The sequence below is a fragment of the Hyla sarda genome, chromosome 7 (assembly GCF_029499605.1).
Source record: "Hyla sarda isolate aHylSar1 chromosome 7, aHylSar1.hap1, whole genome shotgun sequence".
Classification (NCBI taxonomy): domain Eukaryota; kingdom Metazoa; phylum Chordata; class Amphibia; order Anura; family Hylidae; genus Hyla; species Hyla sarda.
In genome coordinates, this window is record NC_079195.1 from 176502036 (window position 1) to 176631803 (window position 129768).

At 44.4% G+C, this 129768-nt stretch overlaps 2 protein-coding genes across 4 annotated transcripts; one reads left to right on the forward strand and one right to left on the reverse strand.

Annotated features, from left to right (window-relative positions):
• Positions 1–12036: 12036 nt before the first annotated feature.
• Positions 12037–53965, reverse strand: TMEM254 (transmembrane protein 254). Of its 2 annotated transcripts, XM_056531395.1 has the most exons (4): positions 53799–53955; positions 44678–44781; positions 34925–34984; positions 12037–12464 (listed from the first exon to the last, which is right to left on the reverse strand). In XM_056531395.1, exons 1-4 carry the CDS (start codon positions 53883–53885, stop codon positions 12347–12349), a joined length of 369 nt encoding a protein of 122 aa, XP_056387370.1. In that variant the 5' UTR covers positions 53886–53955; the 3' UTR covers positions 12037–12346. The 2 variants fall into 2 exon arrangements, with proteins under 2 accessions (XP_056387370.1, XP_056387371.1); XM_056531396.1 differs by lacking the exon at positions 44678–44781 and having other exon boundaries at positions 53799–53965.
• Positions 53966–54032: 67 nt separating this feature from the next.
• Positions 54033–109076, forward strand: LOC130282761 (homeobox protein prophet of Pit-1-like). 2 transcript variants are annotated; one of them, XM_056531393.1, is made up of 4 exons: positions 85929–85999; positions 105595–105875; positions 107441–107619; positions 108196–109076. In XM_056531393.1, exons 2-4 carry the CDS (start codon positions 105848–105850, stop codon positions 108754–108756), a joined length of 768 nt encoding a protein of 255 aa, XP_056387368.1. In that variant the 5' UTR covers positions 85929–85999; positions 105595–105847; the 3' UTR covers positions 108757–109076. The 2 variants fall into 2 exon arrangements, with proteins under 2 accessions (XP_056387369.1, XP_056387368.1); XM_056531394.1 differs by lacking the exons at positions 85929–85999; positions 105595–105875 and adding an exon at positions 54033–54089.
• The last annotated feature ends 20692 nt before the right edge of the window (positions 109077–129768 follow it).

A 129768-nucleotide genomic window follows, 5' to 3' on the forward strand; every position in this document is an offset into this window, starting at 1 on the left:
GGAAAAATAAAAAAGTTAGAGGTCATCAAAATAAAGGGATTATAAACGTACTAATTTGGTTAAAAAGTTTGTGATTTTTTTTTAAGCGCAACAATAATAGAAAAGTATGTAATAATGGGTATCATTTTAATCGTATTGACCCTCAGAATAAAGAACACATGTCATTTTTACCGTAAATTGTACGGCATGAAAACAAAACCTTCCAAAATTAGCAAAACTGCGTTTTTCTTTTTAATTTCCCCACAAAAATAGTGTTTTTTGGTTGCGCCATACATTTTATGAAATAATGAGTTATGTCATTAAAAAGGACAACTGGTCGCGCAAAAAACAAGCCCTCATACTAGTCTGTGGATGAAAATATAAAAGAGTTATGATTTTTAGAAGGCGAGGAGGAAAAAATGAAAACGTAAAAATTTAATTGTCTGAGTCCTTAAGGCGTTAAGGGGTTAAATGTGAACTCCCCAGCCCAATTGCAATACCAAAAACCAAATAATTATGCAAAACCCAATACCAAAATGAATAATAATAATATATACCAAAATAATACATACCAAATAACACCACAGACGAGAGGCCCTGCCAGCACCCAGCCTCTCGTACTCCAGAAGAACGCACCTTCACCAGGTCACCGCTGTGTCGACACTAAACACTGTGCGTTCCACTTGTAGTACCTTACCACTAAGCTGACTAGGAATAAAGTACTCCAGTCCCAGCCTCCAAGGTTTCTGAATGCCCCATAGGCCCATTCCGCATAGAAGAGATTGGCCAGTCTAGGCCAACCAATGGAAGCGCTCACCCTGTTGTAAACCTCTGTGTTAAAGGGACAATGAAGCAGAAAATGCTCCATGCTTTCCAGCATGCCTCCACACTCTTCGCGGGGACATCCCCGGTCCTCAGAGCTCCTGCACTTCAGATTGTCCCTCACACACAGTTTCCCATGGAAGCAGCGCCAAGTCAAGTTCCAAAACTTCAAGGGGATCCTGATAGAATTCAAAAGCCCTAAACCAACCTCCAGATCCCAACTTCAGCAATCCTTGAGCGCCAATGGCCTCTGGAAATGAGAAGACAGGACCCTCTTGTTAAGGAATTTCCTCGACAGAGTCCTAATCTCCCACATCCCCAGACCCCAACGATGAATAACCTTCAAAACCGGGGTAGCATAAGCCGGAAGATGCCCGTGTGATTTGCGAAGATGTCCTTCCCTTGCCCTCCTGTCTCCCATTCCTGGAAGAAAGGCTGAAACCATCCCCTGTAGGAGGATATCCATGGAGGAGCAATAGGGTTTGCAATATTGGTCTTAAGAAAGGTATTCACTAAGAATCCCAAGGGGTTGACCATACACAACCCCCCTAGTCTCTTCGTACAGTAAGTAACCTCCCTCTTCACTAGGTTCAGTCTATTCTCCCATAACATTTGGAAGAACACACTGTAGACCAGGATCCAGAGAGGTTCTAGCAAAATGCGTACACTGCCCAGATGTATAAGCAAAAGGAGCAGGAATGTTTTGATCAGGGTAACCCTTTCCCGGAGGGTCAAAGACCAACCCTTCCACTGATCCACCTTCTGAGCGGCGATCTTAAGCCTGCTGTCCCAGTTTTGTTTGTGGTAATCCCCTTGGTCAAATTCGATGCTGAGGACTTTTGCAGATTCCTGAGGCTCCGGAAGGGTGTCGGGGAGATCAAAACGAGAATCTCCCCCTCCCAGCCAGAGACTCTCACACTTATCCCGGTTTATCTTGGACCCAGATGCCTCCAAGTAGTGGTCCACCTCTGACATCACCCATCTGCCCTCCTCTTGTTAGGAGACAAACACGGTGACATCATCAGCATAGGCTACCGCCCTCAGAGCCGAGTCCAGCACTGCAAGGTCCATTCTCACCCCTGCCAATGTACAGCAACAGGCTCAAAGGACAACCCTGACGGACACCAGACTCAACCTCAAAAGAGCGGCCAATCCAACCATTCACAAGTGGGAAACTCTCTGCCCCTGCATACAAGGTCATAAGGCAATTAACTGGTCACGCAAAAAACAAGCCCTCATACTAGTCTTAAAAGAGTTATGATTTTTTGAAGGCGATGAGGAAACAACAAAAACGTAAAATTAAATTGTCTGAGTCCTTAAGGCCAAAATGGGCTGAGTCCTTAAGGGGTTAAAGTCCCCTCCAAAGACCACCTGCCGACTTCTAAAAAGATAGGGCTTGATCCTCATAAAGAGACACTTCCGGTCCCACTTAGACTGTGGGCCGTAGATGTTAATAAGGCGAAGTTCTTGTCCCTTCATGAGGACATCTAAAATCAGGCACCTCCCCATTTCTAACTCAATAACCCGTCGGCATTCTACCGCTGCAGTAAAAAGGACCGCCACTCTGCTATGCGGCTCGGCCACAAGAGACCAGTAGGAGGGCCCATTCCTCCACTCCCTTTTAGCCTTATATATAGATGACATATCTGTTAGGGCTGGTTCACATCACGTTTTCTCCCATACGGGAGCACATACGGCAGGGGGGAGCTAAAACCTTGCGCTCCCGTATGCTTTCGTATAAGCTCCCGTATGCAATTCATTTCAATGAGCCGGCCGGAGTGAAACGTTCGGCCCGGTCGGCTCATTTTTGCACTGTATGCACTTTTACCCCAGACCTAAAACAGTGGTCAACCACGGTTTTAGGTCCGGTTGTAAAAGTGCATATGGCGCAAAAAATGAGCCGACCAGACTGAACGTTTCACTCCAGCTGGCTCATTGAAATTAATTACATACGGGAGAGCATAGAAAGGCATAACGTCATGATGTCAATACAAGACAGTGATTCATTACGGGTTAGAACGGTCACTTTCTTGACATTGTTTTGGCTAGACACCATCTGAATGGCAAAGTCTCGCCAGCTGGGCTTGTTCTTTACCAGCTCATAATTCGACCAGAAGAGCTCAAGCCCCTTCAGCCGAAGAAAGCTGATATCTAACTCAGTGGTATCATAAGGATGTATCAAGGCGTAGATGTCAGCTTCCTTAAAGCCCAACAACTTTAGATCTTGGAGGACATGTATCACTGCCTCTCCACCTCAGCCAGACTGCATTCCTTCGGAAAACACCTGGCCCGGCTGTCGGGAGGGACCACACAATATCCCCCCCTCTTTTCTCTCGGAAGGCTGAAAGACTGTGCCTCTCTATCCAGAAGGATACAGTAGATCAACCTCCCTACCCTCTACATTAATTGATCTCTCCCCTCTCCTTAAGGCCCCCAGGAGACGCTGCTGCATCCCCACTACTAATCTGTACCCCTTCACCACCCTCCTCCACATAATCCATAATTAAACCATTGTCACCTATTTTAGCTGATGTTCCCCCCCCCCCATACCTCCACCTGTGCTACAGCCCATACCACCATTTAAAGCTCCAGACAGATTTTTATTAATAGATGAATTTTTCACCACATTCACTCCTTCATTCACTCCAACATTAACCTTCTCATTCATACTAGCTGGACCGGTGTGTTCTGGTACAGATATTTTACCATCAGCATTGGGTACCAGAGCTGGAGCCACCATCACAGGACAGGCCACCGGTCCCTTATACAAGGACAGGGAAGCCTACACCTAGCATGTTTATTAGCGGCAGGTACTTGAGTTTCCTACTCCTGGGCGCCGCTGATCCGGATAAGCGGCGCCAATACAAAATAAAGGTTTAAGTCCAGTCTTTTTTCTGGGAGGCGAAGGCATCTTAGCCCCAGCAGCTCCTTCTTGACGACACCGCTGCTCCAAAGGAACAGCAGTGCCAATTATCAGAGCCACTAGAGCTCTCACAGCCGACTCTGGCACAAAGCTGACCCCCTCCAGTTAGGGAGCAACCTAATGTGCCAGAGCCTTTACTGCCCATTGCTGGGCCAATATCTCTGTCCTACCTCACAGCCGATACCTCACCTGCTCCCCAACTGTTACTGCAAACAGCGACGGAGCTCACCGTCACACTAGACTCCATACTCTCCCAACTCTCCTGCACTGAGTCCACAGCAGAACGCAGGCAGGGCTGAGAAATGGGATTCACACAGCAAGCTGACCCTGCGGCCAGTCCAGGGGTCTCAGGGTGGGGGTATACACAAATCTTACCTGCTCCTGGAGCTTGATCTTCTGTGGTTTCTTCTTTCTCCTTCCCCCAAGTGCCTCCTCTGGTAAGTCATTCCCAAATGTGAAGTCCTGGAGGTGACCTGGGGACTCCTGGAGCTGTATCTGGGCCAACAGCGCCCCTCCCTGGAGACTGGTGCTACTCTCATCTCCTGAACTGCCAGAGCCGCGGCCACTTGCCCTGCAGGGAGCCCACTGAATGGGGTCAGATGTTCCAGACTCCTGGGTGGATTCGGCTCAACATTATCGGCCTCCGCAGCGTCTCCTTCCTCCTCTACCCATGGCTGAAGCCCCCTCAGCTGTTTCTGTTTCTCTCTCTCCATTGTTTCAAAGCAGTCGTCACTTAAAAGTTTTTCTTTAAATGGTCCACTATTCTCTAAAATAAATGTTTTCCTTTTCTTCAGTTTTCTGACTTCAGTTTTCAGCTGTTTAATCCTGGCTAACAGCTCAGCCTTCTGGCATCTGGATGCAATGTCCATCAAGGATTTTGCCTCCCGTTCCTCCTCCTGGAGCCTATACATTGCTTTCTCATACCCACGGAGGTATTCCGCCACCCGGGAACTATAGGTGACTCCATGCTCCCGGGCCCTAGGCATTCCCCAATCCTCCTCCACACCTCTATGGGCATTTAGCTTAGCTCCAGGAGGATTATCACAGTCCATTGTCAGGCCTTGTTGTCACAGTACCTGTGCTTCTGGAACTTCTTGTACTTGTAGTCCCACAACTTGCAGGGCCCGCCTTGCGGCTGCTCATTGTCTCTACAGGTTATGGGGGGGGGGGGGGGGGTGCTGGAGATGCATCGCTGCACCTCCTGGCAGAACGCCTCAACCCTGAGACCTCTGATATACATCCTGAAGCTGGTCCCTCCACAACTGGCCGCTGACTCCCCCTGCCCCCCACGGACCTGATTCGGGGGGCATGTGTTGGGGTTCTCCACTCTCCACTCATACAGGAAACATACTTCTCTTCTGGGGAAAGAAAAGACACTCCTGGGAGAAGATATTAATTCCTTCCAAACAACGCACGCACCAAATGACCTTTCGCACACAGCAGGAAGATGCTCCCTCTAGTGGTCAGACTCCAGAGCTGTACTCACTCGTCTGCTGGTGGGATCACTCCTGTAGCCTCCTTGCATGCTTAAAGGGGTACTCTGGTGGAAAACATTTTTTTTATTAGCTGGCTCCAGAAAGTTAAACAGATTTGTAAATGACTTCTATTAAAAAATCCTAATCCTTCCAGTACTTATCAGCTGCATACTACAGAGGAAGTTGAGTTGTTCTTTTCAGTCTGACCACAGTGCTCTCTGCTGACACCTCTGTCTGTGTCAGGAACTGTCCAGAGTATAAGCAAATCCCTAGAGCAAACCTTTCCTGCTCTGGACAGTTCCTGACATGGACAGAGGTGTCAGCAGAGAGCATTGTGGTCAGACTGAAAAGAACAACTCAACTAGCATACAGCATCTGATAAGTACTGGAAGGATTAAGATTTTTTTAATAGAAGTAATTTACAAACCTGTTTAACTTTCTGGCACCAGTTGATCGAAAAAAAAAAATGGTTTTCCACCGGAGTACCCCTTTAAGGTATCATAAGAACTACTGTCCAGGACCTGTCCATCCCTGCAGGTCACAGAAGAAGATGCTTATTTCCTCTACAGGTTCCCAGGCAGGTCATTACAAACCCATGGATGTCTAGATTGGTAGAGAACAGTTAAATCAATTTTGGGAGTTGGTGGGCAATTCTACTCTGGTCAAAAATTGGAACTTTATGATGCTGTGATTTCTTCTATTTTTGTTAATTTGTCACATTTAAATGCTTCATGTTATCCAGCTTATTTTAATAAAAGATAAAGCTAACACAACAATTCAAGGCTTATTTAAAACTTATATCAATAATGGGAAAAAAGTAATTGCACCCTAAACCTAATAACTGGTTTGCCATCCTGTAACAGTTGTAATAAAATATTAGCAACATCCTGCGATGAGTCTATCACTTTGCTGTGGAGGAGTTTTTGCCTGCTCTTCGTAGGGTTTTAAAGCATAAACTGCCTGTACAATGTGTGTACTGTAAAGGACCCTGCAGAAGCTCCTGTCCTCTATATACAATGGACAGTGATTTACAGCTTCCAGCAGCCCTTTTTTTTTTTTAGTTCTATAGGACTTGCTTTATTTGTATTAGTTATGTTTGTTTTTTCTTAAATTCTTCCTTTTTACAGTTTTTGGATGACATTTTGGGGCTTCAGTAGCAACTGTATGGAACCATTTAATATGGAAACTTGAGGGAGCACTGTATTGCTTTTTATTTAGTAAATAGGGTTTAATGTTATTACTGGGTTGAAAGCGTCATGGCACCCATGATCCAGGGGCATTCAAATACAGTGCTGGATACCCTCAGCCAATCATCACTGTTGAACTGGAAAGTAACCAATTCTGTGGTGAGAGGTCATTATGGGAGGTTACTTTTAAGATGATTTAGCATGTATAGGTAGGATTGACCCCTGGACCAGTCCCACCTCAAACGTGATTTCATAGCCATGCCTCCTAACTGGGTTATAAAATATACCCCAAGAAGCCTGGCAAAGCAGTCTGCCAGTGGTTACCCAGGGTCCCAGAAGAGGTCAGGAGGGCATGTACCTTAGAACTTTCATACATGCCTGTGCTTTACAGAATATTTCCTGGGGAATACACTGTTGATGCTATGCAGGAGACCTGGCACTAAATGAACTGTTCAAAGAAGGCCAAGTGGTTTAGTGAGATATCTGTCCAGGAATGATGCAGGTTGGTCCGCAGCCTGCTCATAGACTTGCCAATTATGGATAGCCTGAAAGTAGAAGAAGAAGAGGACTGATACCCCTACCCCTCATGTGTTTTAACTCCCAATAATGCTTAATTCCTGTGATCTTCTTTCACTATCCCTTTCTTTCCCAATGCCCATTCTCTATAACTGCCTGAAATGCTTTATTGTTTGACTTTGTCTTTTACTATATGAAGGAATGTTAGTATAGCTTGGGTATCATGTATAGCAGTGGTCCGCAAACTGTGGACCTCCAGCTATGGCAAGGCTATCCAGACATGCTGGGAGTTGTATTTTTGCAGACCCATTGAAATCAATAGGTAGCAACATAATGCGCTTGTTATGTTCCACTGTGGAAAACTGAAATAAATCTGCATTGAAATTTCTGCAGCAGATTACGTATGAGTAAACATACCCCTAGAACTTGTCCACACTGCTTAATCTCATAGAAACACAGAATGTGTCGGCAGATAAGAACCATTTGGCCCATCTAGTCTGTCCAATAATCTGAATCCTATCAATAGTCCCTGGCCCTATCTTATATGAAGGATAGCCTTATGCCTATCCCATGCATGTTTAAACTCCTTCACTGTATTTGCAGCGACCACTTCTGAAGGAAGGCTATTCCATGCATCCACTACTCTCTCAGGAAAGTAATACTTCCTGATATTACTGCAGAAACCTTTGCCCCTCTAATTTAAACCTATGTCCTCTTGTGGTAGTTTTTCTTCTTTTGAATATGCTCTCCTCCTTTACCATGTGGATTCCCTTTATGTATTTAAAAGTCTCTCTCATATCCCCTCTGTCTCTTCTTTTTTCCAAAGCTATACATGTTTAGGTCCTTTAAGCTTTTCTGGAAAGTTTTATCCTGCAATCCATGTTCTAGTTTAGTAGCTCTTCTCTGAACTCTCTCTCAAGTATCTATATCCTTTTTGAGATACAGCCTCCAGTACTGCGCACAATACACCAAGTGAGGTCTCACCAGTATTCTGTACAGCAGAATGAACACTTCTCTCTTTCTACTGCTTATACCTCTCCCTATACATCCAAGCATTCTGCTAGCATTTCCTGCTGCTCTATTACATTGTCTTCCTACCTTTAAGTCTTCTGAAATAATTACTCCTAAATCCCTCTCCTCAGATACGGAGGTCAGAACTGTGTCAAATATTCTATATTCTGCCCAAGGGTTTTTATGCCCCAGGTGCATTATCTTGCACTTATCCACATTAAATTTCAGTTGCCAGAGTTCTGACCATTCTAGTTTTCCTAAATTGTTTTCCATTTGGCGGATCCCTCCAGGAACATCAACCCTGGTACATATCTTTGTGTCATCAGCAAAAAGACATACCATCGAGACCTTTTGCGATATCACTAATGAAGATATTAAACAATATTGGTCCCAGTACAGATCCCTGAGGTACCCCACTGGTAACAAGACCTTGCTCTGAATATTCTCCATTGACTACAACCATCTGTTGTCTGTCACTCAGCAACTGCCTAATCCACTCAACAATATGGGAGTCCAAGCTCAAAGACTGTATTTTATTGATAAGTCTTCTATGTGGGAGAGTGTCAGAAGCCTTGCTAAAATCTAGATATGCGATGTCTACTGCCCCTCCGCCATCTATTATTTTAGTCACCCAGTCAAAAAAAATCTATAAAATTTGTTTGACATGATCTCCCTGAAGTAAACCAATGTTGTTTTTCATCTTGCAATCCAGTGATTGGTTAAATAAATCTGTTAACGGTTTTGCTACCTCACCACTAAGCTCTTTTAATAATTTTGGGTGTATCCCATCAGGCCCCTGTGACTTATTTGTCTTCACTTTAGATAGCAAACGTAGAACCTCTTCCTCTGTAAAGACACAAGCATCAAACAATTCATTAGTCTTCCTCCCTAATTGAGATCCTTTTCCTTCTGTAAAAACTGAACAGGAGTATTCATTAAGGCAGTCGGCTAGTCCTTTATTCTCTTCTACATACCTTCCTTCCTTTGTTTTTAATTTAGCTATGCCTTTGTTTTTAATTTAGTTATACCCGGATGGAGATTTTGTCTGCTGCGGGCGCTGGCAATAAGGGCGTGTAGACGTGCCATCTCCATAGACGGCAGCGCAGTACAACGGAACATGTTCAGTCTTTTGTTGGGTCATAAATCTTAAAATGTCTGCAGTGGAATTTCAACACAGAATTTCTGCAGTTTGAACAGTGCAACAGAATCCCATTGTAAACAATGGTACTCAGCTGCAAGCGCAATTCCATGGCAGAATTTCGCTGGCAGAAATTCAGCAGTGTGGACAGAACCTTACATTATGTATGTGGCTTTCCCGTAAACTGTATAAAACTGTGGAATATATATTATATACACATATACATACAGTGAACAAAAAGGTGGGACAAATACAGCATATAGTCATATGGATACCAAAAACTGTTTCATACAGTGTACAGAGGACTCAAATACCACTATATACAATGGGGGTCAAAGACTACTAAGTACATTGTACGGGAGGGTGACATGTCACAATATACAGTATCCTCCTTCAGGATTTTCTGCAGACCACATGACAACTAACTTTCCACTAAAAACTACATTTCTGCTCAAGTAGAGGATTTCTATAGATAGAGTAAGCCTTATGTGTGGTTAATACTGTGGATGCTCATCCTATGCAGCGAGGCCAGCAACACCATACACGCACGCACTTAGTACAGCAGTGTTTCCCAACCAGGATCCCTCTAGCTGTTGCAGAACTACTACTCCCAGCATGCCCCAGCATGTTTGCTTAAAAGTAAAGAACTCTTCAAGAACATTAGGACATATCCAGGAGGAATAAGGTGCAAAACAGCCACATATGATTGGGTATTACATTTTGGCCAATTGATTTCTGTGCATTTACATACACTACTCAAAAAAAATAGAGGGAACACCAAGATAAGACGTCCTAGATCTTAATGAATGAACTAATCGTATTAAATACTTTTGTCTTTAGATAGATGAATGTGCTGACAACAAAATCACACAAAAATTATCGATGGAAATCAAATTTATCAACCCTCAAAATCAAAGTGGAAAACCACACTACAGGCTGATCCAACTTTGATGTAATGTCCTTAAAGGGGTTGTGCACTGCCCTGCAGTTCGGAGCTCCGCTCACAGCATCCGGAAGTTCATTACTCCGAACGCTGTGTGCGGGCTTCCGTGTTCGCAGTCCCTTTACGTAACGCCAGGTGATGTCACGCCCGGCCCCTTCGTGACGTCTCGCCCTCCCCCTCGTGACGTCACGCCCGCCCCCTCAACGGAAGTCTATGGGAAGGGGGCGCGACCGCTGTCACGCCCCCTTCCCATAGACTTTGGTAGAGGGGGCGGGCGAAACGTCACGAAGGGGCCGGGCGTGACGTCACGCCCGGCGGCTGCGAACACGGAAGCCCGCACACAGCGTTCGGAGTAATGAACTTTCGGATGCTGTGAGCGGAGCTCCGAACTGCAGGGCAGCGCACAACCCCTTTAAAACAAGTCAAAATGAGGCTCAGTAGTGTGTGTGGCCTCCACATGCCCGTATGACCTCCCTACAACGCCTGGGCATGCTCCTGATGAGGTGGCGGATGGTCTCCTGAGGGATGTCCTCCCAGACCTGGACTAAAGCATCCGCCAACTCCTGGACAGTCTGTGGTGCAGCTTGGCTTTGGTGGATGGAGCGAGACATGATGTCCCAGATGTGCTCAATCGGATTCAGGTCTGAGGAACGGGTGGGCCAGTCCATAGCATCAATGCCTTCCGCTTGCAGGAACTGCTGACACACTCCAGCTACATGAGGTCTACCATGTCTTGCATTAGGAAGAACCCAGGGCCAACGGCACCAGCATATGGTCTCACAAGGGGTCTGAGGATCTCATCTCGGTACCTAATGGCAGTCAGGCTACCTCTGGCAAGCACATGGAGAGCTGTACAGCCCCCCCCCAAACAAATGCCACCGCACACAATTACTGACCCACTGCCAAACGGTCATCCTGGAGGATGTTGCAGGCAGCAGAACGTTCTCCACGGCGTCTCCAGACTGTCACATATGCTCAGTGTGACTGTTTTCAACTGTGAAGAGCACAGTGGTGAATTTGCCAATCTTGGTGTTCTCTGGCAAATGTCCTGCATGGTGTTGGGCTGTAAGCACAACCCTCACCTGTGGATGATGGGCACTCATACCACCCTCATGGAGTCTGTTTCTGACCGTTTGAGTGGACACATGCACATTTGTGGCCTGCTGGAGGTCATTTTGCAGGGCTCTGGCAGTGCTCCACCTTGCACAAAAGCGGAGGTAGCGGTCCAGCTGCTGGGTTGTTGCCCTCCTCCACATCTCCTGATGTACTGGCCTGTCTCCTTGTAGCGCCGTCATACTCTGACAGATACAGAAAACCTTCGTGTCACAGCTCGCATTGAGGTGCCATCCTGGATGAGCTACACTAACTGAGTCACTTGTATGGATTGTAGACTCCTTCTCATGCTACCACTAGAGTAAAAGCACCACCAGCATTCAAAAGTGATCAAAACATCAGCCAGGAAGCATAGGAACTGAGAAGTGGTCTATGGTCACCACCTGCAGAACAACTCCTTTATTGGGGTGTCTTGCTAATTGCCTATAATGTCCACCTGTTGTCTGTTCCATTTGCACAACAGCATGTGGAATTGATTGTCAGTGTAGCTGCCTGAGTGGACAGTGTGATTTCACAGACGTGTGATTGACTTGGAGTTACATTGTGTTGTTTAAGTGTTTCCGTTATATTTTTTGACCAGTGTATTACTTTACATGTGGGGTCAGTGATTAATACTTTTGATACTTCTTTAAGCACCAATGACAGTGGTTCAGGCCAGTAAACTGGCTCTTTTATACCACTTCCCTTAGGACTCCTGGAGGGAATTTTTTTTAATATAAATATATATATATATATATATTATATTTATATTACACACACAGAAGTGGTCAAGTATGATCCTTGATTTATACTGCACTGCCTACAGACTTCTCATCTGACAATCTGCAGGCTCTTTACTGTATTGTTGGATTCAGAAGGAAATGTACACTGGCTGAATGTCTTCTTTTCTTCATAACCACAATATTAAAAGAAAACAGACAACACTCACATTTGTGAAACCTCAAAAACGTTAGTTTATTGTCTAGAATCCAGAATCAGCTCATACATGATGTGCTATAAATTGATTCCTTCCCATTCCTTTGTAAGGAAAATGACCACTGTGGTTTATTCCACAAACTTAGATTATAATGCTGGAACTTGGAACAACCGACTTGGAAAATGTAAAAAAAACTATAACAAAAACAAAAAAACTGTAGCAGGATTTTACATAGCAGGTCCCTGAAACTGGTAAAGGGTTAACTATGTAATGTTCCAGGAAGCACATTGGCCTTGGATCCTTGTTCAGACTTTCCTCCTGGGTTATCTTTTTTTCTTCCCTGGCTTGTATGCAAGTAGGAGAGAGAGAGAGGCTATTCCGAATAGGAAGGTTTGCATTAGCCACTGCATTCTAGCTCCAGGGTCAGTGATGCCTTTGGTGCTGGAAAACAATAAATAAATAAAATACATGCATAAATAATGATATTTAAAGTGAAGTTCCACATTTGATTTGAATTGACAATAGTCACTGAACTTAAATATACCCATAAAAGGGGATATTATGATTTAATCATAAAACTTTACATGGTCACTGTAGTTTTAAACAATGAGGGGCATTTACTAATCTTTTACTATGTAGTCTGGTTTTTACCCTGTTTTTCTCTACTTCATTTTTGACTATGTGCGACAAATTTACTAAATTGTTGCACGGCGTTAATAAATTTGGCACACATAGGCAAAAGTGGGAAATTTACTTCATGTAGTGGAAAAAATAGTCTGTTCCTTTTTCCTGCTGTCTGAATAGGTTTGGCTGCTAGGTTTCCTTCTGGATCTTTTGTTTTTGAGTTTTTTTTTTTTTAGCTTTTTCACTACATCTAAATAATTCAATAACTAAATTGTAGTCATGGCTCAGAATAGTGTAAATGGCGTTTAGTGTGTGTGTGTTTATTACATTTTTTTTAACACTGTTTTTTTTCTCCCTAAATGTACATTTTTATTACTTCTTCTACAGATCTGTGTATCCTGTGGACTCCTTCGGATTCGGTGGACTACTTCGACGACCAGCGTTTTTCTTTGCTTGATGTTAATAGAATGGTTAATGAGGGCTTGTGGGGGAGTATTTTTGTAATAAAAAAATTTTTAAACCTGTTTTTATTTTTTTTACTTTACTGGACAGGCTTAGTAGTGGAAGCTGTCTTACAGACGGAGTCCATTACTAAGCCAGGCTTAGCGTTAGCCACAAAAACAGCTAGCGCTAACCCCCAATTATTACCCCGGTACCCAACGCCACAGGGGTGTCGGGAAGAGCGGGTACCAACAGGCCCGGAGCATAGAAAATGGCGCTCCTGGGCCTAGGCGGTAACAGGCTGGCGTTATTTAGGCTGGGGAGGGCCAGTAACAATGGTCCTCGCCCACCCTGGTAACGTCAGGCTGTTACTGTTTGGTTGGTATTTGGCTGAGAATAAAAATAGGGGGGACCCTATGTGTTTTTTTTTTTTATATTTAATTATTAAAAAAAAAAAAAAAAAAAAAAAAAAAAATGCATAGGGTCCCCCCTATTTTTATTCTCAGCCAAATACCAACCAAACAGTAACAGCCTGACGTTACCAGGGTGGGCGAGGACCATTGTTACTGGCCCTCCCCAGCCTAAATAACGCCAGCCTGTTACCGCCTAGGCCCAGGAGCGCCATTTTTGACGCTCCGGGCCTGTTGGTACCGGCTCTTCCCGGCACCCTTGTGGCGTTGGGTACCAGGGTAATAATTGGTGGTTAGCCCTAGCTGTTTTTGTGGCTAACGCTAAGCCCAGCTTAGTAATGGACTCCGTCTATAAGGCAGCTTCCACTACTAAGCCTGTCAAGTAAAGTAAGGAAAAATACAACCGGTTTAAAAAAAATTTTGTTACAAAAAACACTCCCCCACAAGCCCTTGTTAACCATTTTATTAAAATCAAACAAAGAAAAACGCTGGTCATTGAAGTAGTCCACCGAATCCGAAGGAGTCCACAGGATACACGGATCTGACATAAGAAGAAAAAAAAAATGGGTTAGTACATTTATTATCACCTGCTCACACATCTCCCGCCCCACACGACTACAACTGCCAGCATGCCCTTACAGTAAGGACATGCTGGGAGTTGTAGTTGTGTGGTGCAGGAGGTGTGTGGGCAAGCGAAAAGCTTGTCCCCTGCCCCCAGCTGCAGGACTACAACTCCCAGCATGCCCTTACAGTAAGGTGGGGCGGAGGCCGGGCACAGTGTTTCCCAACCTGGGAGTTGTAGTTTTGCAACATCTGGAGGCACCCTGGTTGGGAAACACTGTTTTAGGGCTTGGGCAACTTACCAGCTTCCGTAGGATCCAGCGCCGCACGACATTGCCGCAAGACAGTGCCGCGCAACAGTGCCGCCCGACGATCTCCGTCACCGATTGTTGCTGGAGCCTCGGAAGGGTAAGTGAACGTCTTCGACTGTCCCCTGCAGCTGTTTAGTTTTGCAACAGCTGGAGGACTACAGTTTACAGACCACAAACCAGTGGTCTGCAAACTGTGGCCCTCCAGCTGTTGCAAAACTACAACACCCAGCATGCCCTGACAGCCAAAGCCTTTGGCTGTCAGGACAGGAGCCCGGGCTCCTCATTCTGCCTCCCCGCTACCCTCACTTATGGGGACACTGATATACATCCCCCCTTGTCTCCCGCCCGCGCCGCTCAGCTCCCGCTGCTACCAGACTACAACTCCCAGCGTGTCCTCACTGTAAGGGCATGCTGGGACTTGTAGTCTTGCAACAGTTAGCAGACAGATGGGAGTTGTGTGGCGCTGGCAGGTGAGAGGGGGGGGGATGTAAATCACTGCAGTGTCCCTGTAGTGAAGTGAGGGTAGCTGGGAGAAAGTATGTCGGAGGCCGGGCCGCAGTAGCTTTTCCTGCTTCACGTTGGAGCTGGAGTAAATTTAGTCAATTTTTACAGCCGTTGCGACTGTTTATTGCGCTGCTGCGACTGTCGCAGTTAATAAATACCTGACCACTGCAAGTCAGAAATGCAAACTAGCGTAAATCAAGCGGGAAAAAAAATCAGACTTTCTAGCTCTTGCTAGAGAAAGTCGCACGAAAAATAGCGTAGGCGCAATTGCGACAATTTAGCACCAAAAATAGTCAGAAAAAAATGACTAAACCGCTTAGTAAATGCCCCTCAATGTGATTTCCTATATCAAATTGTAATTCACTTCATTTACCGAAAAGTACTCCTTACCCCAGAAAAAAGCTAAAAAATCTTGGCCACTAGGTGTCTCACTTCCCTGCAATCTGCTGTCCACTGCCTATATTTAGGGAAATTCCATCTCTAGCACCAAAGAAACCAAAAACAGAACACAGGAAATGGGAGTAAAACTTAGCTAATGCTATGCAACGGAAAGAGCCTGGACTGTGTGCATGCATCCTGAGCCTGCCTGCCTCCATTAGAGAATCCATGCTGTCTGAAAAGTAAAATAAAGGCTTTCCTCTCATCTATACCCACCCATATACTTCTTTGCAACTATCCTTACTATGTACATAAGGCAGCCTGAATGTAACCCCTTCATCCTCTTTAGCTTATTATAATCATCATTGAGTGCTCAGACCAGGGCTGCTTTTGTGATGTTACCTCCTCCTTGTGATCCAGTTTCTGTTTTTTCCTTTCTGCTTACACAGCACCTTGTAAAGTCAGGGCACCAATAACCCCCATTTCCTTCTTACATGCCATCTATAACAGCATACTGTAAAGCTACCCCAGCAAAGTACAAGTCTGTTCAGTGCAGTGCTCATTCTCCAGCATAGCATAGCAGAGAGGAATAGGTGTTGTCTTGAGATTTGCCAGAAAAGTAAGGGAAAGAAGCCCAGGCGTTGGTACTGCTGGTAAATAGAAATCTGGTCCCACCCCATGAAATGTAAAGAATGAGAAATCGTTGTGCATGATTGAGGGAAATGTCAGACACTCCATAACAGCAGTAAGAACATATATGAGCACCTGTATATAAGAAGGACATGGCTGTAGTGGAGAGGGCACTGAGGAGGGCGACAAAGATAATAAATAGTTAGGGAGGATTACAGGACCAAGACAGATTATCAAGCTTGGGGTTGTGAGAGGAGATATCTTAGGGGCAATTTGATCACAACGTACAAATATATGAATGGACAGTACAGAGATCTTTCTAGTGATCTTCTTATACCTAAGCCGGTAACCATGACAAGGGGGCATCCTCTACATCTAGAGGAAAGAAGGTTTCACCATCATGACAGAAGATTCTTTACTGTAAGAGCAGTGAGACTATGGAACTCTCTGCCGCATGATGTTGTAATATCTGACTCAATAAACAAGTTCAAGGGGGCCTGGATGTTTTTCTGAAAAAAAAAAATATAATATTACAAGTCACAGATACTAGATTTATGTGGACGGAATGTTGATCCAGTTATTTATTCTGATGCCATTTTGGAGTCGGGAAGACATTTTTTCTCATTGTCATGGGGCAATTGGCATCAGGCGCATGTTTTTTTTTTCCTTTCTCTGGATCAACACAGTAGGGTTATAGGGTGGAGTTTATGGACTGTCTTTTTTTTCAACCTTATAAATTATTGAACTGTGTAACAAAAACCCACTTGTCACCACTCTTAGGCTAAGTTTCCACTTGTTTTTTTGGGTGCATTTTCCCCCCCAAAAACGCCTGCGGCCAGATGTTAGCTGTAAATCAATGAGAATTTGCTAAATTCTTTTTCCACTTTGCGTTTTTCAGTTTGGCATTTCTTTTTAATCCTTTTGGAGTTTTTTCACTCTTTTTTTTTTTTTTTTTAGCTCCTTGGCAGTTTTGCAAAGTCACAGCATGTTGAGCCTATGGCGTTTTTTTCCCTGAAATCCTGGAGTTTTTCTCCTGTAGAAGTCTATGGGAGTAAAAAAAATGCCAAGAAAAACGACACGTGGGTTTTAACTTTGGCGTTTTTGCAGGAGTTTTTTTTTGGGGGGACTATCGATCCCAAAAAGTGAATGAGATACCTTTTGATAAAATTTCGTAGGGTACTATTACAAAAAATATTTAAAAAGATACAGTAGTGATGGAAAAAAAATTGGATTTTACGAAATGTATCTTTTTTTATAACAAAATTTGTATAAATTTTTAAAACAGGGATCAATTTATGTGCGCGGACAATAATAAAAATGTAGTGTGTATGTGGGTGTGTGTGTTTCACATTTTTTTTTCTTTATTTTTACATTTTTTTAAGTAGTACTACTACTTCCAGCATGGAACACACTGTTCAATGATGGGAGTAGTAGTTCTGTACTAATAGACAGATCGCCCTGGGTGTCACTTCTGACACCCGTTGCGATCCTCCTGTATAATTTATAGATGCGGCTGGCCGCTCTTCTATGGTCCCCTGCACTGCCGTATATTTACACTTATTCAAATTTCCCGCAGAGAGCTGTGATTGGCCAGATGGTTCCAGCCAATCACAGCCCTCTGTGGAAAATATGAATAGGTGTATATATACGTCAGTGCAGGGGACCATAGAAGAGCGGCCGGCCGCATCTATACATTATACAAAAGAATCACAGCGGGTGTCAGGAGTGACACCGGGGGCGATCTGTCTATTAGTACAGGGACTGCTACTCCCATCATGGAAGTGTGTTCCATGCTGGGAGTAGTAGTACTACCTAAAAGAAAAAAAAGAAAAGAAAAAAGTGAAAAACACACACACGATTTTTTATTATTGTTGGCTAAATTTTTAGTGCCCTTCCTGCCCACATAAATTGATCCCTGTTTAAAAATTTATTAAAATTTCGTTATAAAGAATATAAATTTAGTTAAATTTTTTTGCCCAAGGGGCCAAAAATGCAATTTCCACTCAAAAGGCAAAAAACGCCAGCAAAAAGACGCCAAACACAGGAAAATGCTGTGGCGTTTTTTTCGGCCACAAAAAAAACAAGTGGAAATTTAGCCTTACTATCTGTTACAGCTACATGTTACCTGGGCAGTCTTTACAAGGAACCCCAGGTCTGCCCCAGTTATTGCCTGTCAGGACCTGCCAAAAGGCATGTCCTGATATGCTGCCTGCCAGTGTAAAACTAGCAGGCAGCATATATATATATATATAAAGCATTAAAAAAAAAAAAAAAAAAAAAAAGTGTAAAAAAATAAAATAAAAATGCATAATGTGTAGGATGACACGGCTCATGACTGCCGCCGCTATAAGTGGATGCAGAAAGCTACCCAGCTGCAGCAGGAAGCTCATTATTGTGACTGTTGGCAGGCATCTACAGCATGTAATATGCTGCGGATGCCTGCCGGCAGTCACAATAACGAGCTCCCTGCTGCGGCTGGGTAGCTTTGCGAGTCCACTCATAGTGGCGGCAGTCAAACTGAGCTACCCAGTCGCAGCAGTGATCTTGCCCTTGTGACTGCCAGGGGCATCTGTGGTGTGAAATATGCTACAGATGCGCTCTGTTTCGAAAAGTTTCGAAAAGGGGGTCACTTCTGGGGTTGCGGTATTGTTCTGACAGTTAGAATGCTTTGCAAGATGAAGTGCGGCCTATAATATGTAATGATATCCTGAAAGCCAAATGGGGCTCCTCTCATTTTGGGTCCCATCATGTGGCCATGCAACCAAATATGACCTAAGCGGGGGTATTACCGAACACGGGACGAACAGCGTAATAAAATATGGGGCGCATTTTCTACTTTTCAGATGCAATGGGGGAGATTTATCAAAACCTGTGCAGAGGAAAACTTGCCCAGTTGCCCATAGCAACCAATCAGATCGCTTCTTTCATTTTTCACAGGCCTTCATAAAAATGAAAGAAGCAAGCTGATTGGTTGCTATGGGCAACTGGGCAAGTTTTCCTCTGCACAGGTTTTGATAAATCTCCCCCAATGTACAGAAAATATATCCCAAAAATGATGCATTTGTGGAAAAAGAAATAATTTAAAATTTTCCCCTGATTTTGTACCCATCCCAGCTATACAAAAAGGACTCAAAGTACTCACTTTTGGTTTAGGTGAATACTTTAGGGGGTGTAGTTTCCAAAATGGGGTCACTTGAGGGGGTTCTGTATGGTTCTGGCAGCTAAAACCCTTTGAAGGCATGAAGTGCGGCCTATAATCCATCTGGCCTAAAATGATGCCCTGAAAGCCAAATGGCGCTCCTTTCCTTCTGGGTCCTTCCACGCGGCCAAGGAACCATATATGGCCTAAGTGGGGGTATTTCCAAACACGTGCCGAGCAGCTCAATAAAAATATAGGGGGCATTTTTTCCAATATAAGAGGTAATGTACAAAAAATATGTCCCACAAATGATGCATTTGTGAAAAAAAGCTAATTTCAAATTTTAAACACTGACTTTGTAATAATTCCTGCCAAAAAAGCAATGGTGTTAAAATACTCACTGTACCCCCTAGCGAATACCTTGAGGGGTCTAGTTTTTAAAATGAGGTCCTATGTTCTACCACTTTCAAATCTCTGCAAACCTTGCACAGTACAAAAAAAGATGTACTTTTCAAATTTCGAAAATTTCGAAAGGCTTCCAATTCATTTAAAATGTGAATTAAAAACAAATGAAATGCTTTCAAAATAAAGTAAACATCTGAAAGTATATGTTTCATAAACTGGGCAGAAAGTATAAAAATATGCAACCGATTATTGTTAAAATAGAAATGAAATTTCATGATTTTTTGCATTGTAAACGTGGTGTGAAGTCACGTTTCCAGTCCCGGAGGTTTCTGGAACTAGAGACGCAGTCCCCGCATAGAATGCGGGTGCTACAGGGAGATGGTGGGGGGTCTCTTTGGATAGGGAATAAAATGTTGTTGCCCGGAATACCCCTTTAAAATTAAAGGCATGCAGGGGATTTTCCTGATGTTTTCCGTTAGACGTCATATTACAGTGGTTTAGTTTGCAAACAATTACTATGCCATAAATTGCCATGACTTTTGGTCTTGAGGTTTTCACAGGTGAAACATGTTTAAAAACCATGTTTTGTGGGGAGGCTCACTAGCTGCATGTAAACCCAACCTTATGCTTTCATATATAATCTCTTACTGGAACATACTGCCATCTAATGTACACTTCGGGTTACTACAATACAGTCATGAAGGTTTTTAGGGATTGGGCATAAAATCGAAAAAGAACAGTGGATTTCTTATGAAAATGCATAGGGGTACCAAAGTAGTATATTGTCTATACAGCATGGGGCACATAAATATTTCTCAGACATCTTACGGTTATTAATGTTTAAAGGGGTACTCCACTGGAAAACATTTTTTTTTTTTTTTTTTAAATCAACTGGTTCCAGAAAGTTAAACAGATTTGTAAATTACTGCTATTAAAAAATCTTAATCCTTCCAGCACTTAGCTGCTGTATGATCCAAAGGAAGTTTTTTTCTTTTTGAATTTCCTTTCTGCCTGACCACAGTTCTCTCTGCTGACACCTCTGTCCGTGTCAGGAACTATTCAGAGCAGGAGAGGTTTGCTATGGGGATTTACTCCTGCTCAGGACAGTTCCTGACATGGACATTGGTGTCAGCAGAGAGCACTGTGGTCAGGCAGAAAGGAAATTCAAAAAGAAAACAATTTCCTGTAAATCATACAGCAGCTGATAAGTACTGGAAGGATTAAGATTTTTTTTTTTAATAGAAGTAATTTACAAATCTAGGAAAGATAGTGTAGCTCACTCAGTAATCAAGAAGATACTTGAACCTGAGGTTAACTGGTGTTGCCCTCACCCAAGGGCCTATGGAAAATAATAAATAGGTATAGTTGAAAAACAACTAAGGACCAGTCCTCAAGGTGTATCAGAAATATGATCCAGATAATAAATATGGTATTTTTAATTATATAAGTCACAGGTATATATATGTCACTAATACCTGTCCCTGCAGGGCCCTTGCAAGGGACATAGAAATCAGTGCATGAAATTCAGTGCATAAGTATAATACAAATACTCATAAAAAAATAAAATAAATTAAAAACTTGCATCCATATGAAAAAATATTGTGCTAGCAGCAGTTCAATGTTCTCATGATAGAGTTCCAGTAGCTAAGTACACAGTTCAATTGTTTGCGATCCTTGTGTGGAATAGACAGTAGCAATCGTTGGTGGTACAGTATGTATCACATTTATAAGAATAACGATACGAGGTCTGGTGCACGGCACCACTCACCACTCCTGAAGCCGTCTATGGGGCTGGTTGTACGGGCTGACACGGAGAGGTCAGGTCTCCGGAGGTGCCCGGTGTCTTAGTAGCAGCGCAGGTCTCCTTCTCCTGTGGTCCTCGGCTGGCACGGGTGGCACCGGCCTCTCTGGTATGCCGTGGATTGCTGGTTGGTCCAAGGAGACGGCGACAATGGCAATAGTTTAGCAGCAATGGTAGTGTAGTAGCAGCGGTGGAAGTAGGTGCGGCGTGCCTCGTGTGAACTGAGCGCTGTGCGCGCGTAGTAGAGCAGTGGTCCCGATAATGAGGACTTCCAGCAGTTGCAAATGGTAAGTTGGAATATCGCTATATTGAAGATGAATTCATATGTATGATAGTAGATGCAAGTCTATGGTAAGTTTCTAGACGCGTTTCAAGGCCTCGGGCCTTTTCCTCAGTAGAAATATATGTCTATGTATATGCCGACCTGTGACTTGTATCATTAAAAATACCATATTTATTATCTGGATCATATTTCTGATACACCTTGAGGACTGGTCCTTAGTTGTTTTTCAACTATACCTATTTATTAATTTACAAATCTGTTGAACTTTCTGGCACCAGTTGATTAAAAAAACAAAACAATTTTATAATATATATAGTTTTCCAGTAGAGTACTACTTTAAGTACAAAAATAAATAACATTTATATATATTAACCCAGTATGTAAACATAATGTTTACTAAAACCACAAAACCAACTGCATGACTGCCTTGTGTGTTTTCTAAATAAATATTGGGTATTTCCTAAGGAATGTAAAACAAAGAGAAAGCTAAAAGTTATATCTAAGGTTCATATAGCAGTTTTTCCAGTGTACTGGGAGGTACTGTATTTTTCGCCGTATAAGACACACTTTTTCTTCCCCAAAACTGGGGGGAAAAAGTCGGTGCGTCTTATACAGCGAATACACCCCTATTGCGGCGGTCCCTGCGGCCATCAACGGGCGGGACCCACGGCTAATACAGGACATCACCGATCGCGGTGATGCCCTGTATTAACCCTTCAGACGCGGCGATCAAAGTTGACCGCCGTGTCTGAAGGGAAAGTGACACTAACCCAGCTGTTCAGTCGGGTTGTTCGGGACCGCCGCGATTTCTCCGCTTACAGGACACCGGGGGGGGGACCTTACCTGCCTCCTCGGTGTCTTCTCCGTTCAGGGATCCCCTGTATGCCGGCGCTCTCCTTCCTAGTCATCACGGAGAGCGAGGATACCCGGCCGGCAGCAGAGCCGTTCCGGAGCGACAGGGACACGGCGACAGTGATGGAGCGACATCCAGGACAGCGGTGACGGGTCCAGAGCGGCAGGGACATGTGAGTATTACCTCCTATGCAGTGGTCTTCAATCTGCGGACCTCCAGATGTTGCAAAACTACAACTCCCAGCATGCCTGGACAGGCAACGGCTGTCCGGGCATGCTGGGAGTTGTAGTTTTGCAACATCTGGAGGTCCGCAGGTTGAAGACCACTATTGGGTTAAAAATCTTTATTTTTTTTTTAGATTTTGCCCCTAAAAATCGGGTGCGTCTTATACGCCGGTGCCTCCTATAGGACGAAAAATACGGTATATGCCTGCCATAAAGGTGTGCCAAGCCGTACCGAAAGCATTGTATGAGTAATGGAAGTTGTCAGGAGTCATATACAGATAAAGCCAGTGCCAAAGACGTTGCACCAGTGTGACATCTTACGCAGAGTACATCTGCTCTATGCATTTGTATACATCACTAGTCACTTACACAGTAGTTTTTATGCCACTGCTACGATACCAGCATTGAGCAAATATACTAGTGGTCTCTGTTCCACTTACTGAACAGTAAGCCAGGTATGTGTCCAACCAAAAGGAATCTGTGCACCAGCTTAAAGGGGTACTCCACTGCCCCAGCGTTCAGAACATTTTGTTCCAAACACTGGGTGCGGTCGGCGGGGGGTTGTGACGTCACGGGCACACCCCCACAAGACATCATGTCCCCTCCCATAGACTTGCATTAAGTGGGCATTAAGTGTCATCACGACTCCCACACCCAGCATTCTAAAACGAATGCCGGATGCTGTGCATAGATCGCTTTTGGATAGGGGATAAGGAGTCTAGGGGCGGAGTACCCCTTTGAGTGCAAGTTTACAAGTAGTAATATAAGTTATGAATTTTATACTGTGTAAGGGTATATTCACATGTACTGTAACATAACATACAGTGTATATAAATGTAAATTAAAAAAATTCAACACTGCAATCTGCAGTAAAAATTCTACAGCATGTACACCATGGGGGTGATTTATTAAAATCTGTGCAGAGTAGGGATCGACCGATATCGTTTTTTTTTAGGGCCGATAATCGGTGGAGATTAGGGCCGATAGCCGATAACTTATACTGATATTCCGGTATAAGTTATCGGCTATTTATCCCCCCGTGACACCGCTGCAGATCATTGATTTAAAGCGGGCGCTTTAAATCAATGCACTGCAGTGGCTTTTGCGGTGCCATAGGCCGCCGCCGCCACCCGCTTCTCTCCCCCTGCCTGTCCGGGGGTCCTGAGACCTATCAACGCCGCACCGCGACCGCCCCCCACCCCCGACCCGCACCGCAACCGCCCCCCCCCGACCCGCCGCACCGCGACCACCCCCCCGACCCGCCACACCGCCCCGGCCCCATTGCCTCCTCCATCCCCGGTTTTATAATTACCTGTTCCCGGGGTCCACTCTACATCTGGCTCCGGGGGCGTCCTCCTGAACTGTCACTGTGCGCACTGACGGTGACGTCACGTCACTCGTCATTGCGCACGGCGTAACGCAGGACGAGGCAGGAGCAAGAAGTAGCGTGGGCCCCCGGGAACAGGTAATTATAAAACCGGGGATGGGGGAGGCAATGGGGCGTTCGCGGTGCGGTGGGTCGGGGGGTCACGGTGCGGTGGGGGCGGTGCATTATCGGCAAGGTAATTGTCGATACCGATAATGCCCAAAATCGTGATTATCGGCCGATAATACCGGCCATACCGATAATCGGTCGATCCCTAGTGCAGAAGAAAAGTTGCTGAGTTGCCCCTAGCAACCAATCAGATTTCTTCTTTCATTTTTCAGAGGCCTTTTCAAAAATACAAGAAGTGATCTGATTGGTTGCTATGGGCTACTCAACAACTTTTCCTCTGGACAGGTTTTGATACATTTCCCTCCATGTGTGGAATTTACCCAAATAGTAGAAGAGAATATGAGAACATATTCATGTCCGATACAGACACAAAGCCTTATAGGTAGTATGGGCAGCCAAGAAACAGGCATTAAGTGCTGGTAAGTGAATGAGATTGACCTGGTCAAATTGTTGGCAAGTTACAACATTTTGGAAGGAATTTATCAAAACCTGTGCAGAGGTAAAAAGTGAAGCAGTTGCCCATAGCAACCAGATCACTTCTTTACTTCTTATAAAGGCATATAAAAAAAGCAATCTAATTGGTTGCTATTGACAACTTCACCACTCTTCCTGTACACAGTTTTAAAATAAATGTTACCCTTTGTGTGTGAATGTTTAGGTACAGTTTAGCATTGGTAATATACAGCATGTATAACATCTCCTGTTTGGGTTACATTTCTATTTCTTTTTTCTTCCTTATTTTTTCCCCTGCAAAATACCAGCTGATGCAGAAGCTCTTTAACCCCTTAAGGACAAAGCCAATTTTGGCCTTAAGGGGCTAAGGACCAGGCACGTATGAGTACGTCCCTGCGCCCTGGGTCTTGAGGACCAGGCACGTACTCCCGCCACGTGGGTTGCGAAACCGGACGCCTGCTGAAATTGTTCAGCAGGCGTCCGAGGCAAATGCCGAGTGGTGACCCGATGACCCGGAACTAGATGGTGATCGGCGGTCTACGATACACCGCCACTCACCTGCCATTGCTGGGGAGAGGTGACAATACTGTCACCTCCCCAGCAACGATACTATTGGCCGGCGATCGTCTGACCAATAGTAGCGCAGCAGAGGAGGGGTTAACGGTCCCTTCCCAATGCTGAACCAGCTCTCTGTGTTCAGTCAGCGGGTGCAGCAGTGAGGAGAAGACCGTGCATCCCCCCTCGGAGCTCCGGAGCCCCCTCACCAGCCTTAGAATAGGGACAGCGGATTGCAGGGACAGGTAGGAGTTAATAAAGTAAAAAAAAAAAAAGCCCCCCCCCCCCCCTAATAGGTCCCCAAGGGTCTGATCCCTGACACCGGGTCCTATTAGGGGTTCAGGGAGTTGTGCACCATCCGTTTTTTTTTTTTTGGCCGCAGCTTTTTTTTTTTTTTCTTTTAATAAAACCCCCAGAATGTCCCCCCACTCTGGGTGTTAGCGGGAAAATCGTTTGGGACCTTATGTACCCATTGCTGGATAAGGGTTTCCACGTATACGTGGATAACTTTTATACCAGCATCCCTCTGTTAAAATCCCTTTCCGCCAGATCCACGTCCGCTTGTGGGACCATGCGGAAGAACCAGAGAGGCCTCCCTCTAAAGGTCCAGACGCCTATACCCAAGGGTGAGTCCCGTGCCCTCACCCATGATAACCTGTTGTTGGTGAAGGATAAGAGGGATGTCCTTATGCTCACCACTATTCATGGGAACGGCAGCACCCCTGTCCCTGTGCGAGGTACCGTGGGACCGGTCCTCAAGCCCGATTGTATTCTGGACTACAATATGGGGGGAGTTGATCTCTCAGATCAAGTCCTCAAGCCATATAACGCCATGCGGAAAACACGGGCATGGTAAAAAAAAAGTTGCGGTCTACTTGGTACAGGTTGCCATGTACAACGCTTTTGTACTATCCCAGTACGCTGGCAACACAGGGACATTCCTCCAGTACCAAGAAGAAGTCCTAAGGTTCCTGATCTTTGGTGACCGGGAAAGATCAGGCCGGACTTCCCAAGGGTCTGGAGTTATAGGCGCCAGGATCGTCCCAGGCCAACACTTTCCAGGTGAGGTCCCCCACAGTGGAAAGAAGGGATGAACCCAGAAAAGATGCAGAGTGTGTAGCAGGAGGGGGATATGGAAGGACACCATGCATCAGTGCGACACTTGCCCAGATAATCCAGGCCTCTGCATAGGCTGCTTCAGGGAGTATCACACTTCCATGGAGCCCTAAATGTTCCCTTTTCAGTTTAATTTTACATAATTTGACCAATGTACCAAGTCCAGAGTACATTCCAAATTGTTAACCTCCTAAAACCACTAAATTGCCCCCCCCAAAAAAACTGAAAAAAATAAAATAAAATACCTGATAAGACCTCTGGGGGTGTTTTTTAAAAAATGGGCCATAGGTCACTGAGTCACTATCATCGGGGACTTTTTTATGTTGCCTCAAATGTGCAGTGCTCTCTCTCCACCTGAGCGGGTGCGCATTTGAGGCAACAGGTTAGGGACGGCCACACACATCACATTGCCAGAATGATGATTCAGAGCATAGGGTTTGGGGTGGGGATATTTTTTTTTTAGTTTTGGCTATGCTCTGGGTCATCATTCTGGGAACATATCCTGTTTTGTTATTTTATTAGTTATAGTTTTCTGGACCACTGTACCCCATATTACGGGCCTCTGTACCCCACCTGTATACCCCAGTTACGGCCCGTTGTCCCCCATAGTGTTCCCCTATTTTAGGGCTCAGTGCTCCCCCCATTAACGCTCCTTGAGGGGGGGTCCCACATCCTCTGCTATGAAAAGCTCAAGGCCCCTGACTGACCTCATGCCTATACCAAGACCTGGTGTGCACCAGCAGAGCCAAAATCATCCAAAAATCAGGCATTTCCTTACTCTAAAGAAATGTATTTACAAATTGTGGGGTGTCTTTTCTGCAATTAACCCTTGTAAAAATGTTACATTTTGGGGAAAACCCACATTTTAGTGAATTTTTTTTTTTGTTTTTTTTACATATGCAAAAGTCGTGAAACCCCTGTGGGGTATTAAGGCTTACTTTACCCCTTGTTACGTTCCTCAAGGGGTCTAGTTTCTAAAATGCCATGTGGGGTTTTTTTTTGCTGTCCTGGCACCATAGGGGCTTCCTAAATGCGACATGTCCCCCCCATTTCAGCAAAATTTGCAAATGTGACTCCTTCTCTTCTGAGCATTGTAGTGCTCCCGTAGTGCATTTGACATCCACTTATGGGGTACTTCCATAATCCGAAGAGATGGGGTTACAAATTTTGGGGGGGTATTTTCTGCTATTAACCCTTGCAAAAATGTGAAATTTGGGGGGGAAAACATACATTTTAGTGAAATTTTTATTTTTTTATTTTACATATGCAAAAGTCGTGAAACCCCCGTGGGGTATTAAGGCTCACTTTATTCCTTGTTACATTCCTCAAGGGGTCTAGTTTCCAAAATAGTATGCCAAGTGTTTTTTTTTTTGCTGTCCTGGCACCATAGGGGCTTCCTAAATGCGACATGCCCCCCAAGCAAAATTTGCTCTCAAAAAGCCAAATATGACTCCTTCTCTTCTGAGCATTGTAGTTCGCCAGCAGTGCACTTTAGGTCCACTTATGGGGTACCTCCATACTCAGAAGAGACGGGGTTACAAATTTTGGGGGGGTATTTTCTGCTATTAACCCTTGCAAAAATGTGAAATTTGGGGGGGGGAACACACATTTTTGTGGAATTTTTTATTCTTCCTTTTTTACATATGCAAAAGTCGTGAAACACCTGTGGGGTATTAAGGCTCACTTAATTCCTTGTTACGTTCCTCAAGGGGTCTAGTTTCCAAAATGGCATGCCATGTGTTTTTTTTTTTTTTTTGCTGTTCTGGCACCATAGGGGCTTCCTAAATGCAACATGCCCCCCAAAAACCATTTCAGAAAAACGTACTCTCGAAATCCCCTTGTCGCTCCTTCGCTTCTGAGCCCTCTACTGCGCCCGCAGAACACTTTACATAGACATATGAGGTATGTGCTTACTCGATAGAAATTGGGCTACAAATACAAGTATACATTTTCTCCTTTTACCCCTTGTAAAAATTCAAAAATTAGGTCTACAAGAACATGCAAGTGTAAAAAATGAAGATTGTGAATTTTCTCCTTCACTTTGCTGCTATTCCTGTGAAACACCTAAAGGGTTAAAACGCTGACTGAATGTCATTTTGAATACTTTGGGGGTGCAGTTTTTATAATGGGGTATTTCAAATATGGAGATACTTCAAATCCACTTCAAACCTGAACTGGTCCCTGAAAAATAGGGAGTTTGAAAATTTTGTGAAAAATTGGAAAATTGCTGCTGAACTTTGAAGCCCTCTGGTGTCTTCCAAAGTAAAAACTTGTCAATTTTATGATGCAAACATAAAGTAGACATATTGTATATATGAATAAAAAAAATGTACTTGGAATATCCATTTTCCTTACAAGCAGAGAGCTTCAAAGTTAGAAAAATGCAAAATTTTATTTTTTTTTCATAAAATTTTGGGATTTTTCACCAAGAAAGGATGCAAGTTACCACAAAAATTTACCAGCATGTTAAAGAAGAATATGTCACGAAAAAACAATCTCGGAATCAGAATGATAACTAATAGCATTCCAGAGTTATTAATGTTTAAAGTGACAGTGGTGAGATGTTCAAAAAAACGCTCTGGTCCTAAGGTGTAAAATAGCCTGGTCCTTAAGAGGTTAAGGACCAGAGCGTTTCTTGCACATCTGACCACTGTCACTTTAAGCATTAATAACTCTGGGATGCTTTTACCTTTCATTCTGATTCTGAGATTGTTTTTTCGTGACATATTCTACTTTATGTTAGTGGTAAAATTGAATCAATACTTGCATTGTTTCTTGGTGAAAAATTCAAAAATTTGATGAAAAAATAGAAAATTTTGCTTTTTTTTTTTTACTTTGAAGCTCTCTGCTTATAGGGAAAATGGATATTCCAAATAAATTATATATTGATTCACATTTACAAAATGCCTACTTTATGTTTGCATCATAAAGTTGACATGTTTTTACTTTTGGAAGACATCAGAGGGTTTCAAAGTTCAGCAGCAATTTCCCACAAAATTTTCAAAATCTGAATTTTTTCATGCTGGTTTTCCCCCAAATTTTACATTTTTACAAGGGGTAATAGGAGAAAATGCCCCCCCAAATTTGTAACCCCATCTCTTCTGAGTATGGAAATACCCCATGTGTGTGCACTACAATGATCAGAAGAGTCACATTTGCAAATTTTGGTGAAATGGGGGGGGGGGGGGGGGGGGGTCATGTCGCATTTAGGAGGCCCCTATTGTGCCAGAACAATCACGAAAAAAAAAACACATGGCATACTATTTTGGAAAGTACACCCCTCAAGGAACATAACAAGGTGTACAGTGAGCCTTAACACGCCACAGGTGTTTGATAAATGTTCATTAAAGTGGGATGTGAAAAAGGAAAATTTTGATTTCGTCCACTGAAATGCTGTGGTTACCCCTAATTTTTCATTTTCACAAGTGGTATTAGGAGAAAATGTCACCGTGAATTTGTAGATACACTTCTTTGGAGTAAGGCCATACCTCATATCTGGGCGAAAACAGCTCTGCGGATGCACACCAGGTCTCGCAGGAGCACAGTCAGGGGCCTTGAGCTTCTACATAGCTGCCTATGGAGCCAGAACAACAGGACCCCCCTCAAGGAGCATTACATGGGGTAATTACTAAACGTTACATGGGATAATTACTAAAATGGGGTACACCAAGTTACTAAAGTGGGGTACAGTGGGAGGTAAAATCATAAAAAAGGTTATGTTCCCAGAATGATGACCCAGAGCATAGCCAAACTAAAAAATATGCCCACCCCAAACCCTATGCTCTGAATCATCATTCTGGGAATGTGATGTGTGTGGCCGTCCCTAACCTCCCCGATGATAGTGACTCAGTGACCAATTTTTGGAAAAAAATACAACCAGAGGTCTTATCAGGTTTTTTTTTATTTATTTTTTTATTTTCGGCAATTTAGTGGTTTTATGGGGTTAAAATTTGGAATGTACTTTGGACTTTGTACATTGGGGTCAAATTAAGAAATGAAAAGATAATTTTTTTTTATATTTTTTTAAACACTTTTTTACATTTTAACTCCTACCTGTCCCTTTGCTGTATTCTTTCCCTGCTCCAAAGAGGTGTCTTCTGCCCTGAGGGGCTCCGATTTTCACAGAGGGGGGGGGGGGGTCCCTGGCTCCTTCTTGCAGCTCTGCCCGCTGACTGAACTCAGTAAGCTGGCAAAGCCGCGAGAAGGGGATGTTAACCCCTTCCCTGCTATTGGTCATCTGGCCAATAGCAGCGATCCTGGGGAGGGGGGGCGAAATCGCCACCTCCCCATAGATACAGGGAGCGAACCAGGGAGAGAAGGCATACCTGTACGCCCGTGGTCCCTAAGTGGTTAAAGAGGAAGTGAAGGCTTTGTATTAAATCAGTCTATAAGACTTTCCATTGGCTGTCATGAAGACAAGGTTCTGCCACCATCACAGTTTTGTTGCAGCAAGGTGCCATGAGTTTCTTAAATGTTATGCCAAAAATGCTGTGGATTAACAGTGGGGCAAAACGTATTTAGTCAGCCACCAACTATGCAAGTTCTCCCGCTTAAAAAGATGATGGAGGCCTGTAATTTTCATCATAGGTGTCAACTATGAGAGACATGAGAAGAAAAAAAAAATCCATAAAGTCACATCTGTTTTTTAAAGAATTTATTTGCAAATTATGGTGGAAAATAAGTATTTGGTCAATAACAAAAGTTCATCTCAATACTTTGTTATTTACCCTTTGTTGGCAATTACAGAGTTCAAAAGTTTTCTGTAAGTCTTCACAAGGTTTTCACACACTGTTGCTGGTATTTTGGCCCATTCTTCCATGCAGATCTCCTCTAGAGCAGTGATGTTTTGGGGCTGTCGCTGGGCAACACAGACTTTCAACAACTCCCTCCAAAGGTTTTCTATGGGGTTGAGATCTGGAGACTGGCTAGGCCACTCCAGGACCTTGAAATGCTTCTTATGAAGCCATTCCTTCATTGCCCGGGCGGTGTCTTTGGGATCATTATCATGCTAAAAGACCCAGCCTCATTTCATCTTCAATGCCCTTCCTGATGGAGGAGGTTTTCACTCAAAATCTCACGATACATGGCCCCATTCATTCTTTCCTTTACACTGATCAGTCATCCTGGTCTCTTAGCAGAAAAACAGCCCCAAAGCATGATGTTTCCACCCCCATGCTTCACATTAGGTATGGTGTTCTTTGGATGCAACTCAGCATTCTTTCTCCTCCAAACACGACGAGTTGAGTTTTTACAAAAAAGTTCTACTTCGAGAGCATTTGGATGATCCGGAATAGTATTGGGAGAATGTCATATGGTCAGGTGAAACCAAACAAACTTCAGATGGACCCGGACATGTACTGACATAAGCAGGAGACACGTCTGGCACTGCATGATTAGAGTCCCTGGTGGCGTAGTGTGTTACTGATGGTAGCCTTTGTTACTTTGTTCCCAGCTCTCTGCAGGTCATTCTCTAGGTCCCCTCCGTGTAGTTCTGGGATTTTTGCTCACCGTACTTGTGATCATTTTGACACCACAGGGTGAGATCTTGCGTGGAGCCCCATATCGAGGGAGATCATTAGTGGTCTTGTATGGCTTCCATTTTCAAATAATTGCTTCCACAGTTGTGTTTTTTCACACCAAGCTGCTTGCCTATTACAGATTCAGTCTTCCCAGCCTGGTGCAGGTCTACAATTTTGTTTCTTGTGTCCTTCCACAGCTCTTTGGTCTTGGCATTAGTGCAGTGGAGTGTGACTGTTTGAGGTTGTGGAGAGATGTTTTTTTACACTGATAAGTTCAAATAGGTGCCATTAATACAGGTAATGAGTGGAGGACAGAGGAGACTCTCAAAGGGGTTGTGCGCTGCCCTGCAGTTCGGAGCTCCGCTCACAGCGTCCGGAAGTTCATTTCTCCGAACGCTGTGTGCGGTTTTCCGTGTTCGCGGCCGGCCGGCGGGCGTGACGTCACGTTCGGCCCCTTCGTGACGCCTCGCCCGGCCCCTCAACGAAAGTCTATGGGAAGGGGGCGCGACCGCTGTCACGCCCCCTTCCCATAGACTTTGGTAGAGGGGGTGGGCGTGACGTCACGAGGGGGCGGGCAAGACGTCACGAAGGGGCCGGGCGTGAAGTCACGCCCGCCGGCCGCGAACACGGAAGCCCGCACACAGCGTTCGGAGTAATGAACTTCCGGACGCTGTGAGCGGAGCTCCGAACTGCAGGGCAGCGCACAACCCCTTTAAAGAAGTTACCGGTCTGTGAGAGCCAGAAATCTTGTTTGTAGGTGACCAAATACTTATTTTCCACCATAATATGCAAATAAATTCTTTGAAAATCAGACGATGAGATCTTGTGGATTTTTTTCCTCATTAGGTCTCTCATAGTTGAAGTGTACCTATGATGAAAATTACAGGCCTCTCATCTTTTTAAGTGGGAGAACTTGCACAATTGGTGGCTCACTAAATACTTTTTTGTCCCACTGTATAAAGGATACAATAAAGTCACAAAATCCTATGGATGCATTATATAGCCCAGGAGCAGAACAGTCTTTGTTGAGAATGAAGCACAGGTTGGACCAGGGTGAAGGAGTGGGGGCAGATCTTGTCTTCGGTCCCCAGAATTAGTTAAAAGGTTTTGTCTAGGGACAGAATTTTTTTTTGGCCGAGGACGCGTTAAGCATACAAAAAGTAGTCATACCCGCCTACCTTTGATCCCCCACAGCTTCTGGTTTGATGGCTTCCTGTAACACGTCATCTGTGCAAGAATTCCAATTGCTGACTGAGGTGGAACACCCCTGCAGCCAGCGATTGGCTAAGCGGGGCAGTTCCTGCCGGGACAACACATCACAGAAACCAGGAGTGTGACCAGAAGCCATCAGAACAGCAGCTGTGGGGGGAGGTTGGGTAGGAGAGTATGACTTATTTTATATGTTTAACCTGCCCCAATAAGTGAAAGCTTCTCTCTCTCCAGATAAGCCCTTAAAAATTTCAACAAATAGTGTCGTTTTCCTAACAGTGTTCCTCCAGCTGTTGCAAAACTACAACCCCCAGCATGCAACAGCTGGAAGCACACTGTTTGGATAACACTGGTGTAAAGGTTTGTTCACATGTTCATAATCAGCTGTGAAATGCTACTTATTGACATTAATAGGTTCAGAGCAAATCTGCCACTACTTTTGCAGATTTGTGCGAACCCTTTAACCTAGTAGTGTCAAACTGATGGCCCTCCAAATGTTGCAAAACTTCAACTCCCAGCATGCCTGGACATGCCCGGCTGCAGCCAACTGGGAGTTGAAGTTTTGCAACATCTGGAGGGCCACCCGTTTGAGACCCCTGCTTTAACCCCTTCCCACCCCAGGACGTGTGTATACATCCCAGTTATTTACATGTTAAACGCAACTGGACATATGCAGACAACCTGGCGAAAGCCTGCTCAGTCCGATGCGCTGCAGGAGATAGTCGGCGGGACCCGGCTGTCAATCACAGCCAGGATCCCGCCACAGCTGCCGAGACCAGGATTGCACCGCTCTTGGCAGCATTAACCCCATAGATGCCGTGATCAGTCCTGATAATGACATATATGGGATTGACAGGGGGAGAGGGCTCCCCCTGTTCACCAACGGCGATCCCACAATACAATCGCGTGGTTTTGTTGGTTGCCATGGCAGCAGGGGGCAAGCTGATGGCCTCTTGTCTGTCTAGTACGGCAGCCTGTGTCGTCCAGCCATAGGCTAGATCGCACAGGCTGCATATCGGTGTAGTACTGACAGTACTGTACTGCAGCATAGTATAACCTGTAAAAAGTAAAAAATCTAAAAATAGTTTTTTCAATAAATTAATAAAGTGTAAATAAAAAAATTAAAAAAAATAAAAAGGCAAATTTGGGTATTTTGGTCCAATAACAATTTTTTACTGTACAGTGAATGCCATTAAAAATGTGTTCCAATTTTTTACAATATTTGAGTTTTTCACAAAAAATGCAGCATGAATCAATAAAGATTTACCCCTAATACAAAGTACAATATGTTTTTTTTTTTTTTTTTTTTTTTGTGACAATCTCAGAATCACGTCGCTAAGTAAAAACATGTCAGAGGTTGAAATATTGGATCCGGTCACTAAAGTAAAAACAGGTGGCGTCCTTAAAAAGGAGTACTCCACTGGAAAACATTATTATTATTTTTTATTTTAATCAACTGTGCCAGAAAGTTAAACAGTTAATTTGTAAACTACTTCTATTAAAAAAAATCTTAATCCTTCCAGTACTTACCAGCTGCTGTATGATCCACAGGAAGTTCTTTTCTTTTTGAATTTCCTTTCTGCCTGACCACAGTGCTCTCTACTGACACCTCTGTCCATTATAGGAACTGTCCAGAGCTGGAGCAAGTCCCCATAGAAAACCTATCCTGCTCTGGACAGTTCCTAAAATGGACAGAGGTGTAGGAAGAGAGCACTGTGGTCAGGCAGAAATGAAATTAAAAAAGAAAAGATCTTCCTGTGGATCATAACAGCAGCTGATAAGTACTGGAAGGATTAAGATTTTATAATAGAAGCAATTTACAAATCCATTTAGATTTCTGGCACCAGTTGATTAAAAAACAAAATGTTTTCCAGTCGTGTACCCCTTTAAGTGGTTAAAGTCAATGGGTCGCAAAACCTGCCGATAATGTACGTGCATATGTAGATTTTCTTATTATAGTGAGGACATTTTTCTATGGTTAGGTACTGACCTGCAAAGTCGTACAGTGTATAAAGCCTCAGCAGCATGCACGGCCCACGCTAACCAAAACCTGCAATGAGATAGAGATGTCAGTATGTAGATATTATATAATTTATTTATTTATTTTTTTCATATTTGTTTTAATATAGATTAACAAAACCAAAAATGTAGTGGCCAAGAATGCATATCTAATTTTAGCATATTTGTACCATGCTTTTTCTTCCAAAATCAAACTTTTCTTTTAGGTCCTCCCATCTAATAAGCTTACCCTCTTTTATCAAGTCAGGAATTTTCCTAATTCCCTTCTCTTCAATATTTTTTAGTGATCCTAATTTATAGAATTCCTCCATCTTTTTATTATGCCATATCGTAGATATTTCCAAACTATGTTGGACTCCCTCAATCTTTTTAAGCCTTACCCAGGTTTTGATCAAACAATCCACCCCTGGGATTTTCCTGTACTCCCCCACCAGATTCCAAAATTTCGAATATTTTTTAAACTTCCTGTGGAAACCTTTGAATACATCTCAGCAATCCATCATTCCACCAATCAATAAACCAAGCAAGTTGGGTGGCTAAAAAGTAACTTTTTAATATCTGGGAATGATAATCCCCCTTTATCTTTTGGTACATAAAAGGTATTCCACCTTTATTCTTGTATGCTTCCTCCCCCAAATTAAGGAGTTAAAAATAGCAATAATTTGCTTAAATATTTGATCTCCAAACCATATGGGAGTCCCACAGAAAAAAATATAGCTTTAGAGATTGGTAGCTTATTCCAGGCTATACCTTCCTTTCCACTTCCCTTATCACAGGGAAGGTATTTAATTGAGGGAACTCCTCCTGTACACTCCTCCATATCTGTATCCCCAGGTATTTACCGTATTTTTCGCCCTATAGGACGCACCGGCGTATAAGACGCACCCAATTTATAGGTGCAAAATCTAAAAAAAATTCAGATTTTGAACCCAATAGTGGTCTTCAACCTGCGGACCTCCAGATGTTGCAAAACTTCAACTCCCAGCATGCCCGGACAGCCGTTGGCTGTCCGGGCATGCTGGGAGTTGTAGTTTTCCAACATCGGGAGGTCCGCAGATTAAAGACCACTGCACAGGAGGTAATATTCACGTGTCCCTGCCGCTCCGGACCTGTCACCGCTGCCCTGGATGTCGCTCCATCGCTGTCCCCGACGCTCCGGAACATCTCTGCTGCCGGCCGGGTATCCTCGCTCTCCATCGCCGCCATCACGTCGTTACGCGCGCAGACGCACGTACACGACGACGTGATGACGAGGAAGGAGAGCGCCGGCCATACAGGGGATCCCTGAACGGAGAAGACACCGAGGAGGCAGGTAAGGTCCCTCCCGGTGTCCTGTAAGCACTAAACCGGCTATTCAGTCGGGCTGTTCGGCACCGCCGTGGTGAAATCGCGGCGGTCCCGAACAGCCCGACTGAACAGCCGGGTTAGTGTCACTTTCCCTTCAGACGCGGCAGTCAGCTTTGATCGCCGCGTCTGAAGGGTTAATACAGGGCAGCACCGCGATCAGTTATGTCCTGTATTAGCCGCGGGTCCCGGCCGTTGATGGCCGCAGGGACCGCCGTGATAGGGGTGTATTCGCCGTATAAGACTTTTCCCCCCCCAGTTTTGGGGAAGAAAAAGTGCGTCTTATACGGCAAAAAATACGGTACATTTTTCATTCTCTTAAAAATTTTACGACGGGGTTGCCCAAATCTATACGTGGTCCTAACGGCATCAAAATAGATTTTTCCCAATTTATAGTTAATCCTGAGTATTTTCCAAATATTTAGATTTTTTCCACAACCAAGGGAAGCGAGGTATGAGGGTCTTTAAGATAGAGCAGAAGGTCATCCGCATATAGGGATATTTTTTCCCTTTCGCCCTCTGCTCCAAAACCTTCTTCTATCTTTGGGTCGTCTCTTATCTGGGTTGCTAGGGGTTCAATAAAGAGGGCGAACAGAAGAGGGGACAATGGGCAACCCTGTCGGGTCCCCCGAGAGAGAGAACCATCCTGAGGAGTCTCCATTCACCTCCACATTTGCTTCTGCGTTCTTATACAGTATTTTCATCATTTTAATAAATTCCTCCCCTATGCCAAATGATCTCATTGTCCCCCACAAGTATTCCCACTCTTTCTCTCCATTCATTTGCATATTTGTGTATAATCTCCTAAGATTAAATTTGCCCATACATTCTGGGATAAACCCATTCTGATCTTTATGAATTATTTTACTAATTATTTTTTGAAGCCTATTTGCTAATAGTCTAGCATATATTTTATTATCGGTGTTTAGAAGTGAAATCAGTCTATAAGACTCAATGGAGGTATATTAATAATACAGCAAATAAACAACTTCTTCCGACCACCCGATACATGGAAACTGCATGAATAGCAAAATACAATAAAGCACCCAGGGAACTGTAAATCCCATCCTACAGTGATATACAGACTGTATTTTATGTCACTGTATAACGGGAAACCGTAAAGAATTGGGACCAGGATATATTGTTATAATATATTATTATGTCCCATTAGGGGGGTCCTTATGTAGGAAAAGGTTAAAAAGGGGTTATCCACAAAAAAAAAAAAACTTACAGATAGAGAGAGATATATATCTCTCTATCTCTATCTATCTATCTATCTCAACTGGCTCCAGAAAGTTAAACAGATTTGTAAATTACTTTAATTAAAAAAATCTTAATCCTTTCAGTACTTATGAGCTGCTGAAGTGGAGTTGTTCTTTTCTGTCTAAGTGTCTGTCTGTCTGATGACACCTGTCTCGGGAACTGTCCAGAGTAGAAGCAAATCCCCATAGCAAACCTCTTCTACTCTGTGCAGTTCCCGAGACGTCAGCAGAGAGCACTGTTGTCAGACAGAAAAGAACAACTCAACTTCAGCAGCTGATAATTATTGGAAGGATAAAGATTTTTTTTAATATAGGTAATTTACAAATCTGTTTAACTTTCTGGAGCCAGTTGATATTAAGAAAAAAAAAAAGTTTTTTCCTGGAATACCCCTTTAAATACCATGAATAAGATTGTGCTATAAGCGCTCCAGGTCAAGTGTGGAATGTGGACTGTGCACCGTGTTATCATTCAGCTATCACTTAGATTTGCTTCCATATCAGCGCTTGAAGAGGCCAAAGAACAAGTCTATTTATTAAAAGGGGTAATCAAAGGAATAGAAAAAAATAGAGCAGATTTCTTAAAAAAAAAAAAACTAAATAAATCAGGTTGTGTGTGTCCTCAGGTTGTGTGTGGTACTGCAGCTCAGTTTCATGGAATCGAATGGAGCAAAGTTGTAATACCACATAAAACCTAAGGACAGGGGTGGTGCTGTTTAAAAAAAAACAAAAAAAACCTCAGTTTAGACATTATAGTTGTTAGCCAAGATTTCCTTGACTCCTAAGAGATTAGATGTAATATTTCTACAAGGGATCGACCGATTATCGGATATTCACGATTTTGGACATTATCGGCAATTACCTTGCTGATATGCCGATAATGCCCCACCCCCCCGCCCCGGCCAGAGACAACCACCGCCCCATTGCCTCTCCGGCTTTATAATTACCTGTTCCTGGGGTCCGCGCTACTTCTGGCTCCTGCGGCATCCTGCGCTGTTGCTGTGCACTGTGCAATAACGAGTGACATCCTCAACGCGACATCACCGCCAGTGCGCACAGTGACAGCGAAGGACGCCACCGGAGCCAGAAGTATCGCGGACCCCGGGAACAGGTAATTATAAAACCGGGGATGGGGGAGGCAATGTGGCAACGGCGGTGGTGGTTGGACTCAGGAGGACCCCAGGACAGGCAGGGGAGAGAGGTGGGTGGCGGTCTCTGGCCCAGCAAAAGCCGCTGCAGTTCATCGGTTTAAAGCGCCCGCTTTAAATCATTGATCTGCAATGGCTTCTACGGGGCAGGGGGTGTGTGGGAGAAATAGCCGATAACTTTTATACCGATATTCCGGTATAAATTATCAGCAATCAGGTCACAGATTATCGGTTCGGTATCGGCCCTAAAAAAATCTATATTGGTCGATCCCTAATTTCTACAGAGGGAAGGGGATAACATCTATTTCAGTGGTTTCCAAACTGTGGACCTCCAGCTGTTGCAAAACTACTCAAGCCGTTGGCTGTCCAGGCATGCTGGGAGTTGTAGTTTTGCAACAGCTGGAGGTGGACAGTTAGGACACCACTGAAATAGATCTTTGCTCTCCCCAGTGTGACACATCACATAGCTACAGATATTAGATTGGGTTGGCAAATCTCCAACAAATGCTCAGGTTTTGGCTGGGGACTGACTTTATTATGTGACTGCATAAATCTGATAAATCCGAACTCATTGTATGATCCTGCTGCATTTCTACTGTACTGGTCACACTGGATAAACTTGCTTAGAAAACACGTTGCACATTAGGAACGTACTGTGAACAGGCACGGCTCCAGTGACCTTAACCCCTTAAGGACTCAGCCCAATTGGACGTTAAGGACAATTTTATTTTTACGTGTTCGTTTTTTCCTCCTCCCCTTCAAAAAATCTTAACTCTTATATTTTCATTCACAGACTAGTATGAGGGCTTGTTTTTTGCGCGACCAGTTGTCCGTTGTAATGCATTCACTCACTTTATCATAAAATGTATGGCGCAACCAAAAAAATACTATTTGTGTGGGGAAATTAAAAAGAAAACCGCAATTTTGCAAATTTTGGAAGGTTTTGTTTTCACACCGTACAATTTACGGTAAAAATGACATGTGTTATTTATTCTTTGGGTCAATGCGATTAAAATGATACCCATGATAACATACTTTTCTATTACTGTTGCGCTTAAAAAAAATTTTTAAAAATCGCAAACTTTTTAACCAAATTAGTACGTTTAAAATCCCCCTATTTTGAAGACCTATAACTTTTTCATTTTTACGTATAAGCGGCGGTATGTGGGGTCACTTTTTGCGCCGTGATCTGTACTTTTTATTAATACCATATTCGCTTATACAAAACTTTTATTACATATTTTATAAATTTTTTTTGGAATAAAATGTTATAAAAAAGCAGCTATTTTGGACTTTCTTTTTTTTTTATTACGTTCACGCCGTTCACCGTACGGGATCATTTACATTTTATTTTAATAGTTCGGATATTTACGCACGCGGCGATACCAAATATGTATAGAATTTTTTTTACACTTTTTGGGGGTAAAATAGGGAAAATGGGACAATTTACGTTTTTATTGGGGGAGGGGATTTCACATTTTTTTTACTTTTATTTTTACACTCTTATAGTCCCCATAGGGGACTATTTATAGCAATCACTCGATTGCTAATCCTGTTCAGTGCTATGTATAGGACACAGCGCTGATCAGCGTTATCGGTCATCTTCTGCTCTGGTCTGCGGGAAGGCAGATCAGAGAAGAAGACTCCCGGAAGACAGCGGACCCAGGTGAGGGGACCTCCGTCTGCCATGCAGGATGATCGAATCGCCGCGGCAGCGCTGCGGGCGATCCGATCAGCCTGTTAAGTGACCGCGATGTTGCAGATGTCATGATCGGTATTGATCACGGCATCTGAGGGGTTAATGGCGGACATCCGCGGGATCGCGGGTGTCCGCCATTACCGGCGGGTCCCTGGCTGCGATTGACAGCTGGGACCTGCCGCGCATGATGCCGGCATCGCTCCGATGCCCGCGGTTATGCTCAGGACGTAAATGTATGTCCTGGTGCGTTAAGTACCACCTCACCAGGACGTACATTTACGTCCTGCATCGTTAAGGGGTTAAAGGGGTATTCCGGGCAAAAAATAAATAAATCTTATCCCCTATCAAAAGGATAGGGGATAAGATGTCTGATCACGAGGGGCCCGCCGCTGGGACCCCCCGCAATCTCCCTGCAGCAGCCCGCATTCTATGCGTTGCTGCATCTGGAGTTTCAGAAACCGCCGGGCTTCCGAGACGGGGACGTGATGTCACGCCACGCCCCCTCCATTCATGTTTATGGGAGTCGCCGTTGCGGCCCCTTTAAAAAGGGTATTCCAGGAAAAAAAAAAAAAATTTTATGTATTAACTGGATCCAGAAAGTTAAAACAGATTTGAAAGTTACTTCTATTAAAAAAATCTTAATCCTTCCAATAATTATCAGCTGCTGAAGTGGAGTTGTTCTTTTCTTTCTGACAACAGTGCTCTCTGCTGACATCTCTGCTTGTCTTGGGAACTGCACAGAGTAGAAGAGATTTTCTATGGGGATTTGCTTCTACTCTGGACAGTTCCAGAGACAGGTGTCATCAGAGAGCACTTAGACAGAAAAGAACAACTCCACTTTAGTAGCTCATAAGTACTGAAAGGATTAAAAGGGGTACTCCTGTGGAAAATGTTTTTTTTTTTTTTTTTTTGTTTGTTTTTTAAATCAACTGGTGCCAGAAAGTTAAACATATTTGTAAATTATTTCTATTAAAAAATCTTAATCCTTCCAGTACTTATTAGCTGCGGAATACTACATAGGAAATTCTTTTCTTTTTGGAACACAGTGCTCTCTGCTGACATCTCTGTCCATTTTAGGAACTGTATAGAGCAGCATATGTTTGCTATGGGGATTTTCTCCTACTCTGGACAGTTCTTAAAATGGACAGAGATGTCAGCCGAGAGCACTGTGCTTGTGATGGAAGGAGATGAAAAGACCTACAAACACAGTGGTCCCTCGTCAGTAGACCATCTTTATGACCAAGAAGACACTTATGGATATATATGGATTAAATATCACTAAGCTCCAATAGAGTATAACAACAATTATACCCAGATAGAAGAAAACAAGAATGTCCGTTAGGTGTCTATTTTAATAATACCAACATTACACACTAGACTCTGTTGTATACACAAGTACCAACGCGTTTCTCACCAGAAGGTACCAGGATCATCAGGTGGACAACTGAGTACCTACTACTGCATCTGATACCTATGGGGAACAGTGGGTGGCTCCATTGTTGGCCGTTTTGTCTATTATAACATATTTTGTTGTATTGCTTATTAGTATATGACCTACTGCACTGTGTATTTCCATTTGCATATTATTGCTTGTGTTGCTAGTATGCGGCTAGGCTGTGGTTTGGATGGTATTACCTAACCACATTCTAGAGCCAGTACCCAGTTGTCACGTGATGAATTCCAGTACTTTCCGGTGAGAAACTTGTTGGGACTTGTGTATACAATAGAGTCTAATAGAGACCTCCTTTGCATTTAGGGTTGTTCACTTAATATATATTATTAAAAGTTATGTTTTAATACTAGTGCTACAGTGATTTTCTATTAATTTGGCACGGTATTTAGTAATATATATATATATATGATTTTCCGTGACTTTTTTCAGATTGATATATATAGTTTTATGTGAAACGTTCCAAGGTAACTTGTTATGTATTCATGTAAATCTCTGCTCATTCTGCGCTAAGTAGTCTAAGTTGGTGACACCATATTTAGACATGCATTGTTTGGTGACACACCCCTCGCTGTACCGCAAATTGCACTGCATGTATCACGCTGCTCGTCCTACGACACACAACATGATAACAGTATCAGCGATAAAAATGTGGCTGCTAGTGTGTCATTGGCAGTCCCTGGGTGTTCAGAGGGTTCGTCCAGCAGCAGTCGTGCTGGTCACTGTTTTCAAAGGAATAGGCCAGTTTAAAAACCATGCGCCTTGGCTCTTCCCATGAATGAAGTGTATTTACCATGGCACAAACCGGTAACCGAGACACCCCCTCTATGAATATCTATAGGAGAGCAGGAGTGGCTGCTGCAAAACGGTCCCACAAAACACACTAATGTGCCGCAGAACCCAGTTTGCAAAGCCCTGGTATACACACAGATGGCTGCCAACCACAGAGTAGAACTGCCCACTGTACTACATAGCCCAGAATGAGCTGAGATATACATGTATAAGTGACAAGTGATCCTAAAATGTTCCCACAGATATGAATAAACCTTCACAGCTCCTCCTGCTGTATAACATGCTGCCTGCAGATTGGACTGCCTTATTAAATGGGTTCTCCGGCCATAGACATCTTATCCCCTATCCAAAGGATCGGGGATAAGATGTCTGATAGGTGGTCACGCGCCCTTCCATAGACATGAATGGAGGGGGCGTGGCATGGCATTGCTAGGGGGCGTGGCATAATGTCACATCTCCAGTCCTGGAAACAGAGGTTTTTTCAAGACTGGAGCTGCAGCCGGCATATAATGCGGGTGCTGCACAGAGATCGCAGGGGCCCCCCCATGATCAGACATCTGATCCACTATCTTTGGATAGAGGATAAGATGTTATGGCTGGAATACCCCTTTAAGGTAACTGATCACCTATACATGGGCACTGATGTTTGAACATATCTATACATAAATATTTATATATATATATATATATATATATATATATATATATATATATATAGTCCCAAATAAGTTGAAACGTTGTAATGCTGACATGAGATATTAAATCACACTGTTTTTTGGAGTGCTGCGCCTGTTTTTGGTTTATATATATATATATATATATATATATATAAATAAAAAACTCAATGAGGGACATTTATCAATGTTTGCTTATGTCTTCCTTTTTTTAGTACTTTTTTCTTTACTTTTTTTTTTTTTGCTTATGTGACTTATTTATCAACTGGTTTCAGCCTGTTGATAATTTTCTTTCACGTAAGCAATTTCTTCTTTTTTTTACTTTGGTAGTAGCTTTTTCTGCTCCATGTTTGAGCTGGAGTAAATTTAGTCAATTTTTAACCTTGTTGCAACTTTTTTTTTGCGCAGTCCATTTTAAAAATATTACTTCGTAGTTAAGTTTTGGAAAACTTGCTTTTCTCGCTTTCCAGTCAAAATGTTGCACGAAAAAAATCGCGTAGTCACAGGTGCGAAGTTTTTGCGACATTTTTAGTAAAGAAAAATGAACTAAATCGCTTGATAAATGCCTGTCAAAATGTGTGTGTGTGTATGTATGTATGTATGTGTGTATGTTCCACAATAACGTCCAAACGGCTAAAGATATTAACATGAAACTTGGCCACATGTTACTTATATGTCAACAACAAACATAGGATATGTAATTTAACCCTTACTCACCCCCGATTTGCCAGGGGCGGGGGTTTTGTTTAAAGTCCCATACAAGTCAATGGGAAAGATATGTTACTACATAACTTCTAAACGGCTGGAGATATTTCGATAATACTTGGTCACATGTCACTAATATGTCCACTTAAAATGTAGGATAGTTAATTTAACCCTTAACTACCCCCATATGTGAAGGTCGGGGGTTTTGTTTAAAGTCCAATGCAAATCAATGGGAAATGTATGTTCCCACATAACTTCCGTACGGCTGGAGATATTTCAATAACTGGTACACATATTACGGGTCGGGATGGGAGGACGGGATAGGAGGACGGGATATGAAGTCAAAAGCTTCCTCTGTGGATTTTCCTCCACAACAAGGATTAGGAAGGAAAAAACGGGCAACGCCGGGTACTCAGCTAGTCTATTATATGTAACAGATTCTTCCTGGTGCAGCATGGTGTAGTCTAAAATTTAGTGTCCATCGGTATTTCTGGACCATCACTAATCTTTATGAGCTGCACTAGAACACACACAAGGCAGCTTATCCTGTAAACTCAACTAAAAGTGCAGGTACACAGAGTAATATATACCCATTATACAAGACAGAGTAATATACAGTATACCCATTATACAAGGTACAGAGTAATACATACCCATTATACAAGGTACCATAGTGGTTCTTAACCATGTACTGCGCAAATGATCCAATAGGTCCCAGCTGCTCATACGGGACTTGTGTAGGCCAGAAGACTGTCCACTGCAAATACAAGCAACAACACATCATATCACAAATAGGAGCACCACAAAAGCCATAACATTAAGTCCTAAAACTTTAATTGCACATAAAATGAAAAAGAGGGGAAGGAGAGACAGACAAGAGGCGCAGCCTGTGCCGTTATTCCAATAGGTGTCGGAGCTGTGAGGTAAGTGAAACAGTGCTCACCTGGTGGTGTCGTACGCAGAGTACAACACCTAGTAGCGTGCATCACCCAGTTTCAGGGTAAGATGCCGGGAGCTGCCAGAGGTAATCCTGTGTCGGAGGTTGTCTCAGACGGGTGCAAGATGAGCGAGGTTGTCCCGTGGGAACAAGAGAGAAGATCCTCGTAGCGGCGCTCGCTCAGTGGTAGCTGGCGGTAGCCGGTAGAGGTATGTATAGCCTCAGTCGGCATGAAGCGGAGCGGACAAATGAGAAAAATAATAAACCAAGAATTTTATTAAAGGGAATACGCGTTGCGAGGGGCAAGACCCCCTCTTCATCAGGACCTGATGAAGAGGGGGTCTTGCCCCTCGCAACGCATAGTCCCTTTAATAAAATTCTTGGTTTATTATTTTTCTCATTTGTCCGCTCCGCTTCATGCCGACTGAGGCTATACATACCTCTGCCGGCTACCGCCAGCTACCACTGAGCGAGCGCCGCAACGAGATCTTCTCTCTCGTTCCCACAGGACAACCTCACTAAAAGTTTAATTGATAGACGTGGAATGAACAGGATTTTTGTCTTCATTCTATTTTAAACTACACACACATATATAGATCGTTCATTCCAATATAAGTCACTTAGTTCTGTGGAACAGATGTCTATTCCATCATAAAATACAATAATTCAAATATATACTGTTCATTTTCAACTCTATCAACCACAGGAATATGCATAGGAGCCTGTTTCTATAGAATAAATGTCCATTCCACTGCACATATATCCCTTACATTCCACTGCACATATATCCCCTTACATTCCACTGCACATATATCCCTTACATTCCACTGCATATATATCCCCTTACATTCCACTGCACATATATCCCCTTACATTCCACTGCACATATATCCCCTTACATTCCACTGCATATATATCCCCTTACATTCCACTGCACATATATCCCCTTACATTCCACTGCACATCTATCCCCTTACATTCCACTGCACATCTATCCCCTTACATTCCGCTGCACATATATCCCCTTACATTCCACTGCACATATATCCCCTTACATTCCACTGCACATATATCCCTTACATTCCACTGCACATATATCCCTTACATTCCACTGCACATATATCCCTTACATTCCACTGCACATATATCCCTTACATTCCACTGCACATATATCCCCTTACATTCCACTGCACATCTATCCCCTTACATTCCACTGCACATCTATCCCCTTACATTCCGCTGCACATATATTCCCTTACATTCCGCTGCACATCTATCCCCTTACATTCCACTGCACATATATCCCTTACATTCCACTGCACATATATCCCCTTACATTCCACTGCACATATATCCTCTTACATTCCACTGCACATATATCCCCTTACATTCCACTGCACATATATCCCCTTACATTCCACTGCACATATATCCCCTTACATTGCACTGCACATATATCCCCTTACATTGCACTGCACATATATCCCCTTACATTAAACTGCATATATATCCCCTTACATTCCACTGCACATCTATCCCCTTACATTCCACTGCACATATATCCCTTACATTCCACTGCACATATATCCCCTTACATTGCACTGCACATATATCCCCTTACATTGCACTGCACATATATCCCCTTACATTGCACTGCACATATATCCCCTTACATTAAACTGCATATATATCCCCTTACATTCCACTGCACATATATCCCTTACATTCCATTGCATATATATCCCCTTACATTCCACTGCACATATATCCCTTACATTCCACTGCACATATATCCCTTACATTCCACTGCACATCTATCCCTTACATTCCACTGCACATCTATCCCTTACATTCCACTGCACATCTATCCCCTTACATTCCATTGCACATCTATCCCCTTACATTCCACTGCACATATATCCCCTTACATTCCACTGCACATATATCCCCTTACATTCCACTGCACATATATCCCCTTACATTCCACTGCACATATATCCCCTTACATTCCACTGCACATATATCCCCTTACATTCCACTGCACATATATCCCTTACATTCCACTGCACATATATCCCTTACATTCCACTGCACATATATCCCTTACATTCCACTGCACATATATCCCTTACATTCCACTGCACATATATCCCTTACATTCCACTGCATATATATCCCCTTACATTCCACTGCACATATATCCCTTACATTCCACTGCATATATATCCCCTTACATTCCACTGCACATATATCCCCTTACATTCCACTGCATATATATCCCCTTACATTCCACTGCACATATATCCCCTTACATTCCACTGCACATCTATCCCCTTACATTCCACTGAACATATATCCCTTACATTCCACTGCATATATATCCCCTTGCATTCCACTGCACATATATCCCCTTACATTCCACTGCATATATATCCCTTACATGCCACTGCACATATATCCCTTACATTCCACTGCATATATATCCCCTTGCATTCCACTGCACATATATCCCCTTACTTTCCACTGCACATCTATCCCCTTACATTCCACTGAACATATATCCCTTACATTCCACTGCACATATATCCCTTACATTCCACTGCACATATATCCCCTTACATTCCACTGAACATATATCCCTTACATTCCACTGCACATATATCCCTTACATTCCACTGCACATCTATCCCCTTACATTCCACTGCACATATATCCCCTTACATTCCACTGCACATCTATCCCCTTACATTCCACTGCACATATATCCCTTACATTCCACTGCACATATATCCCTTACATTCCACTGCACATATATCCCTTACATTCCACTGCACATATATCCCCTTACATTCCACTGCACATATATCCCCTTACATTCCACTGCATATATATCCCCTTACATTCCACTGCATATATATCCCCTTACATTCCACTGCATATATATCCCCTTACATTCCACTGCACATATATCCCCTTACATTCCACTGCACATATATCCCCTTACATTCCACTGCACATATATCCCTTACATTCCACTGCACATATATCCCCTTACATTCCACTGCATATATATCCCTTACATTCCACTGCACATATATCCCTTACATTCCACTGCACATATATCCCCTTACATTCCACTGCACATATATCCCCTTACATTCCACTGCACATATATCTCTTACATTCCACTGAACATATATCCCCTTACATTCCACTGCACATATATCCCTTACATTCCACTGCACATATATCCCCTTACATTCCACTGCACATCTATCCCCTTACATTCCACTGCACATCTATCCCCTTACATTCCACTGAACATATATCCCCTTACATTCCACTGCACATATATCCCCTTACATTCCACTGAACATATATCCCCTTATATTCCACTGAACATATATTCCCTTACATTCCACTGAACATATATCCCCTTACATTCCACTGCACATATATCCCCTTACATTCCACTGCACATATATCCCCTTACATTCCACTGAACATATATCCCCTTACATTCCACTGAACATATATCCCCTTATATTCCACTGAACATATATCCCCTTACATTCCACTGCACATATATCCCTTACATTCCACTGCACATCTATCCCCTTACATACCACTGCACATCTATCATTTTCAGTCGTCATCTCTCAAGCTGTGGAAAAGGGGTAAAAACAAACATTGTGGTTGCAGTTGCGTTGTGGTTGGCCGTATGCAGAAAGCACTTATGAAATGCTGCTGTTGGGGCCCATGCACACCAAGGAACTTTTACAGGCCTGACGAAGCACCGGAGGGTGTGATACGGTCCTTGGCCGACGTCTGAGAACTCCCCCACGCGTTGAGGCTCTCTCCTGCTATGCTCCTCACGGATTGATGGTGACCCAAGCTGGGATCCCGTGGTGACGGCGTTCGACTCCGGGTGAGTGCGTTCTGATCTCTTCGAATGTACCCGTATAGATTTATAAATTACTTCTATTAAAAAATCTTAATCCTTTCAGTATTTATGAGCTTCTGAAGTTAAGGTTGTTCTTTTCTGTCTAAGTGCTCTCTGATGACACGTGTCTCGGGAACCGCCCAGTTTAGAAGAGGTTTGCTATGGGGATTTGCTTCTAAACTGGGCGGTTCCCGAGACAGGAGTCATCAGAGAGCACATAGACAGAAAAGAACAACCTTAACTTCAGAAGCTCATAAGTAAGTTATAAGATTTTTTTTATAGAAGTAATTTACAAATCTGTTTAACTTTCTGGTGCCAGTTGATATATAAAAAAAAAAGTTTTTCCTGGATAACCCCTTTCAGGACACCACTGGGCCAGTCATTGGTTCAGCGACACTGTGATACACTGTCCTCCCCAGCACCAGGAAGAAGAGCTTGACGAGACCGGGACTAGGGGACAATGAGTCACAGTGTCGCTCAGCCAATGGTGTCCTGCCTCAGTCAGTGATTGGTTGAGCGGCACTGCGACATAACACCAGCACCAGGAAGAGGAGCACGCTGGGACCAGGAACAGCAATACCAAGGAAGTGGGGGAGTGTAGGAAGGTATGTCCATGTTTAACTGCAACCTGGGAAAGTTTGCGGTAAAAAAAAAAAAAATTAAATCCTACTGCTGGAGTACCCCTTTAACCTGATGGTTTTCTTTTCTCAATATCTGCTAGTTTCAGAAATTACTTAACAGCAAAAGAACTTCAAGTATGAAAAAAAAAGCAGCATTTTACGAGTATTTTCTGTACATGGCCAAACACAATGCAACAGCATCATGTGCTTTTACCCTGAAGGTGTTTTCACCATTGCAAATTTTACAAGGAAATTAAATATAATTTAGACTTGCCTCGAAAAATCCATAGTTACAGATCTGCAATTGAGGATTTTACTACTTCCCATCTGCAGCGGATGCTGTGTGTGTGAATACATCATTAGGTTATGTTCACACGTGTGAACGTACCCTTAGGCATCTGTTTTATGGAATGTGTGTTTATTCCCCTATAAACTGCACAATATAATCTGTTCATTTCATCTATTAAACACAGGAAGATGATCCATCTGTGATACACGTGCTCCTTTCCCTGTATCTATCTGTACGTAAATCCTGCTCATTTTCTGCTGGCAGGTATTACGGAGGTGCGGTAGGCCCTCCACACTCGCCGTGCAGATAAAAAAAAGTTTCGACAGCTGTTCACTCTTTAATCCGCTCACTAGCCACAGGACACTTGTCCCAGATGCCCTGGCCAACAATCGGTCCTGATGTAGGCTGCGGCCTGCGCCAGGAGCAGTACCTGACCTCTGCCCTGACCCCTGCCCTGGTGCAGGCCAAAGAATGCATGAGGTGAGGCCCGAGCGGTCCTCCGACTCTTACCGATCAGCATGTTATCCTCTATTCTATGGATAGGCAGGTAATCTCCCTGTGCCACATACCAAAATAACACAAACCTGTCACCCAACTTTTCTCCTGTAGAGACTATATGTCAGGAGACTGGGAAAAGCTAGGTGACAGGCAGTAGGCAGTGCCCTGTAGGGAGTCATCAAGGTTAAAAAAAAAAAATACATTAATTTATTTTAATATAAAAAGCCCTTCCCCTAATAAAAACACCCCCTTGTCCTATTGAAAAATAAAAACTGCACATCTGTCCCCTTCATTCCCCCAGACTGCACCCGCATCCCCTTCATTCCCCCCCCACAGACAGCACCCGTGTCCCCTTCATTCCCCCACAGTCTGCACCCGCGTCCCCTTCATTCCCCCACAGACTGCACATCTGTCCCCTTCATTCCCCCATAGACTGCACCCGCGTCCCCTTCATTCCCCCACAGACTGCACCCGCGTTCCCTTCATTCCCCCCACAGACTGCACCCGCGTCCCCTTCATTCCCCCCACAGACTGCACATCTGTCCCCTTCATTCCCCCAGACTGCACCTGCGTCCCCTTCATTCCCCCCCAGACTGCACCTGCGTCCCCTTCATTCCCCCACAGTCTGCACATCTGTCCCCTTCATTCCCCCACAGTCTGCACATCTGTCCCCTTCATTCCCCCACAGTCTGCACATCTGTCCCCTTCATTCCCCCACAGACTGCACATCTGTCCCCTTCTTTCCCCCACAGACTGCACATCTGTCCCCTTCATCCCCCCACAGACTGCACATCTGTCCCCTTCATCCCCCCACAGACTGCACATCTGTCCCCTTCATCCCCCCACAGACTGCACATCTGTCCCCTTCATTCCCCCACAGACTGCACCCGCGTCCCCTTCATTTCCCCACAGACTGCACCCGCGTCCCCTTCATTCCCCCACAGACTGCACCCGCGTCCCCTTCATTCCCCCACAGACTGCACCCGCGTCCCCTTCATTCCCCCACAGACTGCACCCGCGTCCCCTTCATTCCCCCACAGACTGCACCCGCGTCCCCTTCATTCCCCCACAGACTGCACCCGCGTCCCCTTCATTCCCCCACAGACTGCACCCGCGTCCCCTTCATTCCCCCACAGACAGCACCCGCGTCCCCTTCATTCCCCCACAGACTGCACCCGCGTCCCCTTCATTCCCCCACAGACAGCACCCGCGTCCCCTTCATTCCCCCACAGACTGCACCCGCGTCCCCTTCATTCCCCCACAGACTGCACCCGCGTCCCCTTCATTCCCCCACAGACTGCACCCGCGTCCCCTTCATTCCCCCACAGTCTGCACATCTGTCCCCTTCATTCCCCCACAGTCTGCACATCTGTCCCCTTCATTCCCCCACAGTCTGCACATCTGTCCCCTTCATTCCCCCACAGTCTGCACATCTGTCCCCTTCATTCCCCCACAGTCTGCACATCTGTCCCCTTCATTCCCCCACAGTCTGCACATCTGTCCCCTTCATTCCCCCACAGTCTGCACATCTGTCCCCTTCATTCCCCCACAGTCTGCACATCTGTCCCCTTCATTCCCCCACAGTCTGCACATCTGTCCCCTTCATTCCCCCACAGTCTGCACATCTGTCCCCTTCATTCCCCCAGTCTGCACATCTGTCCCCTTCATTCCCCCACAGTCTGCACATCTGTCCCCTTCATTCCCCCACAGTCTGCACATCTGTCCCCTTCATTCCCCCACAGACTGCACATCTGTCCCCTTCATTCCCCCACAGACTGCACATTTGTCCCCTTCATTCCCCCACAGACTGCACCCGCGTCCCCTTCATTCCCACACAGACTGCACCCGTGTCCCCTTCATTCCCCCACAGACTGCACATCTGTCCCCTTCATTCCCCCACAGACTGCACATCTGTCCCCTTCATGCCCCCACAGACTGTACCCGCGTCCCCTTCATTCCCCCACAGACTGCACCCGCGTCCCCTTCATTCCCCCACAGACTGCACCCGTGTCCCCTTCATTCCCCCACAGACTGCACATCTGTCCCCTTTATCCCCCCCTAGACTGCACCCGTGTCCCCTTCATTCCCCCAGACTGCACCCGCGTCCCCTTCATTCCCCCACAGACTGCACATCTGTCCCCTTTATCCCCCCTAGACTGCACCCGTGTCCCCTTCATTCCCCCACAGACTGCACATCTGTCCCCTTCATTCCCCCACAGACTGCACCCGCGTCCCCTTCATTCCCCCACAGACTGCACCCGCGTCCCCTTCATTCCCCCACAGACTGCACCCGTGTCCCCTTCATTCCCCCACAGACTGCACATCTGTCCCCTTTATCCCCCCTAGACTGCACCCATGTCCCCTTCATTCCCCCACAGACTGCACCCACGTCCCCTTCATTCCCCCACAGACTGCACATCTGTCCCCTTTATCCCCCCCTAGACTGCACCCGTGTCCCCTTCATTCCCCCACAGACTGCACATCTGTCCCCTTCATTCCCCCACAGACTGCACCCGCGTCCCCTTCATACCCCCACAGACTGCACATCTGTCCCCTTCATTCCCCCACAGACTGCACCCGTGTCCCCTTCATTCCCCCACAGACTGCACATCTGTCCCCTTTATCCCCCCCTAGACTGCACCCGTGTGCCCTTCATTCCCCCACAGACTGCACATCTGTCCCCTTCATTCCCCCACAGACTGCACCCGCGTCCCCTTCATTCCCCCACAGACTGCACCTGCGTCCCCTTCATTCCCCCACAGACTGCACCCGTGTCCCCTTCATTCCCCCACAGACTGCACCCGCGTCCCCTTCATTCCCCCACAGACTGCACCCGCGTCCCCTTCATACCCCCACAGACTGCACCCGCGTCCCCTTCATTCCCATACAGACTGCACCCGTGTCCCCTTCATTCCCCCACAGACTGCGCAGATATCCCGCTCATTTCTGGTCTCACAATTACAAAAAAAATTCCATAGGAATCTGTGACATATTTTATTCTTCCACCATCACCACATAGGAATGATTTTTTTCCCCTTAAACCTCACCTATTAATAATGTACATTCCATCCTACAATAACATCACATGTGACCCTATAATGCAGTGTTTTCCAAACAGTGTGTCTCCAGCTGTTGCTAAACTACAACTCCCAGCATGCCTGGACAGACAACTCAGTGCATGCTGGGATTCGTAGTTCTGCAACAGCTGGATACAAATTGTTAGGGAAAACACTGCTATAAAGTGTACCCATAAGAAATAATACAACTTTATAACCCCTTCTCCATAGAAGAATAAGCCTAACACATGATATGAGACTGTATATTGCACTTTATTCCTATACACACACCACGTGACCCATCTCCCTTATCAGTCACCCATTTGCAGTGAATGGTCCCTTTGCGGTCACATAGGACTATACCCAGTCCTATACAGGCAGGATACTATACATATACTGAGCGATGCCCCCTTCACCCCATGCCCGCTTACTGTGAAGAAGCCCATGGCCAGGCTGATGAGCGCCATCCACAGGATGCCAGCTCTCCTGAAGTAAGAGGCGCTGCCCGCTGATGCCATGATGACAGCCTGGTACACACTGAAGGCAGCGAGCTCCAGTCACGTGACTCACCTATTCCCCTCATGCTAACCCAGTAGCCAATAGAACGGAAAGTCCACAGCGCTGAGCCAATCAGATTCCACCACCGTTCGTTGCTGATTCTCGCGTAGGGATATGAGGAGGTAGTGCGGCTGTTCCGTGTGCTGGGAGGTGAGGAGTGGCAGGTGTGTGACTGCGCGTACAGCTGGGACTTGTAGTGCTGTGTTTTCCGAAACTGTACAACCAGTCTTCCTATCTCAAGACTACTATTACGCGGCTTGAGGACTATTTTATATATTTACATTTGTTTAGATTCGAATAGTCATAGCGGAGGGATATGTACTATATCAGTTTGTTCTCTAGCTGTTGCAAAACTGTTACAGTTGTCCTGACATGAAGGAAATTGTAGTTTTGCAACAACTGGAGAGCAACAAACATGTTGGTGAGAATATATGTATATATATATATATATATATATATATATATATATACACACACACACACACATATACCATGGTCAATCAAGTTACAATATTTATTGTTTCATCATTGTACATATTAAATAAAAAACCTTTATTAACTCCTGAGAGACTCAGCTATTTTGGTGTCTGTTTTAACGTTTTCTGTCAACGTCTTGTTTTAATTTAAGATACATATAATTTTTTGCAGAGCTGCAGCTAACAATTATTTTCATAATCGATTAGTTGTCGATTATTTCATCAATTAACCCCTTAACCCCTTAAGGACTCAGCCCATTTTGGCCTTAAGGACTCAGACAATTTAATTTTTACGTTTTCATTTTTTCCTCCTCGCCTTCTAAAAATCATAACTCTTTTATATTTTCATCCACAGACTAGTATGAGGGCTTGTTTTTTGCGCGACCAGTTGTCCTTTGTAATGACATCACTCATTATATCATAAAATGTATGGCGCAACCAAAAAACACTATTTTTGTGGGGAAATTAAAACGAAAAACGCAATTTTGCTAATTTTGGAAGTTTTTGTTTTCACGCCGTACAATTTATGGTAAAAATGACATGTGTTCTTTATTCTGAGGGTCAATACGATTAAAATGATACCCATTATTATATACTTTTATATTATTGTTGCGCTTAAAAAAAATCACAAACTTTTTAACCAAATTAGTACGTTTAAAATCCCTTTATTTTGATGACCTCTAACTTTTTTATTTTTCCGTATAAGTGGCGGTATGGGGGCTAATTTTTTGTGCCATGATCTGTACTTTTTTTTGATACCACATTTGCATATAAAAAACTTTTAATACATTTTTTATAATTTTTTTTTTAATAAAATGTATTAAAAAAGTAGGAATTTTGGACTTTTTTTTTTTTTTTCGTTCACGCCGTTCACCGTACGGGATCATTAACATTTTATTTTAATAGTCCGGACACTTACGCACGCGGCGATACCAAATATGTCTATAAAAAAAATTTTTACGCTTTTTGGGGGTAAAATAGGAAAAAACGGACGTTTTACTTTTTTATTGGGGGAGGGGATTTTTCACTTTTTTTTTTACTTTTACTTTTACATTTTTTGACATTTTTTTTTACACTTGAATAGTCCCCATAGGGGACTATTCATAGCAATACCATGATTGCTAATACTGATCTGTTCTATGTATAGGACATAGAACAGATCAGTATTATCGGTCATCTCCTGCTCTGGTCTGCTCGATCACAGACCAGAGCAGGAGACGCCGGGAGCCGCACGGAGGAAGGAGAGGGGACCTCCGTGCGGCGTTATGAATGATCGGATCCCCGTTCATTTAAATCGCGAACTGCCGCAGATGCCGGGATCTGTATTGATCCCGGCACCTGAGGGGTTAATGGCGGACGCCCGCGAGATCGCGGGCGTCGGCCATTGCCGGCGGGTCCCTGGCTGCGATTAGCAGCCGGGATCAGCCGCGCATGACACGGGCATCGCTCCGATGCCCGCGGTTATGCTTAGGACGTAAATGTACGTCCTGGTGCGTTAAGTACCACCTCACCAGGACGTACATTTACGTCCTGCGTCCTTAAGGGGTTAAGGACCACAGGTTTTTCCGTTTTTGCACTTTCGTTTTTTCCTCCTCACCTTTTAAAAATCATAATCCTTTCAATTTTGCACCTAAAAATCCATATGAGGGCTTATTTTTTGCGCCACCACTTCTAATTTGCAGTGACGTCAGTCATTTTACCCAAAAATCTATGGCGAAACGGAAAAAAAAATTGTGCGACAAAATTGAAGAAAAAACGCCATTTTGTAACTTTAGGGGGCTTCCGTTTCTACACAGTAAATTTTTGGGTAAAAATGACAACTTATCTTTATTCTGTAGGTCCATCAAGATGTCTATACTACCTAAAGTATTATATTTGCTTGAAACGTTGCCTGTCCAGGTCCCCAAAACCATGCTAAAAAAGCTTCATTCTGAAATGTTTAAATTTATCTGGGGTGGGGGCCACCATAGAATCCCTGCATCCGTCCTCACTACTAAAAAATCTTATGGAGGTCTTGCTGTGCCAGATCTACATAAATATTACTTAGCTGCCCACTTACGCAGAATCCCATCCTGGTCAACTTTTCTGGCCTTTAACAAATGGACGGAGGTAGAGAAGATGTGGGTCTCCCCTATATACCCGAGTTTTTTTATATGGTCTAAAGACCCCATATGTCCTTCCCCTAAATTATTGGGTCCCATGAAATTGACGATTGACATTTGGAAACAATCCATGTCCATGTTCCATCTTAAATCTAATATCACACTTCTTACTCCCCTCCTGTACAACCCCCTGATCCCAAATAGTTGGGACCCTATAACTGTCACTCCATGGATCCAATCTCATCTTTTTCACTTAGCTGACATAATTGATCCACGCTCGAAGACCCTCCTCCCCTTCTCGGTCCTGCGGGACAAATTTGACCTCCCAGATGGTGCCTCCGAGCTGTACCGGGAGATTATACACTACCTGGAACTGTCCCCCCTTTCCACCTCCCACTTCATTTGAATTATTATGTAGGGGTTCTACGTCCACAAAAGGCCTCATTTCTGCTATCTATAATATTTTGTCCTCTGAAGAAGGCATAGACAATCATAGACATACCTATATGGACAAATGGGACTCCTATTTGGGCACCCCTTTGTCCACCTCCCAATGGCAGACTATTTGGAAGGCTGCGGCAAAGTCATCTTCCTGCATTTCATACCAGGAAAATCAATATACCGTATATACTCGAGTATAAGCCGACCCGAGTATAAGCCGAGGCCCCTAATTTCACCCCAAAATCCCAGGAAAAGTTATTGACTCGAGTATAAGCCTAGGGTGGGAAATACATCATCCCCCCCTGTCATCATCCAGACCCCCGTCATTAACATCCTCATCATTATCACCCTGTCATCATCCAGACCCTCATCATCATCACCTGTCATCATCCCCTTGTCATCATCCCACACCCCCCCTTCATCATCCCCTTGTCATCATCCCCTCCCCCCCTTCATCATCCCCATGTCATCATCCCACACCACCCCTTCATCATGCCCTTGTCAGAATCCCCTAGTCATCATCCCCACCCCCCTTCATCATCCCCTTGTCATCATCCCACACCCCCCCCCCCTTCATCATCCTCTTGTAAACTATCCGCCCTCAGTCGTCTTCAACCTGTGGACCTTCAGAGGTTTCAAAACTACAACTCCCAGCAAGCCCGGGCAGCCATCGGCTGTCCGGGCTTGCTGGGAGTTGTAATTTTGAAACCTCTGGAGGTCCGCAGGTTGAAGACCACTGCGGCCTTCGACATCATCCAGCCCCCTCTCACCCCCTTTAGTTCTGTACAGTACTCGCCTCCGCTCGGCGCTGGTCCGGTGCTGCAGGACTGTCCGGTGGGGAGGTCGTCCGGTGGGATAGTGGTTCCGGGCTGCTATCTTCACCGGGGAGGCCTCTTCTAAGCACTTCGGGCCCGGCCCCAGAATAGTCACGTTGCCTTGACGACGACGCAGAGGTACGTACATTACCAACTTACCTCTGCGTCATCGTCAAGGCAACGCCTCTATTCTGGGCCCGAAGCACTTAGAAGAGGCCTCCCCGGTGAAGATAGCAGCCCGGAACCACTATCCCACCGGACGACCTCCCCACCGGACAGTCCTGCAGCACCGGACCAGCGCCGAGCGGAGGCGAGTACTGTACAGAACTAAAGGGGGTGAGAGGGAGCTGGATGATGTCGAAGGCCGCAGTGGTCTTCAACCTGCGGACCTCCAGAGGTTTCAAAACTACAACTCCCAGCAAGCCCGGACAGCCGATGGCTGCCCGGGCTTGCTGGGAGTTGTAGTTTTGAAACCTCTGGAGGTCTGCAGGTTGAAGACCACTGCGGGTGGAGAGTTCACTCGAGTATAAGCCGAGGGGGGTGTTTTCAGCACGAAAAATCGTGCTGAAAAACTCGGCTTATACTCGAGTATATACGGTAAAATATTAATGATGTGGTATCAGACCCCAGAGGAATTGCACCGCCTCTTCCCTCAGGTATCCCCTCTATGCTGGAGGTGTCAGGTTGGACCTGGTTCTATACAACTTATTTTTGGGGACTGTCCTGCATTGAGACACTTTTGGTTGGAGGTCCAATCCCTAATTCTTCAGGTTTTGGGAGTACATGTCCCCCTCCATTCAACCACATGTCTCCTGAATATCCCTGTCTCCGGAATGCCCTCCACCTCTTCTAAACTGCTCTTACATATTCTGACTGCATCTAAATGTCTCAGCCCGTTGGTGGAAATCTCCCGAATCCCCGCCGACTCGAGCCCTGTTGGAAAAAATTAAAGAGGTGTATAGGATGGAACGTCTTTCAGCAGTACTAGATAATAAACTCCATGTCTTTCAGAAGATATGGAGGCTTTGGGAGGAGTATGATGATTCTCTGAATAACCACTGATGTGCCATGGCCATGCGAGATTCTCTATTTTATATTCTTTCTTTCTTTTATTTATTTTAATTTATTTCATCACTATTTCTTTTTTAATTTTACTTTCTGCCCCTTTCTCTCCTCCTACTTCATCTCTACAGTGTTTCTCCTTTATATATATAAAGTTGCAAATTTTGCTTTATATATTGCAAAGTACTCATGCTCACTGTACACGTGTCGTATTTTTCTTCTGTATTAATATACAAAATCCTTTAAATAAACAGTTATACAAAAAAAAAAATGATACCCTACTTATATAGGTTTGATTTTGTCGTACTTCTGTAAAAAATCATAACTACATGCAGGAAAATTTATACGTTTAAAATTGTCATCTTCTGACCCCTATAACTTTTTTATTTTTCCACATATGGGGCGGTAGGGCTCATTTTTTGCACCGTGATCTGAAGTTTTTAGTGGTACCATTTTTGTATTGATCGGACTTTTTGATCGCTTTTTATTCATTTTTTCATGATATAAAAAGCGACCAAAAATATGTTATTTTGGACTTTGGAATTTTTTTGCGCGTACGCCATTGACCGTGCAGTTTAATTAATGATATATTTTTATAATTCGGACATTTACACATGCGCCGATACCACATATGTTTATATTTATTTTTATTTACATGGTGTTTGTTTGTTTTTATGGGAAAAGGGGGGTGATTTGAACTTTTATTAAGGAAAGGGTTAAATCACATTTATGAACTTTTTTTTCCACTTTTTTTTTTGCAGTGTTATAGCTCCCATAGGGACCTATAACACTGCACACACTGATCTTATACCCTGTTCACTGAAAAGCCATAGCTTTGCAGTGATCAGGGTTATCGGCGGTCGATTGCTCAAGCCTGAATCTCAGGCTTGGAGCAATCAATCGCCGAGGGGACACGCCGGAGGCAGGTAAGAGGACCTCCGCTCGTGTCCCAGCTGATCAGGACACCGCATTTTCACTGTGGTGATCCCGATCAGCCCCGCTGAGTAGCCGGGCAGCTTTCACTTTCAGTTTAGACGCGGCGTTCAACTTTGAACGCCGCGTCTAAAGGGTTAAAAGCGATAGTGCGGGAGACGCTGATTAAAACGAGCCCTACCTTGGTCTGATCTGCGCCGCCGTTCGCCCGCAATTGTAGTTTTAATCTCTGTGTATATCCTGCTGTAACTGGCAAAGGCGGTGCTTCTGCGGGTTAACGGACACTGACGTCAGCGCCACTCATGAATATTCATCCCTCCCTCTGGTTAGGAGCGGCGAAGAGAGGGAGAACAGGAGGGATGAATATTCATGAGCAGCGCTGACGTCAGTGTCCGTTAATCCGCAGAAGCACCGCCTTTGCCAGTTACAGCAGGATATATACAGAGATTAAAACTACAATTACGGGCGAACGGCGGCGCGGATCAGACCAAGGTAGGGCTCGTTTTAATCAGCGTGTCCTGCACTATCCACCAATACCTGTGGATAGTGCGGGAGAAAATATGTGACAGTTTTCCTTTAAGGACGCAGCCCATTTGGGCCTTAAGGACGCAGAAAATTTTATTTTTATGTTTTCATTTTTTCCTCCTCGCCTTCAAAAAATCATAACTCTTTTATATTTTCATCCACAGACTAGTATGAGGGCTTGTTTTTTGCACGACCAGTTGTCTGTTGTAATGCCATCACTCACTTTACCATAAAATGTATGGCGCAACCAAAAAAATACTATTTGTGTGGGGAAATTAAAAAGAAAACCGCAATTTTGCTAATTTTGGAAGGTTTCGTTTTCACGCCGTACAATTTATGGTAAAAGTGACATGTGTTCTTTATTCTTTGGGTCAATGCGATTAAAATGATACCCATGATAACATACTTTTCTATTACTGTTGCGCTTAAAAAAAAATCACAAATTTTTGAACCAAATTAGTACGTTTAAGAACCCCCTACTTTGAAGACCTATAACTTTTTCATTTTTCCGTATAAGCGGCAGTATGAGGGCTCATTTTTTGCGCGTGATCTGTACTTTTTGATACCATATTTGCTTATATAAAACTTTTAATACATTTTTAATAAAAAATTTTTTGGGGAATAAAATGTTATAAAAAAGCAGCTATTTTGGACTTTTTTTTTTCCGTTCAGGCCATTCACCGTACGGTATCATTAACATTTTATTTTAATAGTTCAGATATTTACGCACGCGGCGATACCAAATATGTATATCAAATATTTTTTGAACACTTTTTGGGGGTGAAATAGGGAAAATGGGGCAATTTACGTTTTTATTGGGGGAGGGGGTTTTTCAAATTTTTTTTACTTTATTTTTTTACTTTTTTTTATTTTATTTTTACACTTTAATAGTCCCCATGGGGGACTATTTATAGCAATCACTCGATTGCTAATTCTGTTCAGTGCTATGTATAGGACATTGCACTGATCAGGGTTATCGGTCATCTTCTGCTCTGGTCTGCAGAAGATGTCCGCCATTACCGGCGGGTCCCTGGCTGCGATCAACAGCCGGGACCTGCCGCGCATGATCCGGGCATCGCTCCGATGCCCGTGGTTATGCTTAGGACGTAAATGTACGTCCTGGTGCGTAAAGTACCGCATCACCAGGACGCACATTTACGTCCTTTGTCGTTAAGGGGTTAAAATCCCCCTATTTTGAAGACCTATAACTTTTTTATTTTTCCGTATAAGCGGTGGTATGATCGCTCTTTTTTTGTGCCGTAATTTGTACTTTTTATTGATGCCATATTTGCTTATATAGAACTGTTAATACATTTTTAATTAATTATTTTTGGAATAAAATGTTATAAAAAAAGCAGCTATTTTGGACCTTTATTTTTTTACGTTCACGCCGTTCACCGTACGGTATCATTAACATTTTATTTTAATAGTTTGCATATTTAAGCACGTGGCAATACCAAATATGTACCGTATTTATCGGGGTATACCACGCACCGGCCTATAACACGCACCCCCATTCTACCAAGGATATTTGGGTAAAAAAGTTTTTTACACAAATATCATTGGTAAAATGAGGGTGCATGTGTGTGCATGTGTATACCCCGATGCACCGTTTCTTACCCCGCAGAAGCCCCCAGGAGAGGCAGGGGGAGAGAGGCCATCGCTGCCCACTTCTCTCCCCCGGCCTTTCCTGGGGTCTAGAGCCCTGCTGCCGCAGCTTCTCTCCCCTGTCTATCGGTGCCGCCGCTTCTCTCCCCCTTGCTATCGGCGCCGCTGCCCCTTCTCTCCCCCTGTCTATCGGTGTCGCTGCCCCATTGCCAGCGCCGACAGACAGGGGGAGAGAAGGGGCAGCTGCACCCATTGCTGGTGCCGCTGCCTCGTTGCCTCCCCCATCCCCGGTTGTATAATTACTTGTTGCCGGGGTCGGGTCCGCGCTGCTTCAGGCCTCCGGTGTGGCATCCCCTGCGTCGTTGCTATGCGCTGCGAGACGCAATGACGAGTGACGTCACTAGTCATTGCGCCGCGCCGTGCAGCGCATAGCAACAATGCAGGGGACGCACACCGGAGGCCTGAAGCAGCGCGGACCCGACCCCGGCAACAGGTAATTATACAACCAGGGATGGGGGAGGCAACGGGGCAGCGGCGCCGGCAATGGGTGCCTCTGCTCCTTCTCTCCCCCTGTCTGTCGGCGCCGGTGCCCCATTGCCGGCGCCGCTTCTCTCACTTATAGCAGGGGGAGAGAAGCGGCGGCAGCAGGGACCTCAGAACAGGCAGGGGCAGAGAAGCCGGCAGCGGTGGCGGTCTCTGCACCTGAAAAAGCCGCTGCAGTTCATTGATTTAAAGCGCCCGCTTTAAATCATTGAACTGCAGCGGCTTATCGGCGTATAACACGCAGGTAGACTTTATACGCCGGCTTATCAGCGTGTAACACGCAGGTAGTCCCGGCTGTTGATCGCAGCCAGGGACCCGCCGCGCATGATCCGGGCATCGCTCCGATGCCCGTGGTTATGCTTAAGACGTAAATGTACGTCCTGGTGCGTAAAGTACCGCATCACCAGGACGCACATTTACGTCCTTTGTCGTTAAGGGGTTAAAATCCCCCTATTTTGAAGACCTATAACTTTTTTATTTTTCCGTATAAGCGGTGGTATGATCGCTCTTTTTTTGTGCCGTAATCTGTACTTTTTATTGATGCCATATTTGCTTATATAGAACTGTTAATACATTTTTAATTAATTATTTTTGGAATAAAATGTTATAAAAAAAAGCAGCTATTTTGGACTTTTTTTTTTTTTTACGTTCACGCCGTTCACCGTACGGTATCATTAACATTTTATTTTAATAGTTTGCATATTTAAGCACGTGTCAATACCAAATATGTACCGTATTTATCGGGGTATACCACGCACCGGCCTATAACACGCACCCTCATTCTACCAAGGATATTTGGGTAAAAAAGTTTTTTACACAAATATCATTGGTAAAATGAGGGTGCGTGTGTGTGCATGTGTATACCCCGATGCACCGTTTCTTACCCCGCAGAAGCCCCCAGGAGAGGCAGGGGGAGAGAGGCCATCGCTGCCCGCTTCTCTCCCCCGGCCTTTCCTGGGGTCTAGAGCCCTGCTGCCGCAGCTTCTCTCCCCTGTCTATCGGTGCCACCGCTTCTCTCCCCCTGGCTATCGGCGCCGCTGCCCCTTCTCTCCCCCTGTCTATCGGTGTCGCTGCCCCATTGCCGGCGCCGACAGACAGGGGGAGAGAAGGGGCAGCTGCACCCATTGCTGGTGCCGCTGCCTCGTTGCCTCCCCCATCCCCGGTTGTATAATTACTTGTTGCCGGGGTCGGGTCCGCGCTGCTTCAGGCCTCCGGTGTGGCATCCCCTGCGTCGTTGCTATGCGCTGCGAGACGCAATGACGAGTGACGTCACTAGTCATTGCGCCGCGCCGTGCAGCGCATAGCAACGATGCAGGGGACGCACACCGGAGGCCTGAAGCAGCGCGGACCCGACCCCGGCAACAGGTAATTATACAACCAGGGATGGGGGAGGCAACGGGGCAGCGGCGCCGGCAATGGGTGCCTCTGCTCCTTCTCTCCCCCTGTCTGTCGGCGCCGGTGCCCCATTGCCGGCGCCGCTTCTCTCACTTATAGCAGGGGGAGAGAAGCGGCAGCAGCAGGGACCTCAGAACAGGCAGGGGCAGAGAAGCCGGCAGCGGTGGCGGTCTCGGCACCTGAAAAAGCCGCTGCAGTTCATTGATTTAAAGCGCCCGCTTTAAATCATTGAACTGCAGCGGCTTATCGGCGTATAACACGCAGGTAGACTTTAGGCTAAAAATTTTAGCCTAAAAAATGGGTGTTATACGCCGATAAATACGGTATAAAAACATTTTTTTGTACACTTTTTTGGGGTGAGATAGGGAAAATGGGATAATTAACGTTTTTATTGGGGGAGGGGGTTTTTAATTTTTTTTTACTTTTTTATTTTTTGCTTTCATTTTTACACTTTTATAGTCCCCGTAGGGGACTATTTATAGCAATCATTCGATTGCTAATACTGTTCAGTGCTATGCAGAGGACATAGCACTGATCAGTATTATCAGTTATCTTCTGCTCTGGTCTGCTTGATCGCAGACCAGAGCAGAAGACACGTAGAAGCCAGCGGAGGCAGGTGAGGAGACCTCCATCTGCCATTCTGGATGATCGGATCATGCATTTTAGTGACTGCAATGCTGCAGATGCTGTGATCTGTATTGATCATGGCATTTGAGGGGTTAATGACGGACATCCGCGCGATCGCTGATGTCCGCCATTACCGGCAGGTCCCTGGCTGCTTTTAGCAGCCGGGACCTGCCGCGCATGACCCGAGCATCGCTCCGATGCTCGCGGTTATGTATAGGACGTAAATGCACGTCCTGGTGCATTGTGTACCAGCTCACCAGGACGTACATTTACGTCTGGCGTAGTTAAGGGGTTAATCGTTAAAAATGGCTAAAATGCCAAAAAAAAGGGGTTTAGCTGATTTAAATGGCCACTCTTATTAAAACTAATTTGAATGTCCCAGTACGGGATATCATCCTACAGTCCCATCTGCTTGAGTCCCTGTACATCCTCAGGGCTCACCTGCAGGGTCCCCACATAAAGTGTATAAGTTATATACTAAGGGTAAAGGACCTTTGATATGGTCACATGATTATTAGGCACATGATAAGGGTTGTCACATGTCCAAGTCACATGGTTTGTTACCCAGAGAGCACCAGATGACCCCCAGCTAGCCTATGGGCTCCTTGCTCAGCCCCCCTTTAGGTACTACAATCTTACTCTTACACAGCACTTTCTGCTGAGGTCAAGTCGCAGTCCAGGCGCCTCAGAGCCAGTGTCCAGCATATCTGGAGGCCTCAACCTAAATTGCAGCCACAAGTCAGTAAGTCAAGTCCTCTCTGTCTGCTGTCCCTATCTTCAGTCAAGTCAATTGTAGTCAGCGTGGCTGTGTTAAGTCAAGTCACTGTAAGTCCCAGCAAGCTGCGAGGTCCCCCCATTTTACTGGTCACCTCCCTGGGAACCTGGCCTAGCTGTATCGACTGTACCATCTGTCTACCTTAGTAAAAGCTACCGTTAACCCTGATCTGGCCTTGGACTATTATTTACCCTGCCTAACCTAGGACTAACGGTGCTACCTTCTGGTGCTTACATACGCCCTGGCGTCACGAACACTAAGGGGTTAACACCATCTGCCCCTACACCTCACATCGCACCCCGACACCACATCATTTTTGCTATTGCATTCCTTAAGGTAAATAAAAAATCTTTCTAATATACTTTGTTTAAAAAAAAAATGAAGTTTTCTATGTTTTATTTGTATTTAACCCCTTAACGACCAAGGACGTATATTTACGTCCTTGGCCAGCTCCCGCGATATAACACGGGGTCATATCGGGTCGGTCCCGGCATGTATCTGATGCCGGGACCCGGGGCTAATAGCGCGCGTCTAAACCGAAAGTGAAAGCTGCCCGGCTGCTCAGCGGGGCTGATCGGGACTACCGCAGTGAAAATGCGGTGTCCCGATCAGCTGGGACACGAGCGGAGGTCCTCTTACCTGCCTCCGGCGTGTCCCCTTGGCGATTGATTTCTCCAAGCCTACAAGATGCAGGCTTGAGCAATCGACCGCCGATAACGCTGATCATTGCAAAGCTATGGCTTTGCAGTGAACAGTGCTGGCAATCAGTGTGTGCAGTGTTATAGGTCCCTATGGGAGCTATAACAGTGCAAAAAAAAAAGTGTAAAAAAAAAGTTAATAAATGTGATTTAACCCTTTCCTTTATAAAAGTTCAAATCACCTCCCTTTTCCCATAAAAAAAAAACAATATGTAAATGAAAATAAATATAAACATATGTGGTATCGCCGCGTGCGTAAATGTCCGAGCTATGAAAATATATCATTAATTAAACCGCACGGTCAATGGCGTATGCGCAAAAGAATTCCAAAGTCCAAAATAATGTATTTTTGGTCGCTTTTTATATCATGAAAAAAATGAATAAAAAGCGATCAAAAAGTCAGATCAATACAAAAATGGTACAGACAAAAACTTCAGATCACGGCGCAAAAAATTAGCCCTCATACTGCCCCATATGCGGAAAAATAAAAAAAAGTAATAGGGGTCAGAAGATGACAATTTTAAACGTATACATTTTTCTGCATGTAGTTATGATTTTTTACAGAAGTACGACAAAATCAAACCTATATAAGTAGGGTATCATTTTAACCGTATGGACCTACAGAATAAAGATCAGGTGTCATTTTTACCGAAAAATTTACTGCGTAGAAACGGAAGCCCCCAAAGGTTACAAAATGGCGCTTTTTCTTCAATTTCGGCGCACAATGATTTTTTTTCCGTTTTGCAGTAGATTTTTGGGTAAAATGACTGATGTCACTGCAAAGTAGAATTGGTGGTGCAAAAAATAAGCCACCATATGGATTTTTAGGTGCAAAATTGAAAGGGTTATGATTTTTAAAAGGTGAGGAGGAAAAAACAAAAGTGCAAAAACGGAAAAACCCCTGGTCCTTAAGGGGTTAAAAAAGCTGCCACTAGGTGTCTCCCTACTTGTCCAGAGCACATTTCCCCCCAGATAAGCTGTCTGATCGCTGGGGTCCCCCGCTATCTCGCATGTAGCACCCACCTCTGGAAGCTGCATGGAGCGCTGCAGCCTAGGAGTCTGCCAGGTCACAACTACAGGGCCGGAGTATCATGACGTCACGATCTCGCCCCCGAGTGATGTCATGCCCCAGCAATGCAAGTCTATGGGAGGGGGCGTGATGTTCATGTAGCCCCATTTTTTTTCTACAAAGGGTATAGGGAGAAAAAGCCACCCAAAATGTGTAGCCCAATTTCTCTCGAGTATGGAAATACCTCATATGTTGACATAAAGTGCTCTGCGGGCTCACAACATGGCTCAAGAGGGAAAGAACAACTGGGAGATTTTGGAGAGCAAATTTAGCTGTCATGGTTTTTGGGGGGCATGTTGCATTTAGCAAGTCCCCATGGTGCCAGAACAGCAAAAAAAAAATAAAAATACACATGGCACACTATTTTGGAAACTACACCCCTCAAGGAATGTAACAAGGGGTATAGTGATCCTTAACACCTCACAGGTGTTTGACCTTTTCACATTGAACTTGGGTGAGAAAAATGGAAAATTTTATGTTTAACACTAAAATGATAGTGTTACTATCAAATTTGAAGCCCAATTTCTCCCGATTAAGAAAACTCTGTAGATGTAAATATGGACGTAAAGTGCTCTGCTGGCACACTACAGGTCTCAGAACAGAAGGAGCGCCACTGGACTTTTGGAGAGAGAATTTTGCTGAAATTGAAGTCGGGGCCATGTGCATTTACAAAACTCCCATGGTGCCAGAACAGCAGAAATCCCCCACATGTGACACCATTTTGGAAGGGTTTACAAGGGTTACAGTGGGTACTTACACCTCACAGGTTTTTTGAACAGTGGGCTATAAAAGTGAAAAAAAATGTTTTGCTCTATATTGATAGTGTTACCCCAAATGTTTCATTTTCACATGGGGTAATAGGATAAAAGGCCCCCAAAATTTGTAGCGCAATTTCATCTGAGAAAGAAAATACCCCATATGTGGATATAAAGTGCTCTGCGGGCGCACTGCAATGCTCAGAATAGAAGGAGTGCCATTGGGCTTTTGAAGTGAAAAGTTTGTTGGAATTGAAGTCGGAGGCCATGTGCATTTACAAAGACCCCATTGTGCAAGAACAGCAGAAATCCCACACATGTGACACAATTTTGGGAACTAAACCACTCAAGGAACGTAACAAGGGTTATAGTGAGTACTTACACCTCACATGTTTTTTGAACAGTGGGCCGTAAAAGTGAAAAATTTGATTTTTAACACTGAATTGCTGGTATTAACTAAAAATTTTTTAGTTTCACAAGTAGCAAGAGAAAAAAAAAAGCTCCACAAAATTTGTAGCCCAATTTCTCCAGAATAAGGAAATACCCCATATATGGCGGTAAAGTACTATGCGGGTGCAAAACAGGGCTTAGGAGTAAGACAGCACCGATGAGATTTGAGGCCTAAAGTGGTGATTTGCACTGCAAGGATCTGACATAAAATCTAAAAAGAAAAAACCTGGCAAATGAGCACAATTTTGAAACTACACCTCTCAAGGGAGTTAACAGGGGTACAGTGAGTACTTACACCTCACAGGTTTTTTGAACATTGGGCCGTAAATTGAAAAATTAGATTTTTTTTACACAAAAATGCTGGGGTTACCCAATTTTTAGCATTCACAAGGGGTAATGGAAGAAATTGGGTTACAAATTTTGGAGGGTTTTTTCTCCACATATGGGGTAACGTGCCGGGCTGGCGCACAACAAGGCTCAGAAGTTATAGAGGTCTGTTTGCATTTGACACCTATGGCATATTAGTAGCTGACGGTTACATACAAAAAATACATATAGAGGAAAATACAAAAAAGAAACACCCACATGTGACACCATTACAGAAAGTATAAAGAGGGTGTTTTGAACGCACAGGTGCTTCCTAAATTTATTTTCCAGGAATGGATGAAGGTTAGCTTTTGAAAATTGCAATTTTCAACCTATGCTCTGCTTCATCATTCTGTGAACAACTAACACGTGACTCTGAATTGTCGCCTTGAAATAAGACAGAGCTCATGAGGGAGAACTTTTGAGGAAAATAAAAGAAAGGAACACCCACATGTGAGCCTATTACTAACAGAACTACCAAAAAACCCCAAAGGGTAGGTCAGAAGCCCTTAAATAACAAATACCAAGCCATCAGGCAGCAGTCCGGGGTGCTAAACCCCTAAATAATGTTCCCACACCTAAAACTTGCAACCTTTATTATAATTCAATATAAAATCCTGTATCACACTTTGTTAAAAGCAATGGCAATTACTGGCAGATAAGTGATTCTCTGAGATACACTTCTTATAAGTGTTTTATCACCAGAGCCTGCAGTGCTCAGCCAAACTTAAAAAATGTAAACACTAGCCTCCTCTACATGTTTCGTTGCTGAACGCAACGTCTTCAGGAGGGTAATGGGCAGAGACACACGTGGCCGGCAATCGCGATCTTTTTATAATATCTATCACTCTGACGTCAGCTCCATTTCCGATTGTTTCCACCACTCCACTGTCACATAACTTCATTCCCAATCATGCCACCAACAGTAGGCTAGAATACATCTCCAACTCACCAGTTACGTCAGTATAGGAGGTCCCGACATCTAATTATATTCCGTTGTGCCCCTCACATAATCAGCACTGTGTCCCACGTCTTTCACATGCGCCTACGCTCAGCGACCGCGATGGTCGTACATGCCCAGTTACTGATCTTTGGGACTTAGCATTCTCCATATGAGACCAGAATGTACACATATGCCCAATTGTTATTCTTAGGGACTTAGTCTCAGAGGCTCTCTCACTATAAACAATAATAATGTCCCTCAGACACCTTTTTGGAAAGAATTTTACCTTACTCTTAATTCTTATTAAACAGTGGATAATCTAGAAGATAATTCCTCCCTATACTGTTAGTTAAAAGGTGCATTTTTATCTGCTTCGTACTATTATAAAGACAGTGGATCCACTGAATTCAGATAATAGGATATTGCCCTAGAGGATCAATCCCCAAATTCCACATACCATACTCAAATAATCAAGTGTATATATATCATACACCACTCTGGTATCTACTACTACCTCTGTCTATATAGATCAATCTAATTACCGCCCTCCTCACACAGGAGATTGAAAATGTATAATTTGAGTATGCAAAACTTATATTTGAACCTGATAATGTCGCAGCTAACAACTCATTCAGACCGTTAGGGGACAGGCTATCGAGCCTGTAAATCCACCTTACTTCTTCTATCAGTAATATGTTGTCTATATTGCCCTTTCTAGGACCCAATTTCATGTGTTTGAAATGGGTCCTAGAAAGGGCAATATAGACAACATATTACTGAAAGAAGAAACAAGGTGGATTTACAGGCTCGATAGCCTGTCCCCTAACAGTCTAAATGGTCCTCTAGGGCAATTGCCTATTATCTGAATTCAGTGGATACACTGTCTCTATAATAGTATGAAGCAGATAAAAATGCACCTTTAAACTAACAGTATAGGGAGGAATTATCTTCTAGATTATCCACTGTTTAATAAGAGTTAATAAGAATTAAGAGTAAGGTAGAATCCTTTCCAAAAAGGTGTCTGAGGGACATTATTATTGTTTATAGTGAGAGAGACTCTGAGACTAAGTCCCTAAGAATAACAATTGGGCATGTGTGTACATTCTGGTCTCATATGGAGAATACTTGGAAACTAAGTCCCGTTTACTGGCAACGGGGCATGCGCTAACATCAGGGAGAGCGCTCAGAAACTAAGTCCCAAAGATCAGTAACTGGGCATGCGCGAACATCGCGATCACTAAGCGCAGGCGCGGCGCATGTGAAAGACTTGGGACAAAGCGCTGATGATTGAGTTGGAGATGTATTCTAGCCTACTGTTGGTAGCATGGGAATGAAGTTATGTGACAGTGGAGTGGTGGAAACAATCGGAAATGGAGCTGACGACAGAATGATAGATATTATAAAAAGATCAAGATTGCCGGCCACGTGTGTCTCTGCCCATTACCCTCCTGAAGACGTTGCGTTCAGCAACGAAACATGTAGAGGAGGCTAGTGTTTACATTTTTTAAGTTTGGCTGAGATACTGGCGTTATTCACAGAGCACTGCAGGCTCTGGTGATAAAACACTTATAAGAAGTGTATCTCAGAGAATCACTTATCTGCCAGTAATTGCCATTGCTTTTAATAAAGTGTGATACAGGATTTTATATTGAATTATAATAAAGATTGCAAGTTTTAGGGGTGGGAACATTATTTAGGGGTTTTGTACCCCGGGCTGCTGCCCGAGGATATGGTATTTGTGTCCTATTACAAACAGTACACCCTCTGGGGAAGGTGTATAAGGTTGAAGTGGACATTTGGAACAGACTGGTGTTCCCTAAATTTATTTTTTAGGAATGGATGTGTAGTTTGAGGAAAATGAAAATTGCAATTTTACTACTCATATGCCACGTATTTTCCTAGAATGATGACCCAGAGCATAGCCAAAAGTAAAAATTATGCCCGCCCCAAACCCTATGCTCTGATTCATCATTCTGGGAATGTGATGTGTGTGGCCATCCCTATTCTGTTACCTCAAATACGCACCCCGCTCAAGTGGGGAGAGAGCACTGCGCATTTGAGGCAACTTGCAAACCTTCAATGCTGCAAACTCCCATCAGGAGTATTGGGAAAGAGTGTTTTTTTTTGGGGTGGGAGGTGTTGTGTTTGGTTCTAAAATTTAGAAGAAAATGTACTTTGGACTGGTACATTGGAGTAGAATTCTGGGGAATTAAAATTAGGGAGAAGGATTAAAAATGTTGTGCTCCATGGAAGTGTGATACTCCCTGAAGCAATCTCTAATGCAGAGGCCCAGATGATCGGAGCAAGTGTCACACTGAGTGGTGGTGTCCTTGCGAATCCCCCTCATGTGACACATTCTGCATTTTTTCTTGAATCTTGTGTGCGTCACCAGGAAAATGTTGCCCAGGGACGATCCGGGCGCCTGTAGTTTCAGAGGTGCTCTCACCCGCTCTTTGGCAGTCACCAAAGTTTCTGGCCTTCAGAACTTCCTCTTGGAACTGCAGGAATGTCCCTGTGTTGCCAGTGTACTGGGACAGAACAAAAGAGTTGTACATGTCAACCTGTTCCAAGTAGACCGCAACTTTTTTTTTACCATGCCTGTGTTTTTCCCCCATATACCAATTGTAGTCCAGAATACAATTGTGCTTGAGGACCGGTCCCGCGGTACCTCACACAGGGACAGGGGTGCAGAGGTGCTGCCGTTCCCATGAATTGTGGACAGCTTAAAGACATCCCTCTTATCCTTATACCTGACAAGCAACAGGTTTTCATGGGAAAAGGTACGGCACTCACCCCGGGAGCTAGGTGTGTGGAGGGGAGAGGTCCGGAGGCCTCTTTGATTCTTCCAGACTGTCTGACAAGCGAGCGTGGATCTGGTGGCGAGGGATGTGAACAGGGGAATACTAGTATAAAAGTTATCCACGTAAAGGTGGTTACTCTTATCTAGCAATGGGTGCAAAAGGCCCAAAACGATTTTCGCGCTAACACCCACAGTTGGGGGGACATTCTGGGGGTTCAATACGGGAATCTCGTCCCTCATACACCATAAACTTGCAAGTGTACCCTGAGGTACTCTCGCAAAGTTTATACATCTTCACGCCATACCTCGCCCACTTAGTGAGAATGTACTTTAAGTCTCCCCTTAAAGCTGATGAGAGACTCATCAACAGAGACCTCCCTTCCAGGGACATAGGCTTCCCAAAATTTGGCCCTGAAGTGATTGATGAGGGATCTGATTTTATACAGGCAGTCATACGCGGGATCACTTCGGGGGGGGGACGACATGCTGCTTCATCAGCATAATGCAAACATTTCCGAATGGCCTCGAACTGGGGATGGGTTATGGCCATACTGTAGAGTGGGGTCTGGTAGAGGACATCCCCATTCCTGTACTGCCTGACCTTGGGTTTTTTAACTAGGCCCATATGCAGCACGAGGCCCCAAAATGTCCTCATTTCAGCTGCATTGACGGCGTACCATCCATTGGGTCTAGCGAAAAAGGAGCCCGGGTTTGCGGCGACGAACTGTTGGGCATACAGATTTGTCTGGTCAACCATTAAATTGACAAAGTCGTCACTGAAAAAAAAATAGTCCATTTCAGTGAACCTGAAGATCTATATCTTGATTCCTGAGTCACCAACAAACTCAGGAATCACGGGCTCGTGGTCCACTGGCTGAGTCCAGAAAAGTTCATCGGTACGGGGCACCAGTAAACTTGGCTGGTAGGTTTGACTAGTACGAGCGCCAGGGGGACTCATACTTGCATGGGGCACAGGGTCAGGAGCAGAGGAGGTTTGTGGCCTCGTATGGTGGCGTCTCCGCTGCCTTGGTGGCTCATCATCACTAGATGATGAGGAGGATAAGGAAGAAATAAGGAAGGTGGCATCTTCCTCGCCCTCACTGGTGCTTTTAGTGTCAGAGGCAAGTAAGGCATATGCCTTCTCTGCTGAAAACGCCCTGCGGGCCATTTCACTGCTCTAATGGGGGCGGAGGTGTGTGGGGAAAACTTCATTAGTGTATGTGCTGCGTGTGGTGTGTGCTTTACTTCTAGCCCTACCCTAACCCGCCCTAACCCACCACGGGCAGGCCCCACACATGTACGGTCCGTCCACCCAGCACTGGCCTGCTGCTGGTGGCACGGATCACCTATAGGTGCAAAAAATAAAATAAAAAAGCCGATTATAATCTACGAAAAAGCGCCTGCACCCCAAAAAAACGCTGATCAGTACTACAGGATTGATCAGTTGTGGGTGGGCGATTAACTAACGGTGGCGGGACCCTCTTTTATACGGAAGAGGGCCCGGCCACACGATTATAAAAAAAAAAAAGCCTGCGCCCAAAAAAAGACTGGGGGCAGACTGCAGCGACCCTGTAGGGCACAGGTCAGGCAGCTAAAGGTGCTGCAGACCCGTGGACACCTGCAGTGATGGTACACCGCAAAAAAAAAAAATTATCTTTTTTTTAACAACTAAGATCTGTCCCTGTCTAACTAAAGCTTTCCCTAATCGCTAATGTGCCAGATGGCACAAAACAATGACAGATGGCACTTTTTTTCTCTGAGGGGGGAAGATGGCAGCACGGGGCAGAACAGAGCAGCATGCTCCTTCACCCTCCTCCCCCCTCCCCATACTGCTGTGATTGGTGCAGTTACTACGACTGGCCAATCACAGCTGTCCTGGGGGGTGGCAACACTCCCACCTCCCAGTACAGTACGGAGGGTGATTGGTGACATGTGACACGAATGACCCGGAATCTGAATTGGCCGGTGATTTGTGGCGATTTGTGGCCAATATGGGGGGTCTCAGGATCCCCCTCTGCGATATGCCGGGATGCCTGCTGAATGATCTCAGCAGGCATCACAGTGTAATCCCTGCCAACAGTCCCCTTAAGGACTTGGGAATGGGGGCGTACAGGTACATCCTGCATCCCTAAGTGAGTTTCTACGCATGCGGGTGCGCACTCCTGCTCTGCTTATCCAGTGTGGCATTACTTACAGAAAGAAGTAATGGATGGCAGAGCCTTTCTGCTCATTGTGCTTTTGCTCAAAATGCTTGTCTTGTCACCTAGGGGTTTATTGGGGAACAGAAAACCAGAGCTAATTGATTGCGGGGTCTAAAATGGGAGAAAATAGTTGCCAGTGCTATGGCATAGCATTGAACAGTGTATGCAATCTAATGAGACAAAAAAAGTGTTAAAAAAAAAAAGTTAATAAATGTGATTTAATGAAAGTTTGAATCACCCCCTCCCCTTTTCCCATAAAAAAAAAATATATGTAAACAATAAAAAAATAAACATATGTGGTATTGCTGTGTTCATAAATGTCCGAACTATAAAAATATAATGTTAATTAACCCCTTAAGGACCAAGGACATACCGGTACGTCCTAAGTCCTTTCCCTTTCTATAACACGGGGCCATGACGTGGCCGGGACCCGTGGCTGATCGATCGCGCATCACTGATCGAGGAGCCGCACGCTATTAACCCTTTAGACGCGGTGTTCAAAGTTAAACGCCGCGTCTAAAGTGAAAGTAAATCACTGCTGGTTAGCTCAGGGGGCTGTAGGACACGAGGAGGGTCTCCTACCTTGCCTCCTGGTGTCCGATCGCCGAATGACTGCTCAGTGCCTGAGATCCAGGCATAAGCAGTCAAGCGGCAGAATCATTGATCACTGGTTTCCTATGAAAAACCAGTGATCAATGTAAAAGATTAGTGTGTGCAGTGCTATAGCCCCCTATGGGAGCTATAATACTGCAAAAAGAAGTGGAAAAAAAAAAGTGAATAAAGATCATTTAACCCCTCCCCTAACAAAAGTTTGAATCACCCCCCTTTTCCAATTAAAAAAAAAACCCAGTGTAAATAAAAATAAACATATGTGGTATTGCCACGTGCGGAAATGTCCGAATTGTAAAAATATATCATTAATTAAACCGCACACTCAATGGCGTACGCGAAAAAGAAATTTCAATTGTGTATTTTTGGTCACTTTTTATATCATGAAAAAATGAATAAAAAGCGATCAACAAGTCCGATCAATACAAAAATGGTACCGCTAAAAATTTCAGATCACAGCGCAAAAAATGAGCCCTCATACTGCCCCATATGCGGAAATATAAAAAAGTTATAGGGGTCAGAAGATGACATTTTTAAAGGTATACATTTTCCTGCATGTAGTTATGGTATTTTTCAGAAGTACGACAAAATCAAACCTATATAAGTAGGGTATCATTTTAACCGTATGGACCTACATAATAAAAGGAATGTGTCATTTTTACTGAAAAATGTATTGCGTAGAAACAGAAGCCCCCAAAAGTTACAAAATGGCGGGGGTTTTTCAATTTTGTCTCACAATGATTTTTTTTTTATATTTCGCCATAGATTTTTGGGTAAAATGACTGATGTCATTACAAAGTAGAATTGGTGGCGCAAAAAATAAGCCATCATATGGATTTTTAGGTGCCAAATTGAAAGAGTTATGATTTTTTAAAGGTAAGGAGGAAAAAATGAAAGTGCAAAAATGGAAAAACCCCTGGTCCTTAAAGGGTACCTCTCATCAAAAAACCTTTTGATATATTATAGATTAATGTATGCAGAATAACTTCACAATTGCATGTTATTAAAAAATATGCTTCTTTCTATTTAATTTTCCACTTTGAAGAAATGACCACTAGGGGTCTCCCTACCAGTCCTGGCAGCAAGCATTTCAGACTCATGCTGGAGTCCTAAACACTACGAGCTGCCAGTCTGCTTTATTCCCAAAGGAGAACACTCATAGCTGCCAGCCTGCTTTGTTCACAGCCTGTTTGGCTGTGAACAAAGCAGGCTGGCAGCTCTGAGTGTTTAGGACTCCAGCATGAGTCATAAATGCTTGCTGACAGGACTGATCGGGAAAAATACAATAGAAAGAAGCATATTTTTCATTAACATGCTATTGGAAAGTTATTCAACATTCATTAATCTAAAATATATCAAAAGTTTATTTGATGAGAGGTACCCTTTAAGTGGTTAAACTGCACGGTCAATGGCATACATGTAAAGAAAAAAGAATACCAAAGTCCAAAAAAATTATAAAAAGCGATAAAAAAGTCCAATCAAAACAAAAATGGTACCGATAAAAACTACAGATCACAATGCAAAAATTGAGCCCTCATATATCCCTGTAAATGGAAAAATAAAAAAGCTATAGGAGTCAGAAAATGACAATTTTACACACAAAAATGTTGGTGCATGTAGTAAAATAAAATAAAACTTATAAAATTAGGTATCCTTGTAACCATATGGACCTACAGAATAAAGATACAGTGTTGTTTATAGCGAAAAAAGTGCACTGCATTGAAATGGAAGCCCCCAAAAGTTACAAAATAGCGGGGGGGTTTTCTTCAAATTTTGACCAACAAATATTTTTTTCTCATTTCGCCGTACATTTTGTTTTGAAATGCTTAATGTCATTACAAAGTACAATTGGTGGCGCAAAAAATAAGCCCTCATATGGGTCTGTAGGTGCAAAATTGAAAGTGTTCTGATTTTTAGAAGGTGAGGTGGAAACTACGAAAGAGCAAAAATGAAAAAAACTGTGGTCCTTAAGGGTTAAGTTAATGGGATCCATCAGGATTTGGTGGTGTCAGTTGTTGTCAGACGGACCGTTCAGTGTCCGTTTGGCACAACTACAACAAAAATAGCCAAACTGACCCTGGACGGGATGGAGCGCAGTGATAATGTGAACTTAGTCTTATAAAGGCAGACCCCTCCTCCTTCTGTAAAACAAGTTAGGTTCATTGGTTGCCATTGACCATGGCATCTAAGGGGTTAAGTGGCTAGGGTTGGAGTTATCTCCAATGTAAGCCCTTGTAGGGATTAAACACAGTATGCTACAGTTGGCACCTGCCCATGTGGCACAGGCTCAGCTCCTTGGCCCATGCTGTACAAATACCACACTGTGCAGGTATTTACCAAGGGTGCACATGATATTAGCTCAGTATTACAGACCTGGAGGGACTCTGTGTGGTGCCAAAATGTCATACTCCCTGGCATTTTGGATTTGATGGGCAGTAGTTGAAGGTTAAAACTAAGAGGGTAAAGGGTGAGCCAGGAGAATTGATAGAGGCGGAGCAGGGCTGGGCAGGTCTTTGTACCCTCTATATGATTTGCAAAGTGGTGACATATTCAGGGCCCCAATGGTTGTCCACACTGCAGTTACATTTATAAAAAATGGCTGGTGTCCCAGTTCTCTAAGCATTTGATAAGATCTGAACAATATTTAATTCAATGTTTGCTATAGACAGCCCTTTCTTTACAGTTTGGGATAGGGCTACACATTGGCTTTGGCTGTGACAGGGGTTGGGATAGGCAGGAGCTTATCACATCAGCATGAGAACAAGTTTTGGGGCAGGTAATTCTCTGTTCACAGGTCTATTGGCTCAGTTATCCCATCAGTTGGCACTATAGCCCACCTAGATGTGACTGATAATGCAGAACAATAGTCTCTACTGCAGAGTTATTGTAAGGAGAACAAGGAAGCAGTACAAGGTCTTGGTTCATTTCCATTCATCTCTGTCCATAGTAAAGTGGTAAAGTTTAACCTCTTTTTACTAAAGCTGAAGGCAAACCTGGAATAAATCCATGAAGAATAGACCATATTTCAGGTAAATGTCTACATAGATTATTTTAGCTGATCGTGAATTAGGTTTTGTAACTCATCCTGCACATACAAATGAAAGAAAAGATGCTTGGAACAAACCTTCAGCAGATGCATATCTATAGTAAGTGAATTTAAACATACCTGGGATAAACATAAATTTATTTTAAGACAAGAATAAAAAGAAAATAATATAGTGAATGATCACTGCTTCAGAAACTCCAGCTGAAATGAGATGTCCAATGCTTAGAAATGTATTATATAGTATCCAGCAGGTCAGATGGTCGAAACACATCAGTTCCATTCATCTCTATGGGAAAGGCGCAAACACAGGAACGATGTGTCTCCGCCTCTCCCATAGAGATGAATAGAGGGGGCATGTATGTACCAGCTGACATGCTGTGTGAAACATTACACACAGCAGCTCAATTGGGGCCCCATATGGGAGAACGCGGGGGTCCCAGCGATCGGACCCAAATGATCAGACATTTATCAAGTTGTCATTAGTGTCACTACACTAACCTGTTGGTACAGGTGTGTAGTTTAGATTACACTGATCATAACCATACTTACCTGTCCCCGTTCCGTGGTCCCGTTGTCCCTCTATCTTGCTACATATCTTCTGTTCTGGCAGCAGGCTTGGGGCATGGGCAGAGCTTCCTAATGTCACTGCCTGCTCGCCAGGGTGGCCCAGCAAAGAAACAGCAGTGGTGACGTCAGGAAACTCTGTCCATGCCTCAAGCCCGCCACCAGAACGGAAAGTACAAAGCAAGATAGCGTGACCATAGAACGGAGGTAGTTAAACATGGTTATCATCAGTGTCACCCACAGTACACACCTGTATCAACAGGTTAGTGCAGTGACACTGATGACAGTTTTCCTGTCATTACTTGTTGGTCCACCTTTTTGGGAAATTACGTCATGCATACATTGGAGAACAGATTCCACAAGGCGGCGAAGACGGCCATGGTTACCATAAGCGCCCCGTGGGGTGCTGATGAAGAGCAGAGGTAGTCCCCTCTCTCTGTCGCACTATAGATTCTGTGAACACACTGACTGAAACATCTATTGCACCTACTTATACAACCACACATAGCGCTCTCTGAATTTAATAATACTACCACACACTGTGCCCTCTGAATATAATAATACTGCCACACACTGTGCCCTCTGAATATAGACTGCCAAACACTGTACCCTCTGAATATAATACTACCACACACTGTACCCTCTGAATATAATATTGACACACACTGTGCCCTCTTAATATAATACTACCACACACAGAGCTCTCTGAATATAATACTTCTACACACTGTACCCTCTGAATATAATATTTACACACACTGTACCCTCTGTATATAATAATACTACCACACACACAGTACCTTCTAGTATATAATATTACCACACACTGTACCCTCTGAATATAATAATACTGTCACACACTGTGTCCTCTAAATACAATACTGCCACACACTATACCCTCTGAATATAATACTATCACACACTGTATCTTGTACTGTGCCCTCCACATAATAATGGCTTCTGTCCTGTACCCCCGACATAATAAAAATGCCCCCTGTCCTGTGCCCACCATAATAATTATGCCCCGTCCTGTTCTCCCCACATAATGGCTCATCCTGTACCCCAAAATAATAATGCCCTCTGTCCTGTGCCTCCACATATAATAATTATGCCCCCCCACATAACCCTGTGCCCCTCACATATAATGCCCCCTGTCCTGTGCTCCTTATATTAAATGCCCGCTGTCCTGTGCCCCTCAGATATGATGTCATGTGCCCCACAAGTTTTAATAATGTCTCCTGTACCATAGTGCCCCAAACATAGTTAAAAAAACAACAACAATTATACTCACCTTATCCACGTTCCCACGAACAGGTCTCTCTTTGCTTCTTGCTTGCAGTGTGTGAGCAGTGGGGACGGGATCTCCTTCTCATACGGCTCATACGCTGCAAGCAAGAAGTCAGCTCCCGATCCACCATTCTAGTATATTGCCTCTGCAGTAGACTTGCTTGCGTTGCTGGGGTGACACCATTGCGGAATTACTTCCCACATGATAGTGTCATCCCACTTGGGGGGGTGTCACCCGGTTCCATCCAACGCCCCCCCCCCCCCCCCCAGCCCCATAGCAAAGCCACTGTGAACGCTCTCCACCATGATGCGTGATTAAGGGAGCATGCCCCCAAAAAGTTTTTGCGTCATGGTGGAGGGTGCATTGTCTGCAACCTGCCATATCCGTGATGTCTCTTCTGTATTAATGCTTTTGCAAGATTCAAGCTTGAAACCGAAAAAAAAGTTAAGAAAAAAGAGAAACACAACTACTGAAGTGTGAGGTATTCCCTCTATGGGTATTATGACTTTATTCACACTAGTCTACAAGACAGCCTGTTTTCCCCTTAGGCCGGGTTCACTCAATTCTGCATGAAAATTCTGCATGAATTTATAGCCTATTCACCTCAATAGAATTCCTGCAGCAGAAATTCTGCTGTGTGAATGGGACAGCGGAATCTCATTGAAGTGCATTGGCTATAAATTCATGCCGAATTTTCGTGCAGAAATTCTGCTGTGGGAATCCGGCCTTAGGGTACGTTCACACGTACAGTATCTGCTGCATATTTTTGCTGTGTATTTTGTACAGCTGATTTTGCTACCCATTAACTTCAATGGGTAGCAAAATCAGCTGCAGAAAATATGCAGCAGATCCTGTATGTGTGAACTTACCCTGAAGGGGTTTTCCAGGATTAGAAAACCAAAGCTGCATTATTTCAGCATCACTCTTATCCTCGGGTTGTATTTGGTAGTGCAGCTCAGCTCCACTGAAGCAAATGGAACCAGTTGTAATACCACACACAACCTAAAGACAGGTGTGGCACTGTTTTTACTAGAAAGCAGCTGGTTTTTTTTTTTCTTTAAATCCTGGATAACCCTCATTTAAGTTCAGGAATATTTGTGCATAATCACTATTATTCTATGTTCTGTCCATCAAGGTCAGTGGACCTGCCACAGACACAGTATATACCAGTAACAACTTGACTTTATATTTCCCAGAAGAAGTTTGTCTTTTGTCAGAGCTCTTCTGCCAGTATAATGGAGGTGTGATAATCCTTTCACTATACAATGACACCTAATGTGACAAAGTGTGTGTGACATCACTGGGATTTCACTTAGGTCCGAAAAGATATAAAAAAAGAGACAAAGGCACAAGTCACCTGTCTAGACAGAACTATTCTATTCAGCTCAAGATACATTTGTAACTTTTCAAACCATCAAAGGACATTTACAATATTACAGTTACTGAGCACAATTATTATCAATAATTGATAAATGATACAGTGGTAAGTGACTTCAATAAGTTAGATGTGTTAGGGAACACACTACATTTTGGGCCCCCGTTAATCGTATTCGTCTGCCTCCCGCTAAAAAACGGAATGCTGACATATACAGTTAACAGGCGCAGCAAAAAACGTAATGCATGCACTATTTCTTCCGTTACCTCTCCTGTCACAAAATAACGTCCATTATTAATAACGGGCTATAACGGGTTAAAACGGCTATTAGAAAAATCCCATAGACTATAATGGGATTTTCTAACGGCCGTTTAGGATTTTGTAACTGCCGATTTACAGCTGATTTTCAGACAAAACTTCGTACAGATCTTTAAAACGGAGTAATTTTGTAGTGTGAAAGAAGCCTAACACTGTAGAATGAATGCACTTGGTGCTCACCTTATTGGGTTGTTCATAGTATAAGAATGGCCTCATAAACCTAAGGGTAGTTTAATGGGGTACTCCGGCACTTAGGCATCTTATCCCCTATCCAAAGGATAGGGGATAAGATGCCTGATCGCGGGGGTCCCGCCGCTGGGGACCCCCGTGATCTTGCACACCACACCCCATTTAAAATCAGTCCCCGGAGCGTGTTCGCTGTCACGCCCCCTCCCATAGGCTTGCATTGAGGGGGGCAGAGCGTGACGTCACACAGGGCGGAGCCTTGACGTCACAACGCTCCGACCCGTGATCAACAGTAATCAGACCCGAAGCGAACACGCTCCGAAGACTGATTTTAAACGGGGTGTGGCGTGCAAGATCACGGGGTCCCCAGCGGCGGGACCCCTGCGTTCAGGCATCTTATCCCCTATCCTTTGGATAGGGGATAAGATGTCTTAGCACCGGAGAACCCCTTTAAACTCCAAATGGGGAAGCTGCAGTCTCAATAGGCATGAACGCCATACCCCAATGACAGATCAGCAGCGCAGATTGAAGAATATGGTTCAACCGAGAAAAAAACTCCTTGGAGACAGAATCAGGAGTAGGTCTAAGGTTGGGTTTACACAGCATACATTTTTTTTAATTTTTTTTATTTTTTTCAATTACAGCTGAAAAAGAAAAAAAAAATAATGCGTAAAATTAAATGCTGTTTTAACCTGGCCTAAAATACAGAAAAAAAGTCTTTCATTTATAGCTTTAGGACCAAATACTGACGAAAACACTACGTGTTAACACAACATTTACAGATCTCATAATGTCCAGCTGTATCTAGTGTCAATATAGAGGGAGATTTATCAAAACCTGTCCAGAGGAAAAGTTGCCCTGAGCAACCAATCAGATCGCTTCTTTCATTTTTAACAAGGCCTCTACAAAATGAAGGAAGCGATCTGACTGGTTGCTATGGGCAACTTTTCCTTTGCACAGGTTTTGATAAATCTCCCCCATAGTGTTTAAGGGGCTGCTGCATTTTTTGGTAAATTATTTTGTTTCCATATACACTGGAGATCAAAATTAGAGAACAACACACAATTTCCTAAATGTCAAGTCCATAGTGTAGTCCTATGTGAATATATCATGAGTAAAATAGCAGTATTTTAAGCTTATTTCACAAATTTTATTTATTCTAAGGCTAAGTTTCTACTTGTTTTTTTTTTTTTTTTAAACGCCAAGAAAAACGCCAATTCTGCCGCATGGCATTTTTTCGGGCAAAAAATGCTGCGGCCATATGTTAGCTGTAAATCAATGAGAAATCGCAAAATTCTCATTCCACTTGGCGTTTTTCACTTTGGCGTTTTTTTAAATCCTTTTGGCATTTTTTCACTCTTTTTTGGCGTTTTTCAGTTCCTTGGCGGTTTTCCAAAATTGCAGCATGTTGAGCCACTGGCGATTTTTTTGTCAAAATCATGGCGTTTTTCTCCCATAGAAGTCTATGGAAGTGAAAAAACGCCAAGAAAAACGATATGTAGGTTTTAACTTTGGCATTTTTGCAGCCAGTTTTTATTCTTTTTTGGACTTTAGCGATCCAAAAAAGTGATGGAGATACCTTTCTTAATAATTTTTTTATTAATTTAATAAATTTTTAATTAATTTTTAATTAATTTAATAAATTTCGTAGGGTACCATTAAAAAAAAAAGAAATAAAAAAGATACAGTAGTGAAGGAAAAAATTGTATCTAACGAAATTATCTTTTTTTATAACAAAATTTTTATTCATTTTTAAAACAGGGATCAATTCATGTGAGCGGGCGGGGACCTAAAAATATAGCCAATAATAAAAATGCAGTGTGTGTGTGTTTTTCTCATTTTTTCTTAATTTTTTACCTTTTGTTTAGGTAGTACTACTACTCCCAGCATGGAACACACTGTTCCATGATGGGAGTTAGAGATGAGCGAACTTACAGTAAATTCGATTCGTCACAAACTTCTCGGCTCGGCAGTTGATGACTTATCCTGCATAAATTAGTTCAACTTTCAGGTGCTCCGGTGGGCTGGAAAAGGTGGATACAGTCCTAGGAAAGAGTCTCCTAAGACTGTATCCACCTTTTCCAGCCCACCGGAGCACCTGAAAGCTGAACTAATTTATGCAGGATAAGTCATCAACTGCCGAGCTGAGAAGTTCGTGACGAATCGAATTTACTGTAAGTTCGCTCATCTCTAATGGGAGTAGTAGTACCTGTACTAATAGACAGAACGCCCGTTGTGATCCTCCTGTATAATGTATAGATGCGGCCGGCCGCTCTTCTATGGTCCCCTGCACTGCCATATATATACACTTATTAATATTTCCCGCAGAGAGCTGTGATTGGCCAGATGGTTCCAGCCAATCACAACTCTCTGTGGGAAATAGGAATAGGTGTATATATACGTCAGTGCAGGGGACCATAGAAGAGTGGCCGCCCGCATCTATACATAATACAGGAGGATCACAGGGAGTGACATCCTCTGTGATATTTCCTTAACTGCAGGTACTACTACTCCCAACATGGAGTACACTCTGCTCCATGCTGGGAGCTGTAGTACCTGCATTAATAGACAGATCACAGCAGGTGTCAGAAGTTACACTTGCTGCGATCTGTCTATTAATGCAGGTACTACAGCTCCCAGCATGGAGCAGAGTGTGCTCCATGTTGGGTGTAGTAGTACCTGCAGGTAAGAACAGATCACAGCAGGTATCACTACTGACACCCGATGCGATTGTCCTATCTATTGCAGAGATGGAGCAGCTTTCTCTTGCGCTCCGCATCTCTGCACTATACTTCGGCCAGTGATGTGAATAGAACATCACTCATTTATATTTTCCTCTGAGAGCGGTGATTTGCTGCAACCATCCAGCCAATCCCCTCTCTGGGCAGAAAATCTGAATGAGTGATGTTCTATTCACATCACTGGCCGGCACACAGAGCAGAGATGCGAGCGCTGTATAGAGCTGCTCTCCATCTCTGCTATATTATGGACAATCGCATCGGGTGTCACGACTGACACCCAGATGATATGTCTATCAGTACAGGTACTACTACTCCCATCATGGAACAGTCGGTTCCATGCTGGGAGTTGTAGTAGTACCTAAAAATAATTAAAAATAGAGAAAAGAAGTGAAACACACACACTTTATTAAAAAATTATTAAATTTTTTTTATAAAATATATAAATTTCGTTAAATACATTTTTTGCCATCACTACTGCATCCTTTTTTTTTATTTTTTTTTTTTGCTACCCAACAAATTTTGGGTACCAAAAAAAACCCGCCAAGGTGCAATTTCCACACAAATGAAAAAATGCCAGAAAAAACGTTAGACGCAGGAAATTGCACTGGTGTTTTTTCAGGCGTTTTTTCTTGCGTTTTTTTCAAACCAAAAAACGCAGAACAAAAAACAAGTAGAAACTTAGCCTTAAGCACAGAATAAAAATGTAAATGAGATAATTGAAAAAGAACACTGATCAAAATTAGAGAACACTTTCCGATACCTGCAAGTTATTAGTGTTAATCTGGCAACTGGTGCTAATTTCCTTAAAGGGGTACTCTGGTGGAAAAAAAAATGTTTTCAAATCAACTGGTGCCAGAAAGTGAAACAGATTTGTAATTTACTTCCATTTAAAAATCTTAACCTTTCAAGTACTTATCAGCAGTGTATACTACAGAGAAATTTGTGTTCTTTCCAGTCTGACCACTGAGCAGAGTGCTCTCTGCTGACACCTCTGCAGGGGAGGACTGACACCACCCAGGGCCCCCGGACCAAATAAAGCAAGGGCCCCCAGCAAGACTCCACCCCTGGCCCCACCTCTGCCCCGCCCCTATTCCCGCCCAGTATGCATATGAATATTTGCCATAGAAAGGAATAGGGGGTGCAGTGCGCTTGAGGCTATGGGGTACTTTGAGTGATGGCAATGCCAATAACCTTAACTACACCGAGGGGGAGATTTATCAAAACTTGTGCAGAGGAAAAGTTGTCCAGTTGCCCATGGCAACCAGTTAAATTGCTTCTCTCATTTTTCGGAGGCCTTTTCAAAAATGAAAGAAATGATCTGATTGGTTGCTATGGGCAACTCAGCAACTTTTCTTCTGGACAGGTTTTGATGAATCTCCCCCCAAGTGCCTTAAAACACTGAACTCCTCCTTTTTGTGCCAACTTCGGATCTCTGTCTGTGATACCCAGTCCAACTTGGCTCCATCCTCCACTCACCTTTAAAGGTTTACTCCGGTGGAAAACTTTTTTTTAAATCAACTGGTGCCAGAAAGTTAAACAGATTTGTAAATTACTTCTATTAAACATTCTTATTCCTTCCAGTACCTATTAGCTGCTGTATATTACAGAGGAAATTCTCTTCTATTTGGGATTTCTTTTTTGTCACGACCACAGTGCTCTCTGCTGACACCTCTGTCTATTTTGGGAAATGTCCAGAGCAGCATATGTTTGCTATGGGGATTTTCTTATGCTCTGGACAGTTCCTAAAATGGACAGAGGTGTCAGTAGAGAGCACTGTGCTTGTGACAGAAAAGAAATCCCAAATAGAAAAGAAATTGTTCTGTAGTATACAGCTGCTAATAAGTACTGAAAGGATTATAACATTTTTATAGAAATAATTTAAATATCTGTTTAACTTTCTGGTACCAGTTGATTTAAAAAAAAAAAAATACGTTTTTCACAGGAGTACCTGCCTTTCACCGCTCACTGCATGATGGCACAGTCAGATATATAACACATCTCTGACATCATATAGTGAGCGGTGAAAGGAAGGTAGAAAATAGCAACTAGTCCATTCATAAGCCACACATTTTACCTTTTTTGCCTCCTGCTTGGGTGAGGCCTCTTAGATTTATTACAGAAATAGCACAGCAGCACAGAGTATTTCTGAAGGGAATTGTAGTGAGGCAGACTGTCTGAAATACTCTGTGCTGCTGGGAAGCCTACTCCATCTTCTATCTGCCTTTTACCGCCCACTACATGATGGCACAGTCAGAGATATAAGTTATATTTCACATATAACTAAGTCAGACTGTTCCATCATGTAGGGAGCGGTAAAAGGCAGGTAGAAGATACATACAATTATACAATTCATAAGCCACCCACCTGGCCAGGCTAGCCTGTTTATGTGTCCATGCAGATGCCGACTGAGAAAGCTAGCAGAGAGATCAGGGCACTTCTCCGGCAGGGCTCTGTACACCGAGGACAGGCGGGGCTCTGTACACCAAGGACAGGCGGGGCTCTGTACAGCGAGGACAGGCAGGGATCTGTACACCGAAGACAGGCGGGGCTCTGTACACCGAGGACAGGCGGGGCTCTGTACACCGAGGACAGGTGGGGCTCTGTACACCGAGGACAGGCGGGGCTCTGTACACCGAGGACAGGCGGGGCTCTTTACACCGAGGACAGGCGGGGCTCTGTACACTGAGGACAGGCGGGGCCCTGTACACCGAGGGTAGGCGGGGCTCTGTACACCAAGGACAAACGGGGCCCTGTACACTGAGGACAAGCGGGGCCCTGTACACTGAGGACAAGCGGGGCCCTGTACACTGAGGACAAGCGGGGCCCTGTACACTGAGGACAAGCGGGGCCCTGTACACTGAGGACAAGCGGGGCCCTGCACACTGAGGACAAGGGGGGCCCTGCACACTGAGGACAAGCGGGGCCCTGCACACTGAGGACAAGCGGGGCCCTGCACACTGAGGACAAGCGGGCCCTGGACACTGAGGAAAAGCAGGGTTCCGTACCTGAGGACAAGTGGGCCCTGTACCTGATAGCGAGCAAGCAGGTCGGCGGGCGCACAGTGAGCTCCGACATGTGGCTGCGGCGCTTAGACGTGAGGTCACGTCACCCCCCACGGTGATGTGACCTCACACGCCGCAGTGCCACGCCGGAGTTCAAAGCGCATCTCCCAGGCAGCCACTGCAGTTCTCTTACAGGGCTGCCTTGGCTGTTTGGGAGATGCCAAACAGCAGCCAGCAGCACCATTCTCTGGGTCCGGGTGTGTGTCGGGCCGGGTCCGGGGGAGTGCCGGGCAATTAGATAAAAAATTGTTTTTATTTTATGTGGCAGGCGGCGGACAGGGGGCCCTTTCCCCCATCCGGGCCTTCGGACGAGGGCCGATTGGACCGGCCTGTCAGTCCGCACCTGTTGAGGGGTGTAGTTTCCAAAATAGTATGCCATGTTTTTTTTTTTATTTTATTTTTTTACTGTTCTGGCATCATGGGGGCTTCCTAAATGCAACATGCCCCCCAAAAACCATTTCAGCAAAATTCACTCTACAAAAGCCAAATTTCGCTCCTTCCTTTCTGAGCCCTCTAGTGCACCCACAGAGCACTTTACATCCACATATGAAGTATTTCCTTACTCGAGAGAAATGGGGTTACAAATTTTGGGGGGCATTTTCTCCTATTACTCCTTGTGAAAATGAAAAGTTTGGGGTAACACCAGCATTTTAGTGTTAAAAATCTAATTTTTCATTTTCACGTTCAACTTTAACGAAAGTTAGTCAATCACCTGTGGTGTATAATGACTCAATTTACCACTTGTTACGTTCCTTGAGGGGTGTAGTTTCCAAAATAGTATGCCATGTGGGTTTATTTTTTTACTGTTCTGACATCATGGGGGCTTCCTAAATGCGACATGCCCCCCAAAAACCATTTCAGCAAAATTCGCTCTCCAAAATCCCATTGTCGCTCCTTCCCTTCTGAGCCCTCTAGTGCACCAACAGAGCACTTCCCACCCACCTATGAGGTATTTCCTTACTTGAGAGAAAATTAATTACAAGTTTTGGGGGGCCTTTTTACCCTTTACCCCTTGTAAAAAGGAAAACAATGGGGTTACAAGAACATGTTAGTGTAAAAAATTGAGATTTTGATTTTTCTCCTCCATTTTGCTGCTATTCCTGTGAAACACCTAAAGGGTTAACAAACTTTTTCAATGTCATTTTGAATACTTTGAGAGGTGCAGTTTTCATAATGGGGTCCGTCATAGGGGATTTGCAACATAAAGACCCTCAAATTCACTTCTAAACTTAACTGGTCCCTGAAAAATTTTGATTTTCAAATGTTCGTGAAAAATTGGAAAATTGTTGCTATACTTATAAGCCCTCTGATGTCTTCAAAAAGTAAAAACATGTCAACTTTATGATGCAAACATAAAGTTAACATATTGTATATGTGAATCAATATGTAATTTATTTGACATGTCCCTTTTCCTTACAAGCAGAGAGCTTCAAAGTTAGAGAAATGCTAACTTTTCAAATTTTTCCAGAAATTTTGGAATTTTTCACCAAGAAATGATGCAAATATCGACGAAAATTTACCACTAACATAAAGTAGAATATGTCACGAAAAAACAAAAGCATCCCAGAGTTATTAATGCATAAAGTGATAGAGGTCAGATTTTTAAAAAAATGCTCCCGTCCTTAGGGTTATAATGGGCTCCGTCCCCAAGGGGTTAATAAGCCCAAAAGACACTGTGATAAATTTGGCACACAGAATCATTTAAAAAAGGTTAAAAAAAAAATGCTTACTTAAGTAAGACATTGATTAATGTCTCCCCTTCCCCTTCCAGAGCTGTTATCTTATATGTAGGGTTAGTTTAACACTTGTAAACCATATCTAGTTTAGTATGTCTATTTATTATGTATCTCTCTACAATTGTTCACCTGACCCTTAACAATTTGCTATCTTGCATCAGTCAGACAGCATAACCTACTGCTAAAGGCTGGAATGACATGTAGATAAAGCTACAGATAGACTTCCATAGTCAGTCTGCCACTATCTCATTTACAACTGAAAACTCATTACAGGGAAATAATCATTTCATTATTGGAGTGTTTAACATTGGAGACTACTGGACATGAACGGACATGTAGAAAGGTGAAGAGTCGGCATAACTGTTCGCTAGTTTATGGGATAAATGCTGTAGTCTTTCCAAGAATTATATGCTATAACATGTACACATAAATAACATTATCCACCCCTAAACAAGAGATACTGCTTAAGGCCATGTTCACATGTTTTGGTTTTACTGCTTTTGTTGCAGCAAATTTGTTAAAACTCTACAAAAATACAGAGCCACAATTTGCGGTCATTTGAAGAGATGGGCAGGGTTGGTCCCCAATACAAGCATTTTGGTATCTTTCACTGCTAGGTAATCATTGGCAAAGGGGTAGCTTTGGCATGAATGGGCTTGTGTCTCTCTTCTCAGGTCTCTGTACTTGATATGGCGTTTTGCTAGTTTGCCTTTTTGTTTATCTGTTTCATCTGGGAGCAGAAGAGCTAAAAAAATAAAATAAAATAAAATAAAAACATGGAGCCAGCTAATCTGCTCCATGACGGACACCCACGGAGCCCAACAGACTCCATAGACTTTGGGCTTTGTTCACATCTGCATTGGAGGCTCCTTTGGGAGCTTCCATTACAAAATAAGTCCAATAGCCTGGACAAAAAAAAACGTAGCATCTACGTAACCCAATAGACCTTGTCAATGGGGTCCATCAAGCTTTGTTGGTGTCTGTTGAGCAGCAGACCCACCTGCTTCTTGCTGTTTGTTCTTCTGCTCCCAGTTGGAGCAGATGAATGGAAAACACTTGAACATGGCCTTAAGGGTCCAGTCGGGTATCTGGCTGGTGTTTGACATTTTGCTGCACTTACTACATTTTTTTGACCACTCATTTGAACAGTATCTGCAATGGCGTCTCTGAATGCAGCCTTCAATGAAGATGAAAACTTATGCTGAGTTTACAATACTGTTGCTGAGGCCTGTATCATTTTCCTTTCTCTGTTCCGTCAGGGAATCCGAGAAAAGAAAAAACTGATCATGGTGATTCCCCATTGATTTCAGTGGATATATTCCTTAATGAATTTCAGTGGATATATTCCTCATTGATATCAGTTAATATATTCCTCTTTGATACAAGTGGATATATTCCCCATTGATTTCAGTGGATATATTCCCAATTGATATCAGTTGATATATCCCCCCATTGATATCAGTGGATATATTACGCATTGATTTCAGTTGGTATGTTCCCCATTGATTTTAGAGCATATATTTCCAATTCATTTCAGTAGATAATGGAAAAGAAAAAATGACAAGTGCCCCTTGTCCAGTATTTTTCAAAGGGAAATGGTAAGACAAAGTGAAAATGCACTTACCAAGTTGTGTTGCGCTATGAGCACAACACCATATAGCATATTAGTCATAAATGGCCTGCAGCCTCGATCCCCCTGGCAAAGAAACTCTGCTCATCCGGCTTGAGACAATGTACAAAAAAGGATACAAAATGGGATCTCTGTTGGCGTTGGTCCTGATATGATCACAAAGTTACTTGGATCCTTAGGTCATGTTAAACAGGTTTATTTAGCACAAAAAACAACATGTTTCTGGTTCGTAATGAGCCCTTCATCAGGTAACTTTTACATGCAGCATGTAGCCTATCAGCAGCCACCCACCCTTGTGATGTCACAGCCCTATATAATCGGCAGTCATGTGTGTTGCACAGAAAAACATTTTTACAGCAGCAATTCACTTCCCAGTCACATCAGCATTCTATTGCAGAGAGAGAGACAGAGAGCAGAGTGTTGCACAGAAAAGCTTTTTTACAGCAGCGATTCACCTCAAGCCCAAATCCAGCCTAGAAGCACTGATAGGGAAGGGAGTGAGATTGTGTGCTGCAGCACTGGTGCATACGACAACTGAAAAGCTAATAGTAGCCAGCCAGTTAGGGTGAGCAGAGCACTAAAAGCGTATTGTGAAAGGCCATCTGTGAAAGGCCATCCAAAAGTACACACCTGCTGGTGTTGTAGACAAATACTGTTTTTAAGCATTCTGGAACGCATTGTCCTCCCCTCATAAGTGCATACCACATACGTACATCTAAGTGGTGTACCATTCTGTTCCTGTGAAAGTCTTAAGGGCCTAGATCAGGGGTCTCACGGAACGAAATTTTGTGGCCCAAGGAACGAAATTTTGTGGCCCGCACCAGGGATCTGGAATTTGTATCGCCCGACGCCTGGGACATGCAGTGAAGGGCGCTGGGCAGGTGATTTCTTCAGGCATTTAGCCCTGCTTCGGGCAAGCAGGGCTAGATGCCGGAAGACTTCACATACTTCGTCAAACACTGCTACATGGCACGCGGTACACATATGACGGGGCAACCAGTCTTGTCACTAAACTGCTACTTACATCTGCCTGCGAAGACTACCTGGCGGAGGTGCACGCGGTGAGTGACGTCATCGCAAGCACCGCACAGGGACGCCGACGTCCTGCGCAGAGCGTGCGATGACGTCACTTATAGCACGCACCTTGCCAGGAAGTCCTGCATGCAGATGTAATTGGCGCTGTCCAGGTGGGGAATCTGTGCTACGGCTACCTAATTTGGGGAATCTGTGCTAAGGCTACCTAATGTGGGGAAACTGCTGCGCTACCTAATGCGGGGAAACTGTGCTACGGCTACCTAATGTGGGGAATCTATGCTAAGGCTACTTAATGTGGGGAATCTGTGCTAAGGCTACCTAATGTGGGGAATCTGTGCCAAGGCTACCTAATGTGGGGAAACTGTGCTATGGCTACCTAATGTGGGGAAACTATGCTACCTAATGTGGGGAAACTGCTACCTTCCTAATGTGGGGAAACTGCTACCTTCCAAATGTGGGGAAACTGCTACCTACCTAATGCTTCACCCCCCCCCCCAGCAGTAGCACCCCCATCATCCATCAGCTCATGCTATTACCACAGGGGGGTAGGGAGAATGGGGGGGTTTTGCTGGTGGATGATGGGGGTGCTACTGCTGGTGGGGGGTGTTGCTGGTGGATGATGGAGGTGCTACTGCTGGTGAGGGGTGTTGCTGGTGGATGATGAGGGGCGTATGATGGGGGCATTATATGTGAGGGGCGCATGATGGGGGCATTATATGTGAGGAGCACATGCGGCCCAGCCTCACCCAGCCGCTACCTCCAGTGGCCCCCAGAAAATTTGAGTTTGAGACCCCTGGGCTAGATACTGTGAAAGGCCAGGCAAAAGTACACACCTGTTGGTGTTGTAGACAAATACTGTTTTAAGCATATTGGAGCGCATTGCCCTCCCCTCATAAGTGCATACCACATATGTACATCTAAGTGGTGTACCATTTTGTTCCTGTTAAAGTCTTAAGGGCCTAGATACTGTGAAAAGCCAGCCAAAAGTACACAAGTATGTCAGGCAGAGAAGTGCCAGGATGTGCACAGAGGAGTGGCAGAGGCCTAAATTCATCAGGCAGAGGTCGCAGCAGACTAGGGGCAAGTGGCAGCAGGAGTCGCAGTGAGAGGCCTAAGCTCCCGGGATCAGCTAGTGGTCGTGTCTCGACCAGCAACCCATCTGCCGTCATCGATTGGTTAACACGGTCATCCACTTCATCACAAGTGACATCTGACACCCCTAGTCAACAGTCGGTGGGTTCCTCAGACACAACCCTCAGTTGGCATGGCCTGGGAACAGTCCCTGTCATCCCATTGCCTCTGTCCTATGATGTTCCCTCCCCCACAGAAGTATCTTATGCTGTGGGTTCAGCTCCACTATTTAGTGAGGACGATCTACTAGAGGACAGTCAGCAGCTATTGCCCAGCCAAGAAGTGGAGGGGACATCTGCTGCTTCCTCTGCTAGGTGGGCAAGTAGTGCTGAGGAGAGTGGTGTGGGAGGTGGTGTTGCGAGCTTTCAGGCTCCTGAAGCAGACACTGTTGAGGAACCTGAGGAGGACATCAGTGACATGCAGATACAACTCGATGATGATGAAGCCGATCGCACCTGGAAGCCGGGTGCAGAAGGGGCTTCATCATCAGGAGAAGAGGGTTGCAGGTTGCCCATGAGGCAGCAGCTGAGCCAGCAAGGTGGTAGCATTGTTGTCAGTCAGCATAGGTGCAGAAGTGGAAAGTCTGGAACCAAACGTGCCCGGGGTAGACCACCTGCTTCGCGGCAGCCTACCTTCCCGGGAGGTAGTGGAACAGGGGTTCCTGGAGTCGGCGGCAGTAGCAGTCAATCAGTGTGGATTGTTGGTGGGAAAATCAGCTACTCGGCGGTGTGGCAGTTTTTCATCAAGCAGAGGATGCTAACATGGCCATATGCAAGATGTGTCGGGAGAAGGTGAAGCATGGCCAGGGTCGGAATGTTGGCACCACGGCCCTGCGCCAACATATGCAGCGTCACCATAAAGAGGCCTGGGAGAACTGTGGCTCCAATGTGGTGTGGTGGTCCAGCCATCTGTATCACCCAGTGGCATACTGCTCCCTGTTTCAGCCAGCCAAGACTCCACCACCTCAGCTGAAAAGAGCTGTGTGTCCTCCTTCTGTCGCTCCAGATGCTCCTGCTCCTCCTACTTCGAGTCAGTCATTACGCCAGCAATCCATCGGCGAAGCCATGTCCAAGAGACAACAGTATGCGCCCACTCATCCAACGGCGCACAAGCTGAATGTGCGCCTGTCCAAGTTGCTGGTGCTGCAGTCCTTCCCTTTTCAAGTGGTGGACTCTGCACCTTTTAGAGAACTGATGGCTTGTGCCGAGCCGAGGTGGAGAGTCCCAAGCTGTCATTTATTTGCGAAAATGGCAGTACCAGCCATGCACAATTTTGTGGAACAGAAGGTGGGCCTGTCCTTGAGCCTGTCAGTGTGTTCCAAAGTGCATGGCAGCACCGGCGTCTGGTGCTGTAACTACGGTCAGGGACAATACATGTCCTTTACGGTCCACTGGGTGAATGTGGTTCCTGCGCAGCCACAACAGCAACTTGGACAGGTCACGCCACTTCCGCCTCCACGCTCTCAGGCCTTTGGTCCTGTGACAGTGTGCGAATCCGCCTCCTCATCCTCCACTGTGTCCTCAGCCTCCACTTCCCAGACAAGTCTCAGTGCACCTCCAGCATACCATGTGTGCAGGGCACGTTGGTGTCATGCTGCTCTTCACATGGTTTGCCTTGGCGAACTGAGTACCACAGAGGAGGAACTGCAAAAAGTAATTTATCAAGAAATCGAATCATGGCTTACTCCACGAAAACTGGCAATGGGAACCATGGTGACTGACAATGGGAAGAACATCTTGTTTGCGCTGCGACATAGAAGCCTGGGGCATGCGCCCTGCATGGCACACATGTTCAATCTGGTTTTCAAGCGGTCCCTGAAGTTTGGCATGTACTTCAGCCACTCGTACAATGCAAAGCACCTCCTTGAGCTGCAGCGCCAGAATGGTATCCCCCATCATAGTCTTATTTGCGACGTTTCCACAAGTTGGAATTCCACCCTCCATGTGTTGGACCGACTATACAAAAAGCCATCAGCGATTTTTTGATTATCCAAATGGATAGGGGGACTCCCCTGTGTAACTTCAATGTCAACCAGTGGCAGCTCATACGTGATACCTGCCGTTTGCTCAGGCCCTTTGAGGAAGCCACATTATAAGTCAGTTGCTAGGATTACGGGATGAACTACGTCAATCCACTGCTTCATTTACTACAACACGTGTTTGAAACGATGGCCGGTCAGGGCACTGGTGAAGTGGCGCCCACATCTCACGGCCACATGAGCCCTGTGGGGGCTGAACTGGAGGAGGAGGGGGAGGGGCACAGTGGAGCAAAGTTTAGGTTTCACGAGATGTACGGTTTTTCTAGTCATCTGACAGGAGAGGAGGAGCAGGAGCAGCCAGAGCTAGAAGGTTATGAGGAAGGCGAGACAGAGGACCCAGACACACCGTGGCAGAATGCAGTGGAGATGGAGGCAGGGAGTCCCTCAGAGTCACTTGCACAAATGGCACAATGCATACTTGCTTGTGTAGTGACTGGCGAATTGTCACCGCATAGTGAAGCAACTCATCAGCAGCAAGTAGACCTGGAGCAGGACCTGTACCAGCAGGTGGTGGCATACCTTGACATGACCATACCAACACACCTAGAAGATCCGCTGTATTTCTGGGCAGCCAAACTTGATTTGTGGCCACAACTACCAGAGTTTACCCTGGAAAAGCTGTCCTGCCCATCAGATCGGGTGTTTAGTGCGACAGGGGACATATTAACCCCAAGGAGAACTCGTCTGTCCACGAGAAATGTGGAGAGACTGACCTTTATGAAGATGAATTAGCCTGGATCAGCCAAGTTTCAATCCACCAATGCTGGTGCTGCTCCCCAGTAAGACATTCCTCCATATCAGACCACAAGTAAGTATTGAGGATATGCATTAGCTAAAACTTAACGTTTCCTTGGATAAAATATATGTACCCAAATTTTTTTGAAATCAAACAAAAGGAAAGGTGTGCAAAAAACACTATGTGCCACCTACACCACCAAGTATTGATGTGACACAAAGACTTCTAAAAGGTGGAAGGGAACAACGTATGGTCCATTGTAACAGGTGGGGTGTCAAAACTTCCCCTGTAAGTTCCTACTCTTGCATTATTAATTCCCTTCGTGGCAAGTGTTACTCGCCCAAAAAGGTGGCCCCACACAGAAACCTCTCCCCATTTCCACCTACAAACACTGCCATTTCACAGGGTTTGTAGGTGGAAATAGGGAGAGTTTCCTGTGTGGGGCCGCCCTTTTTAGGGCGAGTAACACTTGTCAAGAAGGGAATTAATAGGGCGAGAGTAGGGCCTTACAGGGGAAGTTTTTACCCTCACCGGTTACATGAACCATATTTTGTTCCCTTTCACCTTTTAGAGGTCTTTGCAGCACATTAATACTTGGTGGTGTTTTTTTTTTTTGCACACCTTTCCTTTTGTTTGATTTAAAAAAAAAATTGGCTACATATATTTTATCCTAGGAATATTATTAAAAGTTAAGTTTTACGTAATGCATTTCCTCAATACTTACTTGTGCACACTCAAAAGAGACAATTTTCTTCTGGCTACCTGCCTCAGCTACTATTCTGATCCTGCCACCCGCCTGATGCCAAGTTCTCCATTTTTCACCCACCTTTGTCACCAGGTACTGGTATTGCCACCCACCGCCCACTATGTCACTGGGTCACTTTCAGGACTCCTGATGCTACTGATGCCACCTCCAGGCTGTCTCATACTGCCACCATATGTTCTCCTCTTGCTGATGCCAGCTCCAGGCAGTCTCATTTTGCCACCATATGTTCTCCTCATGCTGATGCCAGCTCCAGGCTTTCTCATTCTGCCACCATATGTTCTCCTCATGCTGCTGCCACCTGCAGGCTGTCTCATTCTGCAACTATATGGTCTCCTCCCGCCACCTCCAGGCTGTGTCATTCAGCCACTATATGGTCTCCTCATGCTGCCGCCAACTCCAGGCTGTGTCATTCGGGCACTATATGATCTCCTCATATTGATACCACCTTCAGGCTGTGTCATTCAGCCACTGTATGGTCTCCTCATGCTGCCGCCACCTCCACGCTGTGTCATTCAGCCACTATAGGTCTCCTCATACTGATGCCACCTCCAGGCTCTATCATTGTGCCGCTCTGCGACAGTGATTCTAATAGCGACGCCTCTTAATAATAATAAAACATTGAATTGTGTAATAGATTATATAATGTAATATAATCATTATATTAATAAATACTTAATGATGATACATATATAGAGATATACATTATTATAAATATTATTATGAGATAAAAATATGATATAAAATAGATACAATATTGTACATTTGAGATAGATAATAATTACAGCAACTTACTTACCCCCTATCCTCATGGGGGTCCGACTGCCGGAACCCCCCACAATTTCTGTACGGGCCCCAGCTGTCAGTGAAGAGCATGTGTTGTCTACTGCCGGAGATGATCAAGTACTGTATTCTGGTCTCTTCAGCGCTCCCAAAGAAATAAATGGAATGCGTGCCGTCTGCAGCACATACTTCTATTATTTTATATATTTTTTTTTAAGATATCTCTTTATTTGCCAACAAATTTCATATTAACAGAGAATAGATCATTTCTTGAAAGTAAAAATGATTCTTTACAACCGTCTCTGCATATTATACACAACAAGGAATAGAATTATTGATTTTTCCCCTTTTACCTCCCCAGTTAACCCTCTCATGTGCTTCAGAGGGAAAAAAAAGTCCCGTTCATCCAGCATGCCCATATCTGCTTAAATTTATGGTAATTTTTCCCTTTTATAATAGATAGCCTTCTCCCATTTCACCACTGTATCCATCTTCTTAATAAATTGATCCAATGTTGGTGGTCTTGGATCTTTCCAACACTAAGCAATCAATTTCCTTGCATTATATAAGAGCCTGCGATCTTTAGATTGTCCTGTAAACCCAAATCCTCAATATAACCCAACATAAATATTTTCAATTAATTTGGCATTGTAGCCTGAAATAGCTCAGCAATATAATCTAGTAATGATAACCAATACATTCTCACAGCATGTAAGATCCGCATCTAAGTGAGAGCAACGTGGGCACCTTGCATCCTGTCTAAAACCAATTTTACATAAAAAACCTGGAGTTCGATAAACTCTGTATAGAATATATATTTTTGACAGTCTGGCCCCCTCTCCCAAAGACTGATTTACCACTGATTTATATATAAATATCTTTCCACTGCAAATTTGTTACTCCCGCTTCCAGTTGCCATTTAGAGAACGCTATCACTTGGTGTCCCACCCAAGCTTTGGTTACTAGTAGTTGATAAAGTTTAGAAGTAAACCCTGTAGTTTTGCTATTTTTTACTATTAAATCCACAGCATCGTCATTAACAATATGTAGTTGTTACGCCGAGCGCTCCGGGTTCCCGCTCCTCCCCGGAGCGCTCGCTTCACCTCCTCCGCTGCAGCGCCCCGGTCACGTCCTCTGACCCGGGGCGCTGCGATCCTGCTGCTAGCCGGGATGCGATTCGCGATGCGGGTAGCGCCCGCTCGCGATGCGCACCCCGGCTCTCCTACCTGACTCGCTCCCCGTCTGTTCTGTCCCGGCGCGCGCGGCCCCGCTCCCTAGGGCGCGCGCGCGCCGGGTCTCTGCGATTTAAAGGGCCACTGCGCCGCTGATTGGCGCAGTGGTTCCAATTAGAGTTATCACCTGTGCACTCCCTATATTACCTCACTTCCCTTGCACTCCCTTGCCGGATCTTGTTGCCTTAGTGCCAGTGAAAGCGTTCCTTGTGTGTCCCTTGCCAGTGCTTCCAGACCTTCTGCCGTTGCCCCTGACTACGATCCTTGCTGCCTGCCCCGACCTTCTGCTACGTCCGACCTTGCTTCTGCCTACTCCCTTGTACCGCGCCTATCTTCAGCAGCCAGAGAGGTGAGCCGTTGCTAGTGGATACGACCTGGTCACTACCGCCGCAGCAAGACCATCCCGCTTTGCGGCGGGCTCTGGTGAAAACCAGTAGTGGCTTAGAACCGGTCCACTAGCACGGTCCACGCCAATCCCTCTCTGGCACAGAGGGTCCACTACCTGCCAGCCGGCATCGTGACAGTAGATCCGGCCATGGATCCCGCTGAAGTTCCTCTGCCAGTTGTCGCTGACCTCACCACGGTGGTCGCCCAGCAGTCACAACAGATTGCGCAACAAGGCCAACAGCTGTCTCAACTGACCGTTATGCTACAACAGTTGCTACCACAGCTTCAGCAGTCATCTCCTCCGCCAGCTCCTGCACCTCCTCCGCAGCGAGTGGCCGCTCCTGGGATACGCTTATCCTTGCCGGATAAGTTTGATGGGGACTCTAAGTTTTGCCGTGGCTTCCTTTCCCAATGTTCCCTGCATCTGGAGATGATGTCGGACCTGTTTCCCACTGAAAGGTCTAAGGTGGCGTTCGTAGTCAGTCTTCTGTCCGGAAAAGCCCTGTCATGGGCCACACCGCTCTGGGACCGCAATGACCCCGTCACTGCCTCAGTACACTCCTTCTTCTCGGAAATCCGAAGTGTCTTTGAGGAACCTGCCCGAGCCTCTTCTGCTGAGACTGCCCTGTTGAACCTGGTCCAGGGTAATTCTTCCGTTGGCGAGTATGCCGTACAATTCCGTACACTTGCTTCAGAATTGTCCTGGAATAATGAGGCCCTCTGCGCGACCTTCAAAAAGGGCCTATCCAGCAACATTAAAGATGTTCTGGCCGCACGAGAAATTCCTGCTAATCTACATGAACTTATTCACCTAGCCACTCGCATTGACATGCGTTTTTCTGAAAGGCGTCAGGAACTCCGCCAAGATATGGACTCTGTTCGCACGAGGCGTTTCGTCTCCTCGGCTCCTCTCTCCTCTGGTCCCCTGCAATCTGTTCCTGTGCCTCCCGCCGTGGAGGCTATGCAGGTCGACCGGTCTCGCCTGACACCTCAAGAGAGGACACGACGCCGTATGGAGAACCTCTGCCTGTACTGTGCTAGTACCGAACACTTCCTGAGGGATTGTCCTATCCGTCCTCCCCGCCTGGAAAGACGTACGCTGACTCCGCACAAAGGGGAGACAGTCCTTGATGTCTACTCTGCTTCTCCACGTCTTACTGTGCCTGTGCGGATGTCTGCTTCTGCCTTCTCCTTCTCTACAGTGGCCTTCTTGGACTCTGGTTCTGCAGGAAATTTTATTTTGGCCTCTCTCGTCAACAGGTTCAACATCCCAGTGACCAGTCTCGCCAGACCCCTCTACATCAATTGTGTAAATAATGAAAGATTGGACTGTACCATACGTTTCCGCACGGAGCCCCTTCTTATGAGCATCGGATCTCATCATGAGAGGATTGAACTTTTGGTCCTCCCCAATTGCACCTCGGAGATTCTCCTTGGACTTCCCTGGCTTCAACTTCATTCCCCAACCCTGGATTGGTCCACTGGGGAGATCAAGAGTTGGGGGTCCTCTTGTTCCAAGAACTGTCTAAAACCGGTTCCCAGTAACCCTTGCCGTAACTCTGTGGTTCCTCCAGTAACCGGTCTCCCCAAGCCCTATATGGACTTCGCGGATGTTTTCTGCAAAAAACAAGCTGAGACTCTACCTCCTCACAGGCCTTATGATTGCCCTATCGACCTCCTCCCGGGTACTACTCCACCCCGGGGCAGAATTTATCCTCTCTCTGCCCCAGAGACTCTTGCCATGTCCGAATACGTCCAGGAGAATCTAAAAAGGGGCTTTATCCGTAAATCCTCCTCTCCTGCCGGAGCCGGATTTTTCTTTGTCTCCAAAAAGGATGGCTCCCTACGTCCTTGCATTGACTACCGCGGTCTTAATAAAATCACGGTTAAGAACCGCTACCCCTTACCCCTCATCTCTGAACTCTTTGATCGCCTCCAAGGTGCCCACATCTTCACTAAATTGGACTTAAGAGGCGCCTATAACCTCATCCGCATCAGAGAGGGGGACGAGTGGAAAACGGCATTTAACACCAGAGATGGACACTTTGAGTATCTGGTCATGCCCTTTGGACTGTGCAATGCCCCTGCCGTCTTCCAAGACTTTGTCAATGAAATTTTTCGTGATCTATTATACTCCTGTGTTGTGGTATATCTGGACGATATCCTAATTTTTTCTGCCAATCTAGAGGAACACCGCCGGCATGTCCGTATGGTTCTTCAGAGACTTCGTGACAACCAACTCTATGCCAAAATTGAGAAATGTCTGTTTGAATGCCAATCTCTTCCTTTTCTAGGATATTTGGTCTCTGGCCAGGGACTACAGATGGATCCAGACAAACTCTCTGCCGTCTTAAATTGGCCACGCCCCTCCGGACTCCGTGCTATCCAACGCTTTTTGGGGTTCGCCAATTATTACAGGCAATTTATTCCACATTTTTCTACCATTGTGGCTCCTATCGTGGCTTTAACCAAGAAAAATGCTGATCCCAAGTCCTGGCCTCCTCAAGCAGAAGACTCCTTTAAACAACTCAAGTCTGCCTTTTCTTCGGCTCCCGTGCTCTCCAGACCTGACCCTTCCAAACCCTTCCTATTGGAGGTTGATGCCTCCTCAGTAGGAGCTGGAGCTGTTCTTCTACAAAAAAATCCTTCCGGGCATGCTGTCACTTGTGGTTTTTTCTCTAGGACCTTCTCTCCAGCGGAGAGGAACTACTCCATCGGGGATCGAGAACTTCTAGCCATTAAATTAGCACTTGAGGAATGGAGGCATCTGCTGGAGGGATCAAGATTTCCTGTTATTATCTACACCGACCACAAGAACCTCTCCTACCTCCAGTCGGCCCAACGGCTGAATCCTCGCCAGGCCCGGTGGTCTCTGTTCTTTGCCCGATTTAATTTTGAGATCCACTTTCGTCCTGCCGATAAGAACATTAGAGCCGATGCTCTCTCTCGTTCCTCGGATGCCTCGGAAGTTGATCTCCCTCCGCAACACATCATTCCACCTGACTGCCTGATCTCCACTTCTCCTGCCTCCATCAGACAGACTCCTCCAGGAAAGACCTTTGTTTCTCCACGCCAACGCCTCGGAATCCTCAAATGGGGTCACTCCTCCCATCTCGCAGGTCATGCGGGCATCAAGAAATCTGTGCAACTCATCTCCCGCTTCTATTGGTGGCCAACTCTGGAGACGGATGTTGGGGACTTTGTGCGAGCCTGCACTATCTGTGCCCGGGATAAGACTCCTCGCCAGAAGCCCGCTGGTTTTCTTCATCCTCTGCCTGTCCCCGAACAGCCTTGGTCTCTGATTGGTATGGATTTTATTACTGATTTACCCCCTTCCCGTGGCAACACCGTTATTTGGGTGGTCGTTGATCGATTCTCCAAAATGGCACATTTCATTCCTCTTCCTGGTCTTCCTTCTGCGCCTCAGTTGGCTAAACAATTTTTTGTACACATTTTTCGTCTTCACGGGTTGCCTACGCAGATTGTCTCGGATAGAGGGGTCCAATTCGTGTCTAAATTCTGGAGAGCTCTCTGTAAACAACTCAAGATTAAATTAAATTTTTCCTCTGCATATCATCCCCAGTCCAATGGACAAGTAGAAAGAATTAACCAGATCCTGGGTGATTATTTGCGACATTTTGTTTCCTCCCGCCAGGATGACTGGGCAGATCTCCTTCCATGGGCCGAATTCTCGTATAACTTCAGGGTCTCTGAATCTTCCTCCAAATCCCCATTTTTCGTGGTGTACGGCCGTCACCCTCTTCCCCCCCTCCCTACCCCCTTGCCCTCTGGTCTGCCCGCTGTGGATGAAATTTCTCGTGACCTTTCCATTATATGGAGAGAGACCCAAAATTCTCTCTTACAGGCTTCTTCACGCATGAAGAGGTTCGCGGATAAGAAAAGAAGAGCTCCCCCCGTTTTTTCCCCTGGAGACAAGGTATGGCTCTCCGCTAAATATGTCCGCTTCCGTGTCCCTAGCTACAAGTTGGGACCACGCTATCTTGGTCCTTTCAAAATTCTGTGTCAAATTAATCCTGTCTCTTATAAACTTCTTCTTCCTCCTTCTCTTCGTATCCCTAATGCCTTTCACGTCTCTCTTCTCAAACCACTCATCCTCAACCGTTTTTCTCCCAAATCTGTTCCTCCCACTCCTGTTTCCGGCTCCTCGGACGTCTTCTCGGTCAAGGAGATTTTGGCTGCCAAAAAGGTCAGAGGAAAAAATTTTTTTTTAGTAGACTGGGAGGGTTGTGGTCCTGAAGAGAGATCCTGGGAACCTGAGGACAACATCCTTGACAAAAGTCTGCTCCTCAGGTTCTCAGGCTCCAAGAAGAGGGGGAGACCCAAGGGGGGGGGTACTGTTACGCCGAGCGCTCCGGGTTCCCGCTCCTCCCCGGAGCGCTCGCTTCACCTCCTCCGCTGCAGCGCCCCGGTCACGTCCTCTGACCCGGGGCGCTGCGATCCTGCTGCTAGCCGGGATGCGATTCGCGATGCGGGTAGCGCCCGCTCGCGATGCGCACCCCGGCTCTCCTACCTGACTCGCTCCCCGTCTGTTCTGTCCCGGCGCGCGCGGCCCCGCTCCCTAGGGCGCGCGCGCGCCGGGTCTCTGCGATTTAAAGGGCCACTGCGCCGCTGATTGGCGCAGTGGTTCCAATTAGAGTTATCACCTGTGCACTCCCTATATTACCTCACTTCCCTTGCACTCCCTTGCCGGATCTTGTTGCCTTAGTGCCAGTGAAAGCGTTCCTTGTGTGTCCCTTGCCAGTGCTTCCAGACCTTCTGCCGTTGCCCCTGACTACGATCCTTGCTGCCTGCCCCGACCTTCTGCTACGTCCGACCTTGCTTCTGCCTACTCCCTTGTACCGCGCCTATCTTCAGCAGCCAGAGAGGTGAGCCGTTGCTAGTGGATACGACCTGGTCACTACCGCCGCAGCAAGACCATCCCGCTTTGCGGCGGGCTCTGGTGAAAACCAGTAGTGGCTTAGAACCGGTCCACTAGCACGGTCCACGCCAATCCCTCTCTGGCACAGAGGGTCCACTACCTGCCAGCCGGCATCGTGACAGTAGTGTTTATTGTTTTCTCTGGGCCATAATAGCATGTAATGTAGGTATTGGAAAAAGGATTGTCGAGGAAAATGAAAGTCTTCCTGTAAAACTGCGAAAAAACAAAAATTACCCTGACTGTATAAATCCTTTAACCAAAGAAGTACACACTTCTCACTGAGAGCTATGTTCCTTACCGGAGATCGCAGGGGATCCCAGTGGTTGGACCCCCGCGATCAGCTACTTATCCCCTATCCTATGAATAGGAGAAAAGTTAGATTTGGCTGGAGTTCTCCTTTAACGCTAAATATGAAGATCAGATGTGTACAATATATAAATATGTTTTTCAGACATTGAGGGGTATTTATGAAACCTTTTACTCCACTACTTTTGGTTGTAATTTGTCACTTTTTTTGGGCGCAGTTGTTTTTTTTGCGACAATGTTTTGCGCCACACCAAATAGAACATTTTTTACAAAGTGACTTTGGAAGTCATGATTTCAGTTGAAATCATGCAATGGTCAGGAATTTATGATTTGCAACTTTTCAGTTTGTCACTTTTTTGACGCAACTCCGCAATTCCACACCAGTCCTCAGTCGGATTAGAAACTGACTGTGGACAACATTATAAAAAAGTCGCATATTTGTCCCACGGCTTAAAAATTTGCACAAAAAGTCGCAGAGGAATCACCATACAAAGTGGAGTACTGAAGAAAGAAATGTGATCGACAGCAGATTTTGCCATGCAATACATTCACCACGTGAATTAATGGAGTAAAAATATGTTCTCCACCTCCACTTTTCATGAATACCCCCCCATTGCCTCTTCGGCTGTTGCCAAACTACAACTCCCAACATGCTAGAAGAGCCTTTGGCTGGGCATGCTGGGATTTGTAGTTTTGCAACAGCAGGAGACACATTGTTTGCAAAAAAAACTAAGTCAGTGGTCTCCAAACTGCGGCCCTCCAGATGTTGCAAAACTACAACTCCCAGCATGCCCGGACAGCCGTTGGCTGTCCGGGCATGCTGGGAGTTGTAGTTTTGCAACATCTGGAGGGCCGCAGTTTGGAGACCACTGAACTAAGTTATTTCTATAATGAAGTAAAATCATTTTATTAATAAATATTATTTATAAATGTTATTTATATATATATATATATATATATATATAATTAAATAATATTTATTAATATAAAGATTATACTACTATATATATATTTGGGATATAAATTATTATAAATATATATTATTATTATTATGATACAGTAAATAGATAGATAGAGTTAGACATGGTATATGATACACCTGTATGAATTACAGATCGCTGAACATACATTTTATTTTCTTTCTTTCTTTGCTCTTTTGTCTGTCACTTTGTAACACTAGACTCCCTAGATGTGGATTGCACAGTCAGAGTCTATGGGGAGTCTTGTAAATGTTGTCTCTGTGTTGTGTATTGTCCCTGTTAGCATAATACTCAGGTAGCAGGGCACTCGTGTCACTGACACCTCCACTGCCTGGGCAGCAGACACCCTCACATTTACATGTCTTCTGAGGAGGGGCAGTGTATAAAAGCTCTGATGCCCTCTCCTTGTCACATCAACCACACAGAGCTGGGAGGACATCTACAGAGAACACCATGATAGAGCTGGACAGCAAAATGAGAGGTATGTCAGGTCAGTGCCATCTCTACAGAGGTCACCTTATGCCTACAGCCACTGGCATCTATAGGAAATATCAAAGGAATACATATAGACATGCAATGTTTATTTATTTTATATAGATGAATGTATCTATAGGAAATATAAAAGGAATACATAGAGACATGCAATGTTTATTTATTTTATATAGTTGAATGTATCTATAGAAAATATAAAAGGAATACATAGAGACATGCAATGTTTATTTACTTTAGATAGTTGAATGTATCTATAGAAAATATAAAAGGAATACATACAGACATGCAATGTTTATTTATTTTATATAGTTGAATGTATCTATAGAAAATATAAAAGGAATACATACAGACATGCAATGTTTCCTTTATATAGATGAATGTATCTATAGTAAATATCATTCCTTTGATATTTACTATAGATACATTCATCTATATAAAGGAAACATTGCATGTCTGTATGTATTCCTTTTATATTTCCTATAGATACATTCATCTATATAAAGGAAACATTGCATGTCTGTATGTATTCCTTTGATATTTACTATAGATACATTCATCTATATAAAGGAAACATTGCATGTCTGTATGTATTCCTTTGATATTTACTATAGATACATTCATCTATATAAAGGAAACATTGCATGTCTGTATGAAATCCTTTTTATATTTTCTATAGATACATTCAACTATATAAAATAAATAAACATTGCATGTCTCTATGTATTCCTTTGATATTTTCTATAGATACATACAGACATGCAATGTTTATTTATTTTATATAGATGACTGTATTTATAGGAAATATAAAAGGAATACATACAGACATGCAATGTTTCCTTTATATAGATGAATGTATCTATAGGAAATATAAAAGGAATACATACAGACATGCAATGTTTATTTATTTTATATAGATGACTGTATTTATAGGAAATATAAAACGAATACATATAGATATGCAATATTTCTTTTATATAGATGAATGTATCTATAGAAAATATAAAAGAAATACATACAGACATGCAATGTTTATTTCTTTTATATAGATTAATGTATTTATAGGAAATATAAAAGGAATACATATAGACATGCAATATTTCTTTTATATAGATGACTGCATTTATAGAAAATATAAAAGGAATACATATAGACATGCAATGTTCATTTATTTTATATAGATTACTGTATTTATAGGAAATATAAAACGAATACATATAGACATGCAATATTTCTTTCTTTTATATAGATGACTGTATCTATAGTAAATATCATTATATAAATGAATGCAGGTAACACACTGACCTGCTTATAAAGGGCTGAATATACAAAATTATTGATTAAGCCAGTGTTTCCCAACTAGAGTGCCTCCAGCTGTTGCACAGGCTGTCCTAGCATGTTCTCTTCTATTCTGTCAAAAATGTGACTGAAGGCTGCGCTATTCTTCCTTTCAAATATGACAGAATCTGCGAATGAGGCTTCAGTGCAGATGTGAACAGAGCCTCATTCTTGCAGTACAAGGTTACATTTTGTAATATTATGTCTTCTTTCGTGCAGATGGACAACACATGGCAGGGTCCAGCCCTATAAATGGGAAGGTTAGGAGGAGGCGAACTGTCTACAGCCGAACACATCTGGATCTGTTGCTTAAAACATTTGAAACAAACCCATATCCAGGCATCTCAGTGAGGGAAAAACTGTCCCACATCACAGGGGTACATGAATCCAGAATCCAGGTATATTGTCTGAGATTGAATGATGTTACTCAATATTATGTTGTATGATGACAGCAAATATACTTATTCATAACCATGATAGGCTCTGTGCCGGATCCAGTGTTCAACAGATGCAGTCGTGGCCGATGGGCTCCACCTCAGTGTCCATACTTTTGATAGGAAGAATAGCATTGGATGCAAGTGTGTACTATTCTTCCAGTCAGATATTAGTAATATAGTCTATATTAGTGTATGGTAGATATGCCTGCAGCTGTCAGGAAATGCTGGGTGTTGTAGTTTTGCAATAAATGGAAAGTCAGAGGGTTTTAGCCAACAGTAGATTCCTTAACAGATTCTGTGGCTGCATTGGTGGAGAAGATTGGTGCATTATTTGTGCATTATTTGTGCACATTACCAGCAATAATACATCTCCACCTATGTTGCAAACAGCTTTTTGATATTTTATATATTGTCTGTTGATGTATTGGTTGTTAGTAATCTGAATCTGCTCCATGGTATTGGTGACAGATGTGATCCCATTTGTCTGCTATCCAGTTGTTACTAGAGATGTTTGATGGTTGTTTTTTACTTTTTTAGGTTTGGTTCCAAAATAGAAGAGCAAGAAAGAACAAGAAGATTCCCCAAGACATAGAGAATCTTCCTCAGGAAGAGAAATGGCTGCCGTTTCATCCAGTAGCTTCTCGAGTTAACCAGTCAGCATGGCCTGAGAAAGAGCTCTGTAGAATAGGATTCCATGAAAAAGTCCAGCCTACCTACAAGCACTACGATGCTCCAATGTATCCCCTGAGCCACTTACATATGAACACTTTTGTTGGCCCTCAGCATCTTAACTATGGCTTTCCTTGCCAGGCAACAAATACATTATCATCTGGTCCAATGAGACCTATTGACTGCACTGTGCAACCATTTCATCCATACATACAAGCCGTTTCCAGCAGTCACTTGCCTAATGGAATTGTCCCCATGGAAAGAAACATTTCTGAATACCCTCCATCCTTGGTCAAGACACCAGAGCCTGTTCACGGAGCTTCTCAAGATTCCTCTTTACAAGACATCCTGGAAGAATTCCAGCCTTGCTGGACAGAAGTAGCCGGTCATTTCAGTGATGTTCCTGATGACCTGTTGGGATTATTTTAATATTGCACTAAAACAGTCTTCTGTGCGTAATGTTTGGCAGCTACATAATTAAGTCAAGTCAAGACAACCCCACTGTGCTGCAATACATAGGGGTCTAAAACTGTACCCCCAGCTATGAGGCACCTACCAATGTAAGACATGACCGGTCTCAGTGGTAGAGAAACATTTTAGCAAATGTCAAGTATGTTGCAGTAGCAGATTTCTAATTGTATTATTCTTCTATTTCCTTTTCCCCCCACAATATTATCTCTATGGCTTTTCCTGACTAAGACACTTTTAGATTTTATTATTAACAATAAAGTTTGCACATTAAGGCTAGGACTCCACTGAGATTTTTGCCCTGCGATTTTTGTTGCATAAAAAACGCCAGAAAAAAATGCCAGAAAAACTGCCACAGTTTTTCCCTGCATTTTTGCGTTTTTTCTTGCGTTTTTACCTTTGTGTGGAATTTGCCATTTTTGGCCCCTTTGGTGTTTTTTTTTTTTTTTTTTTACAAAATAGTTGGGTACCAAAAAAAAAAAAAAAAAGGATGCAGTAGGGATGTAAAAATGTATTTAACTAAATGTTTATTTTTTATAACAACATTTTTATAAATTTTTTTATAAAGTGTGTGTGTGTGTGTTTAACTTTTTTATTTTTTTACATTTTTTATGTAGTACTACTACTCCCAGCATGGAAATGCTGAAAGTAGTAGTACCTGTACTATAGACATATCGCCCCGGGTGTCAGTCTGACACCCGATGTGATCGTCCATTATATAGCAGAGAAGCGGAGCGGCTCTATACAGCGCTCACATCTCTGCTCTATTCACATCACTGGCTGTTCATATTTTCCGTCCAGAGCTGTGATTGGCCGGATGGTTGCAGCCAATCACAGCTCAAGGAAAAGATGAATGAATGAGTGGCCGGCCCGTAGTATAGTGCAGAGCAGGGATGCGAGCGATGTAAACAGCCGCTCCATCTCTGCTATGGACAGGACGATCACATCGGGTGTCAGTAGTGACACCCACTGTGATGTGTCCTTAACTGCAGGTACAACTACTCCCAACATGGAGCACACTCTTCTCCATGCTGGGAGCTGTAGTACCTGCATTAATAAACAGATCGCAGCGAGTGTAACTTCTGACACCTGCTGCGATCTGTCTATTAATGCAGGTACTTCAGCTCCCAGCATTGAGCAGAGTGTGCTCCATGTTGGGAGTAGTAGTAGGAAAGATCACAGCGGGTATCACTACTGACACCTGCTGTGATCCTCCGGTATAATGTATGGATGCGTCCGGCGCTCTCCTGTGGTCCCCTGCACGCTTTATATATACACGTTCCGATTTCTCGCAGAGAGCTGTGATTGGCTGGAACCATCTGACCAATCACAGCTCTCTGCGGGAAATATGAATATGTGTATATATACGGCAGTGCAGGGGACCATGGAAGAGCGGCCGCAGCATCTATACATTATAGGATCGCAATGGGAGATCTGTCAATTAGTACAGGTACTACTACTCCCATCATGGAACAGTGTGTTCCATGATGGGAGTAGTAGTACTACCTAAAAAATGTAAAAATAAATAAAGTGAAAAACACACACACACACTTCATTTTTATTATTGCCGGCTACATTTTTATTGCCCTGCCCGCGCACATAAATTGATCCCTGTTTAAAAATTAATAAACATTTCGTAATAAAAAAGATAAATTTCGTTAGGTACAATTTTTTCCATCACTACTGTATCTTTTTATTTATTTTTTTATGGTACCCTACGAAATTTTAATAAAAAAGGTATCTCCATCACTTTTTTGGATCGCTAAAGTCCAAAAAAGAATAAAAACACCACGATTTCAGGGCAAAAAACGCCAAACTAGGTTTTGTCAGGCATTTTGAAAATCCAGCCTCTGAGCCCGAAATTGCTGAAAAACGCTAAAAGGATTAAAAAACCACCAAACTGAAAAACGCCAAGTGAATCTGGCATTTTGCAGTTTACTATTGACTTGCAGCTAACATCTGGACGCAGCGTTTTTTCACTGATTTTGCAAAAAAAAATAAAAAATCAGTGGAGTTCCAGCCTAAACCTTTTTGAGACAGATAATCATTACACTATTGTGATAATTTTCTAGTACATTACAAAGCACTTTAAATATTGGGACTAGGACATACACAAGATGCATACAAAACACATAGTAACCATTTCCTAAAAGTCTTTCACCCACAGAGCGTATCTTTTGTGTTTATGTACAGTAGTTAAAAAAATAAATTTATTTTCTTTAATGTCTTGCCTTTGACTGTCCAATGATGTATAAAGCACATCCTATTACAGAGGATTAAAGGTGAGAACGGGCCCATTAGTTGGGATAACGTTACCAATTACTTAATTACTTAGCATAGAGGTCATCGGAGTGACCAGTCTAGACGGAGTAACATTGTTTCTAGATATACAGAGAGTCATTACAAAGAAGTAATAAACATGTCATGTGTATTGGCACAGTGTGAAATTCTGAAGACATGACAGCTCGGATGAAGGATCGGTGCTCTTCCTGACATCAGTAAAAACAGCTTCAATGACAACTGTCATTTACACTCAAAGCGATCAAGAAAAGTAGAATATGATTAATAGAATTTCTTTTAAAAATGAGTGCTAAATTGACATAAAAACACTCTAGCTTATGGGTATAAATTGGGGAATATAAATGTCCTCTGCCTTCCTGCTGTTATCATAATTCTCCCAGTAGTAAATAAAGTGATGTCAGTAATGACACTGTACTGTATCTAGTAATTTACACCAATACGTATATCAGATAATAAAGGGGGAGTGTCTAGATGATATCACTGTGCATACAAAGAAATATCATTACATGGGGAATATCTATATGGGATACAGAGGTTTTTGCCACAACTGGGTCCTGCTACTTAAAAAGGCTCAATAGATAGCAAATAACGTGATGGTTGGAGATATAATGGTGTACATTTTGCACTGGGCCTAGGAGCTTCATGATATATTCGATAAACAAAGTTAAAGGAGTAGTCCAGTGGTGATTCAGTGGTGAGCAACTTATCCCCCATCCTAAGGATAGGGGATAAGTTGCAGATCGCGGGGGGTCCGACCGCTGGGGCCCCCTGAGATCTCCTGTACGGAGCCCCGACAGCCCGCTGGAAGGGGGAGTGTCGACCTCCGCACGAGGCGGCGGCCGACACGCCCCCTCAATACAACTCTATGGCAGAGCCGAAGTGCTGCCTTCGGCAATCTCCGGCTCTGCCATAGAGATGTATTGAGGGGGCGTGTCGGCCGCCGTATCTCGGCGGAGAGCCGGGGCCCCGTACAGAGAGATCGCAGGGGGCCCCAGCGGATGGACCCCCCGCGATCTCAAACTTATCCCCTATCCTTAGGACAGGGGATAAGTTTTTCACCACTGGACTACCCCTTTAAGTCTTGTTTTGTGACTTTACACAAGAATCAATATATAATGCAAGTTTCCATAGACTTACGCCATACAAATGTTGGACATTTTTATGAGCATTCTGAATAGATCTTGTGAATTAAATATAAATCTTAGTAATAGAAGACCAATGTGGTTAACTGAAACAGTTAGGGATAAACAATAAGAGGAAAGCATTCAGATTACTGAAAGAAGATGTTAGTGGGTCGGCATTTAAAAATGATAAGGAGATGAATGAATTATGTAAAAAAAATTGCAACAGAAGAAGAACAATTGCCATTTAAAGTAAAAAGAACCCAAAAATATTCTTCACCTACTTAAATAATAAGAAACTTAAAACTGAAAATGTTTGCCCCTTAAGTATTGGTGGAGGAGGATGAGTATAAGGCCAATCTACTAAATACCTTCTTCTCTACTGTATTTACACAGGAAAATCAAATGTCAGATAACAGGGGAAGGGATACCGTATATACTCGAGTATAAGCCGAGTTTTTCAGCACGATTTTTCGTGCTGAAAACACCCCCCTCGGCTTATACTCGAGTGAACTCCCCCACCCGCAGTGGTCTTCAACCTGCGGACTTCCAGAGGTTTCAAAACTACAACTCCCAGCAAGCCAGGGCAGCCATCGGCTGTCCGGGCTTGCTGGGAGTTGTAGTTTTGAAACCTCCGGAGGTCCGCAGGTTGAAGACCACTGCGGCCTTCAACATCATCCAGCCCCCTCTCACCCCCTTTAGTTCTGAGTACTCACCTCCGCTCGGCGCTGGTCCGGTCCTGCAGGGCTGTCCGGTAAGGAGGTGGTCCGGTGAGGAGGTGGTCCGGGCTGCTATCTTCACCGGGGAGGCCTCTTCTAAGCGCTTCGGGCCCGGCCTCAGAATAGTCACGTTGCCTTGACAATGACGCAGATGCGTCGTTGTCTAGGCAACGGCTCTATTCCGGGCCGGAAGCGCGGAGAAGAGGCGCCCCCGGTGAAGATAGCAGCCCGGACCACCTCCTCACCGGACCACCTCCTTACCGGACAGCCCTGCAGGACCGGACCAGCGCTGAGCGGAGGTGAGTACTCAGAACTAAAGGGGGTGAGAGGGGGCTGGATGATGTTGAAGGCCGCAGTGGTCTTCAACCTGCGGACCTCCGGAGGTTTCAAAACTACAACTCCCAGCAAGCCCGGACAGCCGATGGCTGCCCGGGCTTGCTGGGAGTTGTAGTTTTGAAACCTCTGGAGGTCCGCATGTTGAAGGCCGCAGTGGTCTTCAACCTGCGGACCTCCGGAGGTTTCAAAACTACAACTCCCAGCAAGCCCGGACAGCCGATGGCTGCCCGGGCTTGCTGGGAGTTGTAGTTTTGAAACCTCTGGAGGTCCGCATGTTGAAGGCCGCAGTGGTCTTCAACCTGCGGACCTCCGGAGGTTTCAAAACTACAACTCCCAGCAAGCCCGGACAGCCGATGGCTGCCCGGGCTTGCTGGGAGTTGTAGTTTTGAAACCTCTGGAGGTCCGCAGGTTGAAGACCACTGAGGGCGAATGATGAGAAGAGGATGATGAAGGGGGGTGGGGATGATGAAGGGGGGGGGTGTGGGATGATTACAAGGGGATGATGAAGGGGGGATGTGTGGGATGATAAGGGGATGTGTGGGATGATGACAAGGGGATGATGAAGGGGGGATGTGTGGGATGATAAGGGGATGTGTGGGATGATGACAAGGGGATGATGAAGGGGGGATGTGTGGGATGATGACAAGGGGATGATGAAGGGGGGATGTGTGGGATGATAAGGGGATGATGAAGGGGGGATGTGTGGGATGATGACAAGGGGATGATGAGGATGTTAATGACGGGTCTGGATGATGACAGGGGGGGATGAGGTATTTCCCACCCTAGGCTTATACTCGAGTCAATAACTTTTCCTGGGATTTTGGGTTGAAATTAGGGGTCTCGGCTTATACTCGGGTCGGCTTATACTCGAGTATATACGGTAATATAAATTCTCCAGCAAATCTCACCTGTTTAACCCAACAAGAAGTGTGTCACCACTTTATAAACATTAAAACACACAAATCACCGGGCCCAGATGGCATCCAGAAATTAAATACAGTGCTAGACAGACCCTTATTACTTATATTTAAAGATTCTATAATTACAGGGATTGTTCCACAGGACTGACGCTTAGCAAATGTGGTTCCACTATTCAAGAAGGGGTCAAAATGGGATCCTGGAAACTATCTGGTTCCGTGAGCCCCTGGCAAGGTTTTGTCCTGTTCACACTGCATGTTTTATGGATTAATAAAGCCTGCTTTTTTTAACTATACTTGGGTGTGCCCTCCTAGCCGAAATCGGATTTTTCTGCCGGAGTTCTGCGGGAACCTTGCCAGGGGCTCGCGGAACCAGCTGCTTTCTCCTGTATCCACACCGCTTGCATAGCGGGACCGACGGCCGGATGCCTCCAGATACTGAACATCGCTTCCAGCTACTTACTACACGCGATCGCCAGTGTTGTGCCTGCCTGCACAACACCCATAGGTGAGCAATATTCTGTTTTTGGATAGCTGTCCGCCCCTATTAATAAGGATTAACTGCACTATATTGCGCCATCTCTGCATTTCTTTCCTCTGCTCCTGAAAACTATAGGCCTGTAAGTTTAACATCTGATGTAGGTAAGATTTTTGAGGGTTTTCTGAGAGATGCTATTCTGGAATATCTTAATGAAAATAACCTTCTGACACAGCACCAACATGGGTTTATGTGGGATCGGTACTGTAGGACTAATCTGATCAGCTTCTATGAGGAGGTCAGTTATAGATTGGACCCGGGTGAAGCTGTGGATGTTATATATCTGGACTTTTCTAAGGCATTTGATACAGTGCCACACAGCAGGTTAGTACATAAAATGAGGATGCTGGGACTAGGGGAGGATATATGTAAATGGGTTAGCAACTGGCTCAAGGAGAGGGTGGGTATCAATGGAACTTATGGTTGGGTGACAGTTACTAGTGAGTACCACAGGGGTCAGTACTGGGTCCACTTCTTTTCAGTATGTTTATGAATGATCTTGTAGAAGGATTACAGAGTAGAATTTCTATATTTGCAGATGACACTAAACTGGGTAAGGTGATCACCACAGAAGAGGACAATATAATATTACAGAGGGATCTGGAGAACATGGCAAATTAGGTTTAATGTGGATAAATGTAAGTTTATGCACTTGGGCCATAAAACAAAATGTAAAATTATGGGCTAAATAATAAGACATTAGGTTAAATGTGTACTGAAAAGGACTTGGGGGTACTGGTGGACAGTAAACTCTACCTTAGTGATCAGTGCCAGACAGCAGCTGCCAAGGCTAGCAAAGTCATGGGATGTATCAAGAGAGGCATAGAGGCACGTGACAGGATATAGTTTTGCCTTTGTATATATCATACCACATATGGAATACCAAGACAGCTTATCAAGCTCGGGGATATTTAGTGTGGAGAAAAGGCATCTTATGGGCGTTTTGATCACAATAGAAAAATACATGAAGGGACAGTACAGAGATCTTTCTAGTGATCTTTATATACCTAGGCTGGGAACCATGACAAGAGGGCATCCCATACCTCTAGAGGAAAGGTTTCCCCATCATCACACACAGAGATACTTTGTGTTCCTGGTATGTGATGGTTAATACTTGCAAAAGTGGTCCAAAGATTGGCATCTGCTGAACAGGCACCAAGCCTAACTGATACACATAAACAAGCTAGATTGTCTGGTTCAATTCCACATAAGGGTGACTGTAGGCAAATTTCTGAAAAAGGTTAATGCTAGCTATGATAAAAAGGTGTCAGAACACACACACTGTGCCTCATCAAAATGTGAAGACATGTCCTAGCAATAAGTTGTCACCTTATGAGGTGGGAATACCCATTTAACCATTACTTAGCTTTAACAACAGAGTGCGGTCATGCAGCAGGGAAAGAATGCCATATGATCCTAGGCTGTGCTATGGTGGTGCTCAGGCAATGGTTTGGAACAACTTCATACACTGCCTGGATTAAAAGACGTCACTATTTTTATACAGCTGTTGTATAGCAGTGCGGCACATGCACCAAGTAGTTATAGGATGATGTTAGAGCACAGAGTACAGTGTTTACCTTGTTGTTTATGACAACTGTGATGATGAGCCATGGTGCTCCTGCGACAACATTGCAGGTCCTTGCACCACCACTAAGAGTATAATGCATGAAAGGAAGAACACTGGTAAATATTAAAGAATCTGTTGCAGAGGCCAATAATCCCCTATAATGAATCTGCTGCAATATCTTGGTGTCTGATACCACAGGACACCTTAAGAGCACTTATACAATATTAGGCAGGTGGTTTCAGGGTCTTCCTGCACTTAGTGCTACTAGTCACTACATACAAAGGTTTTAAAGGGGTACTCCGCTGTAAACATCTAATCCCCTATCCAAAAGATAGGGGATAAGATGTTAGATCGCAGGGGTCCCACTGCGACCTCTGCTGCGGGCCCCCTGTCATGACTGGTGATGCCGGCCGCCACACCCCTTCCATTCACGTCTATATTTTTGTTCTGAGTACGATTCACTCCCTCTGCTTTTTCCCCTCAGCAGCGGGACCCCCCCCCTCCCCCCCCCATTTTAACATCTTATCCCCTATCCTTTGGATAGGGGATAAGATGTTTACAGTTGAGTGCCCCTTTAAGTGTACTCCTGACAATGTAAAATTGTGCCAGATGTATCCAGGGGCGCATGCCTTTTCCATGTACTTTAGTTAAAGGAGAACTCCGGTATATGAAACTTATCCCCTATCCTAAGGATAGGGGATAAGTTTCAGATTGCGGGGGTCCGACCGCAGGGGCTCCCCACGATCTCCCGTAAAGGGCCATTGGCTCTTTGCCGAAATAGCGCGTTTCGACCACCACATGACGCGGCGGCCGACACGCCCCCTCAATACATTTCAATGGCAGAGGCGGAGACTGCAGCGCTCCGGCTCTCCCATAGAGATGTATTGAGGGGGCATGACTGCTGGGGCCCCATAGGGGAGATCATGGGGGGCCCCTGTGGTCGGACCCCCTGCGATCTGAAACTTATCCCCTATCCTTACAATAGGGGATAAGTTTTACTATCATGGAGTTCTCCTTTAAACCACTTGTAGACAGTAAGAGAACTTTTATAATGCACCTGTATTAAAGCTGTCTAAAGCCTAGCCACAGAAGGCCCAAATAGTTGGCCTAAATTGGGTGACATAACATAAGATGAACTGAAATGAACCTTCGAGCTATATGTCAACTCCATATTAAAGGGACTTTTTATTAAGCATTAATAGTGTGAGAAATTTGATATAGAGAATAGAAATCCAATACTATAAACCATTTATTCAGATGATGGTACATGCAGGGTCAAGCCCAGGACCATTGTTATATGTGAGCAGACGACTGGACTTTAATGCCATCAGTTACTGAAAAAAAAAATAGTCCCCACAACATAAAGAACAGGTGGGGATTAAGATTAAGTGATGTAACACAACAATAGATTTATAAGGATAATCAAAAGAATGAAAATGTGGCCGACCATTTGCTTCATTGAATTAACAAGCAAGATAAAAAAAGTTAGAGACTTGTCTCCTGTTATTGATCAGGAATGTGTGATAAGTGACGTCTATTCTGTCCTAAGACACTTTGCATCTGAACATGTCAGGACTTGCCATTGGACCCATGAGGCGGCCATAGACATTCCAGAACTGATGCCTAAAAACCAGTTGATGCCCGATGGTATGTGCATACTCCTTCACGTGACATTTATAATACTGGTGCAAGAAACAAAAACTGTACATGCTTAGAAATGGGCCAAACAGTTACTTTTAGACTACATTCAGTCCAGTGAAATTAATGGATCCATGGGATGTCAGCATATCGTTCAGCCAATTTCCTGACAAATTCCACAAGTGTACAGCAAAATTGGTTTGGTGCATACCCCATGTCTAGCAAGGACAAAAACCATTAGCAAGACTGGTGGCCAACAGAAAGAGGAGGGTGGGGCATTCTGTGTCAAAGGAAGATGTTCCCCTCAGTAGGAGAAGACAGACTTCCTTTGGTGAGAGAGTGGCACTGCTTAGTGGCTGCTTTCCTATATTTCTAGTCAGTAGTAGCATGGACTACAGCAGCTGCTCAGCAGTGTTCTCTCTCTCATCAGATAAAGTCTGTGAATTCTGCCAAGTGGTGCAGAACTTATGACCTATGCACCCCCCCCCCCCCCCCACACACACATACACACAAAAATTTCAGCAATACAGACACATTTTCAGTGATTTTAATGGTCAAGGTAGAAGAATAGTAGGATGTTTGTAAAATTAAAGCATGAAGGTAATATTTCATAGCAATTTTGTAAATTGCAGCAGAAAAACTGCATGACTAAGCCATAAGTACTGCACTCCATGGTGCATTTTACAGACATCATCCAATGAAGAACTGGGCCTCTACCAGGGCAATATTCACTCATAGACTCTGGAATATATTTTTCAATGAAAAATGGAGCTGCCCAGGAGATGACAATGTACTCAGCTTTCTTTGGGAGCTCCATAGACCATAATTAGAGTGGTGACGCACGTGCCATTGCCCCAACCTTAACCCCTTAAGGACCCAGACCATTTTCACCTTAAGGACCCGTGCATTTTTTGCACATCCGACCACTGTCACTTTAAGCATTAATAACTCTGGGATTCTTTTACATTTCATTCTGATTCCGAGATAGTTTTTTATGACATATTCTACTTTATGTTAGTGGTAAAATTTCTCTCTGCTTATAAGGAAAATAGACATACAAAATAAATGATATATTGATTCACATATACAACATGTCTACTTTATGTTTGCATCATAAAGTTGACATGATTTTACTTCTGGAAGACATCAGAGGGCTTCAAAGTTCAACAGCAATTTCCCAATTTTTCACCAAATTTTCAAGATAGGAATTTTTCAGGGACCAGTTCAGTTTTGAAGTGGATTTGAAGGGCCTTCATATTAGAAATACCCCATAAATGACCCCATTATAAAAACTGCCCCCTCGAAGTATTCAAAATGACATTCAGAAAGTGTGTTAACCCTTTAGGTGTTTCACAGGAATAGCAGCAAAGTGAAGGAGAACATTTTAAATCTTCATTTTTTACACTTGCATGTTCTTGTAGACCCAGTTTTTACATTTTTACAAGGGGTAAAAGGAGAGAAATCTCCATAAAATTTGTAACCCAATTTCTCTCGAGTAAGTAAATACCTCATATGTGTACGTAAAAGGCTCTGTTGGTGCACTAGAGGGCTCAGAAGGGAAGTAGCGACAATGGGATTTTGGAGAGTGAGTTTTTCTGAAATGGTTTTTGGGAGGCATGTCACATTTAGGAAGCCCCTATCGTGCCAGATCAGCAAAAAAACAAACAAAAAAAAAAAACACATACTATTTTGGAAACTACATCTATCAAGGAACGTAAAAAGGGTACAATGAGCTATAACACCCCACAGTTGTTTGACGACTTTTTGTTTAAGTTGGATGTGTAAATAGGGGTAATAGGAGAAAATGCCCCCCACAATTTGTAACCCCATCTCTTCTGAGTATGGAAATACCCCATGTGTGGACGTCAAGTGCACTGCGGGCGCACTACAGTGCTCAGAAGAGAAGGAGTCACATTTGGATTTTGGAAAGCAAATTTTGCTGAAATGGTTTTTGGGAGGCAGGTCGCATTTAGGAAGCCCCTATGGTGCCAGGACCGCAAAAAAAAAAAAAAAAAACAACAACAAACCAATCCTGGCACCTATAACTCCAGTTCCTTGGGAGCTCCGGCCTGCTCTTTCCCGGTTGCCAAAGATCAGGGCCCTTAGGAATTATTCTTGGAACTGAAGGAATGTCCCTGTGTTTCCAGCGTACTGGGACAGTACAAAAGAGTTGTACATGGCAACCTGTACCAAGTAGACCGCAACTTTTTGGTACCATACCCGTGTTTTCCGCATGGCCATGGGGACTTGAGGACTTGATCAGAGAGATCAACTCGCTCTATATACGGATAGTATTCCGGAATACAATCAGGCTTGAGGACTGTTGTTGTGGTACCTCGCACAGGGGACAGGGGAGCTGCCCTTACCATGAATTGTGGTCATTATAAGGACATCCCTCTTATCCTTATACCTGACCAGCAACAGGTTTTCATGGGTAAGGGCATGCCGCATTATCAGTGTAATGTAGGCATTTCCGAATGGCCTCGAACCGATTCCGTATCATGGCCATACTGTAAAGCGGGGTCTGGTAGAGGATGTCCCAGCTGCAGTACTGCCTGACACTTGTTTTTTTTGACCAGGCCCATATGCAGCACAAGGCCCCAAAATGTCCTCATTTCGGCTGCATTAACGGCATACCATTCATTGGGCCTAACCAAAAATGAATCAGGGTGGTGGGCGATGAACTGTTGGGCGTACAGATTCATCTGCTCCACCATTAGATTGACAAAGTCGTCACTGAAATAATAACTAAAATAGTCTATTTCAGTGTATACGGCCGTGTCAATCCGGATTCCTGAGTCGCCAACAAACTCAGGAATCTGTAGCTGATAACCTGTCCCCAGACAGGTTCACCGGAAGGGGTCTGCGGTAAAACTGTCTCCTACTATGAGTGGCATGGACGCTCGTACTAGTGCCGGCCACTGGGTCACTTTCATGGGGGATGCATGGCGTCGCCTGGCGGTGTCTCCGCTGCCCTTCTGGGGGACTCATCATCAGTGCTAGATGATGAGGAGGACGAGGAAGAACACAGAAAAGTAGGATCTTCCTCGTCCTCACTGGCAGATTCAGAGTTGGAGGCAAGTAAAGTGTATGGCTCCTCCGCCAAAAATGCCCGGCGGGCCATCGCCTTTTTTCTACGGTGGCGCAGGGAAGTGTGTAGTGTATGTGTTTAATGTAACTTATATATAACGGTGTGTGATTATAATGGTATAACGGTGCAGTGCCCTGAAACCCTAATAGGGTCTGGGGAATTCTTTTTTTAACTGTTTTTTTTTTAACCTCCTACCTGTCACACATGACCCATATGACCAGAATCACCACAAATCGCTGGTGTGAAAGACCCCCCTGGGCATTGTCACAGGATGCCTGCTGAATGATTTCAGCAGGCATCCTGGTCCAGTCCCCGCCCGATGCGCGTCGGGGACCGCAATTCCCACGGGCATACAGGTACGCCCTGGGTCCTTAAGTATCAAGGAGCCAGGGCGTACCCATAAGCTCTGGGTCCTTAAGGGGTTAAAGGACAACTGCAGCTATAACAACTTATCCCCTATCCACAGGATAGGGGATAAGTGTTTGATCGTGGGGGGTCCGACCGCTCGAACCCCCCGCGATCTCCCAAAGGGGCCTTGGCATTGCCGCTATGTGAGAGCGGCTAAAGCGCGTAGCGTCGACCTCAGCGCACGAATGCTGCCTACCCGCCTCTCCCATAGAACTACATGGGAGAGGCGGGGAGGCTGGGGCCCCGTGCAGGAGATCACGGGGTGTCCCAGCAGTCAGACCCCCCATGATCAGACACTTATGCCCTATCATTAGGATAGGGGATAAGTTCTTATGGCTGCATATTTCCTTTAACAATGGCGGTGAAACATGTTGGGAGCAGGGTTGGTGATAAACTGTTGTTTAGTCTGAAACATATTAAGTATACTGTATAGGTTTAAGTGCTGTGATTGAGGAGATCCTATTCTAGATCTAGTGACCAGTGATTGTAGTTTTTGTACCACATACTGGAATATTAACCCCTTAACGACATCGGACGTAAATGTATATCATGGTGCAGTGGTACTTAATGCACCATAACGTACATTTACGCCATGGACATGACCGCGAGCACCGGAACGGTGCTCACGTCATGCGCGAGAGGTCCTGGCTGCTATCAGCAGCTGGGGATCCGGCAGTAACGGCGGACATCAGCGATCGCGTCGATGCCCGCCATTAACTCCTCAGATGCTGTGATCAATACAAATCATGGCATCTGCGGCAGTGCGGCATATGGATGATCGGATCGCCCGCAGCGCTGTCGCAAGGATCCGATCATCTGTAATGGAGGCTGGAGGTCCCCTCACCTGCCTCTGGCCGTCTCCTAGGCTCTTCTGCTCTAATCTGAGATCGAGCAGACCAGAGCAGAAGATGACCGATAATACTGATCAGTGCTAGGCCCTATGCATAGCACTGGACAGTATTAGCAATCAAGTGATTGCTATAAATAGTCCCCTATGGGAACTATTAAAGTGTAAGAAAAAAAAAAATCCCCTCCCCTAAAAAGGTAAAACATCAGTTTTTCCCATTTTACCATAAAAAAGCATGAACATTTTTGGTATCGCCGTATACGTAAATGTCTGAACTATTAAAATATAATGTTAATTATCCTGTATGGTGAACAGCGTAAACGTTTAAAAAAAAAGTCCAAAATTGCAGTTTGTTTGTCACATCATATTTCAAATTTTTTTTTATAAAAAATGTATTAAAAGTTTTATATACAAAAATGTGGTATCAACAAAAAGTACATATCACGGCGCAAAAAATGAGCCCTCATACCGCCGCTGCTGAAAAAGTTATATATCATCAAAACGTACTAATTTGGTTAAAAAAAGTTAGATTTTTTTAAAGCGGTACAATAATAGAAAAGTACGTAATCATGGGTATCATTTTATTTGTATTTACCCACAGAATAAAGAAAACATGTAATTTTGACTGTAAATTGTACGGGGTGAAAACAAAACCTTCCAAAATTTGCTAGTTTTCTTTTCAATTTTGCCACACAAATAGTATTTTTTTGGTTGCACCATACATTTTATGGTAAAAGGAATGATGTCATTACAAAGGACAACTGGTCACGCAAAAGACAAGCACTCATACCCGTCTGAAGATAAAAAAAATATATAAGAGTTAGGATTTTTAGAAGGTGAGGAGGAAAAAACTAAAACGCAAAAATAAAATTGGTCTGGTCCTTAACCCCTTAACGACCACGGACATAAATGTACATCCTGGCTTGGCGGTACTTTGCGCACCAGGACGTACATTTACGTCTTGTGTATGACCGCGAGCATTGGAGCGGTGCTCGTGTCATACACAGCAGGTTCAGGCTGCTATCAGCCGGTAATGGCCGATATCCGCGATCGCGCGGATGTCCGCCATCAACCCCTCAGATGCCGTGATCAGTACAGATCATGGCCTCTGCGGCAATGCACAAGTTAAAATAGATGATCGGATTGCCCGCAGTGATCCGATCATTTGTAATGGCAGACGGAGGTCCCCTCTCCTGCCTCCGTCCGTCTCCTGCTCTGGTCTGAGATCGAGCAGACCAGAGCAGGAGATAGCCGATAATACTGATCAGTGCTATGTCCTATGCATAGCACTGAACAGTATTAGCAGTCAAATGATTGCTATAGATAGTCCCATATGGGGACATAAAAAGTGTAAAAAGACATTTGAAAAATGTAAAAATTAAAAGTCATAAAAAACAAAAAAATCCCCATCCCCAATAAAAATGAAAATTGTCTGTTTTTCCCATTTTACCCCCAAAAAGCGTAATTTTTTTTATAAGCATATTTGGTATCGCCGCGTGCGTAAGTTTCCAATCTATCAAAATATAATGTTAATGATCCCGTACGATGAACAGCGTAAACGTAAAAAAATTTAAAAAAAATCCAAAAATGCTGCTTTTTTGTCACATTTTATTCCAAAAAAATTTAGAAAAAATTATCTAAAAGTTTTATATATGCTAATGTAGTATAAAAAAAAAGTACAGATGACATTGCAAAAAATGAGCCCTCATACCGCCCTTTATACAAAAAAATGAAAAAGTTATAGGTGGTCAAAATAGGGCAATTTTAGATTACTGATTCTGTACAAAAAGTTTTAGATTTTTTTAAGCGGTACAAAAATATAAAATTATCTAGCCATGGGTATTATTTTAATTGTATTGACCCACAGAATTAAGAACACATATCATTTCTACCGTAAAGTGTACAGTGTGAAAATGAAACTCTCCAAAATGTGCAAAATTGTGGTTTTCATTTAAATTTCCTCCCTAAAAATATATTTTTTTGGGTTCGCCATACATTTTATGGTAAAAGGAGAGGTTTCATTGCAAAGTACAATTGGTCACGCAAAAAAACAGCCCTTACATGGGTCTGTAGATAGAAATATAAAAGAGTTATGGATTTTAGAAGGCGAGGAGGAAAAAACGAAAACGCAAAAATAAAATTGGCCTGTCCTTAAGGTGAAAATGGTCTTGGTCCTTAAGGGGTTAAGGCCAAAATAGGTTTGGTCCTTAACTGGTTAATGAACAAGGACGTGTATACACATCCTTGTGCCGTTAACTGGGTATGGCGCAGGCTCCCGCCTCGAGCTTGCATCATACCTGTCAGGATTCGGCAGGCTGGAGGTGGATCGTCTGTGTCAGAGAGGGATTGGCGTGGACCGTACCGGTGGACCGGTTCTAAGTTGCTACTGGTATTATCCAGAGCCCGCCGCAAAGCGGGATGGTCTTGCAGCGGCGGTAGCAACCAGGTCGTATCCACCGGTAACGGCTCCACCTCTCTGACTGCTGAGATAGGCGCGGTACAAGGGATTAGGCAAGTGCAAGGTCGGACGTAGCAGAAGGTCAGGGCAGGCAGCAAGGATCGTAATCAGGGGCAAAGGCAGGAGGTCTGGAACACTGGCTTGGGACATACAAAGAACGCTTTCACTGGCACAATGGCAACAAGATCTGGCAAGGAAGGGAAGGGGAAGTGAGGTTAAATAGGGAAGTGCACAGGTGAATACACTAATTAGAACCAGGCGCCAATCAGCGGCGCACTGGCCCTTTAAATCGCAGAGAGCCGGCGCGCGCGCGCCCTAGGGGGCGGGGCCGCGCGCGCCGGGACAGTACAGACAGGGAACGAGTCTGGTAAGCGGGCTGGGATGCGAACCGCGAGCGGGCGCATCCCGCATCGCATCCCTGCTAGGGACATTATCGCAGCGCTCCCGGTCAGCTGGTCTGACCGGGGCGCTGCGAACAGGAAAACGCTGTGAGCGCTCCGAGGAGGAGCGGGGACCCGGAGCGCTCGGCCTAACAATACCAGCCGGCTCTCAGTTGATTCTTGTTGCTGAGGGCCGGCGTTAATAGCGGTCCAGTGGGGTGTATCACCCCCCCGCAGCGCGATCGTGGGTGATCCACTGCTGAGGTAGCCAAAGGGCTTACCTCTCCTTCCGTGCTGGCTGTGGCGCTGTGAATGATAAAGCTTGGCAGGACTAGGCTTTATCAACAGAGCACAGAGCACACAGATCAATGTGGTTCTATGGAACCACATTGATCTGTATGAGGAATCAAATGATTCCTCCTAAAAGTCACCTAAGGGGACTAAAAGTGTATATAAAAAAAAGTTTAAAAAAAGTTTTAAAACACACACATTAACCCCTTCCTTATTAAAAGTTGAAATCACCCCCATTTCCCAAATTCCATATAAAAAATATATAAACATAATAAAAATAAACATATGTCTTACACGTGCGTAAATGTCCAAACTATAAAAATATAAGGTTAATTAAACCGCACGGTTAATGACATACACGTAAAAATAAAAATTCCATGGTCCAAAATTGCGTATTTTTTGGTCATTTTGTATACCCTAAAAAATATATATAAAAAAGTCTGATCAAAACAATCATGGTACTAATAAAAACTTCAGATCACAGCGCAAGAAATCAGCCCCATACCACCCCGTCTACGGAAAAATAAAAAAGTTATAGGGGTCAGAAGAGGACAATTTTAAACATACTAATTTTGGTGCATGTAGTTAAAAGTTTTTTAAAGTAGTAAAATAAAGAAACCCTATATAAATTGGGTATCCCTGCAACCTTATTGACCTACAGAATAACATGTCATTTTTACCGAAAAGTGCACTACGTAGAATCTGAAGCCCCAAAAATGTACAAAATGTTTTATATTTTTTTCCAATTTTGCCCCACTAATATTTTCACAATGTTCACCGTTAATTTTGTGGTGAAATTATTGATGTCATTACAAAGTACAATTGGTGGCGCAAAAAATAAGCCCTCATATGAGTCTCTAGGTGCAAAATTGAAAGCGTTATGATTTTTAGAAGGTGATGAGGAAAAAATCAAAGTTTAAAAATGAGAAGGGGTTAATTTTATATTATTATAATCTTATAGTGATATAATGCCCCTCTCCAGGAAGTTATATAGACACAGTCAGCATTAAACAAATGTACTGTAACAATCAACCATACTCACAACAAGGAATTGGGTTTTAATTCAACTTTATTCAGATATATAATTTATAAGCAAAAATTTTTAAAAGTTTAAAAGTACAACTAATCAAATTAGGTACCATATATACTCAAGTATAAGCCAATCCAAATACCCCAAATTAGGTACCATATATACTCGAGTATAAGCCGATCCTAATTTCACACCAAAAACCCAGGAAAAGTTATTGACTCAACTATAAGCCTAGGGTGGGAAATATATCACCCCCCCCCCTTCATCATCCAGACCCCCGTCATCATCCAGACCCCCGTCATCATCACCGCCTTTCAATCCCTTCATCAGTGGTCTTCAACCTGCGGACCTCCAGATGTTGCTAAACTACAACTCCCAGCATCCCCGGACAGCCATTGGCTTTCCGGGCATGCTGGGAGTTGTAGTTTTGAAACCTCTGGAGGTCCGCAGGTTGAAGACCACTGCGGCCTTTGTCATCATCCAGACACCCCCTTTAGTTTTCTACTCACCTCCCCTTGGTGGGAAGGAAAGGTGAGCTGGTCCGGGCCATCTATGCTGCAGGGACCGTCCGGTGGGGAGGATTAGTCGTTCCGGACTGTCCATTTTCACCCGGGCAGCCCTCTTCTCTGCGCTCCGGGCCCGGACTAGTGACGTTGCCTTGACGACGACGCACAGGGACTTTCATGCGCATCCCTGTGCGTCGTCATCAAGGCGACGTCACTAGTCTGGGGCCAGAGCGCGGAGAAGAGGGCCCCCCCCAGTGAAAATGGACAGCCCGGAACGACTAATCCTCCCCACCGGACGGTCCCTGCAGCATAGATGGCCTGGACCAGCTCACCTTTCCTTCCCACCGAGGGGAGGTGAGTAGAAAATTAAAGGGGGTGTCTGGAGGATGACGAAGGCCCGCGCCGATGGCTGTCCGAGCATGCTGGGAGTTGTAGTTTTGCAACATCTGGACGTCTGCAGGTTGAAGACCACTGAAAAGGGATTGACAGGCGGAGAGTTCACTCAAGTATAAGCCGAGGGGGGCGTTTTCAGCACGAAAAATCGTGCTGAAAAACTCGGCTTATACTCTAGTATATATACGGTAATCTGGGCCTTTGATGCCACTTTCTTTTGACAAAGCAGAACATTAATTTTCCACATCTTAATTTTTGCTTTTTTAACAGACATGTACATTTGATGTACATGTCTGTTAAGAGTTTATGAACTGTTAATATAACAGTAGCTGTTAAGCCACTTAGATATTGCGGTCACTGTTGACAGTGGCATCTGTCAGACAGGGACCCCTGTCAAAACTGCATTCACTCTAACTCTTAGAACGTGGTTTTATAAGCACTCAAAGAGGAGAGAGACAGTAGAGAGATCTTCAGAGGCTTGGAACTCTTGAGGTTGGAGCTGAGGAGTATATATATATATATATATATATATATATATATATACAAATATTAGGGATCGACCGATATCGTTTTTTTAGGGCCAATACCGATAATGTGTGGAGGTTAGGGCCGATAGCCGATAACTTATACAGATATTCCAGTATAAGTTACCGGCTATTTACCCCCCCCCCCATAGACCGCTGCCGACACCCGCTTCTCTCCCCCTGCCTGTCCGGGGGTCCTGAGTCCTATCACCAACACCGCCCCCCCCCCCCCCTAGCCGCGTCCCCTACCGCACCGCGTCGCACCACCACCGCACCGCCCCCATTGCCTCCCCCATCCCCGGTTATTTTACGTCACGTTGCATTGCGTCACTCATCATTGTGCACAGCGTAACGCAGGACGCAGCAGGAGCCAGAAGTAGCATTGACCCCGGGAACAGGTAATTATAAAACCGGGGATGGGGGTGGCAATGGGGCCGGGGCAGTGCGGTGGGGGGTGCGACGCAGTGCGGCGGATTGTGGGGGGGGGGGGGGCGGTCGCGGTGCGGTGGGGGGGCAGGGCATTATCGGCAAGGTAATTGCCGATACCAATAATGCCCAAAATCGTGATTATCGGCCGATAATATCGGCCAAACCGATAATCGGTCGATCACTAATATATATATATATATATATATATATATATACACACATACAGGGTGGGCCATTTATATGGATACACCTTAATAAAATGGGAATGGTTGGTGATATTAACTTCCTGTTTGTGGCACATTAGTATTTGTGAGGGGGGGAAACTTTTCAAGATGGGTGGTGACCATGGCGGCCATTTTGAAGTTGACAATTTTGAATCCAACTTTTGTTTTTTCAATAGGAAGAGGGTCATGTGACACATCAAACTTATTGGGAAATTTCACAAGAAAAACAATAATGTGCTCGGTTTTAACATAACTTTATTCTTTCATGACTTATTTACAAGTTTCTGACCACTTGACCACCAATGTGTTCAATGTGCTTCCCATTGTGTTGGATTGTCAATGCAACCCTCTTCTCCCACTCTTCACACACTGATAGCAACACCGCAGGAGAAATGCTACCACAGGCTTCCAGTATCCGTAGTTTCAGGTGCTGCAGAATGGGCAAGACAAAAATTGGAACAGGACCCTCAGTTTATGCAGAAGATTTTGTTCAGTGATGAGGCAGACTTTTATGTGAATGCTGAAGTTAACAAACAAAACCACCGCTATTGGTCTGACACTAACCTACATTGGATAGATCCCTCCAAGACTGTTGGAACACAAAAATTGATGGTATGGTGTGGTATATGGGGTAGAAAGATAGTAGGGCCATTCTTCATCAAAGGAAACCTCAAGGCCACTGGATATGCGAAATTGCTATTAGGGATCGACCAATATAGGTTTTTCAAGGCGATACCGATAATCGGTGGAGGTTAGGGCCGATAACTTATACCGATATTCCGGTATAAGTTATCGGCTATTTATCCCCCCGCGACACCGCTGCAGATAATTGATTTAAAGCGGGCGCTTTAAATCAATGCACTGCAGTGGCTTTTGCGGTGCCATAGGCCGCTGCCGCCACCACCCGCTTCTCTCCCCCTACCTGTTAGGGTGGTCCAGGCCATCCATCCTTCCTGTAGTGTCCGGCGGCATTCCGGGTGGAGGGTGAACCAGTCCGGGCTGTCCTTCTCCGGGGGTCATCTTCTCCACTCCGGGCAGGCTCCGGCCTAGTAACGCAGCATAGACGCCGCTGCGCAGTGACGCACCTGACGTCATGGGGTAGCGGCGTCTATGTAGCGTACTAGGTCGGAGCCTGTCCGGAGTGGAGAAGATGACCCGTGGAGAAGGACAGCCCGGACCGGTTCACCCTCCACCCGGAATGCCGCCGGACACTACAGGAAGGATGGATGGCCCGGACCATCCCCATTACGGGTAA

Coding starts and splice junctions, on each gene's coding strand:
- TMEM254 (XM_056531395.1), bottom strand. CDS start 53,885: ATGGCATCAGCGGGCAGCGCCTCTTACTTCAGGAGAGCTGGCATCCTG. Junction 34,985..44,677: donor TATGGTACCTTGTATAATGG/GTATGTATTACT, acceptor ATCTCATTGCAG/GTTTTGGTTAGCGTGGGCCG. Junction 12,465..34,924: donor TACACTGTACGACTTTGCAG/GTCAGTACCTAA, acceptor ATTGTTTTCCAG/CACCAAAGGCATCACTGACC.
- LOC130282761 (XM_056531393.1), top strand. CDS start 105,848: ATGATAGAGCTGGACAGCAAAATGAGAG. Junction 105,876..107,440: donor GCTGGACAGCAAAATGAGAG/GTATGTCAGGTC, acceptor TCTTTCGTGCAG/ATGGACAACACATGGCAGGG. Junction 107,620..108,195: donor TACATGAATCCAGAATCCAG/GTATATTGTCTG, acceptor TTACTTTTTTAG/GTTTGGTTCCAAAATAGAAG.